Raw genomic sequence first — 121,896 nt, forward strand, 5'->3', positions numbered from 1 at the left:
GGCTTTTATCTCTGTGTCAATTTTATGCTGTTTTATAATTATTCTTTTAACCAATTGTGAAGAACTTTGTAACACTGTTAAGAAAAGTGTAACACAAAACACAAAAAAAGTTTCTTGTTATTATTATCAGTAGTAGTTGTAATGAGATGTTTCCTGCGTCCTCATTCATTCGTCTCTACACAGCAGCGTTGGCGTTGGCTTGGACAGACGTGCGCAAGTAGACGAGATAAAAGAAGCCGGCCAGCAGGGAAATGCCCAGGAGGATGTAGACTGCGATGATGCTCCAGAAGGAAAACAGGTACAGTGTCTTGTTACAGGAGGGCTCCAAAGCTGTATTGAAGGGCTGGTAAATAGAGTAAACCCACACATGACCTGGACAAAAAAAGAGACCCAGAAAAAGATTCACATCCACAGTCACAGATTCTGGCTTTATACCAATGATGGCTGAAACAAAGATTTCAGACTTCATTTGCATGATTACATTGGAGCTGAGGTGCTGTTGAACAGTATTGCGTTATAATGAGAGGTGTTAATATTTAATCGTTGACCCAGCCTTCAGCCCAAACCCACCCCAAAACCATCCAAAAGACCACTGGTGAAGAAACCACCGAGACCTCCACCACGCAGACCTATCGTCAAGCCTGCAGTCAAGCCCACACCTAAACCCAAGCTAGCTAAACCCACGCCTAAAGCACCTGTGAAAAAGCCTACACCTAAACCTGGATTTAAACCTAAATCTACACCCAAACCTAAGATTATTAAACCAACGCTCAAACCAAGCATTAAGACTAAACCCACACGTAAGCCTGCACTGAAGACCAAGCCCACTTTAAAACCTAGTGTAAAACCAGCAAGGCCAACCTCTAAGAGTGGAGTTAAAGCAACAGTCACACCGAAGATTAAACCCAGCGTGACACCCAAACCTGGAGTAAGCAAGACAGTGACGAAGAAGCCTCTTGTGAACAAGAAACGTGAGATGAATTAGTTGATTTCAATATCAACTACCTGCTGTTTGCATTCATGCAAGTGTAAGTCAATGTGCTGATCATTTGTTTGTGTTTATTGCCATGTGTGTTTTTTTTCAGCTTTACCACTGAACCCACAGTGTACACAAGCCTGTAAGAGGACAGGAACTCTCCAATCCAGCTTCTGTCCTCATGACTTCGGTGAGTCACATCACCTGCCCCCCTCATCCTCATCAAACTTCCTCTCTATTTCTTTACATCCTAATTTTGTTCTTATATTTCTCTCTCTGTCAGTGATCACTGGTAAGGTCACATCTTTGACCCCTGGTCCGAGTGGCTCAGCGACAGTTGAAGTGTTCCTAATCAAGGCCTATAAGACAGGACGCCTGAATATCACCAAATCAGGGCCCGTCAAGTCGGTCACACTCACCTCTGAGTGCAAAAGATGCCCTGGCTTAATCAAAGGTACAGTACACCTTTCCGTATTTACAGCCTTCGTCTATTCCTGAGTGTATGCAAATGATGTGATTCTATATTTAACCAAAATGCCCCAGTCATTTCAGGAAGTAATGTATAAAGTAAAAGACTATGGGGTGCAGTTGTGACTTTGTTTGGGTCCCGCTGGATGTAATTATTGTAATAAATAATGACTACTACATAAATAGTAGAAAAAAAAAAGAGCATCATTGTGGTATTGGTACTCAACTATTGAATTGATCTTGTGCACTTTCAAAATGTTTTTTGGTCCTGAATATAAGCCGCTATATTCTGACCATTGTTTCTCACTTATCCAGGTCAAAACTACGTGTTGATGGGAAACATCGATGCACAGGGCAACGGCCTTCTCAGCCCCTCCAGCTTCACGCTGCTCTATAAGCCCATCCACGCCAAAGCACTCGCAAACCTCTCAAGCAATCCATGCTGACATCACAGCTAAGCCCACCAGTCAGATTGGTAGTCCCGACTATCTCTCTGAAAACATGTAACTTTACATAAAGTGTGAAAATATTCTAAGTAATAGCCAAACATATTTTTTTTTTTACGTAATACAACCCCGATTCCAAACAAGCTGGCATGCTGTGTTAAACGTAAACAAAAACAGAATGCGATCATTTGCAAACTAACAAGTGTTCCTGTAGTGATATCCTTTATCCAATCATGTGTCACGTGTGTCATACAAACGTGTTGCTGACATCAAACTCAGAATAAGCATATAATTACAAAAATCAATGAAGCTGGTGAGGTCAAACATTAAATATATTGTCTTTGTACTGTTTTCAGTTGAGTGTATGTCAAATGATCACAGTGGGTTTCATTTATGTTTTACACAGCGTCTCAGCGTTTTTGGAATCAGGGTTGTAAAATACTGTCTTGAAAATAAGAGTGAACATACAACTCTATTATATTTTGTATTTTGTATGTAAATTATAATACCTCTGTGATAAAGATGGATCTCAAATAAACCATATGATGTTGGTGCTTGAGGTATTTTTTCTTTTGATATCACATAATGAAATTTGACTTTACATTTAGATTATATTACTAAAACCTGAAGGACAGCTGTGGCTTTCAAGGTAGAATATGAGATGATGTACTCCAGGCAGAAGGTTATTATTATCATATTGTATTTTTTTTTTATATCCACATGAAAACAAACATGACACACAGATTAAATCCACCATCCGCCACCAATGTGGTCTTTTATTAAGCTTTTTTAAGGTTGTTATATTTGTGTCATAATCTCATACGGCATCCAAATGATGGCACAACAGCAACGGCAGCAGAAGCAGAAAATGATCAGACCCATCATGATGTAAGTCACGTTGGTGGTCCAGAAGGCAAACATGTAGAGTGTCTTGTTGCAGTAAGGATCCACATCTGTGATTGTCTTATTGTAGTTGGATTCATAGACTGACTAGATCCACTCATTGCCGAAGGCATGCAGCCGACAGTGTGGTTCTTCAGTGGCTGTAAACGGTGCAGATGTGGGGCACATGCCAGTTTGTAAATAACCATTACTACAAAAATACACCCTAATCTGGAATGGGAGTAGATTTATTACGGCAGAATGCATGTAAACACAAAACAAAGTGCAAATTATTTTACCAAATGTCAAAATTACAAGACAATGAACACAGCATAAAGTACATCTATTACACCAGTTCATCAGGTGGCAGACATACATGCAGTACATAGAAACTCTATGTTCTCTAAAATGTGACATGAATAGCAATACTCATGAAATAAAACATACAAAATAGGAAATGTATATGCGTCGACGTATGCAAAACTGCATATTACATCAGTACCTAGTGTTTTGTAGTGCCACCACTTGGACACCCTTTTCAAAATATCCTGTACAGCCCTCCCTGTGCAAATATCCCACTTTCCCCTCCAGTCAGTGGTGCATCACAGCTCTCTGCCATTGGTCGGTACTATAACTTGCACTTGGCTTGTCTGAGGTTGTTTCCTAGAAACAGCATTGGAACCATGAGACTCAACCATTTGATTTTTGTGCAGCTGCACAGAGCTGCAGAAATCTGTCAGTGTTAATATAACATTCATTTATATTGTAGCATCAGATCTTCTTTAACTCATGTTTTTATATCAGCATGGAGTGCAAAACAAGCAAAAACGAAACAACAGAACATTTGATTCCTCATGCTTTGACAGCTTTGTGCCTCTTGTGATGATGCTTGCATTTGACAAACAGATTACACTGCAGCTGCTTTGAAAATGTGGTGCTCTCTGACTGGTTGGTTATTAATGTGGATTCACAGCATTTCATTGGTGGAGCTGCACACAGTCATCTGGCCAATAGTCTGTTGAGGTCTTGTACCAGCTGCTGGCAGGTGCTTGTGTCCACATCTTGTTGCAGAAAATGAGACCAGTTTAAAGCACTGACATGTTTACCACTTTACAATTCTGAGTCATTTTTTATGCTATAAGCAACAAACTCTATCAACTGTGTGAAAAATCTAACTCATGTTTAAATACACTTTACATCTGAGTGCTAAGAACTAAAGATGACACGTGTCGAAGTCAAAGAAATGTAAAATCCTTGAATGGACATGCACATAGCAAACTCTGCATGGTGTGATGAAAGCAGATCAGTGTTCAAATTTAAGTAGCATGATGTGTCCAATAGAGGGCAGCATTGCATTGTCCTCTGAGCAGTGAGTGACAGGACAGTGTGAAGATGTGGAAGGAAGGGTGCAGCTGCTTCTGTTAAACCTGGTGCATCATGGGTACGTGTGTGTGTGCCCAGAGATAAATTCTAAGCAGTAACAGAGAAATCTGGAGTGAGTGTTTTCCTTGTTATTCGATCCACTTTGGAAACGTCCAAAGCAGATGGTAGGTTCCAGTTATGGTAAGAGGCCAGTCGCTGATGTGCGGCAGCAGGAGAGCAGGTGGCAGCTTCCTGTGAGGCTGCAGGGTTTTGTTTTTTTCGTGAACCTTTCAAAGTTAACCTTTCATTGCTATTGTTATTAATAAAGACTGCTTTTTTCAAAAAAGATTTTTTTTTTTTATTGAAAGTACAAATGTTTTAAATCAGTAGGTGTTTAGGTGAAATCAGTAGTTTTTCTGCTTTGCTGTGTGTGTGTTGAAGGTTCCTCTTGTTTCTCGTAGAAAAGCAGGTACGCTGTTCGCTGTCGCTGGCGAAGGATACATTCGGTGGTTGTCGGTTTCACGTTGTCGTCGTTGTATGTGAACCAGTGATCTGCCATCCCTCTTGCATGCTGTGGTCGGTAAACACCATCGCAGATGTAATGGCCTGTAAGGACAAATTAATGATTAGTGGTTCATCTGAAACCTGAAGACTCATTTTGAACATGTAGCAGCTGCTGAACGCAATACTTACCAAAGTTAGTAGTGGATCCCAAATGGCTGATGATGCTCACGAGAGAGTAGCGAGTCTAGGAAAGAACACAGTTAGCATGAAATGGCTCCACTTGCAGAAAGATTTCATTTTAATGTGGGTAATGTATATTTGACAGCCTGATTTCTGTTTCTATTTTCTTTCAATATTCCTTCTCAAATCAGTTTAGAAACAGAAAACAAGGCTGTTAGACAGTCATAGTTTCCTTCACTGAGTATCATATTTACCTCTTCTATGATGCCGCATGTAGTATTCACCATCAGCTCCTTCGATAGAACAACGTGTGTGCTCAGCTTCTTGCTCCTGAAGCTTTCGGTGAACGTGAATCTTTTCAGCTGGAGGATCAGGATACTGTTGACAGCAAAGAGATGGAAAAAAGGGGGTCAGATCACGAGTTGACGGAGGAGGACAGAAAGAGGGAAACAGTTCACCCCAACAAATGACCGCACTGTGTTATGGATGGTATTACTCACTTTGGCAGAGTCAAGAAGGAGCTCTGCTGTGACGACTCCTCAGCGCCGCAATCGCAGTGATACTCCACCTGGGTCTCCTGCAGCAGGGAACGGAAGCAAGAAACAGGTTTTAGTTTTAATCTCATGGATGGGGTTGAAATCACACACACTCTCAGTAGATGAGTAGATGTACTTACTTTCAGGCAGTCCTGCAGACACTGGCTCACTGAGCCTTCAGGCACCAGGTCCAGGAACAGGTTCATGTAATCCTCCGACCTTGAGAATTGCATACCACATCTGCACAAAAAAGAGACAACTCCAATGAAACAACAACAGTGAATCTATGCAGTCTAAGTATAAAAGAGTAAGTGGCTGTGGATTCATACCCCTTGCACGTCCTGGTGTTGAGCATCTGGAAGCCGATGTGAGCGTTGACAGGGCAGGTGTAACTGAGGCCCATGTCAAATGCTGCTGCGTGCAAATCATTGGACAGCACACTCAGGTTACTGAGCACGCAGCTGAGGAATTCATAGGCATCCTGTACAGAAACACACAGAAAAAAAGAGTTTCAGGAGGTGGAAATTCAATTAAAACTTGTCCAGCAAAGATCAGCGTGGTGTCCCGCTGTGTGCTGTTAATAAAAAGCATACTTACTTTCTGATTGCCGTCCTCAAACTCTGAGTTAAACTCTGAGACAGTATCTTTGAAGGCAGCCAGGACTCTTTCTTTCTCCTTCTTGTCTGCAGACAAACGGGAGTGTGCGACCTCCACAAGCCCCCTGTAAAGAGCAAAAGAGGAAAGGACAAAAGACAAGAGAGATGCATGCATTTTTAGTTTTGTTGCTTAGCTTTGACCTGCAAAGGTAGCAGAGAGATCAGAAAATAATCTGTGTGAGTGTGTGTAGAGGTGCTGCACCTGAAGAGCTGAGATATGGGGTATGAACTCCACACCCACTCCTGGTTGTGGACCTCCTGGACAAAAGGAGTTAGTGTCAGGAGGCTCTGCAGAGTGGAGTTCATGTAACAGGTCTGCCCAAGGTTTGGAAGCCTGAAACACAAAAACACAGAGGACCAAATTTAGACTGGAGCTGGTTTTCTCCTCCTGTATTCCAGAAGTGAAGATTTACACAACTAAACGTGGAATAACTTTACATACATGCTTAAAAACAACAAAGTTTAAAAACAACATTTGGACATGTGTGTGTGGATATGAGTCTGTTCTCAGTTACTTACCCAAGGCAGTCTCGCTCCTTCCTGGAGAGGCTTTTTGTCCTCACTGGGGGATGTGGTTTTGTGTCAGGGATTTTCAACAGACCGACGTCAGATTTGGCCTGTAGTTTTCCACCGAGACCTGATGGGGTGACCTTCCTGGACTCCGCCTTTCCACTCTTGGTTGCAGAGGAGACGGGAGAGTCAGGGGTGGGTGAAGCCTCTCGGACACCAGCTTCACCGTCACATGTTGTCAACAGACCGACCTCGTCAGATTCGGCCTGTGGACTCCCACCGTCATTTGATGAGGTGGACTGCGTGGACTCAGACACATCAGTGGGGAGGTCGTCTCTAATGATGGTTGAATCCGTCTTGGTAGATTCAACGTTTGAATGGACCTCTACTGTCTCAGATGTAGGGCCTGTCGCTGTTTTTTCATCTATCTCAGCCGGAGACTCCAAATTCTGGTTTCTGGTCTCGGTTGCAGATGAGACGGGAGAGTCAGGGGTGGGTGGAGCCTCTTGGACACCAGCTTCTTCGCCCTCAGTCTCCACAGTGGTACAGACACTGTTGATAAAGAGAAACACAGAAACACAGATGTTATACTGGTCGAGTCACAGGAATGAAACCAAGGTTTTAAGTACAGAATAATTATCAACAAAAAGATGTGTAATAGACAGTAAAATAATGTCATACTTCTTTTCTGTAGCGGGAGGTGGCTGGTTTGTGTCTTCTGCCACTTCTTCCTTCACTGGTTTGGCTTTCTGTTGGGTATAACAACATGAATAAAGTTAAACACCGCTGAGACAGACACACATGACTGCACCATTTCTATCAGCTCTGATCAACATACCTTCTTATGAGAAAACCGTCTACGCCACCAGGAAGTCTTCTTGGCCTTCCCCTTGGGAACCTCAGGTGGGGCTGAGACTGTGGTGGCAGAGGTGGACGGAGTGTCGGGGACCACAGCGTTTGATTTTGGGTTCTCCTCCGCACTGTCATTGGAAATAAAGAGAAAACATTGATGATTATTCAACTGTATCCTGGTGTCATCATGTCCTGAACAGCAATTGGACTGAATCTGTGACATTATATTGATGAAATATGCAGAAAATATCCATAAAAGTATGACAAAAAAGTGTGTGTGTGTGTCACCTAATTGAATAAAACAGCATACAAGATGCCATGAAGAACAAAACAAATGTTAAGAAATATTAAGGATAAAGTGACCTTACCTCCTCTGTGGGCTGGAGCTCTCGTCTGCTCCAGGTTCCACTTCAAGTTTATCTTTTTTCTGTTTGAAATACATGAAAACACATATGATTAGCTTTATGACAGACTCGGCTGCTTCACAGAGAAATATCAATAAAAAACATGAATATTGTCAAAAGTCAGAAGCAAACTTCTCAATGCACAAAGTCAAACTAACAGGTGCGACATGAGAGCATCAGGTACTTACCTTTGTTCGTCTGCAGGGGAAGCAAAACATCTTTGCAGCAATTTGTGTGAATTCCTTCGATAATGAATTGATGAGTTTGTTATCTGTTCGTTTGGTACTTCTCTACTGGTCTGTGTTCTGGCAGGTGCACCTGTATATATACCCCAGTTCTTAGAATGTTGCCCAGTATGACATCACACGGAATGGAATCCATTAGAACTTGTGATGGATCAAAGGCAATAGGGAATCCAAAATGGCGGCACATGGTGTGACCTCTGATTCAATCATTATGTTTGGGATTTTTTTTAGTTGTAGTTGATCAGCTGGGAACTTGGGCTGATTTTTGCTTTAATAATGCTAAACTATATATTATATATATGCTAGTGCAGACATTTACCATTACCAATAACTGACATTATTCAAAGCACTCTGAGGTTGAAAGCACACAAGTTTTCACATCTTACACTATTAGTCTGTGTTTGAAATTATGACTCATCCTTCATATTATTCTCACATGAACAATAAAAAGTTATGTTGTCCTTATGCACAGTAAATTTAAAACAAACAATAAATGAGCTGAAATGCAAAGCATCCCCATTATGGCCTCCACGCTCCATTTGTGTTTTTGTGACACAAATCACTGCAGAAGCATCAAAAGTGAAAACAGTGACAAAACTCACAAGCTGGGTCTTTTTCACAGATCATCCTTTAATGACTGAAACGTGGCAGTGGAGGAAGTACTCAGATCTTTTACTGTAGTAATAGTAGCATGGTGTACACATATTGATTCAGCAGAAGTGCAACAGTATTAGCGTCAAAATATCGGACACTTACAGTAACAAAAGTACACGTTTTCAACATGCAGAGAGGTACATTTCTGAATAATATATTTCACGTTGTTGGAATATAATTACTGATGCATTCATGAGTACATCACTTTAATATTACAGGTGGAGTAACAGGTTAGATCAGGGAAGGAGACTTTATTGATCTCCTGAGAGAAATTCACAAGCTGAATATGAGTATAAATGTCACCTTACATTAATAATACATGATCATTTATGTGAGTAGAAGTAAATGAAACGGATTTGAAAGGTCCTAGTAAAGTACTATTAACTTTTATCTGCACATCGGGGGTCGTAAGAAGGGAGTCCTCTCGCTCCTCCTCCTGTGTGCTGCTCTCTGCTGGAGGGAGGACCACGCAAAGCTGAGGGCGTTTCTGCTCCCTGGAAATTAGGAAATACGTCGGTGTTAGGAAGAAGTCCGTCATTTCATTCAGTTTGACCTCAGCTGGTGGCGAGCAGTTGGTTTTCAGTATCTTAAAAATCAAAATAATAATAATAAAAAAAAAAACAAAAAACAAAACCCTCATTTGTCACATCACGCTGGTCCAACACGCGCACACACAATTTTTGATATTTGTACACAATTAACACAAATTTTGACTCTCCCACCATCAAAAAAATCATAAAAATATGCAAAATAAAACAGTCTGGAAAGAAAAAGTCGATGAGAAGAGGTTGCAAATAGAAAACGCTTCGTTTAAGAAAGTCGCACACCAACTTCTGTTGTGTTTAAAGCCTGTATCTGTCACAATGTTGTGAGGGTCATGATTTAGGGGGACATCTAGTGGCCGATTAATATCATCGCGGTGCATGAAGACAAAGCTGGTTTCCCTCTTAACCGTGAACAAAAACAGCTGATCAGTCAGTAAAACGCGCTGAGTGTACGTGATACTTTCATACAGCATGAATTAGATGTTTTTTTCCCCCAAACTTAAAGCTGCTTAAGGGAATAAATCAGGAGAAATGTTCTTAGTAATGTATATTTTTCTTTTTGTGTGGCGTATTGATTACCACTGCCCGAACAGTGATTTCCTCCCATGGACACCCAGATGAAGTGATCATTTCAGAAGACCTGAATCTAAAACTACCTCTGTGTGATCGTTCACAAGCTTTTGGTTGATTGAAGTGACCGAGGAGACAAAACTCTCCTTGGACCTTGTAAAGAGTAAAGATAACTTTCATTTTGGCAGAAAGTGAAAGTATTAAACAATAACAGGCCAATTAGGACCAAATAAATTATATTTTTTTTATTATTATTTCAAAGTGTTTTGAGGTGGTGTTAATTATCGGACCCAAAAACATCTCAACATCTTATTGATTAGATGTAGAAATGAAGGTCTGGATAGCAGGACCAGACAGGTAGTAAGGCAGATTGGAGTGGTGCTGACTGAGGAAGAGGAAGAAAATAAAGCACAAGGAAACAGAATAAATCAGGGTAATCAGGCTGATATACTGCAGGGCTGATGACTTGATCGGTCGCAGGTGAGTGACTTGGAGCAGGTGTGTAAGCTGAACAGTAATCAGAGGAGTACCACCCCAACAACACATGACACAGTGGCTGGATTTGAAACCAACTGCTATACTTGCCTCCACACCATAAATTCCATCATTCAACAAGCTCAAACCCCTAATTTCCACCAGGTGCATCACGTTCGTGTTCACAATTACTGATTTTAGTTTGTTAGCTTTAAGTTGGGGAACATTTGCGCTCATTTGGAGTCATGTTTCTGGCCACCTGATGAATGTTGGTCCAATATTAACACTTTATTAAGCCTTGTTTTGGTCTCCATTTCCTTGTACTTCAGTGAACCAAAAGGTCGATAGGGGTGTCAGGGTGCGTGGAGCAGTCATATCGGTACATTGCTCCCAAAGGACAAAGTCCAAGCTGTGTGTCACTTCACCGGCCTTATCTATTAATAAGTGTACTTTATATTATTGGCAGTGATTACAACCCCCACTTATGGTTGTCTGATATTTCAAAAGTTGCTTTAACACAAATACACCATTGTGACAGTAAGAGTACCAATCACTCACCTACTGCTCGCTTAGCAACAGGTCACATATAATCACCTGAAGGAAGACAGGCAGAGTATTTGATATTAGATCTGTTCGATCGTTGTCTTTGGTCTTGTTCTACAATTCAAACTTTTTTGCTTACGTAAGGAATCATATAATATTCTTCCTCTTTGTCTACAGCCTCAGTGGGACTGGAAGAAGAGAAAATAATCCAGATATATAGTTTTGTTATGTTTAAGGTCCGTAAACCCAGATCTTAGGACTCAACTGTAAGACTGACGACACGGAGCAGCTGAGGTGAAAAAGAAGTTTACCTTAGGTGATCTTACATGTAGAGCTTGATAACAGGCAGTGAATCAGCAAAGGCAAACAAAACCGAGAACAAAGAAAATCAGGCAGGAAAAAACAAAGAGAAGGCAGATGACGATAACTCTGGTTGGGTTAAGATTGTGCTCCACAATGGATGATATGGCAAAGGCTGATGTATAGAGTGTGTGACTAATGTAGGAATTAGGGGCAGGTGAGCAGGTGGGTGTTGAGATCAGGGGAGTGGCGTTAGCAGGAACACACTGAGGGCAGAGAGGCAGCTAGAGGAGAGGCAGAGTGTCATTTGTTATATTTACTTGTGGTGGATCCCGTTCTGTGTAACTGATATATCCATCATTAGGCTCTGTTTGGGTGTATTGTCTGGAGCTAGCGTGTTGGCCGGTTCTCTATCTGGTTGTGGAGGTCGTGCAGCATTTTAGCTGTGTCATTTTCAGCCCCAAAATGTAGACAGAAAATCAAGATGATATAATGATTAATTGGCTCATGGAGAGACAACCTCCAATGATGTCTCATTAGAAAGGCAGTTTTTAACAACATCCCGAGCTAAGCTAGCTGCTTAACAGAAACACAGTTGCTGTTCCGACAGAGTTCCCACATTTCTGCTTGCTTTTCTCTTTTAATTGATTCCTCAGATGACAAAATACAACATATATTTGACTGTATCAAAAAAAAAAATAAGATAACAATTGATATGAAGTGTTTAATATTTATTATACAACTGATGGAAATTAAACTAATCTCATACATTTTAGTGTTGTAATTAAATGTTATAACATGCAAACCAAACAGTGAACCATCAGAAATGTTAGAAACAAAGCAGAACATTAACTTGACATGGTCTTAACACTAGAAAGGGTTCATTTGATGAAGAAAGTGTCCCATACTCTGAAAACTTCAAGAGAAAGGTCAACCACAGGTCATACTTTGTTTTGAACTGTTCTGTTGTTTTTGCCACATTAGATCAGTCCATCCTCCTTCTCCATCTTGAAACTTGGGTTTCTCTGAAATCTTCTGCTCTCAATTGAGAAAAGTTCCAATCTGTCTAATCGAACCTTTTCCGCTGTTGTTGGATAGTCCTCATCTTCCATTTCACTGATGGCGTTCCTCAAGGATCAAACCTGGGTCCATTTCTGTTCTACATTCATATGCTGCCATTGAGTCAGGTCATTATTAAACATAAAGTACAGTACCATTGCTATGCTGACGACACCCTGTTACATGCCCCGTTAAAATCCACTAATTGTAGCAGCCTAACCCAACGTATGGCCTGCTTTTCTGATATCAGTTTCTGGACTTCTTAAGACTTCCGCAAACTCAATGACGATAAAATAGAAGTGATCGTGTTACAACAACCCAATTCTTGCTAGACTGCTAGAAATTTGACTCTAGCCTGTTTTTTGATGATTGATTCTTTCAACTTTAGTTAATTTTCAAAAAATGTATTCTTCTTATCCTTTGAGGATTTAAACAGGGCTGTCCAAAGTGTTGCTGCGAGAAAAGCTTTTATCTCTGTGTCAATTTTATGCTGTTTTATAATTATTCTTTTAACCAATTGTGAAGAACTTTGTAACACTGTTAAGAAAAGTGTAACACAAAACACAAAAAAAGTTTCTTGTTATTATTATCAGTAGTAGTTGTAATGAGATGTTTCCTGCGTCCTCATTCATTCGTCTCTACACAGCAGCGTTGGCGTTGGCTTGGACAGACGTGCGCAAGTAGACGAGATAAAAGAAGCCGGCCAGCAGGGAAATGCCCAGGAGGATGTAGACTGCGATGATGCTCCAGAAGGAAAACAGGTACAGTGTCTTGTTACAGGAGGGCTCCAAAGCTGTATTGAAGGGCTGGTAAATAGAGTAAACCCACACATGACCTGGACAAAAAAAGAGACCCAGAAAAAGATTCACATCCACAGTCACAGATTCTGGCTTTATACCAATGATGGCTGAAACAAAGATTTCAGACTTCATTTGCATGATTACATTGGAGCTGAGGTGCTGTTGAACAGTATTGCGTTATAATGAGAGGTGTTAATATTTGATCGTAGACCCAGCCTTCAGCCCAAACCCACCCCAAAACCATCCAAAAGACCACTGGTGAAGAAACCACCGAGACCTCCACCACGCAGACCTATCGTCAAGCCTGCAGTCAAGCCCACACCTAAACCCAAGCTAGCTAAACCCACGCCTAAAGCACCTGTGAAAAAGCCTACACCTAAACCTGGATTTAAACCTAAATCTACACCCAAACCTAAGATTATTAAACCAACGCTCAAACCAAGCATTAAGACTAAACCCACACGTAAGCCTGCACTGAAGACCAAGCCCACTTTAAAACCTAGTGTTAAACCAGCAAGGCCAACCTCTAAGAGTGGAGTTAAAGCAACAGTCACACCGAAGATTAAACCCAGCGTGACACCCAAACCTGGAGTAAGCAAGACAGTGACGAAGAAGCCTCTTGTGAACAAGAAACGTGAGATGAATTAATTGATTTTGATATCAACTACCTGCTGTTTGCATTCATGCAAGTGTAAGTCAATGTGCTGATCATTTGTTTGTGTTTATTGCCATGTGTGTTTTTTTCAGCTTTACCACTGAACCCACAGTGTACACAAGCCTGTAAGAGGACAGGAACTCTCCAATCCAGCTTCTGTCCTCATGACTTCGGTGAGTCACATCACCTGCCCCCCTCATCCTCATCAAACTTCCTCTCTATTTCTTTACATCCTAATTTTGTTCTTATATTTCTCTCTCTGTCAGTGATCACTGGTAAGGTCACATCTTTGACCCCTGGTCCGAGTGGCTCAGCAACAGTTGAAGTGTTCCTAATCAAGGCCTATAAGACAGGACGCCTGAATATCACCAAATCAGGGCCCGTCAAGTCGGTCACACTCACCTCTGAGTGCAAAAGATGCCCTGGCTTAATCAAAGGTACAGTACACCTTTCCGTATTTACAGCCTTCGTCTATTCCTGAGTGTATGCAAATGATGTGATTCTATATTTAACCAAAATGCCCCAGTCATTTCAGGAAGTAATGTATAAAGTAAAAGACTATGGGGTGCAGTTGTGACTTTGTTTGGGTCCCGCTGGATGTAATTATTGTAATAAATAATGACTACTACGTAAATAGTAGAAAAAAAAGAGCATCATTGTGGTATTGGTACTCAACTATTGAATTGATCTTGTGCACTTTCAAAATGTTTTTTGGTCCTGAATATAAGCCGCTATATTCTGACCATTGTTTCTCACTTATCCAGGTCAAAACTACGTGTTGATGGGAAACATCGATGCACAGGGCAACGGCCTTCTCAGCCCCTCCAGCTTCACGCTGCTCTATAAGCCCATCCACGCCAAAGCACTTGCGAACCTCTCAAGCAATCCATGCTGACATCACAGCTAAGCCCACCAGTCAGATTGGTAGTCCCGACTATCTCTCTGAAAACATGTAACTTTACATAAAGTGTGAAAATATTCTAAGTAATAGCCAAACATATTTTTTTTTTTACGTAATACAACCCCGATTCCAAACAAGCTGGCATGCTGTGTTAAACGTAAACAAAAACAGAATGCGATCATTTGCAAACTAACAAGTGTTCCTGTAGTGACATCCTTTATCCAATCATGTGTCACGTGTGTCATACAAACGTGTTGCTGACATCAAACTCAGAATAAGCATATAATTACAAAAATCAATGAAGCTGGTGAGGTCAAACATTAAATATATTGTCTTTGTACTGTTTTCAGTTGAGTGTATGTCAAATGATCACATTGGGTTTCATTTATGTTTTACACAGCGTCTCAGCGTTTTTGGAATCAGGGTTGTAAAATACTGTCTTGAAAATAAGAGTAAACATACAACTCTATTATATTTTGTATTTTGTATGTAAATTATAATACCTCTGTGATAAAGATGGATCTCAAATAAACCATATGATGTTGGTGCTTGAGGTATTTTTTCTTTTGATATCACATAATGAAATTTGACTTTACATTTAGATTATATTACTAAAACCTGAAGGACAGCTGTGGCTTTCAAGGTAGAATATGAGATGATGTACTCCAGGCAGAAGGTTATTATTATCATATTGTATTTTTTTTTTATATCCACATGAAAACAAACATGACACACAGATTAAATCCACCATCCGCCACCAATGTGGTCTTTTATTAAGCTTTTTTAAGGTTGTTATATTTGTGTCATAATCTCATACGGCATCCAAATGATGGCACAACAGCAACGGCAGCAGAAGCAGAAAATGATCAGACCCATTATGATGTAAGTCACGTTGGTGGTCCAGAAGGCAAACATGTAGAGTGTCTTGTTGCAGTAAGGATCCACATCTGTGATTGTCTTATTGTAGTTGGATTCATAGACTGACTAGATCCACTCATTGCCGAAGGCATGCAGCCGACAGTGTGGTTGTTGAGTGGCTGTAAACAGTGCAGATGTGGGGCACATGCCAGTTTGTAAATAACCATTACTACAAAAATACACCCTAATCTGGAATGGGAGTAGATTTATTACGGCAGAATGCATGTAAATACAAAACAAAGTGCAAATTATTTTACCAAATGTCAAAATTACAAGACAATGAACACAGCGTAAAGTACATCTATTACACCAGTTCATCAGGTGGCAGACATACATGCAGTACATAGAAACTCTATGTTCTCTAAAATGTGACATGAATAGCAATACTCATGAAATAAAACATACAAAATAGGAAATGTATATGCGTCGACGTATGCAAAACTGCATATTACATCAGTACCTAGTGTTTTGTAGTGCCACCACTTGGACACCCTTTTCAAAATATCCTGTACAGCCCTCCCTGTGCAAATATCCCACTTTCCCCTCCAGTCAGTGGTGCATCACAGCTCTCTGCCATTGGTCGGTACTATAACTTGCACTTGGCTTGTCTGAGGTTGTTTCCTAGAAACAGCATTGGAACCATGAGACTCAACCATTTGATTTTTGTGCAGCTGCACAGAGCTGCAGAAATCTGTCAGTGTTAATATAACATTCATTTATATTGTAGCATCAGATCTTCTTTAACTCATGTTTTTATATCAGCATGGAGTGCAAAACAAGCAAAAACGAAACAACAGAACATTTGATTCCTCATGCTTTGACAGCTTTGTGCCTCTTGTGATGGTGCTTGCATTTGACAAACAGATTACACTGCAGCTGCTTTGAAAATGTGGTGCTCTCTGACTGGTTGGTTATTAATGTGGATTCACAGCATTTCATTGGTGGAGCTGCACACAGTCATCTGGCCAATAGTCTGTTGAGGTCTTGTACCAGCTGCTGGCAGGTGCTTGTGTCCACATCTTGTTGCAGAAAGTGAGACCAGTTTAAAGCACTGACATGTTTACCACTTTACAATTCTGAGTCATTTTTTATGCTATAAGCAAGAAACTCTATCAACTGTGTGAAAAATCTAACTCATGTTTAAATACACTTTACATCTGAGTGCTAAGAACTAAAGATGACACGTGTCGAAGTCAAAGAAATGTAAAATCCTTGAATGGACATGCACATAGCAAACTCTGCATGGTGTGATGGAAGCAGATCAGCATTCAAATTTATGTAGCATGATGTGTCCAATAGAGGGCAGCATTGCATTGTCCTCTGAGCAGTGAGTGACAGGACAGTGTGAAGATGTGGAAGGAAGGGTGCAGCTGCTTCTGTTAAACCTGGTGCATCATGGGTACGTGTGTGTGTGCCCAGAGATAAATTCTAAGCAGTAACAGAGAAATCTGGAGTGAGTGTTTTCCTTGTTATCCGATCCACTTTGGAAACGTCCAAAGCAGATGGTAGGTTCCAGTTATGGTAAGAGGCCAGTCGCTGATGTGCGGCAGCAGGAGAGCAGGTGGCAGCTTCCTGTGAGGCTGCAGGGTTTTGTTTTTTTCTTGAACCTTTCAAAGTTAACCTTTCATTGCTATTGTTATTAATAAAGACTGCTTTTTTCAAAAAAGATTTTTTTTTTTTATTGAAAGTACAAATGTTTTAAATCAGTAGGTGTTTAGGTGAAATCAGTAGTTTTTCTGCTTTGCTGTGTGTGTGTTGAAGGTTCCTCTTGTTTCTCGTAGAAAAGCAGGTACGCTGTTCGCTGTCGCTGGCGAAGGATACATTCGGTGGTTGTCGGTTTCACGTTGTCGTCGTTGTATGTGAACCAGTGATCTGCCATCCCTCTTGCATGCTGTGGTCGGTAAACACCATCGCAGATGTAATGGCCTGTAAGGACAAATTAATGATTAGTGGTTCATCTGAAACCTGAAGACTCATTTTGAACATGTAGCAGCTGCTGAACGCAATACTTACCAAAGTTAGTAGTGGATCCCAAATGGCTGATGATGCTCACGAGAGAGTAGCGAGTCTAGGAAAGAACACAGTTAGCATGAAATGGCTCCACTTGCAGAAAGATTTCATTTTAATGTGGGTAATGTATATTTGACAGCCTGCCTGATTTCTGTTTCTATTTTCTTTCAATATTCCTTCTCAAATCAGTTTAGAAACAGAAAACAAGGCTGTTAGACAGTCATAGTTTCCTTCACTGAGTATCATATTTACCTCTTCTATGATGCCGCATGTGGTATTCACCATCAGCTCCTTCGATAGAACAACGTGTGTGCTCAGCTTCTTGCTCCTGAAGCTTTCGGTGAACGTGAATCTTTTCAGCTGGAGGATCAGGATACTGTTGACAGCAAAGAGATGGAAAAAAGGGGGTCAGATCACGAGTTGACGGAGGAGGACAGAAAGAGGGAAACAGTTCACCCCAACAAATGACCGCACTGTGTTACGGATGGTATTACTCACTTTGGCAGAGTCAAGAAGGAGCTCTGCTGTGACGACTCCTCAGCGCCGCAATCGCAGTGATACTCCACCTGGGTCTCCTGCAGCAGGGAACGGAAGCAAGAAACAGGTTTTAGTTTTAATCTCATGGATGGGGTTGAAATCACACACACTCTCAGTAGATGAGTAGATGTACTTACTTTCAGGCAGTCCTGCAGACACTGGCTCACTGAGCCTTCAGGCACCAGGTCCAGGAACAGGTTCATGTAATCCTCCGACCTTGAGAATTGCATACCACATCTGCACAAAAAAGAGACAACTCCAATGAAACAACAACAGTAAATCTATGCAGTCTAAGTATAAAAGAGTAAGTGGCTGTGGATTCATACCCCTTGCACGTCCTGGTGTTGAGCATCTGGAAGCCGATGTGAGCGTTAACAGGGCAGGTGTAACTGAGGCCCATGTCAAATGCTGCTGCGTGCAAATCATTGGACAGCACACTCAGGTTACTGAGCACGCAGCTGAGGAATTCATAGGCATCCTGTACAGAAACACACAGAAAAAAAGAGTTTCAGGAGGTGGAAATTCAATTAAAACTCGTCCAGTAAAGATCAGCGTGGTGTCCCGCTGTGTGCTGTTAATAAAAAGCATACTTACTTTCTGATTGCCGTCCTCAAACTCTGAGTTAAACTCTGAGACAGTATCTTTGAAGGCAGCCAGGACTCTTTCTTTCTCCTTCTTGTCTGCAGACAAACGGGAGTGTGCGACCTCCACAAGCCCCCTGTAAAGAGCAAAAGAGGAAAGGACAAAAGACAAGAGAGATGCATGCATTTTTAGTTTTGTTGCTTAGCTTTGACCTGCAAAGGTAGCAGAGAGATCAGAAAATAATCTGTGTGAGTGTGTGTAGAGGTGCTGCACCTGAAGAGCTGAGATATGGGGTATGAACTCCACACCCACTCCTGGTTGTGGACCTCCTGGACAAAAGGAGTTAGTGTCAGGAGGCTCTGCAGAGTGGAGTTCATGTAACAGGTCTGCCCAAGGTTTGGAAGCCTGAAACACAAAAACACAGAGGACCAAATTTAGACTGGAGCTGGTTTTCTCCTCCTGTATTCCAGAAGTGAAGATTTACACAACTAAACGTGGAATAACTTTACATACATGCTTAAAAACAACAAAGTTTAAAAACAACATTTGGACATGTGTGTGTGGATATGAGTCTGTTCTCAGTTACTTACCCAAGGCAGTCTCGCTCCTTCCTGGAGAGGCTTTTTGTCCTCACTGGGGGATGTGGTCTTGTGTCAGGGATTTTCAACAGACCGACGTCAGATTTGGCCTGTAGTTTTCCACCGAGACCTGATGGGGTGACCTTCCTGGACTCCGCCTTTCCACTCTTGGTTGCAGAGGAGACGGGAGAGTCAGGGGTGGGTGAAGCTTCTCGGACACCAGCTTCACCGTCACATGTTGTCAACAGACCGACCTCGTCAGATTCGGCCTGTGGACTCCCACCGTCATTTGATGAGGTGGACTGCGTGGACTCAGACACATCAGTGGGGGGGTCGTCTCTAATGATGGTTGAATCTGTCTTGGTAGATTCAACGTTTGAATGGACCTCTACTGTCTCAGATGTAGGGCCTGTCGCTGTTTTTTCATCTATCTCAGCCGGAGACTCCAAGTTCTGGTTTCTGGTCTCGGTTGCAGATGAGACGGGAGAGTCAGGGGTGGGTGGAGCCTCTTGGACACCAGCTTCTTCGCCCTCAGTCTCCACAGTGGTACAGACACTGCTGATAAAGAGAAACACAGAAACACAGATGTTATACTGGTCGAGTCACAGGAATGAAACCAAGGTTTTAAGTACAGAATAATTATCAACAAAAAGATGTGTAATAGACAGTAAAATAATGTCATACTTCTTTTCTGTAGCGGGAGGTGGCTGGTTTGTGTCTTCTGCCACTTCTTCCTTCACTGGTTTGGCTTTCTGTTGGGTATAACAACATGAATAAAGTTAAACACCGCTGAGACAGACACACATGACTGCACCATTTCTATCAGCTCTGATCAACATACCTTCTTATGAGAAAACCGTCTACGCCACCAGGAAGTCTTCTTGGCCTTCCCCTTGGGAACCTCAGGTGGGGCTGAGACTGTGGTGGCAGAGGTGGACGGAGTGTCGGGGACCACAGCGTTTGGTTTTGGGTTCTCCTCCGCACTGTCATTGGAAATAAAGAGAAAAAATTGATGATTATTCAACTGTATCCTGGTGTCATCATGTCCTGAACAGCAATTGGACTGAATCTGTGACATTATATTGATGAAATATGCAGAAAATATCCATAAAAGTATGACAAAAAAGTGTGTGTGTGTCACCTAATTGAATAAAACAGCATACAAGATGCCATGAAGAACAAAACAAATGTTAAGAAATATTAAGGATAAAGTGACCTTACCTCCTCTGTGGGCTGGAGCTCTCGTCTGCTCCAGGTTCCACTTCAAGTTTATCTTTTTTCTGTTTGAAATACATGAAAACACATATGATTAGCTTTATGACAGACTCGGCTGCTTCACAGAGAAATATCAATAAAAAACATGAATATTGTCAAAAGTCAGAAGCAAACTTCTCAATGCACAAAGTCAAACTAACAGGTGCGACATGAGAGCATCAGGTACTTACCTTTGTTCGTCTGCAGGGGAAGCAAAACATCTTTGCAGCAATTTGTGTGAATTCCTTCGATAATGAATTGATGAGTTTGTTATCTGTTCGTTTGGTACTTCTCTACTGGTCTGTGTTCTGGCAGGTGCACCTGTATATATACCCCAGTTCTTAGAATGTTGCCCAGTATGACATCACACGGAATGGAATCCATTAGAACTTGTGATGGATCAAAGGCGTCAGGTAATCCAAAATGGCGGCACATGGTGTGACCTCTGATTCAATCATTAGGTTTGGGATTTTTTTTAGTTGTAGTTGATCAGCTGGGAACTTGGGCTGATTTTTGCTTTAATAATGCTAAACTATATATTATGTATATGCTAGTGCAGACATTTACCATTACCAATAACTGACATTATTCAAAGCACTCTGAGGTTGAAAGCACACAAGTTTTCACATCTTACACTATTAGTCTGTGTTTGAAATTATGACTCATCCTTCATATTATTCTCACATGAACAATAAAAAGTTATGTTGTCCTTATGCACAGTAAATTTAAAACAAACAATAAATGAGCTGAAATGCAAAGCATCCCCATTATGGCCTCCACGCTCCATTTGTGTTTTTGTGACACAAATCACTGCAGAAGCATCAAACGTGAAAACAGTGACAAAACTCACAAACTGGGTCTTTTTCACAGATAATCCTTTAATGACTGAAACCTGGCAGTGGATGAAGTACTCAGATCTTTTACTGTAGTAATAGTAGCATGGTGTACACATATTGATTCAGCAGAAGTGCAGCAGTATTAGCGTCAAAATATCGGACACTTACAGTAACAAAAGTACACGTTTTCAACATGCAGAGAGGTACATTTCTGAATAATATATTTCACGTTGTTGGAATATAATTACTGATGCATTCATGAGTACATCACTTTAATATTACAGGTGGAGTAACAGGTTAGATCAGGGAAGGAGACTTTATTGATCTCCTGAGAGAAATTCACAAGCTGAATATGAGTATAAATGTCACCTTACATTAATAATACATGATCATTTATGTGAGTAGAAGTAAATGAAACGGATTTGAAAGGTCCTAGTAAAGTACTATTAACTTTTATCTGCACATCGGGGGTCGTAAGAAGGGAGTCCTCTCGCTCCTCCTCCTGTGTGCTGCTCTCTGCTGGAGGGAGGACCACGCAAAGCTGAGGGCGTTTCTGCTCCCTGGAAATTAGAAAATACGTCGGTGTTAGGAAGAAGTCCGTCATTTCATTCAGTTTGACCTCTGCTGGTGGTGAACAGTTGGTTTTCAGTATCTTAAAAATCAAAATAATAATAATAATAATAATAATAAAAAAAAACCTCATTTGTCACATCACGCTGGTCCAACACGCGCACACACAATTTGTGATATTTGTACACAATTAACACAAATTTTGACTCTCCCACCATCAAAAAAATCATAAAAATATGCAAAATAAAACAGTGTGGAAAGAAAAAGTCGATGAGAAGAGGTTGCAAATAGAAAACGCTTTGTTTAAGAAAGTCGCACACCAACTTCTGTTGTGTTTAAAGCCTGTATCTGTCACAATGTTGTGAGGGTCATGATTTAGGGGGACATCTAGTGGCCGATTAATATCATCGCGGTGCATGAAGACAAAGCTGGTTTCCCTCTTAACCGTGAACAAAAACAGCTGATCAGTCAGTAAAACGCGCTGAGTGTACGTGATACTTTCATACAGCATGAATTAGATGTTTTTTTTCCCCAAACTTAAAGCTGCTTAAGGGAATAAATCAGGAGAAATGTTCTTAGTAATGTATATTTTTCTTTTTGTGTGGCGTATTGATTACCACTGCCCGAACAGTGATTTCCTCCCATGGACACCCAGATGAAGTGATCATTTCAGAAGACCTGAATCTAAAACTATCTCTGTGTGATCGTTCACAAGCTTTTGGTTGATTGAAGTGACCGAGGAGACAAAACTCTCCTTGGACCTTGTAAAGAGTAAAGATAACTTTCATTTTGGCAGAAAGTGAAAGTATTAAACAATAACAGGCCAATTAGGACCAAATAAATTATATTTTTTTTATTATTATTTCAAAGTGTTTTGAGGTGGTGTTAATTATCGGACCCAAAAACATCTCAACATCTTATTGATTAGATGTAGAAATGAAGGTCTGGATAGCAGGACCAGACAGGTAGTAAGGCAGATTGGTGTGGTGCTGACTGAGGAAGAGGAAGAAAATAAAGCACAAGGAAACAGAATAAATCAGGGTAATCAGGCTGATATACTGCAGGGCTGATGACTTGATCGGTCGCAGGTGAGTGACTTGGAGCAGGTGTGTAAGCTGAACAGTAATCAGAGGAGTACCACCCCAACAACACATGACACAGTGGCTGGATTTGAAACCAACTGCTATACTTGCCTCCACACCATAAATTCCATCATTCAACAAGCTCAAACCCCTAATTTCCACCAGGTGCATCACGTTCGTGTTCACAATTACTGATTTTAGTTTGTTAGCTTTAAGTTGGGGAACATTTGCGCTCATTTGGAGTCATGTTTCTGGCCACCTGATGAATGTTGGTCCAATATTAACCCTTTATTAAGCCTTGTTTTGGTCTCCATTTCCTTGTACTTCAGTGAACCAAAAGGTCGATAGGGGTGTCAGGGTGCGTGGAGCAGTCATATCGGTACATTGCTCCCAAAGGACAAAGTCCAAGCTGTGTGTCACTTCACCGGCCTTATCTATTAATAAGTGTACTTTATATTATTGGCAGTGATTACAACCCACACTTATGGTTGTCTGATATTTCAAAAGTTGCTTTAACACAAATACACCATTGTGACAGTGAGTGTACTAATCACTCACCTACTGCTCGCTTAGCAACAGGTCACATATAATCACCTGAAGGAAGACAGGCAGAGAATTTGATTTTAGATCTGTTTGATCGTTGTCTTTGGTCTTGTTCTACAATTCAAACTTTTTTGCTTATGTAAGGAATCATATAATATCCTTCCTCTTTGTCTACAGCCTCAGTGGGACTGGAAGAAGAGAAAATAATCCAGATATTTAGTTTTGTTATGTTTAAGGTCCGTAAACCCAGATCTTAGGACTCAACTGCAAGACTGACGACACGGAGCAGCTGAGGTGAAAAAGAAGTTTACCTTAGGTGATCTTACATGCAGAGCTTGATAACAGGCAGTGAATCAGCAAAGGCAAACAAAACCGAGAACAAAGAAAATCAGGCAGGAAAAAACAAAGAGAAGGCAGATGACGATAACTCTGGTTGGGTTAAGATTGTGCTCCACAATGGATGATATGGCAAAGGCTGATGTATAGAGTGTGTGACTAATGTAGGAATTAGGGGCAGGTGAGCAGGTGGGTGTTGAGATCAGGGGAGTGGCGTTAGCAGGAACACACTGAGGGCAGAGAGGCAATGACAGCTAGAGGAGAGGCAGAGTGTCATTTGTTATATTTACTTGTGGTGGATCCCGTTCTGTGTAACTGATATATCCATCATTAGGCTCTGTTTGGGTGTATTGTCTGGAGCTAGCGTGTTGGCCGGTTCTCTATCTGGTTGTGGAGGTCGTGCAGCATTTTAGCTGTGTCATTTTCAGCCCCAAAATGGAGACAGAAAATCAAGATGATATAATGATTAATTGGCTCATGGAGAGATAACCTTCAATGATGTCTCATTAGAAAGGCAGTTTTTAACAACATCCCGAGCTAAGCTAGCTGCTTAACAGAAACACAGTTGCTGTTCCGACAGAGTTCCCACATTTCTGCTTGCTTTTCTCTTTTAATTGATTCTTCAGATGACAAAATACAACATATATTTGACTGTATCAAAAAAAAAAATAAGATAACAATTGATATGAAGTGTTTAATATTTAGTACACAACTGATGGAAATTAAACTAATCTCATACATTTTAGTGCTGTAATTAAATGTTATAACATGCAAACCAAACAGTGAACCATCAGAAATGTTAGAAACAAAGCAGAACATTAACTTGACATGGTCTTAACACTAGAAAGGGTTCATTTGATGAAGAAAGTGTCCCATACTCTGAAAACCTCAAGAGAAAGGTCAACCACAGGTCATACTTTGTTTTGAACTGTTCTGTTGTTTTTGCCACATCAGATCAGTCCATCCTCCTTCACCATCTTGAAACTTGGGTTTCTCTGAAATCTTCTGCTCTCAATTGAGAAAAGTTCCAATCTGTCTAATCGAACCTTTTCCGCTGTTGTTGGATAGTCCTCATCTTCCATTTCACTCATGGCGTTCCTCAAGGATCAAACCTGGGTCCATTACTGTTCTACATTCATATGCTGCCATTGAGTCAGGTCATTATTAAACATAAAGTACAGTACCATTGCTATGCTGACGACACCCTGTTACATGCCCCGTTAAAATCCACTAATTGTAGCAGCCTAACCCAACGTATGGCCTGCTTTTCTGATATCAGTTTCTGGACTTCTTAAGACTTCCGCAAACTCAATGACGATAAAATAGAAGTGATCGTGTTACAACAACCCAATTCTTGCTAGACTGCTAGAAATTTGACTCTAGCCTGTTTTTTGATGATTGATTCTTTCAACTTTAGTTAATTTTCAAAAAAAATATTCTTCTTATCCTTTGAGGATTTAAACAGGGCTCTCCAAAGTGTTGCTGCGAGAAAGGCTTTTATCTCTGTGTCAATTTTATGCTGTTTTATAATTATTCTTTTAACCAATTGTGAAGAACTTTGTAACACTGTTAAGAAAAGTGCAACACAAATAAAGTTTCTTGTTATTATTATCAGTAGTAGTTGTAATGAGATATTTCCTGCGTCCTCATTCAAAAGAAACCCAGAAAAAGATTCACATCCACAGTCACAGATTCTGGCTTTATACCAATGATGGCTGAAACAAAGATTTCAGACTTCATTTGCATGATTACGTTGGAGCTGAGGTGCTGTTGAACAGTATTGCGTTATAATGAGAGGTGTTAATATTTAATTGTAGGCCAAATGTCACTTGCACTATCTTTGGTCACGCTTCCCTTTTGTGGGCTCATCTGCTGCTATTTAAACTCACCAGCAATGAACCAGCAGATGAGAAAGAAAGTTATCAGTGAGTTCCAGACTATGCAGATTTGACTGAGCGGGTTGGAGGTGCCATCTCCGGTCTCATTGGCACACGGCAGGCAGGAGGACAGCACCAGCACCAGGCTAAAGACTCCCAGCACGATCAGATAGATGGGGATGTTGTTCTGTTGCGGACAATCATGCAGATACACTGAACCTGTTGGACAGGAGATGAGTCGTGCTGTATTTTCACAAGATTGAGGAAATAATTTGTCCACAAAAAATGTCTGAATATGTGCATCTCTCACTCACCAATTGCAATATCAGCAATGGGCAGCACACAAAGAACCACCTTTGAAAGTACTGCAAGAAGGAAGAATATATTCAGATGACTTACAGCTTCTTTTCTGAGCAAAATCAAAGTGTGACAGGGACATGTCTGATACCAATTGTCAGCTGATCTCACCTAGTATCGGTAATGAGGGTTGAGGAAGGTTGCGAGAACGTCGAAGAAGCCATACGGTTGACATTGTCAGTAACGACGACTCTAACCTACAAAGGAATAACTGAGACAGAAGCAACTAAAATTATCTACATTTTCAAAAAGTCAGCCAGAAGACAAGAGGAAGAAGTGCGAACAGAATTTATCAGCAACTATTTCAACAATTCATTAATTATTTGAGTCATTTTTCAAGCAAATATGTCATAAATGTGGGAAAATCGCCTTTTTAACTGTTTTCTGGCATTTTATACACAAAACGATTAATCTCTTAATAATCAGCAGAGTAATCAGTCCTGAAAACAATCAGTTTAATTTTAATTAACACATGAAGCTGAAACGTGAATTGGTTTAGTTCCATTTTGAATGATTCAAAATACGAGTTCAAATTACACAAAGCACTTAAAAGTCATGAATGAATGAAAACCTGCAACAGGTTAAGACAAATGGACTAAGCACTTTGCACAGTGACATGCAAAGATGCAGCAATCCCATATTATGTACAGCAACTCAGATTTCCATTCTATGTTTTACATCTACCACATCACCTCTCAGCAGCATGCTCATAATATGTCAAAATACAGCGGGGGTCAAGAAATGTAACAGACACCTCACAAATGGTTAAAATTACAAACCAGCACAAAAATGACAAAAAGTAACAAACTACTTCGTCCAGCACCAAGCATGATGGGAAATGAGGGCTGTTGCTACAATACGGAACAATGCAACACTCACATGTATTAAGCTGGAACAAAACCTTACTCACATGCTGCACAACTGCTGTCAAACCAGAGCAGATAATGTTAAACTTTATTCTATGGTTTGCTAAAGGCTCCCTGCCCAGTAACACACAGTCATAAAATTAACCTCTGGTGTCTGATAATGAGTTTCATCGACGAATATAAGCACACAAAATCTGTTAAAGTCCTTCCACACTTACCTGTGAGTGTGTTTACCTTCCCTCTGTGTGCTGATGTGGCTCTGAGCTGCTGATCGCTGCGCTTTGTTGGATGCCAAACCTCCACCTCTTCAGAGTGCTCATGCCCAGAGAGATGTACATGCGTTCAGTTGATTGGAAAGGTGGCTGGTTCTAAAAGTATTCAAATATTTGATTTCAGTAAAAGCACTACCACGGTGCCGGTGATAATAATAATGTAGATTATAGTTTTATAATCAATAATACATTAATATGTGCATTATTTAATGTTGCAGCTGATGACGGTGTGCCTTTCTTCATTATACTGATCCATCAAAACACATTTCTTTGATTTTTTTAAAGGGATTCAAATTAAATTACAAGCAATCACAGGTGAACTGCACCTTTCAGAACTCCCCAAAGTGGATCAGTGATATTAAGGTCAGTGTGATGACCTTCACTTTACTGAAGGTCATGGAGTGACATGGAAATGAGTTTTTAGCCACTGAAGGGTCAACTTGTGCTTGTGTTTTGGATCATTGTCATGTTGGAAAGTACTCCCCATGTGCAGCTTTGAGTCAAATGAAGGCAACTTGTTCTCCAGTTATTACATGATGCATTCATCTTTCCATCTGACTGAATTTCTCGTACTGCTGTAGCTCACACCCTCCAAATGCATCAGGAATCCCCCTCCATGCTTCATATTAGGGATGCTGTACTTTTCAATATCGGCCTTGTTCACTCCTCTCCAAACAAAGCATTTATGATTCAATTTTGGGCTCATCAGGTTTTGAGGTTTTGTGGCTCTGGTGCACGAATAGCTTTTTTCTGGTATCTCGACCACACAGCTCATTTTTGTTCAAGTACCGCCTTATTGTGCATCTTGAAACAGCGATCTCTTTTTTGCAGAGCTGAGAAACTCATTGACTATTTAAACACAGACGCTAATTACAATCAAAGAAGCCACAGGTGAGGAAACGAAGAGAGTGTAACACCAAACCTGAGCTGCAGGTCGAATAGATGCACACATAAAAACACGCAACGCTTCAAACAAACTTCAAACACAGGTAATGGCTGTTTAAGAGCCTTCACTTTCAACAGCAGCACAAATAAAACAGGCTGGTGATAAAAAAAAAAATGCTGCCAAATGAGAACAGATGAAGCTTAAATGAGCCTTTGTCTTTTATCTGAACTTCGTATAGTTTACATTGGTGGGGCATTCGCTGTGGACACATGCAGCAGTGGCTACACAGCATTTTGACTTCCAACCACGATCCGAAAAAACACGATGTAAAACACACGGTAAATAAAACATAATGTCATAATTTACTGACCCTGTTTGACACATTCTCAATTGGAAACAGTACAAAGACAATATATTTAATGTTTAACCTCACCGGCTTCATTAATTTCTGTAAATATCTGCTTATTCTGAATTTGATGCAGCAACACACAACACAAATACTCTGTAATTTAAACCATCCAGAAAATTAAATAAATTGACTGAGATTGTGAGATGTATGTTAATTCTTTAATAATAATAAAATGTTTTCAACAACATAAAGAAACTGATATGACAATTTAAATGACATCATTAATTTTATTATCTACACCAGTGCTTTCATGTAAAGAAAAAAAAACTATATAAAAGACACGCCACTCACTCGCTGGTTGGCTTTAAAGACTGTTTTCCAATAACATACATTTGAAATGAACCTTTCTACATGTAAACATGGACTATTCTACTGCGCACCAGAGACAGACAGCCGCTGCCAATATGAAACTTTTTCAAAGTGGATTTAAGAGAAAGAGAAAGAGGACGATGCCCTGCTGACGTACAGTGCCGCTGTTACGCTGACGACACCCACTTATATGTCCCATTGGAATCCACTTATCATACCAGCCTCGCCCAATTTATGGCCTGCCTTTCTGATATCAATTACTGGACCTCTGATTACTTCCTCAAAGTCATTGATGACAAAATGGAGATGACCTTGTTTGCCACATCCAAATCTTGCTAGACTGCCAGAAAGTTGGGCGATGCAACTATTCTAGTCGATGTTTTGATGATCAATTTCAGAGGGTTGTTTCTTTCAACTTCATTTAAAAAATTAGCTCCATGCCTTCATGTTTTTCCTTTTCTTCTAGATTTCTCTAATGCCTTCTTCAGGTATTATATACATATATATGGACATTGCCTTCAGTTGGTACTAAATGTTGCTACTAGAATCAAGGGAATTGTAGTCTGGACCCCCAAAATCTGCTTAGATTAGGCTTTTTAAATCTATCACTGCTTTTAAATCTCTGTGTGAGCTTTATTTGATTCCGTTATTATTGTTTCAATTTTCTAATGAAACACTTTAACATTGTTAAAGAATTGTATATAAATCAAGTTTATTAATGCTGCTATTATATTTCATATTGGTTAGGGTACAACAGAAAAGTGCAACTTGGCCTTTGGTACATGTGTAGCAGAAAAACGAACAGCATCAGCAGTGAACCAATCGTGGGCAACCTCGTCAGATGCACCCTGCATCCTCAGTCCTTCATCTCTAGACATTGTCAACAGCATTAATTTGGCCAGTAGCACAGGAGTAGATTAAATAAATGATGGTGCACAACAGGGATATAGCCATGAGGATGTAGACCACAGTCATGGTCCAGAAGGAAAAGAGGTACAGTGTCCTATTGCAGTAGGGATCCACATCTGTTGTGGCCTTGTCGTAGTTGGGCTGGTAAATCGAGTAAGTCCACACATTACCTAGACAGACGAAAAAACCAAGAACAGACCAGATTCACCTCCACAGTCAAGACAGAACAAAGATTGTGTCAAAATCAGTCTGTTGTTCTCAGTTAGATTAGCGACTCCAGAGAAACTTAACATCACATGGCCTGAAATCTAAGTTTGGTTGGTTTATTAGGTGCACCTAGCTGAAACTAATACAGTCTAATGCAACAGTCCCACAATACATGCTGCCTTCATGGAGCTTGCTATGATCAGTTTTTATTCAAACTGATTTAGAGAGGTGTTGATTCAACTGCATGATTACACTGGAGGTGTGGTGCTGTTGAACAGTGTTGCGTTATAATGAGAGATGTTAATATTTAATCGCAGTTTGACTGTTGGCCAGATGTCTGTTTGAGATGGCCCAATACACAAAACCTTCTGCCAACCACAAACAATAAAAGTATTTCCCTTGGCTGTGGTGTAATATCAAACAGGTTAAATGTTACTTGCACTATCTTTGGTCACGCTTCCATTTTGTGGGCTCATTCGTCAGTCTGCTGCTGTTTGAACTCACCAGCAATAAACCAGCAGAAGAGAAAGGCAGATAGCATCGAGTTCCAGAACATGAGGGCTCGACTGTGCCGGCTAAGGGGGGCGTCCTCGGCCTCTTGGGTGCAGGGAAGGCAGGAGAGCAGCACCAGCACCAGGCTAAAGACTCCCAGCACTATCAGATAGATGGGGATGTGGCGCTGCCGCGGACAGTCATGCAGATACACCGCACCTGTTGGACGCACAGGGTGTGACGACAGGAGATCAGTCGTGCCGTATTTTCACAAGATTGAGGAAATAATTTGTGAAAATGGAAAAACGTGCATCACTCACTCACCAATTGCAATTTCAGCAATGGGCAGCACACAAAGAACCACCTTTGAAATGACTGCAAGAAGAAAGAATACATTCAGATGACAGCACAGAGACTTTTCTGAGCAAAATCAGAGTGTGACAGCTGATCTCACCAAGTGCCGGTAATGGGGGTTGAGGAAGGCTGCGGACGCGTCGAACAATCCAGACTGACATTGTCGTAAAGTAAAAGGATTCCAACCTGCAAAGGAAAAACTGAGACAGACGCAACTAAAATTATCTGAAAGAGAAGCCTGCAGCTTTCAGGATCAAAGACTGGGCTGGTCTCAGGACGACAAACTGCGACATCAAAAACGAGCTTCTTAAAGCGAAACTGGAGTTCAAGGACAAACTGGAGCATCACTTTGGCAACATGACCATCAAAATCTACTACTACTACTACTACTACTACTAATACTAATACTACTAATAATAATAATATGCATCAGCATTTCCAAATTCAGTTATCAGAATCACATCAGAACAAAACTTTGCCCACAAGCTAAATAAAAGCTGTCAAATCAGAGCTGATAACGTTAAACAGCACAGCTTTTTATTTTACAGTTTGCTGAAGGTCACCGGCAACACACTGTATGATAATGAGTTTCATCTCTAAATATAACCACACAAAGTCTCTGGACAGTATTAACGCAGGAATGTAACATGGGAAAAGTCTCCCACACTTACCTGTGAGTGCGTTTACCTTCCCTCTGTGTGCTGCTGTGACTCTGAGCTGCTGACCGCCGCACCTTATTGCACGCCAAACCTCCTCCTCTCTAGAGCACGCACGCCCAGAGAGGCGTTCACACGCCAGCTGATTGGAAAGGGAACTGGTGCCAAAAGTACTCAAATCTTTTATTTCAGTCAAAGTAGCGATAGCAAAGTGTAGAAATACTCTGTTCCAAGTTCCAAGTCACAGATTCAACATTTTACTAAAGTAAAGAATAACAATGTCCAATTATCAAAACTAAAGGTTCATTTTGCAGAATGGCCCATTTCAGAATAATGTGTGTTATATTATTGTATTGTATTGATCCCATGACAGGGAAATGATTTTGTTAGTAATAATAGCTAGAAGAAAAAGGAGACAGGAAAAGAGCGACTAGAAAATAAAAAGGGATACAAAATTGACTATATATATGTACATTATATCCAAAAGAGTATTAAAATATTGCCTTGATATATAAAAAAATATTGCCTTGAAATAGAATTGCACATGTTAAGACATAGACAACAAAATATAGTGTTTTGTACTACTGATGCATTAATATGTACATTTCTTTAATGTTGCAGCTGTTGATGGTGAGCCTGATATTTTGTATCACTAATCTGAATCTGCAAAGTGATTTAAGTTATCAAACAAATGCACTTGAGTAACAATCAGTAATCATCCTCATGTGTCTGAAGTGAACAATCTGAGAAGCAAAGATCTTTGGGGGGGTTTAACTGCTAACGCTCATGTCCACACTGAGGTCGTTTACTTGTGTCACAAGTGGCTTCACCTTCAGATGTCAGATTCCACACAAACTTATGTTTTCACACAATTTTAGTATTTTAGAAAGCGATTTAGGCACAGGAGCCTGACAGCAAATCGAAGCTGCAGGTCGAATAGAAGAACATGTAACGCTCCAACCACACTTCAAACACAAGTAATGGCAGCAGCAGCACAAATAAAACAGGCTGGTGATAAACAAATGCTGCCAAATGAGAAAAGATAAAGCTTAAATGAGCCTCTGTCTTTTATCTGAACTTTGTGTAGTTTACATTGGTGTGGTCTTCACTGTGGACACACAGCATTTTGACTTACAACCACGATTCCAGAGAAGTTGGGAGGCAGCGTAAAACTGACAGTCAGTGGAACAAAATGTGATGATTTGCTGATTCTTTCTGCTGATTCCTGTTTTACCTCATCAGCTTCACTGATTTCTGTAAATATCTGCTCATTCCGACTTTGACGGTTATTGTTTTTATTATCCGATCCCTTCTTTATGTCGAGGCGTTTTACCGGGCTGCTCAGTCTCACACATGGCTGCAGTCAGTACGCTCCTCACAGGTTTAAGTGGCAGCTTTCATCTTTTCTGGAGCGTGCATTGTTTTTTAACAGAGATGGAATTCAGCCCCGTCCACGAGGCTCCTGTGCCCAAGCTGCAAACACTCTCCATGCTGTCTCCACCGTCAAACAAGTATGGCCAGTCAGACACACCTGGACATTGAGCAGAACTCTTCCTCACTGCCACTGACATTCCCCATCTCGCTCCGTAGCTCCACCCAGTGGCCTGTAATGTTTACAACGTCCATCTGTATCAGCCAAGTCAGTCGTATGAAGCCTAAGTCTCTTTCACAGGTGTGTACATCACTGGTTTTAAAGTCAGAGTCCACACCACACCTTATACTTAGTCCTTCAGATTTCAAGAAGAGGAAAGGTTAAGGTTTCATTCACTGACCCCACCAGGCCAAATGTAAAAGACCCCTCTAAGTCATCTCTGATTGACTTAATTTTAACAAATAGGAAAGAAAAATAACAATAAGGACTAGGTCTGCGTATGTTGTGATGAGCAGACCTTATTGAATGTTCTTCTGGCAAGTGAAATTCAGGATCCTGCTAAAGTCCCTAAAAGGTGCTGAATTAGCTAAAATTTATCTCAGAAGTTGATAAGCATCCACCTTTTAACAAATAGAAAGTACAGAATAGGCAGAGTCCCTGGTTTTTAGCAGCAGTTTTTACTTAAAGAGAGAAACAAAGTCATGATTTCAGAGTTACTTCATGGACAGAAATCAGTGTTTAGCTATTGGATCACAGTATACCCACTAACATAAACTAGACTATACCACTGCACACACGAACAGTCGGGTGAAACAGGCAATATCTGCACAGGAGCCGTGGGATAATAAGCAGATGGTACACTCGTCAATCACCGGCTGCTCGAGCTGCCCGACTTATCGCGACTGAAGGTCAGCGGAGGTCCTTCAGTTTGAATCCTCTGAATTGGGTGTCCTTTAGCTCTGTGTTCAACAAAATAGACTACAGCCTCGAACTGGTCTCTGCGTGGAGCCTCCAAATGACTAAAACTGTCCCTGCACACTGGTGAGGAGGAAAGTCCACAGAGTATAAACACACACACACACACACACACACACACACACACACACACACAGGGAAACAGAAAGAGGCGAGGCGAGCCGGTGTGTGTGTGCAGTAAGAGACTAGATTTGTGGATGTGTGTGTGTGTGTGTGGTTTTGGGGAAAAGATAACTACAGGTAAAAGCAAGGTGAGCAGATTAAAGTAGTTTGTGAGTAAACACTTAAATAAGGTGGAGAATTAAATAGACTTAAAATGTGAGATAAGATTTAACCTAATAGAAATAGTGCAATGCATTCAACAGTAAACTAGTAATATATCAAATATAATAACACACAGAACACTTTGGCTGCAGTTTGTTTTTTAATGTACTGCTGAAGTCACACACACACACACACACACACACACTATACTTCCATATCTGACCTGCAGATCACTACAGACAATCCTTTGAATAACAGAAACACTATTTGCTCTTTCTGTCGCTGCGCTGACACAACATTTGCTTAGTTTTAGTTAAATACACATTAAAGCTGTGAATGCAAAATTCGTGAATGCAGCTACAGCGCCTTTGTTTGTCCATCAGCTTCCACCTGGGAGGACGGCTTGACGTAGCTGCCAGCGTAACCAGACAATGCTGTCGGAGGTCTGCGAGGCAGTGAACGTAGACGCCCCACAGCAGACCTCTGCTCCCCAACTGCACACGAGACGTTGACTTGGACGATTTCGCATGCATATTGTGAGTGTGTATTTGAGAGGGGGGAGGTCTAACTCAAGGTTTCCCCATGAAAATCCTCACCCGGCACTGATTTAACCCCTAAAATTTCATCTCTGCACATCAAAATTATGTATTTCAATTTTTTTTTTTCATGGAAAAAAATCCTTTTATGCCTTAAATTGACTTAGATGTAACTCTACACCGTAGCATTTATTTAATGTGCAGAGCTTCAAATAAAGAGATCCCCCATACAACATTTCAGCACGTTTTCTCTTTTAATTTTTCAGATGTACAAATGTAACATGTCTTTATATACCTTAATATATACTGTGTGATAGTAATGACACTGATCTGATACAGTGTGATCTGTAAATTAAGTGTAGTGTTGTGAATGTTATATAATGAAACCATCAAGTGAAACTGTGTCATGATATGTTTCATACAGGCTTAAAGACGAATAAGAACTCATTGTCTAGTAAAGTGCATGAAGGTGAACATGTGGAGTACGACTGGTTACAAGAGTCTAATGTGAACATGTTTCATTGAGCGCACTAATCATCAACACACATGTACATTAAAGTACAAAAAAAGTAACTACAAGGAACATTAATTCACAAAGAACACACATCTTTATCACTTTATCCTGTACAAATTCAGCCCAATTCCTGGCTCAACGTGTAAACAATACATCTCATGTGTCTTTTGGAAAGTCAGTGAGAGAAATTTCTAGAAACAGAATGCAAGGCAGCTTCTGCAGAGGTAGAAAGAGCTCAGCGCTGAAAAACAGTAAGATATTATTCATAATCAGTAAAATCTACGACATCTCAGAGTCAAGCGTGCGTCTTCTGCTCGAGGGTCGGTACCCGTGTAACAGACATACGAGCAGCATCGAGAGCAGCCCCAGGAGATGCACCTGACTCCTCGTTCGTTTGTTCGTCCTCAGACGTTGTCGTCGGGGTCGGCTCGGCCGCACAGGTAGAAGCAGACGAGGACGGTGCAGCCGCCGAGCAGGAAGAGGCCGAGCAGGATGTAGACCAACGTGGTGGTCCAGAAGGCGAACAGGTACAGTGTCTTGTCGCAGTACGGCTCCACGCTTGTCGTGTTCTTGTTGTAGTTGGGCTGGTAAATGGAGTAGATCCACACATTACCTGGTCAAAAGAGAAACCCAAGAAAGGATCAGATTCACATCAGGGCTGCAAAATATTGTTAAAAACTGACATTGTGATGGTTATTTTAATATCAAAAAATTCAGGAAATTTCACAGACACATTTGCACGATCTCGCTTCCCCTTTGTGGGCTCAGTCGTCAGCCGCTGTTTAAACTCACCAGCAATGAACCAGCAGAAGAGGAAGAAAGATGTCAAGGAGTTCCAGGCCGTGCACACTCGGCTGAGCGGGTTGGTGGTGCCGTCTTTGGGCTCCTGGGCGCACGGCAGGCAGGAGAGCAGCGTCAGCGCCAGGCTAAAGACTCCCAGCACTATCAAATAGATGGGGATGTGGTGCTCCTGTGGACAGTCATGCAGATACACTGAACCTGTTGGACACACGGGGAGATCGTATTTTTACAATGATCAGGAAACTTGAACATTTCTGTGAAATCAATGCTTCACTGCGACAGAAACTGATTACACTCACCAATTGAAATCTGAGCGATGGGCATGGCACAAAGAACCAACTTTGAACATGCTGCAAGAAGAAAGAATATTTAAATGACGGCACAGACACTTTAAACATGTTTTCTGGACTAAATCTGAGCAAAATCAAAGTATGACAGGGATGTGTATGATGGCGGTCAGCTGATCTCACCTAGTATCGGTGTTGGGGGTTGAGGGGGGCTGCGGATGCGTTGAATAAGCCCAGTGTTTGACATTATTGGTAACAAGGACGCAAACCTACGGAGGAAGATACAGAACTGAGACAGAGGGGTGGACTGATGGTAAAAAATAAACGTTGTACCCTGGTCCAAAAAAAACTTTGACTACATGAACATCAAACTCTGGATTTCACTGCACATTCTGCCATTTTGATCCTGTTGAGGGACATTTGGATGACTAGAATAACAATTATTGGTCTGTAAAAGTTCAAAAACAGTGTCAAACAATCCAAAGGCCCTTAATATTCAACGGTCATTGGTAGCTCCAGTGGAAGCCACGTAACATTTGATAAACTGCCTCATGTGATGCCACTTAAGCACGTGCATTTAATTGTCTACATTTCCCAAAAAGCAACTGGAAAAGTGTCTTTCATTAGACCCCTGACACCTATTTCAACAGTTCCCTTCCGAGCCACATGAGACCTCATACAGCAGCATTTACAGGTAGAGCAAATGGAACTTGATTGGTGGTTTCCCATCAAATGTTGAAGGAAATTACTCACAGCCGAGACTAGATTTGAATTTTATTTGTCTAAAACAGAAGTTGAAGACACGGTGAGTATTAACTAACAAATCATACATGCGAGTGGCCGCACACGAGCGTGATTTGACTGTTACTTTCACCGTGATTCATCCCAACTTAAATCCAATTTAATTTTAATGCAGTTCCTAATTATGAGTCCAGCCCAGCCTGGAAATATGATTAGAGGACGTAGTGACATAAATAGCACACAGTGTGGATTCAAGACCCAGTTTACACCCACACACTGCAGTGTTTTGCTTTAAAGGGAATTACAGCAAAGAGGTTTGACTGCATTCCCCACAGAGCCTGTTGGACCAACATGACAGGAAGAGCACTGACAAGAGACAACCTGTGCACACACCAGAAATGAAGCAAACTTATGAAAACAACCTGAGACAGTGGGTGAAGCTCCAGCATGAATGGTTTGGTCCCATTTTAAATATTAATAGTTCAAATGACACTTTAAATCTATGATGAATGAAAACCCACATCAGGTCAAGAAAAATGGACTTTGAGCAGTTTCACGAGATTAAGCTTCAAAACTCTGTCACAATGTTTGAAACTTAGGCAAAACTTCACTGGCAGGCTACACAAATGCTGTCAAACCGATGCAGATAAGGTGAGAAAGCGGCCTCGCCTTTCATTTTCAGACTTGCACACAGTTCCGCGCCTCTGCAACGCACCGGCGTTAAGTTAACCTCTGCTGTCCGATAATGGACTCCGTCCACAATCAGGCTTTAGATCTGACACAGAGTCAGTGTGAAAGACGGATTCAATGGTTGAAAAGTCTTCTTTTCTCCTCTCACACTTACCTTTTGGTGTACCTTCCCTGTCTGTGCTGCTGTGGCTCTGTGCGTCTCACGGCCGCGCCTTGTGGGATGCCAAACCTCCACTTCTCGGGAGCGCGCATGCCCAAAGAGGCGTTCACGCGGTCAGCTGATTGGAAAAGTGGCTCGTGACGGCTGGTAAAAGTTAGTAATACCACGTGAAGAAAAGTAAAAGCCCTGTATTCAACATTTTAGTTAAGCAGAGGCGCAAAAGTATTCACATGAGAAAATAAAAACTACTAAACCACAAGCCCAAAGAACGCGTGACGCAGAATGGCCCATGTCAGAATAATGTATGTTAAATTCATTAGATTGTAAATTTGAACAAGAGAACAATAAAGCTGTATCTGGATCCATATTAATTCTAATTTATTTGTTGATTTTATTTTGTATTGTTCATCTGAACCTGTGAAGTAACTAAAGTTATCAAATAAATAGTGGAGAGAATATTTGCCTCTGATTTGTGGTGGAGAGGAAGTATAAAGAAGCAGAGGTCACAAGACGATCAAAGGGGATCAAATAGAAAAACATGACCTTTCTCCAAGTTTTGCTTTGTTCTTGTGAAATACTGAATATTTTCTGTTTCAGGGGCATCTAATGCAAAAAAGTTTATCTGCTCAGGCCAATATCCACACTGCAGGCACTTTCTGTGGTGAGGTCTCACAAGTAGCTTCAGGCCAAAAAGCTCATAAGTTTGGGAGCTGAGAGGAGCTGTAAAGAAAAATTATTAAACTTCAGGCTTCACACTTAAATTTCAATATTTTATAAAGTGATTTAGATGTTTATTCATTGAGATGCAATGTCTCATCTCAGAGTTTAAACACAATTCAAAATTAACTTTAATTAAAAGAAAAAATGATTAAAACTAAATGTAAATAAAGCAATTAGGTAAACTACGACTGTTGGACTTCCTTGGCAATACAGTGAGAGAAAAAAGTGACAAGAGTCAAACAGAAAAATCGAAGCTGTAAAAGTTATTAAAGTGGCGTGAAATGCAGGTGGATACACAAAAAAAAACCAAAACAAAACAAAACAAAACACTGAGCATTAAAAGCAAACCACACTGCAGGAAGTTCCCTTCACTTTGAAAAGCAGAACTCAAACAGAACAGCCTCAGGATCGTGATATACAAATGCTGCCAAATGAGAACAGATAGAGGCTGAACGAACCTTTGCCTGTTGCTGCTGTGGCTGCACACTGTTCTCCTGAGCAGCAGCTGCATTAGAGTCACAGTCAGGTCTGTGACTGTATCTCCAGATAATTTAAAACGGAGAAAACATAAAGAAAATGTTTTGTATATCAGCAAAATGTTCACTTGTTTTTCCTTTATAGTGTGATTTTAAGGTTGGACTAACATAACATCCCAACATTTGTGCGTTTGCATTGCTGTCTCTGCTCGAGCATCCACTCTGACCAGGGTTCGCTTCAGGTGTGCACATTTCCCAACCCCTGATTTGAGTCTCATCTCTTATAGATACGACGCAATCTGAAGTCAGCAAAACTGAATAAGACGTGCAGGAATGTGAGCCTGTGGAGTGGAAACAAATCTGTGTCCCTTAAATAGATTTTGATGTATGATATATGAGCTATTTCAATAATTCAAACCCTCAGGATAATGACTTAAATCGACTTTAATCAAATGTGATATTTGGCTATGATAAAAAAAAGACATCACTCACACATTGTCAGCTATTTCATTATCATATCATAAATATTATCATAAATAACAGTAAAAATCAGGTGACAATTTCATTAACAGCAAGAAAACACATACGACAACCGTCAGCTAATGATATATCAAATTCAATTAAACACACAAAACACTCATGTTGGCAGCAGTTTGTTTTTTTAATACACTGCTGAAGTCACAAACGACGCCTCACCTGCATGTCTGACCGGCAGATCAGCACAGAACACCTTTCGAATAACAGAAACTTTATTTACTCTGACCTGTCACTGCGCTGAGACAATGTTTGCTCAGTGTTAGTTAAACACACAGGACACCTATTAATCAAAAAACTGTGAATTCAACTGCAGCACCTTTGTTTGTCCATCAGCTTCCACCTGGGAGGACGGCAGTCGATGCAGTCACAAGTCTACGAGGCAGACGCTGGAGGACGTCTCAACGTAGATGCACCGTCGGTATCCTGAATGGGATTGGCCGCCTCGCAGGTCAATCACATGGCTGCGGCTCCTCTCGGACTGCGCCGTCTGGAGTCGAGCCCCGCCGAGCACCGAGTCCCACATCAGACCTCTGCTCCACAGCTGCACACAGCAAGGCGAAGACTAGAACAGCTGTGTGTGCGTTATATGAGTGTGTGTGTGTGAGAGAGAGAGAGAGGGGATGTGAAGGTGTCAAACCTCAATAGAGATGTGTGTGTGGGGGTATCTCCTGTAGAAGATGGCTCTGAGGTTGAACTCCGGGTTTCCCTCCGCCTTGATAACCCGCGTCCTGATGGAGTCATTCTCACAGCGCACGATGGCGTAAACATCTGGAGCTGTGGATCGTAACAGACAACACAACAACAGCTGTGCACAAGAGAGCAAGCAGAGACTTTTACTGAAGTATTATTCAAGTGTTTAAGCACAATTCTGAGGTAGTTTTAAATGGAAATATTGCACTTTTTACTTGTAAAAACATGTGATCAGCTCATGAAATAGATTTTGTTCACAATGAAACCGCCATCATGTCTCAAATACGAGATGTTGATGAGACTTTTCTCCTCTAAACTTCTCTGATAGTTTCATGTAACCACAGTTTGAATCCCAAAGAGATCGATTTACCCAACATTTCACAAAACAAATCAAATGTTCAAGATGCTACAGGTGTCTTCCATCCGTAAAATGACGTGGTGTCGAGCGATGAGCCACCTGTCTGTTTGGGAGCGCTGAGTCCTGACGCCCTGCGGAGATGGACGGTGGTCACCACGGTGGGTTGAGGTAGAAAACACTGGAAGATGGAGGGAGGCGGCAAATCCTCCCTCAGCTCCCTGCATGAGAAAAGAATGACCAAAAAAAATGAAAGTTAATTTTCATCCAATACAAGGATCTCACATTATTTCTGAGCATAAGAAACAACTTTTTTTTTTTTTTGCCTTTATCAAACATGCACACACACTTTCACACACCTGAGTTGGATGCGGGAATGGGAGAAGAGGCGTAGGAGGAAGCGTCCCGTGGGGCCCGGCAGGAAGGTGGTGGGCAGCACCACGTAGCGACCTGGAGCCAGAGTCCCCCTCAGCGTCACACTGCGGGAGTCCATGTAGACGGAGCTGGCCGCCTGCTCCACCACACACTGCACCCGGCTGCGGCGGTTCACCTCCACCTGGACCACGACGAGGCAGCAGGGAGGAAGTTATTTTGTGTTTTGTGAGAACTGAAAGGGTGTGCGTTCACATCTCAGTCCATGAACTGCTCACCTTCAGCACCTCAAAGCCAATCGGCAGGTTCTCTCCTCCTCCGTCTTTCCTCCGTATCCTCCTGTCCTCCTGCTGCAGACAGATGAGCACCTCCTCTTCTTTGCCTCTCACCTCAAACATGAACTAGAAAGCCAGGAAGAAAAGGCAGGTTTAAAATTCATGCACTCACAATGAGATTTCCCACTTCAGTGTTACCTGTGGGTTGTGCAGGAAAGTGTCTCTGTGGTTGATGCATCCTCCACATCGACTCCTCTTATCCATCTGTGCCTCCCATTCGCCCGCCTCTCCACCTTCATCTTCCGTTGTAGCTTTTTTCACAGCCTTATCTCGCCCACACCGTCCTCCTTTCCCTCCCTCCTGCTGACTCTCCCCGAGTCTGGCCTCCTTGCGGTTGCCTCGCTGCTTGGTGTCTCCAGGTTTTGCACTGGTCCTCCCCAAGCTCAGCGTGTGGTTGCTGTGGAGGAGGGCGGGTGGATGGGTTCCAGGGGAAGAGGGAGCTGGAGCCCACTCCCCATAGCGGCGCACCTCCCTCCAGTGAGAGCTCGGCCACAGCAGAGCCTGCTCCACCAGCCGGCACACCACCACATCTGTGAAGTAGTGACAGAAATCCTCGAAATCCATCCTGAGGACATAAATTAACATGAGAGTAACCAACAGATACTTGGATATAAATCACATTAATTGAATTTATTATTTCATGTGGACACCTGGACAACTAGCAGCTATATCACTGAAATGTTGTGGACATCCTGATAAATAATAATGAATGAAAATCTACCAGAACTCCCCAACATCTCGAACAGTGAGGCCCATCTTCTCTCTTTCTGCACGACTCATCTGCTGCCACTGCTGTGACCTGCAGGGGGCGTGCAAGGGCAACAATGTCAGAGGCAGCAGAAGAAACTGCAGAGCTTCAAGGTCCGACACACTGGAAATGACATGTGAAAAATACAAGTAGTGTTTCAACTTCTGGAAACCTTTATAGGTCCATTTTGGCCATTTTCAGAGTTTCTCAGACTTACATAATGTAAACGGCAGATGTCCTCTCGTAAAGCAATTCCTAAACTATTGTAAAATGTCACAAATTGTCCAAAAAACACTGCAGTGGCACTATAAAATGTTGTGAAACAGACTGTTAAATGTCAGCGGAGGCTTTATTCCCGCAGCTCCAGCAAAATGTATGATGTACTCAGCAGTCACATGTGGCAGATGAAGCTAGTTCAAAGTACCCTCACCCCTGACTCCAGGCACCCGTCCAGTCCGTGGTCCCCCATGGGTTCCTCATGCGCACCATGAAGAGTCGGGCCATCCCGCTCATCTGCAGCAGCCTTTCCCCGGGCCTCATCTTCCTCACCGCTGTGATCCCGTAGGCGTGTCCTCGCACCAGGCCGCAATCCAACACCGACTCCACTGTCTCCCCCTCTGCTGGCTGAGAAAAGCAACATATGCTGAATTTTTCTAACACGTTATTCATCTCTTTAGTTTTGAGATACTCAGAGATAAAAGGCCCCACCCGGATGGAGCAGGTGATGAGCGCTTTGCGTTCGTGGGCCTTGGCCAGCGTCTGGAAGAGCACCCTCCTCTGCTCACTGTGCAGGCTGAGGGCCTCGCGATCCAGACTGAGGGGCTCCGAAACCCCACCGGTGAAGTCGATCAGCGCCTCTGTCGTGTTTCCTCCCTCCAGGGCCTCATAGCAGCCGTTCAGCCTAAAGAGCAACCAGATAGACCGACTGTGAGGTGAAGAATCGTGGATGTAATTCTTGGGAGAATGGCTGTTTTGCCGGGTTCAGTACTACATAACAAAAGGGTGACTGAGAGAAGACTGGATCCTGCAAGATCCTGGAGCCCTCACTTGGCGTAGGCTTTCTCCAACAGGGCGCTCCAGAACTCTCGTGGCGTGGCTGAGCGGCAGAAGAGCAGCACTCCATCGCCACTGACCGGGAGACGGTCGTCCACAACAACATCCATCCAACGGCCAAGTCGCCAGAAGCGGAAGTGGAAGATTCCTGCGTACAGGTCAGGACGCTTTGGATTCCAGTCCTGCTCCACGTGGTCAGGGATCACCTGGGCGGAGGAAACCACTTTATAGCTTTCAACAAGGGAAAGTCGAAAAATAACGAGCTGGCTGACTCTGGCACATTTACAGAAAGAAAGAGAAAGAGGAGGGAAAGAAGGAAGCATGGACGACAGATGACAGGGAGGAAACAACATGAAAACACAACCTTTTTCCACAGCGATGGCTCAGATGCTAAGCAGGAAATGGCAGCCACCATCCAGCAGTTACCCAGACTGCCTTGGTGCAAGTCACGAGTGCTGATGCCGTCAACAAACAGACGGGGGTCCTTACATATCTCCTGGAGTTTGATCAGAGGAGACATTGAACCTGCGTTAGTTGACTTTTTGGCCACTTGGGGGCAGCAACAGTCGGAAAGAGTCAGAAAACCAAAGATGCAAAAACGCTCAGTCGAGCTGAGGGGAACTGCGGAGTTGATCAGTACGAGTGAGCCCTTTCACTGTCATTTGATCCATTGCTAATATCAGAATATTGATTATACAGGAGCTTTAAATAACCTGCTTAATGACTGCAGTAGTTGGATGCATCACAGTGTTTTATGAGGCCTGTGAGCTGATTCAGTCGGCGTGTCAGAGCACTGCTGAGGGGACAGATCCTGTCTGTGTGGACCTGTTGATCTCCGTTTGGACAGGGTCAGGTAACAGTAGAAGTGCTGCTCTACACACACACACACACGCAGGAAAAGGCACACTCGGTGGTCATAACCTCTTTACACGTAACTCTAGACGATCTTCCTCAAGATGATATCGAGTTCATAACGAGTACGAGGCCACAGAGATCGCGAAGTCGACTGCAAATTGGAAGTTATAGATTGAGCGGATGTAGTTTCGGTGTGTCAGCAGAGAGTCGACGGATGTCACTCTGTCGTCCGACTCCCTGCACGCTTAAAATACCTGTGGAGCAACACAAAACCTTTAATCCTTTCTCCTCAGGCCTGAATCCGCCAATTAATAGCCAGCAGGGTTTCACATTAAGAGCGCTTGAAGGTTTGGCCCACCCACAAGGAATGACCCTCATGAACTGCTGACCGCACGACAGACAATTTTTGACTGATTTTACTGAGCACGGTGTGATAACATAGTGAATTCAGAGCATCGACGGGTTTTAAAACGTCTTAAAAACCACTGAATCCAGAAAGAAGTTAAATATTTACAAAATATTTTTCCCACCAGCTGTAGACAATAACATTAACATCGCATCTGAGCCACATTAACTGATTAATTTAAGAAGAATTTAATAAATTTGTGTACTTTACAGACAATCATTGCCCAGTTATCTCCACTGGTTTTCCATCATTGTTTGACCAACATGTTAAATGGATTAAATTCCAGTTAACTTGGTACTAAAAAGGTCTCAAAAAGTCTCAGATTTCACTTCACTTCATCTCTAATTTCATACAAACTTGTGTGTTAACTTTCGAGAAAAGAGCCAACCAATCTGTACCATCCAATGATAGTATGTCTGATCCATTTCCTAACATGTGATTGCACAGTTAAATATATAACTTTTTGGCAACAGACACCTGACAATAAATAATTTGCCCTTGACCTCAACGTCCCATTTCATTGCCACCATTAAAGGCCACAATAAACACCTACACTTACACACAGCTACATCTTTCTCAACACTCTGCTAAAAACACCTGGACTATTTCAATTGGTTGCTGCTTTTCCTAAACTGTATATACACAGACACACACACGCACACACACACACACCAACAGAGCAGCCCATCGGCAGCACGAGTCACTTGCTCCCTGAGGGCTCAGCTTTCACTGCCTGACGCCTCTCCTATAATAGAAAGTGCTTAAATTAACCCAATCTGATGGAAACGCAGCATGCCAAGCCGTCCGCTCCATTTAGACGTGTGAGGAGAGGAGATATATTTCCAAAATAACTCTTTGTTGTTGTGCGACTCGGATTGAACTCGTAAAACGTGGCAATGGAGAGCTGTAAAAACAAGGACTGGTGAATAAGATCCCTCACCCTCGGCCTCTTCCAGGTCAGCCCCGGCGGGGGCTCCCTCTTGTAGAAGAGGGACTGGCCCGTGGCGGGGAACAGGGGATCCTTGAAGAGAGCGCCTCGACGCAAGCAGGCCCGCCTCAGCTTGTGGAAGCTTTGACCCTGGAAACTGTGAACTCTTTCGGGCATCGTGGCCGGAGACGAGAGGCTTCAGGAGAGCTGGAAAGAAGATGAATGTGAAGTGTATCCGGAAATGGCCACTGAGTGACAGATAGAGTGACACTGATAGCATATGTAATGGATTATAATTATAAAACATACAAAACATTTAGGTTTCTTTTCATTTTTTTTAATTGATTGTCGGGTGTTTTTGCAAATTAAAGGTTGCGTTTATTTAAGGCCTAATGTACCCAATGACAGGGTCATTTTCAGTCATTTTTCAAGCAAAAATGTCAAACATTTGCTGGTTCCAGTTTTTAAATGTCAGGAATCACAGTTTTTCTTTGTTATTTATGATAGAAATGAAGAGTCTTTGGGTTTTTGATTGCTGGTTGAACAATTACGTGACAACAAAGACATTTTGAAAACTAAACGATGAATCAGTCATGAAAACAATGGGCAGATTAATCAATAATGACAGTAACTGTCAGTTGCAGCCCTACTTTACTCCACTTTTTATGGCTTAAAACAGATCATTGAAATGTCCTGTGATAAGAAAAAGTGTAAAAGATGCTGAGGCACAAAGTTTATTGGTGGCTTCAGCACATACATAGACACTGGTCACTCAGTTTAGCACTGTGCCAGCGCTGGAGGAAGGTCTGACTGGACCCATTATCATTCTGGTATAATGGGACAAAAACACTGGCTTCTTTGTATTTCTTTAAACCAATCACAGTTGTGTTTGGCGGAGCTGAGTCCAGGATGCAGCGATGGTGCCCTTGCAAAACAGTGTTTGGGGGGGGGGGGGGGGTGACCAGTTTTGATGGATTGGTACTAACATGGCCAAAAGAGCCAAGCAGGTCTGCCTTATAGCACTGATGGTGGGCTCATTCCACCAGCCTACTTCTTCCTAGACACTGTTCAGATCCTAAATTCTAAATTTATATCCATGTCAAAAGTCTGACAGTGGAATTAAGGTTAAGATTAACAAGTGGACGAAAGACAAACATGTGTCAGCGCTGAAATGTTAGGTTGAATCTCCTCTGACAGATGCTCAAATATCTTTCACAGTCATAGTCAAAGGTCACACCATCACTCGTCAAACACAAAGGCAGCTGCTGTGCTCACGCTGCAGGCTATGAAACTCATTTCGTCTAACCTAATTCAAGTGCCCATTGTCAAAATTTAGACACTGAATATCTTTGTTTACACATTTTATCAGACCGGACAAAATGATGATGTGCTAAATGACGTGCTGACGTGTTGTTAGTTTTAAGATACCACGGCAACCATGACATGAATGTTTAATTTTGTGTTTGCATGCGACAGCAGTGAACCTCTAAGGGGTTACAGAGCGCCTGGCAGGGTCAGCGTGTGTGCGACAGCAGTAAGGTAATAGTACCGTTTTAGTCATCAGTGATATGAACTGCTGGGGTCCTTGAGTCAGCAGTGTGTGTGTGTGTGTGTGTGTGTGTGTGTGTGTGTGTGTGTGTGTGTGTGTGTGTGCGTGTGTGTTCATGGCAGGGTCAAGTCAGGGCCTTGCTGTGCAGAGAGGAAAAACAGAGCTGAAACCTTGCAGGTGCTTGTTTTTGCAGATGCCGCGCAGGTCAATGTCATCAATTATCAGGGAGGTTTTGTTTTTCTTCTCTCAGATTGATGCACAGAGGCACATAAACAGGAGGAAAACACACGAAGCAAACGCTCATCTACAATCCGTGATTAATGAACAGGATTCATCACTTAATCAGCAACCGAATGAAAACGGTGAATTCCTGTGACTGGAAATGATTTGATCACAGCCCTGCAGGCTCACACCATCACTTAAAACCTACCAACCATCAATTATGAATGATGCGTCACAGCTCAGTCAAGTAGTAATTCATATGTCATTTAAATGTGCTGTTTTTTTAGTATTTTGAACAAATCTGGCTCGATTTTGTCCAGAAATGTCTTTTATTGGATGTTTTTGGATTTGCGGGTTTAGTTTAGTTCAATTTCAGCAAACTCTTGTTTTATATTGAAACGTCTTTTCCAATAAAAATCTCTTCCTTTGCAGCCAGTCCATTAATTAGCAACTTTTCTAGTTATTGCTTGTCTGAACCTGTTTATTGCTTTTACTTTTACTGCTGCTGCGCTGTCTGTCTTTGTTGTGCTGTGAGGACAAATTCCCCATGCAGGACAATAAGGAGTAAATATAGAGGAGAAGGATCTTTTATAGGTGCATGAAGCGCTCGTCTAAGAAGCTTTCATCCACATAAAACTGTTTATTAATTAACGTGTGATTTAACTGTGAGTTACCAACTGTAAATTTGCTGTTTTGTGCATTAACAACAATTAAAGAAACATTTGACAATGAAACATGGAAATATAAGCATCGAACATTACTGATGTAAGATAATTTTAGATACACAGATTTATTATTTTCTTTTGCTAGTCTGCGGATTTGAATTCTGCCCTTAAGCTCATATTTTGATGACAGATCGAATCATCAGTGACCTTTTTGTGCAGTAATTCAAGTATCACTCGTTATAAAGTGCATTAGATTGAGTTTAATACCCTTTTTACAAGCGTTAACACAATAAAATGCAGGTAATTTTTTTTTTTTACCTTAAGGTCAGGCAAGTTTATCCACTATTTTCCCTGAGATGAAACTATCCCTTGAGCTCAGGCAGTGGATCCAGGACCGTGTCCTGCTTTGGTCATTAGGGAATCCGAGTCTTTCATGCTCTGTTGTGACAAACAGCCGGCATTTGTCACCTCCTTCCTCGCCTTCTTCTTTGTCCCAGAGTCAGCTGCTAAAAGCCGACCGACACTTTCTTCTTCTGTCCCCCGGATCAGTCAGGAGCGTTTGAATCATCTCCAGCAGCGACTTAGCTCAGTGTCATCTTCTCTTCACAGGAACTGCAGGACAAAAATGAAATCAGGCAAATGGACAAGAATAAAATGCAAAGAAGAAGACTGATGCTGCGGGATGAGCGCAGGCTTCATGTGAGGGCAGCAAGTTGCCTGACACCATCTCTTATGACCGTGTATCATCTTTGTGTGTGTGTGAGTGTGTGTGTGAGTGTGTATGTGCGCCATGTGACACACAGCAGAGTGTCACTGCTGGAGCTGAAAGCCTGTGTAACTTTATCTCCCTCCACACAGACAATAGACGGACAGTCACCTCGCTAAGTGACATAACACACAGTTACAGCCGTGGAAGCCTCACGCCTGTCACATCCTACAGTTACTGCAGTCGCTCTTGAGTTTCAGACACTTAAGATGAACACTTTATCCTGTGACGCCTGTGTGCAAACTGTTCTGCTGCTGGAGAACATAAACAAATGTGTTTTCTAGGAGTGTGTGTGTGTGTTTGCACGTGTGTGTGTCACTCACGCCTGCTCTCGCTCTCCTGGTTGGTGAGCGTGAACATTTCTCCTCTTCCCCCCTCATATCAACATGGCCTCTTCTCATTTTCTGTCTTATCTTCTCGGTCTCTTCTCCTCTTCCCCTCTTCTCCTCTCGAGCGTCTCTTCTGCAGACTCCAGTATCTGTTGCTGGAGAGTGTGTTGCCCCTGACACCTGAGAAACCAAGAGGCAAGCGCCTTCTATTTTAACCACCTCACTGCCAAATATCAAGCTAATTATCGCCCATTCCTGAGTGGGACCAACTTGAATGCTGATAAGCTACAAAGCCTGTTTCAGCTAAATGAATGCAATGGCCACTAGGATTAAATTAATAGAGTACTGAGTTTTTATTTTTTCATGTAGATTGACCTTTTTGAAGATACACATCCAGAAACAAAGATTGAACATGACTGAAAAGCTGTCAGTGATTTCAAAACCAACACAAGCATCCAAACCTCAGACTAAATCTGTCTGTCTGTCTGTTTATTGTTTTTACTAGTCGAGGATTTTATTTTATCATATTTTCATTACTTGATTAATCGTTTGTGGAAAATGATTGTCACAATTTCCCAGAGCCCAAAATGACTTCTTCAAAATGCTTCTGTTGTTCAGCCAGCAGTGCAAAACCCAAAGACTCTTCATTTACCATCATAAATGACTAAGAAAAACAGCTGGAACCAGCAAATGTTTGACATTTTTGCTTGAAAAATGACTGAAATGATTAATTGATTATCAAAATAGTTGGCAATAAACTTTCTTTCCATCTACTTACTGATTAATCACCTAATCCTTGCTGCTCTTTTACCATCATCAGTTTAGTCTCTCTTAAATATCTTCTCAAATAAAATATGTGGCAATGATTCAAAATATGTTTTTGTTTTTGTAGATTTCGGTGTAGATTTCATGGTGCAATATCTCTCAGAAGACAATAACAATCGCATGACAGTAGCAGAAATAGCACAAATAAATGTTGAGGAAAATGCCTTGGCAAAAATGTAATTATATAGAAATATGGTCAAACTGAATTTCAAACTGGAAAATATTGAATAAAAAATGACTACTTATCGCTTATGAGTTGGCGTTTTCTTCTATCTACAAACTTCCCTGTAATCCAACCACCAGGCATCGACTGCTCTTGTCTGTGTAGGGACGCACCACGCATGCGCAGTTTCATCTTCCCATAAAAAATGCCGATGTGGCTGGAGTAATGCATTAATTTTTAATTTGTTGGCAGTTTTAACAACAAACTGTTGCAATGAAACTTTTTACACTTGTTTTCTTTTGTGTCTGCGGTTTTGTTAAAGCAGAAGAAGACGAGAGACTGCCGAATAAGTGCGAAGGTAGGTCGAAGAAGTGTAACTAGCTAGCTGTTACGATGCTATTTATGTGGCTTTTATAACACCAGTATGGCATTTGTCAACATAGCTTTCTGTCCTCGAGTGTCTGCAGAAACTCTGACATGTACATAAATACAAAAGAGGTCTTCTGACACTTTATTCCTGTTTGTCTCGTGTCTGTCAGTGTGTAAGTTTCTAACATTAGAGCTGCAGGATGTGCTGGAGAAAACTGGTCGCTCCAAAGAAGTCCTGGAGGTCGGAGAAGTGCTGGACACAGGCAAGAGAAGAAGAAAGATCAAATACAACACCTCGTAAGTTCTCTCAGGGGAATGTCTCTTCTAATATGAAGACTATTATAAGTAAATGCTGCTTTAAAGCGCTCTGGATAAGAGCTAAATAAAACCGGTCATGTGGAGTCCCTGCATTGACAGACTTGGACTATGTTTCACAGTTAATTAGTGTTCCTCATGATGATCCTCATGTCCTTCTAATTACAGGGAGACCCGCCTGACTGAGGCGGTAGACAACATATGTGATCGTATCCTGCACTATAACGTCCATGCAGAGAGGCCGGGCAGCCTCCGATACGCCAAGGTGAAGTTCACCTGCCTGCTTTGTAAACGTCTCACCTGTTTTCTTGTAGCTCCAGGTTTTAATGGCGAGTAAAACTGAAGTGAAAGTGACACATTTCCCATCCAGTCCATATAATATGTTCCACAGTCCTAAAACCGTCAGTTTGTGTAGCAGACTGACAGCTTGCTGGTTTGTGTGTGCTTCAGGGTACCAGTCAGACCATGACGACTCTGAAGAACCTGGTCCACAAGGGCGTTAAAGTGGACCTGGGTCTGCCGTATGAGCTGTGGGACGAACCCTCTGTCGAGGTGTCGGACATGAAAAAACAGGTAGGAGGGGGCGTGTGTGTGTGTGTGTCTGCCTGCCTGCTGTTAATGAAACACAATCAAACTCTTCAGTAAATGTCTTCATGCACATGTTGTCAAGTGCTTTTGACCACATCAGATTGTGTGTGTGTGTTGCTCAGTGTGAGACGATGCTGGAGCAGTATGAGGAGGTGGTGGAGGACTGGTACTTCCATCATCAGGACCAGAGGCTGGAGAGCTTCCTCTGTCAGAACCACGTTCTCAAGGGATCAGAACAAGGTAGACGACACAGAGGAAGTGGCACCGGATCGTTACACTCATGGTCCAGTGCAGGAACACATTCAGCCGAAGTCTCGTCAAACCTCCTCTCACATGTGTGTGTTTGTGTTTTTTCTCTCCTGCCCTCAGAATGTATGAAGGAGGTGTGGAAAGGAGACATGGGGACCAAGGGAGGGGCAAAGGAAGTAGGAGGTGACAGCGCAGAAGAGGAGGGAGCCAGTGAGAAGGAGGGGAAGACGCACGACGGCGGGGAGCTTTGAGCAAAAACACTTTCAAAACGCAGGAGACAATGAAATAACCTCAGTTTTTAGCTTTCGGCTAGAAATCACACAGCCAGCTAACACTATTTTTGGTGCCAAATCTTGATTGAAACCTTCGTTAGAGGTCATGCTGGGAGTTGTAATAGTGTGAAATGATGCTTTACAGACTTTCTTGTGTTATTTTTTTATGAATGGTGTCAGTCTTTTAAGAACGGTTACACATTTTTAAACACTCAGATGTTTGGATTAACGTTTGAAGCCTTTACCATGAATGTTAGAGACCTTTCCACTGTTATACTATGTGTAAACGCTGTTATATCTCTCCTCAAGCCAACACTATATGGTACATATCAGTATTTTTTACCCAGAGTTGCAGTCTTTCAATGAAATATGTACATTTTTTGCATTGTGAATAAAACACTTTTTTATAACATTTTTGGATGTTCAGTTTTTGCTTCAATTTAAGGCAGAAAAATGTCCTCAAATAGCATGAAAGCACAATTTTTTCAAGTCTGTGATGCTGCAGGTCACTAATAAAGGATGATTAGTGTCAGGTGTGTTCCTGTTGACAGCCGCTTTGCACCAAGAGAAGTTTTCAAGGCAGCGACACAATGCCTCTTATCCCCATCTGCTTCACAGTTTCTCTGTACATTCTGAGGATTCGGGGCTACACTTATCAAAGCGAACCTCTTTTTCTGTCTTTCTCCGACTTGGCCGCTCTCGAAGGAAAGACTTTGGATCCGACAAACAAACCCAGCTCTCACTCTGGAGGTCACAAGGTCAAGACCTTTGTGGTGAAATGTGACGAGGACAGCGTGGAGGTTGTGATGAAAGCCCATCTGTTTGACCCGAGCCTGCCTGTGGAGCCCAAACACTTGAGGCTGGGACCCGTCAGTGCTGGGCAACGTCACTGCACGGCCAGAGTGTCTGGACATGGGGAGTACATCATCAGAGCACCTCTGACTGACTGTGGGAGTGAAGTGATGGTGAGCCTCTTAATAATGGAAATACAATGTCAGTTTGACTGCTGCGCAGGCGTTGTTATAAAGGAGTGTTTTATGGATCATAGCCTGTCAATGCTGCCACCTGGTGGATCTATTTTGATAATGCCTTTGTGTGCAGTTCACCCAGAGTGCTGTGCTGTACAACAACATGCTGCTGTATTCTCCAACATCACCTGGAAACGTGTTTCAGGAGCGAGAAGATGCTGCTGTTCCAGTCCGGTGTGAATATGGAAGGTGCACTTACACACAAAATGGTCTCTGGAAAGTAAACTTTATTTATGTGACACTGCTCAAAACCGAACAGGGCTTAACAGCTCCTGAGAAGATGACCATGTCATGCCTTATGCTATAAAACAACAACAACAACAACAAAAAAAAAAAAAAAAAAAAAAAACTGGTCTAACATGTCATCAGTGTTCAGTCTTCATTAATAGTCTGAATCAACTGGAGTGAAGATAGTGAAGATCTGCTGAAGCAGGCGAATCAGGTGTAAAGTAGTTGAGGAAATGTAATATATATATATATATATATATAAAGACTAATTCATTCACCAGCAATTGGTCATGTCGTGTTAGCCACACTATTCACTTACACTTTATGATATTTCACTTCTCAGTTTTTGCTATGAATTTGGCACTTTATTTAGGGAACTTCCACTATCAATTACTATTTACTACTAGTTTCTGGGATGGAAATGCTCGCTGAAGTGATTATGTTTCCTGGCTGAAATGGTTCCACCTTGCAGGAGGTACAGAGTGAGCAGCAGAGCCCTGAAACCGACCTGGAGTCCCCTGATCTCCACCCAGTCGATGCAGCTCGACCTGGACTTCCACCTCAGGCTCATGACAGGTGAGCTGGTTCAAGTGTGGTCGGTAAAATATCTCCTTTCTACTCTTAAAATGACCTCTTTCCTAGTAAATCTGGGTTAAATGTGGTGAGTTTCTTTATGTAATCTGGCAAATAATAATGACATTTCCCTGAACGAACCATTAAACTTCCAAATATCTTTCCCCAGATGACTGGAGCAGTGAGAGAAAGTCATCCGTCTACTTCCTGGGTGAAACGGTCAACATCGAGGCCTCTGTAGATCATCCTCCTCCTCCTCTTCGTCTGTATGTAGACAGCTGTGTGGCTACTCCGACCCCTGATGTGAACTCTTACCCCAGATACCCCTTCATAGACCACCAGGGGTGAGTCCTCATATCTTTAATGTCTACACTGGTTCCTCCAATTAAGTTTCCAAATGAAAACTACTTCCTTTGAGCACATTTTAGTGGCCCACATTGCCGGCTTAAATCCTCCCAGTTTCTGTATCCTGTTATTATAAAATGCACCCAAATTACTGATGTAATAAATGCTGAGGGCACGAGTTAAATCTGATATGGTTGGGTCTGTTCTTTGCAGATGTTTTACAGATTCCCAGCTGCATGGCTCCAGCTCCCGCTTCCTGCCCAGAGTCCAGGACCAACTCCTCCAGATTCAACTCCAACCTTTCCTCTTCCACCAGGACCACAGACACACTGTCAGCACTGGTTTCACATGTTTTTATACACATTCATGCCTACAGCAGAAAGGAAAGGCCTCAGCATGTGTCGCACTGTCTCCTGTAGATATATATAACATGCTACCTGGAAGCAGAGCCCATTTCAGGCAAGGACCCAGTGAAAAGGGCTTGTTCTTTTATGAGCGGGAGGTCAGTTTCATCATAACTCCTCTTTCATCCACCTTCTATCTGTCCACCTCTAAAAACAAATTAAATTCTTCTCAAAAACATGTGACACGAATGTTTTTACCCATCAAGGTGGCGCTCAGCGGATAGTGATGACCACGTCTGCGAGAGCTGCAGCAGCAGCAGCAGCAGCACCAGGTCCAACCACAAGAGGGCAGCGAAGAGCAAAACAAAGCACAGACAACCTGGTACTGCAGCAGACAGCTGTCCCAGTCCTGCTGCGTTTATCACTGAATACTGTGTGTATGAAATGATCAGCGGATTAAATTAACGCACTTTTTCTGTCCTTGCAGAGCTGCACAGTTTGGGTCCATTGATATTTCTGCCTACAGCATGAAAACACAAATATCTGCATTGAAGTAAACAGTTTATTATTAAAAAAAAAAAAAAAAATCTAAGAAAAACTTCATGTTGCCTGGCTTGTTTTGTTTTTCTGGGTAGATAGAGTGGTTCAAGCGAAACCATTTAAAATAATAGTAATTATTATAATTATAATGTTTATTTATACAGCTGTTTTCAAAACAATGCTTGATTGGATGAACCAGGTTTTTAAAAATATTTCAGGAAGGAAAATTAAAATATCCAACAATAACAAAAGATAACAACAGAGAAAAGAGATGAAACAGACGTGCTGCAGATAGAACAGTGCTGTAGCTCTACAGGCACACGGTGTTGCTGGAGCTTTTCCATGTTCTGTTTGTTTTTGCAGATTAAACCTGCAGATGCATCTGAAATACCAACGTGCTTTCGACATCGTATTTAATCAACAGTGTGGTGAAACTGAATGTTTGAACTGTAATAATCAAACCGTACATTTTTTTCCAGATGATTAACTAGGAATCAAATCGAGTTTCTCTGCAGTCTGATTGATTGATTCGTGCTGGCAGCTTTCATCTTTGCAGGATGCTCTGTAGCCCAGCTTTATCACAGTCTGGCTGCTGGAATCAGCCAAACAAGGGAAATGCGTAACCGCTGACTGGCTTATTTTTCCATTTGTGGTTTAATTTTCAACCTTGTACAACAAATCAAAATACTGACATCTGTCAGCAGCACTCTTATGAAATTACATGCCACTTATTTTGTTGATAAAACTCCTACAAGACACACAGACAATACTTTTATCCTGTCACAAAGGCAGGTCAATGAGTGCTGACACTAGTGACTTTTCCCCTTTTTTAATCTTTTATAAGACAAAGTTTTATTTTCCGTGCTACGACTAAATTTGTAAAGGTGTGTAATGGACAAAAATTACGTACATCTGCATCTTAGACCTTCAGGCTACTAGATGCCTGTTTGAATATCTGCATTTCTCGCTCACTACGAGCTCTTTGTCATCAAGCTGCTCCCCTCCGAGGATAAGATATTGTTTTATCATCGTAAGCAGAAGGTAAAACACTCCGGACATTTGACTCTGATCTTTCCTCTTGACCGCTGGGCCTCACATGCAGCAGGCTAACTCGCAGTTTATCGGAGAGTTTTCCTTCCCTGCAGAACAACAGTCGGCTCTCCATCCAGCACCTGTCAACACTCTGAGACAAAGTGAGGGAAACTTGGACAAACAAAAACGCTGCATTTGGATTCATGGCAACCGGGATCGTTTTCCACTCTCTGCTTTTTGCCAACCGTGTTTTAGAGCCAAAGCCTTCAGTCAAGGCTGCATTTTTTGAAGACATCTATCTTGTTGCATTGAAAAAAAAGAACGCTTTGTGTACATTGTGTAGAGGAACATTGTCATTTTTGTGTGTTTTTTAATACTGAATTTCAGAGACCAGATGTGTTCGTCTGGATCAAGGTCGACAAGAGAAGCCTGTTGCAAGGTCCCGGACAGTTCGTGTCAAAGGTCTGTCCATCATTTCCTTTCTGTCTATACTGCTGCACACGCTGGAGAAGGTCAGAGGGCAGGGAACACGATCCCCATGAAGATCTACTGAGACGAGGGGTGGCCATCCCTGAAACGGACAGGACACGTGAGATCCATGCAAGCTAATCGAGGATCCTCTTACAACCTCTGATCCGCGATATCCCAAAGAGCAACACACAGCGAACTGTGCTAATTTATTTATTCTCGTTGTTAAAGTTCTTCAGAAGATGCTGCTGAGACATCATCTCATCACAAGTTCAAGGCTGGAAACCATCATAACTACAACATAATTTACTGTATATGGCCGTTATATTAATTAACATGTCCTGTTTTGAGGTTCTTGACAGCCTTTTCAACCTTTGGTACGAATGTCAGAATTAGGGGGCTGCACATTTGTCTTCAGTAAAAAAAAACATACCATTTGTCCAACTCTGTCCCCCAGAAATCACATTTGTATATTACTAATCTGTTTTCATAACCTGGTGGTGAAAGATAATCACTGCTGATGCTCAGAGTTAATCCACAGTTCGCATCCAGTCTGTGATCAGGTTTAAGAAACAAAAACACTGTCAGCGCCTGAACATAACCATTAAAAAGCTGAATAATGCTGTAATCACTTTGAATTGATTGCGTTGTGTTATGAGAGTTCCTGTTTGGTGGAAAACAAGTGAAACATGTTGTCAGTAAACATGCGTTCAGTGTCAACATTTTTACAACCTGTAGATACATTAACCAACAACATCTCCTCGTTATGTTTATACAAAACATAATTCAGTCAGCGTTACATTTCCCTCAAAACACCATTATTAGCATTGAGGCTAAATATCAGGGGGCTTAACACTGATCCCTGAGGAACACCCCTTCAATTCATTCTTCTTTTCCTCTGAAGTAACGATCTAAAAATTGGGACGCTACTTCTAAGATTATTAATTAAGATAATTAATTACTGTCATCTTTTTATTCATTGATTTTATTGAGATAAAATAATATTTAGCTCATCTCAGTTGAAAAACTTTCTTTAGTGTTTTTCAAGCCTTTATAAATCAACATATGTGTACCTTGTCTCGATTTCACTGCTTTCCTTAATGCTGAATCTCTGTTCCTCATCAGTTTCCACATATTTTCATTAAACCAGGCAGATTATCTTCACTTTTGGATGCTTTTCTGGACCTTTGCAGTAAATCTTTCACTTACACAGTTAATTCCACTTGAACATGAACTACAGCCATATTTCTTGTCATCACAGGATAGTACATTATCCCATTCGTGGTACCAAAAGATGCATTTAAGGGTTTTTTTTTAGAGCATTCGTGCTGCTTCTGTGCACCAGTAATTGAAAAATAAATGTGGACCGTGGATGTAAATAAATATAATGTCTATATTTTAAATCCACATGTTCATATCCGAGCATTAAACCACAGCACAATGCCATATTGTAGCACTTTGAGCATATAAGCTCAGCTAATCCATCAAAAGACACCTCTGTATTGTGAAATGTGCTCTTATTCTGTCAGGGTGGCTTAATGTTGACTTTTATAATTGCACTTTCATGGTATTTTGTTTATTATGATTCAAGTCTCTCAGCACACTCTTAGCTGCAGGGTGCAAACTTTGGCAGCAAAGCGCCTGTCAAAGACCAGCTGAGGTGTTTTGTTAAGCAGTTAAATATTTTCTTATATCATTTTTAGGGATGATTTCTGTTATCACTTAGTATTTCTGGAGTGATTCAATAAATGGCACCAATTGAGTCCCACCTTGATTTTAGCTCACTGAAGTCTCTTGTGTCTTTGTGTTTATGCTGCCAAAGTGCAATATTGACGCATAAATGTGCTATTTCACCCCTCAATTTGCTTTATTGCACTTGTCCTGCGTCCAAGGATAGCATTTCTTAACTGCACTGTAACTACTAGAGACACACACACACACACTCAAACACACACATGCACACAAAGCACACCTGGGGAAACATTCCTCGGGGGAAGTCATCAATCAGTTTTATGGCTTTCTCTGGGAAAGTTTCCTCCTCTCCAATCAAGCGTCTTCCCTCCCTCTACCCTCCTCCTCCTCCTCGATCCTCTTTCTTATATTTCCATCTGTATCAGTTTTGGTCCACATCTGAGAACGTTCCACTCCAGCCAATTAACTTCAACCACTTTTCCTATTCCACAGAGGGATAATTGGAGCAAACCGGCGAGTGGGATCTCTGCCTGGACGATACGAGATAAGACTTTTGTAACTGGCTTCCCTCTGTGTCCTCAATTTGCCCGCCAGTGGCGATAAACCTGAAGGTGGAGGATCTGCTCAGTGTAAAAAAAAAATGTCCTTAACAAGCCATGAAATGTTTAATCGAGTCTTAAAATTCCAGTTTTTTTAAATAGAGGAAAAGTGCCTTTAAAGTGAAAAAATGCCACTTGTCTCTAAAAGCATATCAACCTGTTTCAGGAGTCTTTTCCCCTCGAGTGTGTTGACATTTCCTCCAGAGCTTGTAACAACAAATACAGCAAAATGGTCTACTTTCAGATAAATGATGACATTCAGCTTGCCAGCATGTGACTAATATGTTGTCAGTGGTGGCAGAAGTATCCGGATCCTTCATCTAAAAGGCCTTAAAAATCTATTAGGAGCGACGGGATCCCACAAGAACACAAGTTAAAGCAGTTTTGGTTATTTACACACTGAGAGATTTTTAGATTCTGTTTCTGTCTGAGCACTTCTGAGGATTCACTGACACTTAAATCATCAACTTTGATTGTTGCTTTGTCAGTCAAATATTTAATGCTGAAGAGAAATACTGATGATTAAAAATGATATCTTCAAGGGTCTTTAAATAAAAACAGAAATACCACATAACAGTGGAGCAAATACAGATGGATTATCAAAATGTATGTAAGTATCAAAACAACGCATTGTGCAAAATAGTCCCTTTCAAACTTATCATTATTATTCAGGCAATTTTATCTTCCTGAGTAGTTTAATCTGTAACTGTGCATCATGTAACAAGCTGACAGTGATGGAGGACATGTCACAAACCTTTACTCAAGTAAAAACAGCAACACCACAATGTACAAGTAAAAGCCCTGCAGTGAAAATATTACAGTTCCCCAAGTACAAAAGTATTCATAGTAAAATGTACTTGAGGTACAACAGTAAAAGTATTCAGTGACCCCTGTTTTACCAGCATAATAAACAAAGTAAATAAAAAATGTAGTGGTGTAAAAAATGTAATATTTTCCTGCTGTGGAGTAAAAGTATAAGGTGGCATTAAAGGGTAATAGCCTAAATTATATTATTTACTGTCATTTAGAGGCAAAAAGGTCAATAAGAAACCGATTTAAAGGCCAGTTAGGATGACATGCAGCAAGAAGACACAGTGAGTATCGACGCTAGACTATCTGAAATATTTCAAACCTGAAATCAGCAAAGAAAATAATAATAATAAACTGATAAACTTGATTGAGTTTGATGGATAACTGTGAGCCAGTGTGGCGGAGGTGCGCTGTGCGTCAGGCAGGATGCGCCTCCTCTCGAGGTGGGAGCACTTGGCTCACTTCAGTTACTATAAGGAGAGACTCACCTCCCAGCTGATCCCGTTAATTTGTCTTCCTCCCCCCTCCTCCTCCTCCTCCTCCTCCTCCTCCAGTACCCGGCGTGTTGCCCCCTCTCGGTAGGTCTGTCCTCTGCTCTGCTCCCCTGCAGACGCGCTGGAGCTGGATGTCCGGACACTTGCTGCGCTTCTCTTCATGATCAGGAGGGACCGCGGGAGCAGAAGTAAGGAGAAGGAGAATCAGTGGGACTCACATGGTGAGCTGGGATTGATTTCTTCCTCTTTCAAAGTGTTTATTGGCCGGGAGTCTGATCTCTGAGCTGTTTGGGAGCCTTTATCTCTGCTGAGGTCGCGCGTAAAGACGGTGTGACACTGTAACAGACGGCACAGATCAGGCAGAGATGGACAGAAATCGATTTGCCAAATGTTATTGATAATTGCATCAGAGTAACATTTATCACGGCGTGAAGTTTTCAGGTCATAGGCTATCTAATAATTTACCAAACGGAACCAGTAGCCTGATAGTTTCTCCGACATCGCTGCTCAGCTTATCTTTGGAAATTAAGCCGATAGACGAGGATCGAAGCACAGATTTTTAATGTTTATTTGTTGTCATACATTATTCTAAGATATAAATATTTGGTTATTTACGTTAATTCTACCGTATTTTATTGTTTTAGTGCAGGTCAAATGGATAATTTTGCTGTCTAGTTTTATTTATTTTTCAGGAATTGTTTTCTCTACAGTTCATGTAAGCATAAATCCAAAACTGACGGTTTTTTTCCTTTAAAAATCAGGACTGAATGTCCTTATAAATCCTAAACTTTCACAACTTTTTTCCACACAAATGTGACTGCATGTTGCCGCTGGGACAATCCCACCTTTATTATGACATAATTATAAGCAAAATATATGTTTGGTTTGTATCAGTCTCCTTCTGCTGCAGATTAAATAAAATATGAAAACAAAAACTTTGAACACAACACGACGATAACACCATTTTTGATTACTCGGACTTTAAATGGCAAACACATGGAATGATAATTATAAATTTAAAAAAAAATCTGAATGAAGTTGTTTGATCAAGCAGTGATAGCCTTACACTGTAAATATTAGCGTTCCTCTCTGTGAGATAAAGCTAATTGGCTGCAGCCAATTTCTGCTTAACAAGTGCAATTAGCTGTGCAGCATGGAGGTAATTAGTCTCCGGGCTTCGCTGTTAGCTCCTGCCAAAGCAAACACGCTAAATATGATAAACATTTGTGTTTAATGAACCGAAGCAAGTGATTCATTTTTCTCACGTTCTTTCAATGCAACGCCCGCAACCTGCGCGTGACTGCAGGGTGTGTTTTTTTAAGGTCAGTCTGTAGTTGATTAGCTTTCCTAAAATCCCTTCGCAGCACTTGGATTCATGAGAAAATATACAGTATTAGCTTTAATAGACACATAAGGCTCTTTTTTTTTAACGATATATGGGCGCACATTTCTAGGTCATGCAGTTTTATAGTCGGGGCCTCGGTGATGGAAATTGATTAAAACAGGCTGTTTATTTGTTTTTTATAATCTAATATCCAATTTTAATAATAAATTAGCCAACAAAAACGATGGGTGTTTTTTATGTGTTTTTGTTCTGCAGTGTTTTCCAGTTTTTTACTGCCTGCTCCTCTTTATTAACCTCCCGTATTACACTGTGTGAATTTAATTAACATGCAATTACAACCAGAGGCCTTACTTTCATTTCCATCATGCCCGAGGTTGACTTTGGCGTGACTGCAACATGGAATCACAATGATTTCATTTCCATCTGTTTTTCAATATCAACATGTGAAGCTGGAGCTGCTGGAGAGCGTCTTGCCAACTTGTATGAGGCTGTAAAGGGAGGGGGTGGGGGGGGGGGTGGAGAATTGACAGGAAACTCGCTTTCAAATATCAAGTGGGTAACATGTGTTTCTTTATTCAAAAAGTGATGTAAGCGGGGCTCAGGGGTCAATGCAGAGGCAGAGACACCCTCCATGTGTCTGTGGAGGTACAGTTGGCCCCCGGGAGCCCCGCTCATGCACCGCATTGGCAGTTTGTTGGAGGTGCAAACGTGAAGGACAGAGGCCTTTAGCTAAAGATACAGCCAGCGATAATCCATTTTGTGCTGTCTGCTGCTTTCACCTCCGGGGGCTGCCCCACTAAAATTAGATTATTACACCTAAAACGAAGCTCCTGGAATCTGCTCCGTGTGGAATAACACACACATGGGCTTCGACTTCGCAGGCAGGAATGTAGTTTGAGAATACAGACCGCATACGTAGCCTTTCTCTTCTCACCCGAAGCCCAGTGTTGTATTTCTGACCGGCTGAGGACAATTGCAAATTAACAAAGGTGTCAGTGTGGTAACATGCGACAACAGGTGCCTTGGTTCAGCTTCAAACATGTAGGATACAAGAGAGAGCTTATACAATTGATCATATTTATTTAAAGGCTCCATGTCTTAGAGCAGAGCTGCAGCGCGGGACCCTGGGAAGTCTTCCCAGCGACCATCGGCCTGATTTAAAACTCTCCCTTTCAACCGTAGTTTATTTGTGCAAATCACAATTTAGCCTTGTGAAACTCATCAACAAGTAGCAAAGCAATTTGAATTTAACATATTTGCCTCCGTCTTGCTCGCCAGAGCTGCTGCCCATGACGAGGAATGTTAAAATGTGTGAGACGGGCCAAATCCAGCTCATCTGCTCACCAGAACGGCAACAGACCCAGACAGGCCCACAGCTCTAAAGTGTGAACAGGCCGTAGAGAGTTAACAGGTAGCAAGGGAGAATACCACACACACAAGACGTTTCTACGCTTTATTTCTGCAACTTGAAGTCCACATTTTGTGCTAAATCACAGTAAAAAGAGTTTGATGCAGCAGAATAAAGCTAAAAAATGTGAATTTATAGTCAAAACATGAATAAATTCCCATGTTGCTCTTCACTGGCGATCATATTTTACTCTTATGCTCTTTGTGCTTTTCTCTTAAATTCTCTGCTTTGCAACATCCACTGAGAATACATAAATACATAAAAATAAATAAATAAAGCAAAATAAAGATGTGCTTCCTCTTGCGTCTTCAGATCATTATTCCCATTTTGTAACCGTTGGAATCACATTTCCCTCTGATAACCCCACCATACTCTTAAAAATATGGTATATATTACTGTATAATACAGACTTGGAGGGAGTGAATACTCGCAAAAAACAAGTGTGTTGCATTGTATATTTGCACTTCATTTATGTCACGTGGTTAAGAAAAGCCAAAGTCTCCACATAAAATCTGCCTTGATTCAGTGTCATAATACAATAAAATGTGTAAGCCGTCACGGGGGGCCTTGACCAAACCGTAAAACAATGCACTTGTTTCTCTTCCTAATATTTTGGCTTCCTCGAGTTCCTCAAGACACATTTCAGCGTGATGAATAATAGAGGGAGAATTACATTAGGAAAATAAATAGGCACTGTAGAGCACGAACATGAGCGTCGGCCTCCCCGCTCTCCTCTGTTCGACTATGCTGTAAACATGCCCCCAGGTTGTCAGCAAGTATTTTTCCAGCCCCTTGCCAGCCAAGCATAGCTGCTTCTAAAGATCACCCGCCGGAGATGTTGATCTCATCTTACCACTATTTGGCTGTATAAGCTTTTTGAAAGACAGAGATTGCTGCCAAGTTATTTCAAAACCTTCCTGCTGAAGCGTAATGTCTCCAAAATTGAGTCTTTTTGTGTTTTTTAAGGGTTGTTTTTTTGTCATTTAAACCTCATCTTGAGGTTTACTGGGGAGGAAGAAAAGGGGGTGATGGCCTCTTTCAAACACGAGGTATTTGCAGTCCTGTACGCATTAACAAAAGAAATGCTGTACAATAATTCTCCTGTTAAAACGGCACTTTAAAATGTTCTTCAGACACCCTGGTTGTGTGAAATTCACGCAAAGCAGTAGAGAAAAAACGCTGAAACCATATCCGGTCGGTTATGGTGGCGGTGCCAGACAGATGATCTGGTTTCCGAAGAAGAGAGTCTGGATTTGGCCTAGAGGGGCGCATTAAAAACCTCAGGGGCCTCTCTCAGATGAGCATCCATTTATCAAAGTGGTTGTAATGGGCCGATGTTTAATTAGTCATGTAATGTGACAAAGACAAGAGCAAGTGCATGTCATGGGAATGTTAAACAACCGCCCCCTTTCTCTTCCAGCCTCGTGGGTTTTCACTCGTCCCAACCCTGAACCCCCACCCGCCTACGCTCGCTCGTCATTCTTCATCCATAGCGAATTCTTCCAGCGCTTCCCTGAATCCTCTAATAACCTTTACCCTGCTCATAATCCCCTTTCACACTGTCTTCCCTTCTTATACAACCAGGATATTGACACCATCTGAAACGAGAGACCTAATTAATCATCCGATCAACTGTAAGTCCTGCTTTTTATCAGTGCGTTCGGGTTCCCGTGGGGCATGTCTCGACACGTCAGGAATGACCAACCGAGGAATTCTGGACCCCGGGAATGTGGCTTGGTGGCCCCGGGGTCACAGTCAGACCGCTCATCACTACACCCTCTGCTTGTAGCGTTTCCTGTAGCAACACCACAAAACAGGGTCGCCTGATATGCCTGATCTTAGCTTTTGTCCTCAACCTTGTTTGGCTGGTCCACTTTCTAGCATGTCTTTGCCTGTGGAGCTCAGCAGCAGAGCAGTTTGTCCGAGGCAGCTGAGGGAGAGCTGTGGCCTCCTCAGGCCCCTCAGAGCTGTGTGGTCCCTGAGGGAAGCCTCATATTTCGGTCGTAGGCTAATTGAGCGGGATGACGAGGCCAGAGAGGCTCTCGGCCCCATCCTCTCCTATGGGTTTGGTTTATGCAGCCCTGCTGACTTTGCTGTCAGTGTCAAACGCTTGTTAGGACATCATCAATCTCGCAGCAGTTAAGAATATTCCCAGAACAGAATGAAAGGGGCAGGTGATAGATGGGCAGGGAGACGGAAGAGCAGAGGGAAAGTTGTTTGAAAATGTAGAGGGAAGGTAGTTATTGATGAGAAAATGACAGTCCTCTGAAGAAGGAAAGAAACCAGAACGACCCAAAAGTAAAAGTGAAAGGTGTTGAACCTTCTGAGCAAGAAACAAGTAAAAGATGTGCTTGCTGAGAATTTGCTTCTGGGCTTCATGTATGCGATAAAAACAATAAATCACTGGTTCCAGAGAGAGTGCATGCATTGTTCATTTTGTCCACATGCCAAAATTAACGCTCTGAGGTGTCAAATCCTGACAGAGGAATAAATTACACTCATCACCAGTTGCAAAAGACGGGAAGGGATTTGTTCGCAGTGCAGACGTACACAAGCCTGTGTTTCTCTTTACTACGGAAGTATCCATGTAGGGGCTCAAGCCGAACACACATTTCGATCTATAAATCATTTCCTACCATCCTCAAGACTAATCTCCAACTCCTCTCCTTCCCTCTCTTCATTCTTTTCTGTCTTTTTTCTCATACCCTCTTTTCTGCTGAACAGGGCTTCTCACCGCTCATGCTCGGGCACGTCGCTCGGCTTCAGCACTGACCGACGGTAAAGTGATTTGAAAAGAAGAGCCATAAACGTGATGGATGTGGCCCAGCTCGGGGTTTAGCTCCAGCTGTCGGGCATGTTTTTTGTCATTTCAGACAGACCCACTGGGTGCGCGCCCTTCTTCACCCGCATTCATCCACTCTTTTCAGGGTTGAGGGGAGTTTTAAGACGAATACGTTCTTAAGGGCTGTCAAGGTCACAGGTTCAAACCAGTGGCTGACACAACTGTGAAGATCGGAGATTACATTTTTACAGCATGAGATCTTTACTGGCATCTACCGAAAACCAATAAGGTGGAGTTTAAGTGACGCAGTGAGCTGGTATCATGTGTTTTCAATAAAGGCACAGGTGGTCTATCTTAGATTTCCGTCTTTGGCTTCAAATGCAAGTCATATAAATCAATCACTTTGTGCTTTTTGTTTTATGATCTAACTCCCATGGTTTTCTCTTAAAAATCATCTTTTTTCCTTCCACAGGCTGGATGACATGATGTTCCTACCCTTTTCCCCTCCCCCCTCCACCTCTCTCATCCCTGTTTTCCTTCTACTCCTTCTTTTCCTTCCATCATCCCTTGTCTTCTCTTCCCTTTCCCACACCCCGTTGAGCTGGACTTCACCGCATGACCCTTGCTACTACCTTGACAGCCGCCCTCGACACTGCCTGTCAGAGTTCATCAACGCTGCCTATGGCATACCAGTCAATGCTAGCCACTCGCTACAAGGACCCGACTATGACAGCAACATCACCACGTTGACGGACCTCCACAACCCCCACAACCTTACTTGCTGGATGGCTCACAGAGGTTCTGACACCGGAGAATGGGTCCTCACGCTACCTCTCGGCCGCCGCTTCGAGATCACCTACATAAGTTTGCAGTTCTGCCAGCAGGGGGAGCCATCGGACCCCATCTCCATCTCCATCCTGAAATCGATGGACTACGGGCGCACCTGGAGGCCGATGCAGCACTACTCAAGTGACTGCCTTGGGAACTTCGGACTGCCCTCCCAGACGGTGGCCCAGACAAGGCACCAGGAGACAGAGCCCCTCTGCTCAGACCCACGCCCCCTGCAAAAGCAGAGGGGCGGCATGGTGCTGGCCTTCTCCACCCTCGATGGACGGCCATCCTCTCCCGATTTTGACCACAGCCACACCCTCCAGGACTGGGTGACAGCCACTGACATCCGTGTGGTCTTCCACCAGGTGTCCAAAAATGCAGAAGATGACAAAGGGACGGGGTTTCTGAGGTGGAGATCGGGCGACAATGGGCACACTGGACATCAGGTCAACAAGTTAAACACAGATAATACACTGGCATTTTTTGACAGGGACTCAAAAAGCTCAGAGGTAAGGGGGAGGAACAAAGGGGAGAAAGTGGACAAACATGGAAGGAAGGGTCAATATAAAGGGTCAGGTCATGATGAAGATGGACACAATGTGACCAGCAAGGAAGGGGGTGATAGTTTTAGCACGGACTTGCTCGCCTCTTCAAAGAAAGGCGGGAAAGGTAGAGGGCGTGGCCGCAAGAAGGAAAACAATAATTGGCTGCCTTGCCCCAGTGAAGGTTGTAATTGGACAGTTGAGGGGCGGAGCAGGAGCAACAAGGGCCGGGAACTGAGGAAGAGGAGAAACAATAACCTCAACAAGCAAAGCTCCAGGAATCTGCACGTGACTCCACCCGTCGCTTTTATCTCTGCTGTCCGAGCTCCTCTGGCCCTGTCGGACCTGCAAGTTGGCGGCAGGTGTAAATGTAACGGACATGCTTCCAAGTGTCGCCGTGACGACACAGGCCGGGCGGTGTGCGTGTGCGAACATCACACGGCGGGGCCAGACTGTGATGTGTGTGAAGATTTCTACTTTGACAGACCATGGCATCGAGCTACACCCACGCACCCCAACCCCTGTGTTGGTGAGTCCTGCATCCTGTTCCTGAATGAAAATATTTTTCCAAGTTTGTGTTATGTCAGAACTACACATATGTTCCCAAGCATTAACGAAAGGTAAAAATATTAATCACGAGAAAAGAAAAAAATATCTACACGTCATACAGTAGTATAGTGTATATTCTTCTATCTATTTGAGTGGATTTGACATTGCATAAAGCTGGAGGACGGAGAGATGCATTAAAAAGAAATCATTGAAGCAGAGGTCAAAATATCCTGACTGTTCCTACTGTAGCATGGAAAAAAAAAAAAAAATCCCACAATGCAAGTGCAACAATAGTGTCTTTTGTTAGACCCTTCCTCCCTGAGTGGTGAACACCCACATCTGTCCACACTGACATTTTGTAACACAGGTTGTATGTCATAAATTCGTAGTCTCCAAGTCCATCATCTGGGTTATTTTCTCAGCTCCAGCAGAGCCACAGAAGAAATTATACACCTGTTTTCACCGGTTGAGTATTATTCCTCATGACAAGTAAACTGAACTTTGTGTGTTTGTGTCATTAAATTAAATTTTGCTGAACCAGTACAGTGATTTTTGTGTTAAAAATAAGTTTATTCTGAATTTGATGCAGTACATTTAAAACCAACAGCAGACTGGGAAAGTTGTGGAATGCTCCAAAAACACCTGTTTGGATCATTCCACAGGTAAACAGGTTCATTGGTAACAGGTGAGAGTATCACCTGAAGGGGGCATCCTTTAAAGGATCAGCCGTTTACAAGTGAGGATGAAGAGAGGTTCACCACTTTATGAACTAATGATTGTATAAACAATATTCCTACTTGAGCTCAGGACACATTAATGAATGCAAACATTCATCTCATGTGTTTCCTGACTCCTGAACCTGAAAGCTTTTCATCGAAAAGGAACCGATCATGAGATCTTGTGATGATCATTTTCACAGTGATATCCTCCATTTCTCTCCCTTGTCCAGCCTGTGAGTGTAACGGCCATTCAAACAAGTGCCGCTTCAGCATGGAGGTGTTTCAGCAGTCGGGCCGGCGTAGCGGAGGCGTGTGTCAGAAGTGTCGTCACCACACGGCCGGACGCCACTGCCAGTACTGCCAGAACGGATACACCCGCGACCACAGCAAGCCGTTAAACCACCGCAAGGCCTGCCAATGTCAGTCATTAGATCTGTGTGTATGTGTGTGTGTGTGTGTGTGTTTGGGACAGGGTTAAGGAGAAGAAGGAAGTGTATTCTTGTTTGTGCTTATGCACGGGTGAATAACTTTAATAACTCACTGGAAGATGAAAAGCAAATCATAGTGTGAGAGACAGTGTTTATGTCTGACTGTCTGAAGGCTTGTCTCTGGGTGTGTTTACGTGCCCACTCTGTCTCTGTCCGAGTGTACAGAAGTGTTTATGGGGTGGTTACATTGTGAGAGTGGGCAGCTATTCCTGTTAGCGATATGCGCACAAAAACACTCCCAAACCTTAGTGAGCTGCCACCTGCATCCCCGTCGTTACCACCGGTTGGCATCTGCCGTGACCCCTGACCTTTGACTGGTCACATGTCCTAAGTGACTGTGACACTCTGGTATGCTCCTGTGGAAGCTGGACCATGGGCCGAATATATCCAAAGTTAAAGGGCTCTCTTTGAGCATGACATCGGGATGAAAAAATATGAACTATGATTAAAAGTCCCCATATTTTGTCACGTTTTATGCATGAAACAAAAGCCAACTGCAAATTCATATCCTCCGTCTTCCATCTTCTTCACCTTCCATCGCAGCTTTAATTTATTGATGCTATATTTCACTGAGTTACTCTTCAGGGGCCAATTACTCAGTTTCTCCAGTCAGGTTGTTTGGACTCATTGTGAGGATTTGTCTAAATATTACTAGAGTGTGAACAGAGCTGCTGAAATGTGGCTTCCTCTCTCTGTCTGTCTTCTCTCATCCAGTCTTATGTTGTGATAGTAGTGGTAAATAAAAAGCTTGGTAATGTAAACCATGGCAAATCCAGGCAGTAATCATTATGCAGCATCACAACAGCCAACATTAAGGGAAAATAAATGCATTTAAATACAGGATATGTCTCCATCTTCATGGGCTAAAAGTGTTGTGTCAGTGACCAAATCATCCATGCGGCTATGTGACATCTGGCTGAAAGCTCCATGGAGGAATTTGTCTTTGTTTACCCAACAAGACAGCTAGAAAATAGCTTTTATGGTGTTAGTAGAGGCCTTGCTGCTCAAGGACAGTCTCAGGGTGGATGCTGTCAAGCAGGATTAAACCCTGCTCCTGTCACTGATGGATGGTGTTCTTCATCCAGCCTAATGTCCTGTATGTCCTTTGTGCAGTAGCCACAGTCTCTGGCACGTTTTTGCTTAATATATCTTTTAACTTAACTAAGCAAGGACATCTCAATCACATACACTTGCTTGTTTCTGTGCCTGTTTCATATTCATACAAAAGAAACATTTGCATGTGGAAGCTCTGCAGTTTCGCTCAGCTCTACGGACCAGCTCTTCAGATCATTGTTTGGGTTTTGCACCCTTCAGCTTCACTGTTTTAGTTGACTCTCACAGCTCTCATCAGTGTCGCCTCCAGCAATTGCAATAAACCCCAATATACTACTAACAGCAGACAAGCAATGTTGGCAACTAGCTAATGAACATATTGAAGCATCTAGCAGCTAAATTAGCAGAAATTTCCCTCAGGAGTTCATGGAGACCAAAACAGATAAATTAAAGGAGGGTGAACATTAGGCGTACATAAGAGAGAGGCAGAACTTTGCATAAATGCAACTTTTGCTCCATATCTGCTGGTGCGAAATCATGCTAACATGTCACCACATTAACTTCATACAATGATAATATGTCTGGTAGATTTTCAGAACATTTTGCTGCCGTCAAGTGGCCAGAAAAACTGCAAAAAATGAGACATTAGTAACACTTCTCTAATCCTCTCCTTTTCAGCGTGTCAGTGCCACCCTTTGGGAGCAGTGGGTCGCTGGTGTAACCAGACATCAGGTCAGTGCCTGTGTCGAGAAGGTGTGATCGGTCTCAGGTGTAACCGCTGTGCCCCGGGATACAAACAGGGCAAATCCCCTCTCCGACCTTGTATACGTAAGTCAACTTCCAGTATTCCAGGTTTTTCAGAATCAGGAAAACTGTCAGTTATACCTTCATATGAAAAGAGTCACGCACCAATCATCGTCGTCAGCTGGGCATTGGATCAGAAAATATGGGTCATCGTGACAAACTATTTTATCGATAGGTTATGAGTCTTAACTTTTCTAAAAAAAGATGTTCTCTTTGCTTCTGATGCATGCCGCCCTTCTAAAATAAATCACAGTCTTAATAGTTTGTCGTCAGTCATGACAAAGTGACCTCTTTAATTTCTCCTTCAACTTGATTTGCTGGTGACCTACAGTAAATGGATTAAACCCCCTATCAAGCTCCTTAAGCCTTTATCAAGTAGTTGCTCAATATAAAAGGGGCCGCTGGTGTCCAGACTAATTTGGCCCAATCTCCCAGCGTGTCCCCTTTTCAACATCCCTGGAGACGGTTTCCATAGCAGCGTTAACATGAGCTGACCACTACAGGGAAACCTCATCTCCAGATGATCTGGGATCAGCGTCAGATCAAGTGGATTGTTGCCACTCATGTCTCTGCGCTGGCCAACACCGAACCTCAGCCACGAGCGCTAATCCACGTGCGCTTCCCCGGCTAATCGCGCAAGTGCCGACAACTACACAGGCACTGATGCTGCGTAAGCCCCAATCAGGTGACATCGGGAGCCAGCGGCGGCGAGCTTCACACCTGTTGTGCAGCTCAAAACGCCCCCATCACAGGGCCCAGACTCATAACTCTCCCAGTGAAAGGAGTGAGTGAAAGAAAACCTTGTTTGTTTTTACTGCCAGACCATCTCAGGCTATGTATAGCATCTCTTAGCCCCACCACCACCTCTAACACCTTCTCTCATCAGACAGACCAAAAGACACGCAGCAGCCAGGCTAAACTTAAAGTTAGCGTCCATTGAACCTTTGTATCCACACCCCAAACAGCAGAGGAAGTTCACAGAGTTGTGTCTCTGCTTTCAAAGGCAAAAAGTAGTCACTACTTTTTGGTCAAAATTGAGAGAAAAGCCAACAAGACAGCTATGAGAACTATATAAAGGGAAAGCCAACTGGCTAGATAGCCATGGCTAACCTGAGCTAAAGCTACTGTTTAGGCCTACTTACTGAAAAAGCTCCATATTGATGAACTGAATTACCAAAATGTCAGTTTGTTGTTCCACATAATAAAATGAGGCTGTTAAATCCCACCATGATTGAGAAGCACCCCAGCTAAATCCCTGCTAAACTAACTAACCGTAGCTAAGGGAAAGCTAGCTGGTGCCTTAGCTAACGCTTCACCAGATTTCAGTTTAGCTGTTTTCTCAGCTTTGTCTCAAGTGGAATTCATGCAATTTCAGTTTCCTTTAACACATATTTTGATAAATTAGACTGTAAATTAATTTAACATCTGTTACAATATAAATATCAAGGAGAAGGATAAATTCCTCCGAACTGTGGAACGTAATAAAGCTAATTTTCTCAAACAAACTGCTTACAATGGACAATAAAGCTGAATTAATATATTTTCTTGATAGATTATCCAGTCAGAAACTGTAGTCATGTTTTATTTATTCTTTGATTAGATATTTGTTGGTTTATATTTTCCCATTTTATATGGTATATTTCATGTGCAAAATTGTGCTTAGGCAATATTTACTGTGAAAGTTTGGCCTCTTTTATTAAGGCTGTTGTAGAAAAGCTAGATGTCGAAAAACGACTTTACACAAACAGAGAGGGGCTTCCTGTGTTTTAAAAGTGGGGGACAGTCAGCTGGATGGGGGTGTAGGGTGTCACTGGCCCAGTTGTGTCAGACAGGACATGGACAGGGGGACGGAGTGTGAACTTGGTAAAATATGGCAGCACTGTCACACGCACACACTTTTACAAGAGGCCTGGATAACGTACATACAGATCAGAAGGTTGTTCATTTTCCATCTGCAAGTTTATGGTAACACAGTCAAGCAAACTTTATTAGACTCTGTTCAGTGTTTGAGACAAAATCATACAAGAAGCGATGGTGTGACCTTATTAAATTACCAAAAGTAAATTTTGTGTCCGTGTGTGTATTCAAGTGAGCGCCAGAGTGTGTGTTTCTAACCCATAAAAGAGGACCACACACACACGTTTCTGACACATGCTTATCTTCTGTGCACCGAGAGGCGTTGAAGCATAGCACACATAACACACACGACCTGACAGCTCGTGTAGGTGGACCGAAGCCGCATGTGCTGCTGTCACCTGTCTGAAAGTGTGTTTATGTTTCAGGAATCCAAGAGGTCGCTCCGACACCAGTGTACCAACCACAATACAGCATAGGTGAGTAGATCAATAAATACATCTAATACAGTTTGAGCTGATCTTTCAGTGTGTTGTCATGCTCACTTGTTAGCAATTTAAAAACCACTTGCTCTCAATTGGAAATTTTACATTTTTACACCAAGCAGGAAATAAAGAGTTTAATGAAATATACATTAAATGATATGACTATCCTCTTATCCCTATCTCTCTGCATTTGGTCGTTGTGGGTAATTTAGTTTTACATATGACAATGTTGGATTTACAAGATTTTTTTTAATCCATGTGATGAATTTACTTGATTTCTCAAATAGATGGTTTACAGAATTCAGCAAAAACAGAAACACCTTCATGGTTATCTTACAAATAAACACTTTCCCAAGAAAATATGATATCACTGTCAAAGATTACGTATACCTTGATAGATGATTTAATCCATATCATTCATCTCACAATGTTAAGTATATTATTGTATTGAGAGTCTGTCTGTTTTTCTTGTAGTGCAACTTTTGCATCGATCCACTCATATGCTCTTAATTACTCTTTTCTTTAATGTGTATCTATTGGTTTTCATCTTTTTGTAAATCTCCTTATAATGACAAGCTGGAAAGGTGCTGGAATAGAAAGCACATTCTAATTAAATTAAATAAATGATGTGTGAAAGGCTCAAAAATTAAAATGTTACAGCAATTTTCAGTGACATGAAATAATTCCTTGACCATAATAACAGAATAGCTAACCACTCCCTCCTAGTGGCGGCTTGAGGAATGTCCCACCTGCTGCAGGCGAGGTCATCTGTTAGTCACAGGATACTGTGATGACAAATAGAAGCGGCCATATTGTAATTAGGGGAAAAGACATGTGCTGATATGCATGCTATGAAATGATACCCTCTCATCTGATGCATTCTCCCTCCCTCCCTCTCCATCTCGTTCTCTGTTGTAGCGGAGGAGTGTGTTTCATACTGCCAGCACTCTCAGGTTAAAGTCAGGATGAACTTGGAGACTTATTGTCTCAAGGACTACGGTTGGTGTTGTATTGTTTATATATTACCTTGTCAAAACAGAAGTATAAAGTTCTCAAGCTTTTCTTAATTTTCAGATAATGTTATTATATGTTATTAATATCATATATATTCCGTCTGTGTCCTTCCCAGTGCTGAAGGTGCAGGTGAGAGGGATGGAGCGTTCAGGTCCCTGGTGGCAGTTTTCCATCTCCGTCCAAACTGTCTTCCGCGAGGGGTCCACCTCCCGCGTACGCAAGGGACCCCACTCGCTCTGGGTCCCTGACCGCGACCTCAGCTGTGGCTGCCCGGCCCTCCACGTGGGCCGGACCTTCCTCCTGATTGGTGCGGAGGAGGGGGAGCGGGGTTGGAGCCCTGAGGAGAGTCGCCTTGTGGCGGACCGCTCCACGCTGGCCCTCCAGTGGCGGGAACAGTGGAGCCCCAAACTGAGGGGCTTCCGGGGACAGGAGAAGAGGGGCCGCTGCCCACCGAAATCCCCCAACAACCATCAAAACCACGACCACAGGGAGCAAACAAAGCCCCAGTCTGGGTACATCCCCCCTCACCTGCTGACTGAGAAAGACACTCAAACCTCAGAGGTGCAGCACACACACTCTTACACAGACGGTGAAGTTAAATCCACAGAGCCGACCCCCCCGCCAACCACACCCGCTCTGGTGTGCTCTACTCAAGGTTATGGATGAAAAACAAAAAACACAAGGAGATGTAAAAAGAAGATTTTATTTTTTTTTATCCTCCACATCCTCAGACAGTCGGCAAAAGAGAACAACTGTAAGGAGAGGAAAGAGCTCTTTTTTACAGAATTTCCTGAATGCCTCAGGAGAAACAGGCATGACTTTGCTTCCAGGCTTGGAGAAAGTTCAGAGAAACACACACACACACACACACACACACACACACACACACACACACACACACACACTCTCACCTGTTATGTGATGTTAACTGCTTATCTAAAAATGTGAAGAAACACACACACACATTTCCTCATGTGTGGAGGTTAAAGGTCAACTTTCTGCAGCGCTGATGCTAAAACTGGTGCTATGTGACATGTTAGAGAGAAGAATTGAATATTTTCTACGAAAGAAGCTTTTGAAAATTAAAGTCTGACTAAACTCTGACTGAAATGCCGCGCAGTATTTTTGTGTTGTAAAGATGTTTTTGAAGTCCTGTTTGAATCAGATTTATTCTTGGATTACTTTATGTCTCACACACACACACACACACACACACACACACACACACAGAGGGGGAGGGAGAGAAAAGAGAAACTTTACAGTCTGAACAAATAATGGAAAGTACAAAATGTGCACATTTACTAAAATTATTAAAATGGTAAATATTGTACCTCACATATACACAGCAAATGTAAACAGAGCTTATTCAGAAATTTTAAATAAACCCAGAGTGGCCATGTTATTTAAATGCTTTTCTTAACTTGCAACATCCAAAGAATATTTACCACTCTTTTTAGTTTTCTTACTGAAATTTGAAATGAATATAATGAAATCAATTTAAAAACAATGTACTCAGTTCAAATCGCTGCAAACTGGCAACACATGCACAGAGCTGTCCTTGATAATTTCCTAATATTTGAGTAAAATCCACTCTCACACACCACGTTTTCATTTATTTCCTCGGTAAGTCAGAGCCTAACATTGTGCATCTGTATCATGACCACAACTCAAATTACCTCCTGCTTTTGCCCACATGTATTTTCAATAGCTGGGATAAAAGTAATACAAGCTCTGGGTCTCTTGCACACACACACACACACACACACACATTTACCTTGCATTCACACTGTTCATTATTTGGGGAAATTGACACTATCTACAATCTGCTCCCTCATTGGACAGCTGACACAGAGACCAAACTAACCTCAGCCTCATTTTCTAACCCTATAGGAATCCTCAGAGAGGCCGTTAGGAGCCCTGATACGGATCTTAAAGCATCGGTCCAACCTGTCGTCATGAGTTCTGTTTCCATTTGGGAGATATGGCGTCATAGCCCAGGGGAAATGGTGGAGGTGGTGGTGGTGGTGGTGGTGGTGGGGGTATATTAAGACAGATGGAAGAGCTCCTATTTGTTGGGCAGCCATGTTGTTTTGGTAGCGGCTGTGTCAGTGATTGGCTGCTCCACTGTGTTGGAGCCTGTGATTGAAAATAAAAAGAGAAAAATAGACTCGCTGACTGATGACGGCTCGTTGCTACACTGAGCGAGTCTGCTGGGTTTTTTTATATTCATGAGATCCAAATGTCTTCTTGGGGCCGCACAATCCACGGGGGTCCCTGTAGAAACTGACCTGAAAGGATTCATTTTATTCTGGATTTTGATTATAAATTTCTGCTTTTTAGAGCCAACAAAAATTAGCTTTAGCTTTGCAAACAAAGAAAATCATCAGGGAAAACCTCCATTTCCATCCTCTATGTTGTTGGTTTATATGAACTGTTGATCAGCAAGAACCATTTAAGTCAGGGGAAGCTGATTTATAAAAAGAAATCTCAATCATAGCAATTATTGCTCGATCAAGACAAGAAAAAAAAACACCTATGGCTTTTTGTGTATGCTTTATTTTAAAACCATCAATTAAAAAATATTTTTTAAGTCATAAATCACATTCAACAAATAAGATTTTTAGGACATATTCTGAGCTGAAATTTGTGCAAACAAAATCCAAAATATGTCAACATCATTACCAACATGGATACAGTGCATCATCAGTGTCAATGAATATTGATTAACAGCTGGAAAAATGAACTTTAAGCTGCCAAGCTGCCATTAGTCAACATTTTAAATCCCTAAGCTGTATACAGCTTTTTAGCATCTTTCAGTTCATTGCTTTGGTTCATTGTTCAGTCTCATCGCAGGTGATTTAAGCTAAAAAGATGTGATAAACCCACTATATGCTACCTGATCAACACCAAGAAACAAACACACAGAGTTAGATACTGACTGGTGAAGACAGTGGAGCTGAAAAGCCAAATATTTTTCCCATCTGGAGTTGGTGGAGACCAAAAATGGAGCTAGAAGAGGATGAATGTCAGACTTTTATTCATCGGCTGTCCAGAAACATGACACCAAATGAATGCTCATGTTGCTTCGGAACAGCTGGAGGTGTGAACATAAAAGCGCTAACAAGTTTGTAGCCTATCATTAGGATAATGTTAGCACTAGCAGAAGGTGTAAAGACAGCATGATAGGGAAGCTGAACAACTGGTAAAAGTTCAACCAGTCAAGACCCAAAATGATTCACTTTAATGGATGTTTTTGCACATGAAAACACAACCAAAGTCATGACAACAGCACCAACACAGCAGCTTTAACATTTAAGGTTCAGCAGCAGAGTGCAGGGTCACATCCACACATGTATAATAATACAAACGTGTGTGTGTGTGTGTGTGTCGGGGGAACGGGGGGGGGGGGAGGACAGACAATGTGCGTGTGTGTGTCAGTGCATGCACAATCATGTCTTGGAGGCAAAGTATCTGCCCTTGTGTGTGTGTGTGTGTGTGTGCGTGTGTGCGTGTGTGTGAATGTGAAGCACCTGCTGCGTTGCTGCAGGAAGCACCTGTCAGCGGTCGTCTCCTCGGAGCAGCCTCTGTCGACATGTGGGTTTGATCCTAAAACTCCCCAAACACACACACTTACACAGACACTAACAGACAACTTAAGCCCGCGGCCCGCTCTGCTGCAGGGGGTTATCTGCGGCTTCGTCGGCTTGAAACTGGCAACACACACTTTTCTGAGGCGCCTTGCGGGAGTGTTTTGGAAAACGGCTTCTTCTTCCTCTCTGGTAGTGTGTGTTTGTGAGTGTGAGGTATTATGTTTACAACCTGCTGAGGGGACGCTTTACGAGAGATGACTCCTCCAGCACTGCAGCCAGAGCCAAAGTTCAACTAGACCTCTTGCAAACACACACTCTTATTTTTATCCTCTCATTTCCTTTCTCTCCCTCTCTCCCTCTCTCTCTCTCTCTCTCTCTCTCACACACACACACACACACACACACACACACTTCAAATTTCACTTCACTCTCTTCTTGGACATCTCTTCCTCTCACACTCCAAGCTGTTGTTTCGCACCCAAGAGCTCAAGTCTAAGTTCAGCAAGTTTTACTGTCACACTGTTTTCAGGACACACACACACACACACACACACACACACACACACACACACACACACACAGGGCTTCTGTTAACCTGAGAGGCAGAGGGTCAATCCCTGTGATCCGCAGCCTGCATGCCTTCCATACAGACACGCCGCCGACACAGCAACCTGACTCCCAGCTAGATTAGGACTAATCAAGCATGGCGCAGCTCCGGACAGCAACACCATGACACACACATATATGAACACTGTGCTGCAAACATGTGTGCACCAGTTTCCTGCAAATTATTGCTGAGAGCAATGTTATTTTCAAGAGTAAAATTACCATCACCATCATTTGTCCTGACGCTCACTGGTCCCACTGAAACCTTTCCATATTTATACATATATTTTATTGCTTATTTCCATTTTAAGCAGCTTTATACTTCTATTCAACGACATTTCAGAGGGAAATATTGGACCTTTGACTCCACTTTTTCATACACTATTATTTTGTCAAACTAACATCTATATTTTACAGAAAGTAAACTGACTTGCATTCGCTCAGATCTATGGCTGTTTGCATATGCTAGGTTTTAAAATTAATTATTAATTCATTATAATTAACACAATTCTGATAAATGCAACTCAGACATGCTGCAAAAGTCTGTTAAATTGTAAATAAAGCAGATGCTGAATAACATCCTGATGCATGGGATGATATTATGAGACCAAAATGAGAATTGAGTCGTTTAAATGTTGGGCAGCTCGTATCAGAGGGAAATCTTCGTTGCTCTGTTGCTCCATTGTTGCTTAACCTGAAGGATTTGCATTGGAGAAGCCTGTGATGGTCGAAGGTTTGCACGCTTCTCGTTAGCTTGTGAAATCAGCTCCTCATCGGAAAAGCATTGGAAACTTGAAAAGGTCTTCAGCACAGAACAAGTTTATTTTTCATTTTATTTTTCCAAATGAGTTGTTTTTTCAAATGAGTCAAATATGGAGGAAATAATTTCCACATAAAGAACATTGCTGTGTAATCTTTGTAGACAGTTGGTAAGAACTCGGTGTGTGTGTGTGTGTGTGTGTGTGTGTGTGTGTGTGTGTGTGTGTGTGTGTGTGTTGAACACAGTTTGCGGGCATGTGTCAGCACTCGCTCTGTACACTCTCCTGTAAAAACGTTCCCACCAGCCCCAGGTGTCGACCAGTCGTCTGGTCCGGTCTTCGGTCCCAAAAGTCTGGGACGTGTCAGGCCTTCCTCAGCTTTGTAGTCTGAACCTCATTCTGTCTTTGTAGTCGTCAAGCGGAACTTTATTTTGGCAGCCACCGTGTTAGAGGGGGCAGCTGATTTACGACGCAGAGGCCAACGGGGTGATCCCACCATTTTCTCCCAGTTTGGGACTTGTTCTGGATGTTGTTATGGCGTCCACGCACGGTCCCCGGTCTATTAGCACTGCAGAGCTGGAGTCCAGGATTAGCGATCAAAAGAGTGAGGGGCTGAAGGTTGGTGGGTAACACTAACCCGGCGTGCCCAGGTGGCGCGGTTGAAAAGAGACTCCCATGTGTGCTGTGGATGGGTCGAACACGGGCTGTATGTGTGTGTTGGCCTCCAGCATGGTGTACGTGTGTGTGAATGACTTTTATGGAGCGTACACTTCGGGTGAACTCCGTCTAGTTGGATTTGAACCGTGACCGATTGGATTTCAGGCTCGGGGAGGTGACCCCCGACCTTTTTACAACATCTGCACCCCTGACTTTCCTCAGACGCATTTCAACTTCACGTTCCTCCCTCTGCCACGCAGTCCATCTGCCTGCGGAGCAGCACTGTACCCTGCTGTCCACCACCACTTAAAATCACCTTTTCTTTTACTGCGTTTTCACCTTTGTTCTGCTGCTTTTGGGAGAGTAATAAAAGGCTTGAGTAGAGGTTAAGAAAGGGACACTTTTTAATTGAATTTTCTTCATTTCTCCTGGATTATCCACTCAGTATAACGTACTGCTTTCTAGGAGTCCTGGTTCATATTTGAGACATAAATTATTCAGTGCAGTCTGCTGATCAAACGTTCAGGTGTACAGATTTCAGTTTTATTCACTTCAAATTAACTTGTATTGCACTAAACGTACATGTGAGAGATTTGTTTTCTTAACGGCGGTTTCCAGCTCATGAATGAACTTTGAACCTCAGCTTTTAAGATGAACGATAAGTCCAAAAAGCAGTGAGTCGTTTTCAACTATTACACCAGACTTTACTGTTTTAACACAGGCTGTATGTTTCTTCTACTTTTCCCTGTTAAAGGGAGTTTTTCTTATCTGAGACGAAGGTTTAAGGATAGATAATCTGCTGAGATTATAAAGCCCCTTGAGGCAAATTTAGGATTTTTAATATTGAGCTATAAAGTAAAAATTGACTTAATTGTAGTTTTAAACATTCAAACAGCGATTAATGGCTGACATAGTCGCAGGTCTTTGGTGTTAAAAGTGGAATGAGTCTGTACTCTCTGACAACAAACACTACTTCAGTAAATAAAAAAAAATGTATATTTAATTCTGTGGTCAGTGTTTAGATTTTATACTAAATGTAATTGAAACTGAAAATGTTATAAGTGGGGTTTGCAGAAGTTTAAAAAAAGTGACAAAAATCCACATTTTTATTAATAAATACCTTTATTGTCTCGCAATCCTTTACACGTTTTTTTTTTTTTTCCTTTATTTTCTCACACACTATTTGAATTTCCTTCCAGCCGTGACACTGATGGTGGTCTCACATGTGGGTGGTCTCATCTTCAGCGTCTGTGTCATGTTGCAGAGAGGTCTGGGCTTCAGGGAGGTTGTTGCACTGCAGGTACCAGAAAACCACTTGGACCTGAAACACACATGCGCGCACAGCATGAACACAAAGGAGCAGACATTTCTTAAATACCATTTAACACACCATCCAACACTGAATAAAAACACATTCAAGAGTCAGACTTATTATACAGGAACAGGAATAATTTTACATGTTTTAATTATCATACACTGTGCATCAGATGAAGAGTTGTGTCAAAAATACACATTGTGTCTTATTATTATTATTATTATTATTATTATTATTATTATTATTATTATTATGATTACTTTTAACTTTTTATTGTTCTATTAATTTTTTTTTTCCAACGTAGTTAATTAATTTTAAGGCAGTAACTTAATTGAATAGAATAAATCTGTCCTACTGCATATACATCTGAAGGGTTTTGATTCAAAGAACTAATTATTTCTTAATTATTTTTCTGTGTTGAGGACTGCAGGTACCTTTGAGGACACCGTGGTCATGTCCTCAGTATTTTTATTGGAAATATGGGGACTTTAGCAGTACATTAAAAAAAAAAAGCAATTGGCAGATATTTTATGAGTTCACTCTTGTATTTTTAACATTTAATAATTAATTTCAGTATAGTTAAAAAAAAAATCACAGTGAACTGATTTTAATAAAATATGGCAACCGCAAATAATTTTAAAAATTAGAAATTTCTTATGACTCCAGGTTTTTTCTAAATGTATAAAAATAAAAAAGCAAATGGTTAATTCTCCCCACTGCGGCTGTTTAGAAAGTAAACACTTTATTTTGTCAGAAAATGTGCTAAACTGTAGTTTATTCAGCAGCACTGTTCCTCGCTTCATTCCCACCTGCACCACCACCTCCTGGGAGATATCAACGGTGGGGCCGTCATGCCCCTGCCCAACCACAGGGGGGCGTAAGAGGCTGGGGCCGAACACTGTAGCCAGGTTCATCAGAGTCATCTTGTTGATGTCTTGCTTCTCAGAGACCCTGGAGAAAAACGATCAAAAAGAAAAGTTCAGTGGAGTTATCGCTAAAATCTCCTGTCAACTGATGTGTTGACTCATGTTGTGCTGTTGTCAGATGCGTTGTCAGACCGTTGCAGGTGGTGCAGGAGGTACAGGAAAGTGTGGCGGTTGGGGTCAGGACAGGAGTGCAGCAGGGACACCATGGAGACAAGCCGGGAGTTTACGTCCTGGATGTCTACAGGGGAGATAAAAGCTTCAGTTCACGTGGCTGAGAGGCCATTTCAAGTCTGACAGGGTTGGAGTTGTCTCATAATAATAATTCCAGAGCATTTACAGTTGTGTTAGCCTATTTTCTACTGTACAGTGTCCATACCATCAAAAGTACCCAGAGACGTGTTTTACATTCACCCTGTGCAAGAGTGAGAGTGCAAAGTGTAAGTGTAAAGCTTTGTGTACACAGCGTAACATTTCATGATAATTATCTGTCTATGGCGGCTTTCATCTTGAAAAAAGGTCTGAAGGCGCAACCGAATGTGTACAACTGCCTCAACATGAAGAAAAACAGAGTCCAGTTTAATCCCTCCAGGCTACAGTGAAGGATACGGTCTGTCACATGTCGTCTTGTCTTACCCAGCGCCTTGGCCAGGCTCTGAAACAGCTCGGTGGGCATAACCGGCTCAGGCAGCTCTCTGAAGTACAACTTGAGAACTCCAGAGACGACGTTCACTTCAGCGCTTCTCAGCCTGGTGACGGCTTCACGCAGATCTGACCGGGCAGATGGTAGAGATAATTAGCATCAGTATTGCTGTTTCTTCTTTTCGCACGCTCACTTCCTTCCTTTTAATCAGAAAAGAACGGCTCATCACCGTGCTGAGCAGCGGCAGGCGAGAACTTGAGTCCTTTTATTTTCCACAGCTTGTAATACAAACAATCACACTGCAATACATCGACAGCTATTGTATGGACTGCTGTGAAGGTTTGCACAGACATCCTTCAAAGCACTGCCATGCCTCACCACAGCCCCACAGTCATGTCCCGTTCAGGCAGCTGAGGTGGGCTTTGTTGGAGCACAGTGACCCAGTACCAAGTTTACAAAAACAGCTCCTCCCCCAGATAATGACACGACGTGGACTGCACAAACCAGACAACTGTGCAGCGAAGCCTGATATGTTGGAGAATAACTGTGTGACGTGTTTGATTATGAGTCACTGGCATTGCACACTGGTCTGCTGCTGGTACACGAAACAGGCATACGCTGATGGCAGAGGGGCCCAACTCTGAGACGAGCGCTCTACGTCCTGAGCCACAGGCGCCCTTTCAACATAACAACACATGCCAACAGAAAACAGATGTTTGCCTTCTTACTGCTGTTGAACATAGCCTTGAGCGCGGCGATGTCACTGCTGGATCCTGAAACCCTGTAGATGCCCACCTCGTCCATGCCTCTCCTCTCCAGCTCCTCCACGCAGCAGCGCACCACGTGGGGGACCAGCACTCCCTCCTGTCTGACAGAGAGTCGAAAGCATTGAGAAGAAAACCCACCTCAAGTGTTTCATTTCATTTCAGACTCATCTCTCGTCACACTTCTGCTTCCCCTCACTTCTGAGAGTAGCTGTGCAAAACGGCGCACAAGTGAAATAAACCTCTTTTCAGAGTCTTCCGGGGTCAGTCACTCTCCACAGACCGGCAGGGACTTACTGAGCCACAACTTCAATGGGGACACCGAACACAGGTTGTTGCTGAGCTGCAGAGCTGGGCGGCTCAAGCGGGTGGGGACAGTACTTCAGGGAGAGCGTCACCTCCACCTGTCCAAGGTGTAGAGTCTGTCTCCTCCATCGCTTATTGAGGGTTTTAGACTCCAGCTGAGCAGCATCATATGAGAAAACAGACAGGAGAGCAGGAATCTGATTAGTGTAAAGATTTTTACTCTGAATCTAAAAATATTGAATGTCAGACAGCTTTTTTTTTTTTTTTTATTCTTCACCAGCTAGTCTCAAACTTTATCTGTTAGCAGTTTGGTCATGGGGCAGTTAGCATACAGTCAGTTTATGGCAGATTTATTTGCTCATGAGAGTGAACAAAACATTAAAGCTAAACAAGGAGCTGAAAGATGCTAAAAAGCCCCATAAACCTCAGCAGAACTGCAGCTGTATGATAATTCTCTATGGGTTTATCCCACCTTTCACATTGCATTCAGTCATTTTACCCCCTTCTGATATAAAAATAATGATCAGCGCAGCTTTAATATTTGTAGATTTCTCGATTTTATACTGCTTTAATTTGCAGTTCCCTGTCGTTGGTGCACTTCTGTGTTGTATGTGTTTAACGCCAGGCTTTAAAGCAACTTTTTTCAGGATGATAATACAGCTGAAGCTCAGTCCGTCTTCATACCTGCACAGAAGCTTTGCCCAGGACTGTCTCGTCCTGTCCGTCAGACTGACTCACACAGAGCACCCTCAGGTTTCGTGTCCCGTCCACCTGGAAAGACAGCTCCTGTTTGACAGGAAGAAGGCATTAACACCGACAGTGACAGCAGTGTCCCAGAGCTACAACAGGAGCTTTCATGTCTTATTTTAAGCCTTCTGATCCTGGATACCAGTTGGATTTAGTGTAGATTTTACTGCCGCTGATCATGTTTAAAGCAGATCATGCTCTGGCCACAGTGTCAACTTTATAACCCTCCGTGAGCTGAACAGAAACCTGACATCATGTCGGATGCTGTCTAGACATGAAGACGTCATTCAGCACCCTGGACCGGCTGCTAAATCATCTGCCTGCATGACCATAAGAGGAAGCTGCCACTTTCACTCTTTGCTATATGTTGTTTTCATAACTCTTCTTCATTCAAGTTTGAAGACATTCACTTATTTTATAAAAAAAAAAAAAATAACTCTTACCTGGTCCCAGTGTGGGTTGAGTGTGTGGATTGATGAGTGTGTGTGGGCTTGCTTATCATAAAACTCATAGCCATCCACTTCCACACACACATACACACCTGGAAGAGAGAGACAACCAAATCTTAAGTGACTTTTTGAGCTCTAGTTCATCATTCAGATCGAGGATCTGCTCACTAAATGGCTATTTGGTGTAAATTAAAATATATCATGTTAGACATACAGGCTGGTTGCTGCAGGCCGCAGGCGGAGTGGACGGCCACGCTCAGAGTCCCACATAAAGCCTCCTCGTCCTCAACTGGGGAAAGACACACCAAAAATATCCTGACGCTCGTTGGATTTTAAGCATGAGAAAGGCATAAAGAAAAGATTGCAAAGGTTTGAAAATCATAGCCCACAGAGTCGATGCATTGTGTTTCAGATACAGGATGTCATTCTGTGGTGAGAAAAAGAGGCCGCAAGTCGATAGAGACGGCAGGTGTACCGGCGCTGGAGCTGTGTAACGGCGGCTGCTGGGTCATTCTCAGTTTCACACATGCACTTGTGAGGGTCAGCAGGTCTGGGGGGACAGTTTCTATGTCTGACAAACAACACACAGCAAATACAGGCACCAGTCAGATCACAGAACCACAGTAATCCATGAAAATAACACTTTAAACCTGCCAAAAAGAAGCTTGTTACTAATCCTAGTGCTCCCTCTTTCTATTTGACAATTAACAGACTTTAAGCCTTTTACTTCCACATATCTTTGTTAATATTTTCAGTGGAATTAATATTACATTTGTGCACGAGTTTTTAAATCTGTTGACACAAACTGGTATTGCATCAACAAACCATAAGTAACGATAGAACCAATCGCTATTTTCATTATTTTTTCATCTTTTCTCAATCATCTGGTCATTTGCTCTATACAATGTCAGCAAGATACTTATAATAAAAATGGCCATCATCAGTATCACATTGTTGGTTTTGTCCAAAACCCAAGAGGAACCTGAGAATGTCTGCCATTCTTTCTTTAATCAGTTATCTAAATTGGTACACCAATCACACATGTAGAAGAACCAGGCATAGATAAAGAATAAAGAAAACATCAAAATCATCTTGGATATTTTAAGATACAACGTTCCAGAGTAGCTGCTTCTGCTTCTTAACATAATCCAAGTCAATCGTTTCCTCTTGTGTGTGCTACACTTCCTCATGTGACCTTAGAGGAAGCTCTTTGGGTCTGTCGGCCCAGTAACAGCTGGTGTATGCTGTCACACCAACATCCCACTCAACTCTCACTTTTCTCATAAAACCAGCACAGTGCTGAAGCCTCTGTATCACTGCTCCCTTACAGATGTCTTCAACATCACATTAGTATCACCCCAGTCCCCATATTCTAATCTGCATGTCACTGTTTAAAAAAAAAATAAATCTAAATGTCAAACTACTTGCATGAGATTTCAGCAATAATTTAGCAATTCGAGTGCGTCTGGTACTTATACATGTGGCCCTCAGATTGGCCAACAGCTGTGAACTCACTGTCTGCGGTGAGTTTGTGGATGGCTTCTCTCCATTCTTCAAGTTCATACAGGGAGGAGAGGAGGAGAGTGTGACTCTGCAGGCAGATGAAACAGATTGCTTTATAATTTTAGACGATTATTCAAGACAGAAACCACACTGACAGTATCAGGGTGTGTGAGTGTCTGTATGTGTACCTTGCCACTGGGGCTGTGCAGCTCGAGTCTGTAAACAGGGGAGAGTGTGAGCAGCATCAGCTCCATCTGCTCCATTTTCTTCCTGCTCCGAGCCTCTAAAGAAACGCCCCTGGACCCCTTCTTTACACAAACACAATTTTTTGATTTCACTCATCTGTTAAAAAAGACCGGTCACGCTCTTCTCACTGCATTTGTGTCAAACATACTGCTTTCTGTTGCTGTAGCTGCTGCCTGAGGAGGAACATCTTGGTTCTTATGGTGTGTACGCGAAGGTGTGTGTCTGATGAACGCTCCTGGTCTGCAGCCCAGCGGAGTTTGACCCCGGCGAGAGGCAGATACCAGCTGAACCTGTACTGGTCCTGCTTCCTGGAAGACACACAAACAAAAAGTAAAGGCTCATAAACAGCTAAAAAGAAAATGAAATTCACACTGTACATACATGCATTGCTGCAGCTGCTCATCTCTAAAAATGTAGACCACATCTCCCACAAGCCCAGATGGTTTCTCTTGCTTTACTAACCCTCTGCTCGCATGTTTGAATCTGGTGCACAGCAGGAGGTCAGTGTACAGGAAGAGGTGACGCAGGCTGCGTTCCCCCTCGCTCACATCCACCACAAAGCCGTCACGCATCAGTTGACGCCTCTGGAGTAACACACAAAAAATGTTTACAGAAGTTAGAGCTTCATTGAGGACGGGTGCACATGCAAACAAGTACCTGGTGCACGTTTTGTACATAGTAAGACTCACCACGCCGTGACTGAGCATGACCTCTCGTTTGCACTGTGAACTCTCGTTGACGCCAGACAGGAAGCTGCGAGACAATCTCAGAGCTTCCTGTAAGGATGTGTAATCTCCGTGCTCCTCTGGTGTCGCCTTCAGGACATCCTAAAAGGTCACAGACAGGTAGGTCAGTAGGAAAGTGCCAAGTGAGTGGGAGGGGGGGAAGCAAAAGATCCAGGGTGAGTCCTGGAGGAAAGATGAGCATAATCAGAGAATAACAGCAGCAGCTACTGAGATGAAATAATTGATTAAATATCTCACACGCAGCACTAGTGTGGTCTTGGTTACTCTGTCCAGAGGCCTGTAGAGCAGAGCTGTAGAAACAACAGACAGCAATCAGACACGGTCAGCCAACAAGCTACCGAACAACTTAGGAAACGAAAGGATGTACCTTCAAATGTGTATTTGGTCCGAGTTTTGTCTGAGCCGTTATTATTATTAGACATCATGCTCTGGGAAAAGAGAGATAAAGTGAGACTGGTGAGGACATGCACAGCTTGTCACAGTGGGTGTTCCTCTGGAAGTTCTGTCGTACCTCGGCAAGGGTTCGGAAGCGAGGGTCCGAGTGTGTGCACTTTCGAACAACTTCAACAGCCTCCTCATAGTTTGAAATGAAACCACCATACAGACCGATCTGGTTCACCTGCAGAGCCAAAAAAAAAAACTAAAACAGATGGCTGAATGGAGGGGGGGGGGAGCACAACCCACATTCACACTGAAATAACTGAAAAATGTCTTTCCAAAACGAGACGTCAGCCATTCAATTAATTCAACAGTTTCTCCTGGAAAATGATGAATCTTAGACAGCCTAACACTATTGATCGTTGCGCTGTGGTAGTTGCTGGAACCATGTAAATGTCATTATTTCCACATGTGATTTTTCATAAAACACTGACATTTTGGGCAAGTTTATTTTGTCATTAGATCCACAGTATTGTCATCCAATAGGTGTTTTCACTGATTTGCCTGATCAGGCCTCTTCTCTGAACTACCTGTGCTTGATTGACATCTCCCTCCCTCTCCTGACAGTTTTATTGCAGCTTCTGGGACAACTTAATTGCTCTTGTTAGTACATGTCGTTTGGTGAGCTAACTTAATTACAGCAACGTTCAACCCTGCTCTGACCTGAGCAGAGGTTTAATCAGCTAAAATAACTGGCAACGCCTGTGCAGGAGTGCTGAGACATGACAAGCTACATACTCAGGATTCTATCGTCATACTTGGATCCATTGAGGAAAAAACTTAGCTGCTTTAAATTCAATATTTGAAGAATAAATTTCATCAAAATATAGCAAGATATCTCCAAGTTCCTGCAGTAGCTTTCGTGCTACTGCAGTAACTTGGGTGTTTAACCGCTGGCACGACCACCAGGAAGCAGAAACATGGCAGCTTCAGCATGTGCATGAATCAACTTCCACTGTCTGTCCAGCACACATTATACCCATAAAAAAATACAAGTTCAGCTCAGCCACATGACTGCCAGGAGTGCCTGATTTATTCTACTTCACACACACACATCCCTCACACACTCATGCAGGGGTCGATCAAGAGTGCTGTCCAAGCACAGGTGTTTTATAGGTTGCCATTAGGGGAAATCACTCCCTGTAGGCCGGCCTTCTCAAAGCAGAGCAGGAACACCCACAGGTGGAAGAAATAACATTGACAATGGCTGCACATTTATCAGTTTCAAGTCCCTCCATTGTGTGTGCTGGCTCACTGGAGGCATCAATAATGTCATTAATTAGACCTGTGCTTTCCCTGCCGTGATGAGTCAAATCTACGCTTTGTAATTATGGTTTGATTTATTCGTGGAAAACAATATAAATAAGATGCTGGTTGCAAAAATGTGCACAAAACAAAAAACAGATTTCATTCGAGTATGACAATGAATTTCAATCAATGAATAAACTGTGAAAAATCAAGATGTGATGCATGAAACTGAAAGGAAAGGAGAGCTGTTTAAGGCAGAAAAGCAAGAAATCTTAAATAATTGTTTAATTTTAAATCCATGAAAACTATTTTTGAATTTCTAGTGGCAAAGTTTACAGTATCTGGCTCTTTAGCTGCTAAATGCTCCACTATGTTCACCAGCTAGTCACTAACTGTGTCTGTCAGTTGCTTGGTGACACAGGACACATTAGTTAGTCTTGACACAATAGAGAACTTACCATTTTCAGAAACAGGTCCCCCACCATCAGCTTAAAGCCCGACTGGCTCATCTCTCTCTCCTCACCTGGGCTGGACTTGGCCTGGCAGTGTGCACTCAGACGGGCCTTCAGGCCAGAGTAGAAATTTTGGTGCATGTCTCTGAGCTCAGGCACCTGGTAGAAAACAGTCTGGACCTGCTGAGTGGACAGAACTGGCTGCGAGGTCCCGGCTGAGGCCCGCAGAGCCTTCATGGGCTGGAGAAAGATAAAAGAAGTCAAGCAGTTGAGCTAAAGGCCAACCAGTGTAGGCAAGGCAAGGCAAGCTAAGATGAGAGGTTTTTAGCTATTAATGGAGGTGAGAAGAAGAAGCTGATGTGTTGAAGATGAAAAAAAGTGTGACATTAATGTTTCCGACACCCCCTGAAGCTTCACTCGCATGCCTTTCAGCTGCCTCTGAACTTTGGTACACACCCTCAAACCACTGCTAAATAACACTAAGCATGTACACAGCATGTTAGCACAGAAGGTATGCACAGCGCTCAGTGATACTGTACATGCTGAGCACACAAGAAACTCAGCATTTCCAGACAAAACAGGATTCTCACATCCACTTTTTTTAGAATGTGGAAACACGGGTTTGCTGCTGCTGTTAATAGCCGAGGAAAAGAAAGAAGAAATTCACACAGAAAACACCAAGACACTCCTTATTGCGCCATCACTTCCTGCCTCAAATTTATTTTTACCCTTAAGGCAGGAGTCAAGCCAAATCTGCTGAATTTGAACACATTTTCTGTTCTTATTTACTATCAACGATTCTAAAGATTTCAGCGACAGTTCTTTGACAGTTCTCATCTTTGAGCCACTCCCCTCTGGCAGGAGGCTGCGGTCCATCAGGACCAAAACCTCACGCCACAAGAACAGTTTTTTCCCGTCTGCTGTCAGCCTTACCAACAAGGCCCGGAACCCCCCCTGACACTCTTCACATTCCACCTCGGACTCATTCTGTCACATTGAGTGATATAAATATAACTCTATGCGTTACATTAACGCTCAACTTGGACTTCTTTCTGAAAAACAGAACTGTGTTTCTAACAATAACAGACTTGTGTATATATATTCAAATTGTTATTTTTTATGCTCTTATTTTAGTAGATGTGTCATATTTTAGTAGATGTGTCATGCACCAATTTCACCAGAAAAAATTCCTCGTATGTGTAAAAGCATTCTTGGCAATAAAGCTTTTTCTGATTCTGATTCTGATTCTGATTTTTTCATTAAGGACTAATTTGACATTTTGGGAACTACACTTATTTGCTTTCTTGCCAAGAGTTAAATTAGATTAATGGTTAAGCTAGCAGCTACAGCTAGCAGCCATTTAGCTTAGCTTGACATAAGAACTTGAAACAAGGGGGCAGCAGCGTGCCTGGTTCTGTCAAAACATAACAAACCTAGAAAGCTCAGTAATTAACATGTTTGTTTAATCTGTAAAAAATAAAGGTGAAAAAATAAGTGTGTGATTAGGGTTTGGGTCTTTAGTATTAGCTAGATTTAGCTAGCTATGTGCCAAGCTATTTCTTAGCCTGGAAGAGTTGCTGGGAGACCAGCAGGGAGTCCAGGAAGTTACTGTCCGAGCTGTTTGGCATATTATCCTCCATAAAATGTCAAATTGTTGTTTTCACACTTGAATTTTTGTACAGATTGAACAAACAAGATGTAAGGTGGTTGTACTTGGATAGAGCCATACTATCTGTTTCCACTTGTTTCCTCTCGTCATGTTAAGCCAAGCTAGCCAGCTAATATCTGGCTGTAGGTTCATATTAACTGTAGACATGAGAGTGGCATCAATCTATTGAGAAAAAAAGGGGAACCTGATCTCAGATGGAGAACAATCCATTTGCAGTTTAACAAGGAAGCCGAACAGTGAAGACATCACATGTTAACATGCATGTAATCTTGGTCTGTACGACACAGCAGGCTGACAAACACACATGACCACTGCCCATACTCAGATACAGTAAGAGTAAGCACATGTAAAACAAAGGCATGACCTCCTGTGTTGTCATGTAAAGGAACAGGCAGTCTTTGCAAAGAAAGTTGCTGATTCTCATTACGGCCAAATGATTAAATAAATGATAAAACAGAGGCGTGTCTGATTTTATGTAGGGACAGCAGATCAGCAAAGAAGAAGTTTAACAATAATAATAATCATGTCAACAGAGTTTTTCCCCTTTTTGCAATTTGGTTTATCCCAAAGAATAACATGAGCTAAAATAAGATTTATTTTTTGTCTTTGTGTGTATATTACCATCAGCAGGGCCTCCAGCTCTCTGAGGTAAACCTCCTCGCTCTCCAGGATGCCTTTCAGGACTACAAGCCTCCTCTCCAACATCTCCTCCGGGCTGCATAACGTCTGAATGACAGACATCCGAAGACACGTCAAAATCCACTGAGGTCAGCGTCAAAACCAGTGTCGTGACAATTCATTCAGTAAGCAACACTGCAAATGGTGCAAGAGTTGACTTTTGAAATGGCATCACATAATACTTCTGTTTGGTCTGAGATTCCAGCCGGTAGACTCCGCATGCATATTTTAAATATTTATTCCCCCCAAAAAGTCTGTATGATTTACTTACTGTGTTTCTTTGTCAACTCACCCCAAACATGAGTTATATGTTAAGAAGAAGATGTAAAGAAGTTAAATGAGGAAGTAAAGCCAATGGCGATAAAACAAAAGGGTTAAATTTATGTTGTTTTCACTCTTCTCTGACAAATATTTGAGGTTTAATATTTGAGGATACTGAGGTTTTTTTGTACTACATGGCATTCTTCAAAACTCACTATTCACAACTGGTTATCCAAGAAGTGGGCAGCCCATTAGAGAATACAAGAGATGGTCATCAATGACACCTAGAAGGCATCAATACCTTTCCTCATCTGTAACGTGAAGGCATGTAAACTCACAGGGGTGTCGGGGAAGTCTAAGCTCTCCGAGTGGAGAGGAGAGAGAAAACAGGACACCGCCTCCTCCTGGAAGACATCCTCCTCCAGAACATCAGCCTCCTCTTCGACTGACACACAAACACACACAGAGTGTAATATGCAGCAGCAGGTTTTTATATCAACTAAGTTCCCATATCTGCTTCACCCTTAAATGTGTGAATGTTCCTGAATGACCAGAAAGATAGCAGCTCTATCACTGGTATGACAATTTTAGAGGAGATTTCAATAAGCAGCATGAATGGTTCCACTTTTCGAATTAGTTTCTGTTTTTAGGCTCATCAAATGCTGAAATTTTCCCAAACAGAATATATGCTACTTTACTAATTGACTTTCTTTACATAATAAAACACAATGCCTGGTTCCCTCACCTGGTACATGCTGTGACTCCAGATACTGCGCAGCCTCCTCGTAGACGTCCATCATCAGGGCTCGAAGGTCTTGTCCTCGCAGTGCAGGCTGAGCTCTGGAGACGCTGCCTGTGAACACTCTGGCGACAGAAAACTTCCTCTTTCTGTTAATGGTGCGCAAAAGGGGAAAATACAGCTTCCTGTCTGTGTGAAACCCGGTAAAAGTTGATGAGAAGTGGCACCTGACTTTTTAATGCATTCCCTACAGTTGCACTTCACTTCCTTTAAATGTGTTGATTTCAACATACCGGTTGCAGAGTATTTACCATAAAAACTGATCGTCAGTTATTATGATGAAGGACTGGAATGACGCATAGCTGCTTTATCACATGTAGAGTACAATAACAGTCACTCTCTGTCAATACATTGACAAGGAGCCACAGCTAGTGCAATTCACATAGTGAATAATGAAAAGCTTGCAGCTGAATATTCAATTTTAAAGCAAATATAAACAGTATACAGCACAGTTTACAATATCAACCAATGGAAATCCAATGAACAGTACGAGCTGAACCTGCAAGTATTAAAGTAACCAATAACATGACAACACTGAGAAGTATTTAGCAAAATGTTTGGCAAATATAAATATTTTCAGCAGCCCAAAAATCAAAAACAAAAAGTGTTCATGGAACCAAGAGTGTGTTTTTATAGTACAACGCTGCCCTCTGCAGTTCAACAGGCGCCAACACAGTTTCATATGTGCTCAAGTTTGGATCTTATCTGTTGTTGCTTCAACAGTTCACCATTTCTCTCAGCTCTGTCTTTTCACACTGATTCGACTAATCAAAAGTAACACCACAACACCACCGAGGCTGTCAGATATGGCCACTGCCAATTTGCCACTGCCAGCTGCAGTTTGTGGTATCATCGGGTTTGTGTCGCAAACCCTGTTTTTACTTGTGTGTTGCAAACATTATTAATGTGATCAAACCTGAAAAAGCATCATAAAACATTATTCACTTATATTTAGATTTGTCAGTAAGTTTAAGAGCGCTAGCATGCTCCTTTCTTGTGTTTGAATTGTTGGTGGTGGATCATGTCATCACCTTTTAAATGAATGTGTGAACATCCAGCAGTAACAGAACATGAGCCTTCATTTGGATGCATGTTTGTCCACATGTAGAGTTTAAATCTAATATTCACTCTCTTTTAACTCACCAACTCCAGAGGAAATATCTGGCTGGGTAGGAAGTAAAAAACAATGAGCTATAAGAGGCTAAAAAGCTCTGTAGAGCTGAGCAGAACTGCTGACTTTGGTGGTGATTATACGTGGACTCATCTCCTCACGTAAGCCCTTAAATAAACAAGCAGTCATGTGATCCATTGTTAACATACAAATATTGATTATAATGGCTTTAATTTAAGATGGACGCTAAAGGGATCTTTTAGTAAAACTTTGAAAATCTTGCAAATAAGGAAATAATAGAATGTAATATATACAATTTTCTATATTTCTTTCATCTTCCTAGCATAATTCTGCTGAATTTTGTTTTTTGTTTTCAATTTTTAAAAAAAACACACTTTTGTCTTTATGTTTCCTTTCCTGTATGACTTCATAAAACGTAAAAATCTAATTTAAACATAACAAAATGATGAGCGCTAGACCTCCCTCTTTTCAACTCTTCAGAATCCCAATATTCCTGAAGGCGCCTGAAGGTAGCATTACTGTGATCGGACTGCTCCTCCTGCAGGGGGCGCTTCATTTACAAGTTTAGTTTTTACTGTAAGTACGTTTAGTAAGTTCACACACACACACACACACACACACACACACACACACACACACACACACACACACACACCTGACCTCATCCAGCCCTGAGAGACTCTCATTTTGTCCTTTCTCTCCACTTTCCAGGAAGAGGAAACTGACCCTGAACTAAACACTGGATGACGTCCTCGCCACGTCCTCATTATCACGACCTCACCTCGCGCTGCTGAAGCTGATCATGGTTAGAGCTTGTGATAAGTTGTCCTTCAAAGAGAGGAGAGCTGTCCGGAAATGGAAATACTAAATGTTTTTTTGAAAATATTACAATAGTGATACCAGTGATAAAAAAAAAAAAAACCAAGATGCTTGATAAAACATCTGGTACTGCTCAGATGGAGAGAATAAAACAGAGGCAACATGCAAAGCAACAATATACTTAATAATAAAATAGGGAAAACTGAAAATAGTCACACACACACACACACTCACACAAAAAAAAACCTCAGAGCTGAAAGGTCAGAGTAAAGTGACACACCCAGATTTTTGGCTTACAGTTTTCCATTTACTGCCAGGCTTCCAAATTTTTCATGTTTGGATTAGAAAAATAAATAGGAGGAAGAGAAGGAGAAACTGTTTACCCAACTAAGAACAATGAGATATAAATACATCAAGGATGTGACATTAAGTAACTTTAAGGGTTTCAGCACTGAGAGCATTATCTGAAGTCACACTTTATTTTATTGGGCTGTAATTTAGCAATAATGCTTTTGAAATTTTCCTGAAGACAGACACATTATTCCTATGCAGATCTCTGCTTATCGAGATCCAGTGATAAACAGGAAAAAGGAAATGCTTTCCCCCATTTTAGCCAAAACACTCAACTGGCCTTGTGAAGTGCTTTGTATAAGTTGGAAGACCGTTGGACTGACAGTGCGCTTTCAGCCAAAATCTCAAGGGCCAAATGTTTATTCTGGCAGCACAAACATCTGCAGTTTGTCAAAGCAAAATGTTCCCCTTTTCTCTTAGTTCCTCCCTTTGCAACTGCAACTTCCCTCAGTGTTTCAATGGCAAACTGAATCAGGGATGAATATTGATTAAAGTGCCTCGCTGATGCCATGAAACAAGCTCCGTCAGCACTGCCACGAAGAGAGAGATTTAAAGTTTTAGTCTCATTATCCACAGCAACTAAAGTACAGTTGAAACTGCATCAGCTGAAAGATGACAAGAGTCTACGATGACATGATCATTACAGTTCATCCAGTGGTTTTCTTTCTCCTTCGTTTGGTCTAAATTACTAATTAGCTTCATTAGTAGCAACGTATAAATACAGTGTCGCATCACTGACAAGTACATTTTTTTGCTTGGCAGCTAATTAAGTCAATCATTTCCATTTTGGGGAATAAGATTCTGTCAAACACAGAGTGCAAACCGAACCTGTTAATCATGATTTTGCAAACACACACACACAAACATCCCACATGTTGCACAAGTCAGACAATGTGCATGCAGCGTTAACGAAGTATCTCAAGAAGTGATCTGTGGTGTGGTGTGAACACACCAGGGAGATGACTCAGTGAAGTCCTTAACAAACCGACGTTCCGCTTCTCGAATACCTTTCACTTCATGAGAGAAGACAGAAGTGACAAAGCAAAAAACGATCAAGGCTCAGCGAAAAAAAGATGGTTTTGATGTGAAATGTGTCATTAAGAATGTGTAAGGGTCGAACGCATATGCATATTATTAATCATTGGTCTTTTAAGATACCATATTATTGTGTACGTGTGTAAAGTTTTTCTCTTCATCCAGTCACACGAGGAATCAGATTGTGAGACGAGCTTGTTAACTGAAACAGCAACACTTTATTGAGGTGTTAACATTCAGATCAAAGTATTTGGCTTTAACTGCGAATGTAAAGCTTTAAACAGCAAAGTTGTGTCTAACACTGTTTAAGATGACTGCTAGCATAAAAATGCTAAGTGCTAACTAAACTCGGTGCATGTGATGTACAAACTTATACAAACAGAACTAACCCTTTCTGCTCTGTGTTTATCATTAGAACATTCAGAAAAATAACTCGTAGAAGCTGTTATTGGACATCATGCCCTCAGCCCACAACCTGAAGGCTTGTCTCCTATCCCCTGACGACCTGTGTGGAGACCACTGAGGTGGTGCCCGACCGGTTTTCCCTGATCTTCAGCTCACGATTCATCTGGCACCAGACGCACTGGTAACACCAAAGTAACTTACAGCAGTCGTCACAGAACGAGCCCTGCGGGAGGAAGAAGAGGGAGAGGTCGGTGAAATTAATGATCTGTGAGAGGAACATCTGTTTCTTCAGCAGCTACGACTGAAAAAGACAAATTTCTCGTTAATATGTAACTCCTCAGTTTCTCTCTTCAATCAGAAGAATAATAAGTTACCAGCGAAGTGTTTGTGTCACAGTAATGTGTTGCTTCACTTGTAGGCTGTTTATTAAAACTTACATTTTGTCTTTATCTTCTTTACTTACTCATCTTGTCATGTTTTATTCTTTAGCTTAGCTTTGTGGAATAAGGGCCTGTTTGTCCAACACAGTGATCTCTTCACTTAAATCAGCATATTACTTGCATTTTACACTGAAATCTAGAGGAAACTACTTATTTCATAAGTAATAAAATAGCCATTTTCTAACCTTCCTGACATTATTTCACTTTGAAGTCTCTCAAATTTGCTAACGGAGCGTTTTCTATCTTAATTTGGAATAGTTTCCCATCATGGGATCAATAAAGTTTTATCTTATCTTGTGCGGCCCCCTGTAACTTTTATTTTGAAAAGTGCTATATTGATCCACCTTTACTCAAGTATTCCTCTATGACACCTGCTCCAAATGACACCAGTCGGCTTAAGAGTAACCACTGTTGTGTAACTGTGTGCAAATATGCACACTGTACAGAATTAAGGTTGAATAATTGAGGAACTACAAATACAGCTTTTCTGGGTGGATGTCCTTTACTTTAATTTGTGCTGCGACACAATGACACGTTAATTTACCGCACTCTTCTTTATGCTCCTTCGAATAAAAACCCTCTTTAAGGATGAAACCAAAATCATAATTTATCAGAAAAATTGTTTTTTTGGGGGGGGCACCCACTCTCCCCCCATCCTCCCCAAGTCAGTCTTACAGGGATGTTGTAGCGCTCTCGAATGGAGGAGCGGAGCATGCAGGACACCACACAGCAGATGTCGAGCATTGGCATGCAGAGGCACCAGCCATGGTCAGAAGCTGTCTGACACTGCATGCAGGGGAAGCAGAAAAAACCGCAGCAACCTGGAGGGCAGAAGAGAGGAGAAAAAATTACTTTATTAAGACATAACATCAAGGTAAACGTTCAGCACGACTGAATATTGTGTTGAAAACTTGTCTTGAATTTCTCACAAATGTCTAATTTTTCCCAGAACACAGTGGCCACCACAGTGGCTTTTAAGAGGAAATGGACCAGTTTCACACACAGATGAAAAGTGAGTTCACTGGTAATGCAGAGTGCTACCCGTCCTGTGAAAACAGTTGTTATCTGCAGCTCTGGAGGAGCTTTATCAGGTGGTAAAATAACCCTGATGGTGTCTCAGTAAGTGTGTAGGTTTGGTTTCAGAGGAGGGAGGGCTGGAGGGGCACAATGAAATAAATATGTGCTATTCAGAGTAGCAATTATATACGTATTTATTTTCTCCACGTATATACATTAAATCAACCCAGCAAATAAAATAATGCTAATAAGGCCATGTAAACCTCTGTATTGTTGATGCATTAATCATAAATCATTTTCAGTTTCCTTTATAGATATCTGATCCTTTTTAATGACTGAATGAATATTAGCAGTCACTGAAAATGTTAACCTAAAAATGTTGCCTTTAATTCAGCCCCAAGTGGTTTCTGATAGTTTTCCTTCCAGGCTGCCAACAACCTTCACCTATAAAGCGGCAGCATTCAAGCTCTGTCCTTGTATGTCAGCTTGGAGATCGAATTTATTACAGAAGGTATTTGTCACAGTTAAGCAGCACTGAGTATCAATGATGTGGGTTGATTTTTCAAGAAAAGAGGACTAACAAGAAAGATGCTATTGGCTGAATTGTCGGGAATGCTTTCACATTTTTGAAGCTTGACTCATACTTGGGACTAAAAGCCAGGATATCTCTGCCTCTGCTGCTTGGTTTAACCCATTCCTTTTGAAGTCTGTCTCTTGTGAGTCTACCAACTTTACAGAAGTGAAACAAACAAACAAACAACAATTGCTTAATAACTACTTTCAATTTCTCAGGCTTTCTATTGTCCCACAGTAAGGAAAAAAGCTCATATTTAATGATTTTTTCTGATGTGACAAATCAAAATAAATGAGGTTTCAAATCTTACATTTTTTTTATGTTTCCAAAATCAAGAATTACCTTAAGCCTCAGCTTTTATGTCCTCAAAATACTCAGAAAATTGGAAATTTGAATGTCTACTTTTCTCGCACAACTAGGCAAACTTCAACTGGTAGTGAAGCTTGTCAAGATGTGTTGACTTTGCTTTGTCATGCAATATTGCACTTTAAGCTGGGAAACCAGTGATCTGCAGCCCACTTATTAATGTCAAAATTTCAAAGTGGCTCACTGAGTATAGCTGGACAACAATTGGGGAACATTTAAGTGCATCCAGTAAGTTGAAAACAACATTTGTGGTGAATGACACAAATTGGGTTCACAGAATCATTTGCTTGATTTACTTACAGGTGCCCATATCATTGCAGCAATCGCACAGGCCACTGCTCCATGTCCCAGGGCTTTGGCTGGTGGTTGTCATTGTCACCACATGGGATGGTTGCTGGTGGACAGCCATGCCTGGAGGATACAAGATGGAAATGGGGAGACCGGCAAGGGGCACAGGGGACTGCTCCATACACAGGAATCGCTGCATTATGATCAAGGTTGTTCAATAGGATGTGGTGTTGCTCCTACAACATGTATCTCCAGATGTTTTCTGGCTAAACTACGAGAAAGACCTACTGTTGTTCACACACAACTCCCTATACCATGTGTTCATGACCACATCTTTATCGTTATTAAAGAATACATTCAAGAAGAGCCTTTAAACAGAGTTGCCGTGAATGTGCTGGTATTAAAGCTAACCTTGTGATGGACCGGCAACTCGTGCAGTGTGTTGTCCTGCATTTAAAGCAGTAGCATCTCCACACTCAGTCCTCTTTGACCAGTAATCAGAATAGATTTTTGCAATGCAGTCATAAGGACAAAGCAAGCGCAAAATGCACATTTCTTTCACGTCTCTCAGTGACAGAAATTATGTGACATCCAAAATAAACCCTGTATTTTATGATCACCACTAAATCTTGTGGGGGTCTTCCCAGAAGACTGGAGGCTGTTACTGCAGTATATGAATACCCATAGTTTTGGAATGAGGTGTTTAACAAACACATCTGGTAGGTGTGGACAAAATGACTATACACACCATGAGACCTAACATTTAACATTTTACTTTCTTGCATGGTTATTTTATCCTTCGCAAATTTCTAAAAAGACATTGAAAGAAATTAGTTTACCCGTATTGCCTACCACTAATGTTCAGGTGTCCTTGTACTTTACCTGAACATTTTAGTTATATTTGGGACTATAGGCTACTTTAAAATGGCTTTTAGTCAGCTAACAAAACAATGTCAACCGTATCTAATACCAGAAATATCAGTTTGAGTTAAATAAGTCTACGCATATGCTTAGATAGTCCTTCATCCTGGAATATAGCTAAATAAAACTTGACTCAAAACATTTTTTACTACACAAAACAAAGTGCGCTCGACTTTGGCTGCTATATGCCATGGTTCAGTGATTATGCCCCATCTAAAACTAGCTAAGACCAATGCTAACGCATGTAGCGTTAACCACCTAGCGGTCATCTTTGGCTAACGTTAGCTCTGCCAAGTGCGGCAGTAGCTTGAAGATTCAAACACAATTTTTCAGCATTAAATGTTATAAGTCATTTATTTCCTGAATCCTGGCGGCAGTTTAAGCCTTGTGTTAGGCTCCTCTGGGTTTATTTATCCTATAGGAAAATCAAATCTTCACATGCCACCTAGCTAGCTAACGTGTTTCTCACCTCGGCTAGCAGTTAGTTGCTCGCGCTGTCAATCATAGCTGTATTAGACCTCACTATTAGAAAAACACTTTAAGTCACACGTTTGTGTCATATACTAATATATCATCAGCATTTTTCCTCATCTTATTTCCTCACAGACTGCACCCAGTCCTCAGTTTATGAATTCCTGACAAAAACTGGGCTTCAACATATTGTACATTTATATAACGTTAGCTACCCTAGCTAGTTAAGACCCATTAGATTGCTAAATAGCTTGGGAGTTAAGAGTAAATTGGTGAAAAACTTTTTAAAAATGCGTCAAAATGTAACTTATTTTAAATACCATGATGCAGGAAGCAGGTTTCCATTGCTCTAGTGAAAAGCAAATGCAGCTAAGGCAGTCAAATATCGTTCAATAACTTTTCCTCAGTTATAACCTGATCTAACCTGATTGGAATTGCATGTAATGGTTGATAAAGTTTCGGTTTTTTTCCAGCTTAAGCAAAGGAACGTCATGGTTAATATGCTGGGGCCAGCTGGCCATTGAGGGTTTTCACATTAACATATTAAGCACATTAACAGGATAAACTCACAGCAACCTGTTCTTTCTGACTTCGAGCTGTTTTATCTGCTTTTTATTGATGTAATTGGCAAGTGAATTAGCAGCAATAAGATAAACCAATAAGAACAATGTGATAAATTAGTTATTATAATGGGTAATACGGAGGTTTAACATCAGCCAAAGACTATTAATGCTAATATGCAAACTTTTTCTTACCTTTTGTCTGATTCCGTGAGGGGGAAAAACTGAAAAGTGCGGCAGTCAGTCACTCAGAGGATATGAGCAGAGAAAGTGTGGGCTCTGCTTGATGTTTCTGATTCTCAAGAACAGTCAGCCCCCTCCCTGCAAACCACACACAAACAGCCCCATGAACAGGAAGCAAGAGTAAAAAAAAGTACAAAACATGAACCATGGCACGCGAAGTTTCACACATCATTGTGCACCTGACACGTGAACGCTACTTTGCAAGTGAAAATTCAGACCAACAGGTGAGGAGGGAAATTCACGCAACCATTTCAGCTATGAATAATGGCCAGAGCAGTTGGCTGATTCGACTTTATAATGGTGCAAAGTGCTTGACACAAGTCTGACCAACTAAAGACAAAAGAAAATGTCAAGTAAAATTATATGAATAAGATTAAATTCAACACACAAATGATAAAATGCAATAGAGGCATGACCTCTAAATTACCTCTAAATACCTGCATACTTCTATATTAGATCATGAAGCACAAAGAATGGCTGCTGAACTGGTATCACGCTGGATCAATTAATGAAATACGCATGAGATGAAATTAAAAATGAAGCACATCTGTTTCATTACGCCTGAAATGAAAACTGCATTATGGGGCTCCATGAAGGTTGCTGCATTCACGTATAGTCGGACATGCGAACATTGCATCTGCGAACAAACTGTCAGAAGGGACTGGGAGAGGGACCATGTCAACGGGATTTTAAGCATAATAGCTAACCTAAACAGTCTCTCATATGAATATTAAACTGAAGTCTACCTTTTATGATTCCTGCATGTGTTTTATTATTATTTTTATTGTTGATGTATGTGAACAGCATTCAGTGTTTTTTAATTAATTGAAGACCCCCATCATTATTGGTGCACTGTGAAATTTCTCATAACAAATATCCATAATTATTGGAGCTATATTCATATCTGTTAGTGATGGGAATTCCGGCTCTTTCGGCTCCCAAGTGGCTCCTCAGATTTTTTGTTGCTTACATTCATTTATTACTGTGCTGTGCACTCTAGGTGGCGTAATGGGCTCAGGAATAAGTAGGCGTTGATGTCTATTTCTGAGCGATAGCAAGAATATCTCACTCAGTATATGAAGCTCTCATTATGCGCTGGTGGATCATCTAAAAGCAGGCTTTTGTTATACAGTCTACTGGTGATCCATTTTAAACTTTTTATATTTTATCTAAAACTAGGCATTTTGTACCAAAATAAAAATAAAACTTTTCATGGAAGAAACCTCAGGAAGAGCCACAGAGGAGGGTCCATTTCCCAGGATGGACGGGCATGCAACACATGTCGCCTGAGTAACACCTTGGAGACCTGGAAGACAAGCCACACAAAAACAATCAGCCAAAGAAATATGACAACGTACACAAACACTGATGAACAATATTTACATAAGGAAGGAGGACAGGGCATAAACACAGAGGAGGCAGCAGAGCATTCATACAGAGGGTCAGAGGAGTCAGGCTGGCCCTGCACACTCATACAGGTAAATATATTCATTCAGCCTGATGAGGACAGTGTGTCTCAGAGGAGGGTGGCATCAAAGTGAAACGTCTAACAGCTACCAGGCATCCTGTTTCTGCACCGTGGGTGAGTTTAGATGGCACAGAGCAGTTTCAGAGAGGACAGAGTCCACTTTGAATTCGACTGAACATGACGTGTAAAAATTGTGGAGATTTAACCTGTAAGCTTTTTCAGAATTCATTTGGCTAAATCAGAAATCAATCAGAAAATAAGAAAATCCAAATAAATTATTTAGCTGATTATAATTAAACATTAAAGAAGATTAGAAAAAGTTAGAGGCCCAAGAGCAATGATGTGGGACCTACATCGTGTGTGCGAGAGAGAGAGAGAGAGAGAGAGAGAGAGAGAGAGAGAGAGAGAGAGAGAGTGTGTGAAGTGAGCGTTTGATCATATTGAGTCATTCGTCAGGGGAAGAGCAGTGAGGGAGGATCATGCAGCCAACAAGCTTTCTGTCCCATCAGCTCCACTGCTATCATCATCATCATCATCATCATCATCATGCTATAAATCCATCCAAACCCAGCTGAGGAACGATGTCAGCAAATAACACCACGTGGGGGACAGAGGTGAGGGACTACACCTGCGTGCGCTTCTACGTGTCCACCGTGTCCTTCTCGGTGCTGCTTATCTTCAACATCATCATCAACTCGACCATCCTTCGAGTGGAGCATCTGCGGAGCCATGCCCGCTTCGTGCTGGTGTTCCACCTGCTGCTGTCCGCCCTGGTTTACCTGGGGATGAGCAGCGTCTTCCACTACCAGATGCACCTGCACGCACGGCCGGGCCGCTCCGCCTGCCTGGCCATGATCACCATCCTGATCAGCAGCGCCTCCAACACCCTCCTCACGCTCACGGCGATGGCGTTGGACCGCTACTGCGCCGTGTGCCACCCGATGCGCTACACCTCCAAATGCACCCCCGGGTACTGGCCCTGGCTGCTGGGTGTGCTCACCTGGCTCGTGGCTCTGGTTATTCCCCTCAGTGTGCTCCTGCACCCGGACCCCCAAAACACCAGGGCCGACTATGACGGGGAGTGCGGGCCGGAGCAGCTGAGGAAAGGCGAACTGCAGAAGGTGCTGTTCATAGGTCTGTGCACGCTGCTCATCCTGTACAGCTACGTGAGGATACTGATGGAGGGGCGGCGGTTAGGGGTGCTGAATCGGCGCAACCGGGCCGGCTGCAGGACTATCGCCCTGCACGGCAGCCAGCTGGCGGTGTTCATCCTGCCTAACTTTGTGAACTTCGTGCTGACGATGCTGTACAAACGGGGGCTCATTAAGCCAGAGACTAAAGAGCTGTCAGCCGTGGTTGTCTTCGCGTTCTTCAGCTTGGCGCAGTGCGTTGCGCCGGTTGTGTACGGCTTGCGCAAAGAGGAACTTCTGGAGCAGTTGAGTCACAGGTTCCCCTGCTGTTCCCGATACTTAAAGAATGTCCTGGGCTGGACTGTGCACGTCAACTGGACACACGGCCACCACATAGCACGGTATGCCCCACTGGACGCACACATTACAATTTGTTTTGGACTTAAAACTTGTAACTAATGACTTACTAGTGAGAGAAACTCTTGGGTTGCCAGTTTGCTTGTCATTACAAGATCCAGGAAGCCTTGCTTGATTATAATGGTGCAGGTATCCAAAAACCAAGGCTCTGCTTCAGTTCAAGTGATACTATTAATTTATTCTTCAAGCATCCATGCTGACAAACAGAGCGATGCTGGTCTACTCTTCATCAGGGTGTGACAAACATAATTAGCCTCAATGATAAACCAGCCGTGAGTGGCACACATGGGGCCCGTTACATAGGGTAACCCATAGAGGGCGCCTCCAAACAAAAACATGGGCCCCCACACATGCCAGTAAAGTCTAAATGTACAGTAAGGTATAATAACAAGAAATACTTTATATTAAGTGAACAGATATTGAATCCTGACAAATACTACTAAGCAATAATGTTCAATAAAAAAAACTAAAAAAGTAGTCCTTGAATACCACTCAAGTATACTTGAAGTATAAATAGTATACTAAATTGGCTTTTTATGAACTTTAAGTGTACTGAAGTAAACCAGTGAAAATCAGGATTCATGAGCATTCAAAACACACCTGCAGTACAATTGTATTATATCACCAGTGTGTTGGAAATATACTTAAATATACTAAAAATGAAGTGAAATGAAAGTAAACTTTAAGTAAACATGCTAATAGTGCCCTACTAAGGACCTGAAAATAAGTATCCTTTTCATCAGTACACATTATTTCTGTTAAAAGTATTTGTAATTAAGTGCACTTTTTATAAGTGCTTTGAAATACCACTTTAAGCATATTTTTAATACATTTAAGTAGAACTTTATGACAAGTATTTAAAAGTACACTTTGTAAAATATGTCACATGTACTTTAAATTGAGCACAAAAGTTAAAGTGTACTTGTAATGACTTTTCTGTACTATATTAACAATGAACTCTATTAGCTTCAGTTAAGACATAAATACGTACAAGAAAAACCAGCATAAAGGTGATGTGCGAGAGAGAGAGACGTGCAGTGAAGGAGCAAGTGACACTAAGTACTTTTACAGCGTAAGAAGACCAGTCATTAATACATGCTCACGAGTTTCTCACTTTATGAATCATGTAGTCTGCAGCTATGAAGTTCTGAATAAGGACGACTTCACGGCATGCGTACGTCACCTGGTGATACTCCATCAGTGAAAGCTAGTCATCTCCAATATGTTTATTAGTCATGTACAAGAGATTTTTCACACTTGGCCTAATTAACCAAGTCTGCCGTTGTAAATGTTATTAAAAACCACTGAGTTTCAAAACACATGTCATTTTGCAGATTTATGCACGTGGGCATCTGCATATGGAAAAAATATAACAAGTAGGAAAAAATTAGCTCGATTGAAGTTTCACACAAAGTCACAAGAAACATCTGAACACATGTAAGGCCACCACCGGTCCAAGGTTAGCATAGCTTAGCATGAATACCTGTAACAGGGGAAACAGCTAACCTGGCTCTGTCCAAAGGTAACAAAATCTACCCGCACATCCAAAGCTCACTAATTAACCTGTTACGTCTCGTTTGATTAAGATGTACAAAACACAAAGTGTAAAAGCAACAGTTTAAGGTTTTATGGGAGGTTACGCGCTGGATTGTTTCATGGCTGGGAGCAGTGACTTCCTGGAGTCTCTGTACAGATAACATAAAAGAGACAATGAGCTTCAGAGGCGCCAGGTGGATTTTGTGACTATTAGGGGAGCTGTTTTCCAATGTTTCCACTCTTTATGCTAAGCTAAGCTAACCGACTGCTGGTTGTATATTTAATTAAAAAACAAAATTTGAATACTAAAATTCTCAGTTATGAAATTTTAGTGCAGACACCTCAGTAGGTCTCCCTAAGAGCTTGTGACCCACATTCACTTCATATTCACTACTGCCTTATTTAACTGTTATTGAACACAGCTTTATACAGTATTTATCAGCATTGATTTAACTTAATTGGCCGATCCTTCAGTAAAAATAGTATACATTTAGTATCCAGAAAGTTGTAACCAGGTCATGTGAAACGTTGCAAAGAAGCACTGAATGCAGCAGCTTAAATGAAAATGTAAATCTTTTTAAGGAGGATGATTAATAGTAAGATTAGTCACTTCACTGAAATGAACGTGTGAAACAAACTGATTTGCTTAAGGTTCAGTGTTAGAGTGACTATTTTTACTACTATGACGAAAAGAGTAATTCAAATGGACGTGGCTTTAGGATTTCTGCCTGAAACTGCAGCGGATCATGAAATGCTTGTCTTTTAAGAGTTTCGGTAACTTAAGCGTGTTGGACAGAAACAGCGGGAGTTCACTGCTGAACCTAAAGTGTTATTTCAGGCTCTTCTTACTCTCTTTTTCCCCTCAGGGAGCGAACGCTGACAGCTCAGACGATCATCTCCCTGGAGGCCCCGCAAACCTCAGAGGCAGAGGAAACAAGACCGATGTCAGTCATGAGTTCCTCACATGACTTCGACTCATGCCAAGGCGATGCGGACAGTGCCTGATGAGGAAAAGTGGGTCACTGTCGGGATCCCGAAGGCCAAGGGAACATGTGGATAAGTGGCTGGTGATCTCAGCTGAGGCCTGAAAGGAACTTAAGGAAAACACCTCGGACATGAAAATCCAGATCTACCAGGGTTTGTTCCTCACTTCGGACCTGGATGTGCATCACTGTCAGGACATCAGCATGTTTATATGTTGCTCTATTCTTGACCTTTTGTTGGGGAAGCACACACTGGAGCTGCCCAGAAGATACCAACCAAGAACAATATGGTTTCAGAAGAAGTGGGCAGTTCTCTTATCGGCAATTTTCCCGGCTGGCCCAGGGACTCAAGCCCACTTCTCTGACCTCTGCTGCAGACAGCCCTGCAGCATTTGGGATTAAAATGACTGAGCTGGCGGATATATTTAAGCATGCAGTGTGGTGAATGTTGGTCCCATACGCTCTTAACCTTGTGGATATTAAAAACTGTGAATTTAATAATGTACATGAATATTTGCAGCATCCTGCAGATATATGAAGTTTTGACAATAAGTAACCTTTTAGTAAATATTTGTCGTCGGCTGATCAGATTTAGTAATCATTTTGAGAAGTATGTTCAGCTTTCTAAATGAGAATCAGACGTAGATGAGTCCGATATGTCTCTCATATCTGTCCGTTAAATATGTGTTGTGCAGGCGGACAACTGGCCAAAGTCTTGTTTTGAGTGTCAATACAAGTGATAACAGGACTGATACCAAGAAAATTGGATCTATTTTTGGCCCATGAATGTGCTGCCATCATCTCATTAGTACATAAAATTTACACAATAAACATTTGTAATTACCCATAAGAGTTTTTTTTTTCCATTTCATCATAAACATAACTAAGTAATACAAAGAAAAAGTGCCCAATGTTTCGCAAATTGTCAATTAAAAATATTCAGACATAGCCCAATAATAATGCATTCATCTCATAAATTACATTAGCTGCTTTTGATAGTATAAAGTGTCAACATTGGTATTAATATTTGTAATTTTGGCTGTGGACAAGCTAACGGAAGCTGTTAGCTTAGCTTAAAGAGGCAGGAAACAGCTAGCCTGTCCAAATGTTTCCAAAAAAAAAAAAAAAAAGTTTACGAGCACATCCGAAGCTCACTAATCTCACAAATGGTCATTTTCACATAAACACAGATAAAATGTGTTCATTGGTTAGCTTTAGCGATGCTGGTGGGCAGATTTTGCATGGTTCGACGTGAGTCTTGCTAGCTAGCTTCTAGTATGCTAGTTGCAATTTGCTAAGCTAACTGTATCCTGGCTTTAGCTTCACGTTCAACATGCATGAGTGTTATTGTTGACAATTTTATCATCCACCCAACTCTGTGCAACGACGCTAAAAAAAGAAAATCGTATAATTATTGGATATTTTCTACAAAGAGGGACTGTCGCGTTGGTTGACCTGTGTCAGTGGCTGCTGAGCTCCCCAGTTGAGCTTTTACTCAGACGGACTCGAGCACGTCGGGGAAATTCTAACACGTTAACCGCAGAGCTCCTGAAGCGCCGGCACAGCCCTCTTTGTCTCAGTCTAGCACCCACAGCAGAGACACTAGTCAAGTCAGATATGTATCTGAGGGCAGGAAGGGGTTCCTGTTTTTACCTCACAGCAGCACCACTGCACCGGCAGCCATCTGCCCTGGAAGAGCCTTCAGCTGCAGAAGTGAAAGCAGAGGTGTATGAATACAACAGAATAGGAAGTGAGTTTCCCGGGCAAACTGATGCTTCGGGTGGTTTTTTTTTAGCTTGTTTGTTTTTTTTTTTTGCTGAGCTTCAACATTTCATTTTTTTTTTTTTCATGGCTACAAAAGAAGAAGAAACCAGAAATAAAGTCAGTGTAGTTCGGTGCATTAATTGCCACACTCATAACTCTGGAGGCAACAGCTGTACCGCAAATCTACTCAGGCGTAACAAATCTATGTTTAAATAAAACCGATGTGGACGTTCATCTCTCTCACTTGTACAAGCTGAGACAGGTCAATGGATCGACGAATAGAGAACTTTATTAATCCCGGTTCAGAAACTAAAAAGCTCAAAGCACATCTGCACAAACACCACGACAGCTGAGACAATCTTCTGACACCTTCATCAGATGTATTTTTAGATAACATGTTTTTCTCTGTAAAGGCATGTGATCATATCTGTTCAGAATAAAAAAAAAAACAGCACCATGTGTCGCAATACAAGTTAACGGGAAGGCGAGAATGTGCAGATTTAGGTTTTACCAACACAATGATTCAGCAGATCAAGTATTTTTATTGTACAAGAAATTGTTTCTGAAAGATCTCTTAAAAACCAGGTATGCAGACGGATGGTTAATGTTCTACAATTACAGTTAATGATGCCTGCTACCTTTAGCTGAGAAAGCACACGGCTGCGCTTTAGAAGTTCATGTGACGGCCATTAGCAGAGTAAAGGTGACCTGCACATATTTTTCAGAAACCATGTGGAAGCTCCGTTTTGACTCAACAGGAACTTCAATCAGCATCTGTGGACCAGTTTCTAAGGCAAAGGTTCGGACATTAATGTTTCCGTGATGAGCACCGAGTGAGCTTAATGAACATGCAGAAAGGCATTTAAGTACATACACATCACACCGTTATATACATTTGATCACAATGCAGATCAGTGTACAACCGAGAGGAATAAAACTGCCATTCAAAATACCTTTGAGTATAAATCGCTTTGAACAGGTGGGTTCGAGGCTTCCTCCGTTAACTGGCCTCCTATCTCAAAGTTGCATTGAAGTCGCATTTATTTACTATGACTTAATGTTTTAAAACATTAAATGATGGGACCATTCAATCGGCTACAGTCCTGAAGGCTGAGATAAAGTAAAAGCTCCATGCACACGTTCAAGACAGTCATCAGCTGTTTTACATGGATGTGGTGGTAGGGCTGAATGATTTGTGGGGATATTGTGATTTTTTCCATGTAGATTAAAACTCCAGCTCAAACGGAGACCTCCAGCCCACATTCTGGGGGAGTCCTGGGTTGGAATTAAATAAATAAGTGGCTGAAAAACAGGCTCGCGAAGACAGCAGCGTTTTATTGCAATCGAGACTACGCTCTAAGACGGAACAATACGTTTCAAACGGTGATTTCTGTGTAAAAGCTATGAATCATTCAGCCCCAGGATGTCAGATGAAAGCTCAATTACACAATGCAGATAAAAGTGCAGCAAAGTGTGATGGAGCAATGATAAAACTGATAAAAGCCAGACAGGAGTGAGCATTCATGACCTAGAACCTGGTTAGAGATGCAAAGGAATGGGGAAAAAGCCCAAACAGACATGAAGATTTGGGGGGGGGGGGGCGTGGTGGGTTTAGAAACCCAGAGGGTGAGAAGACACCACGCCTCCGGTCTCCACCACGGCTGTAGAGATGGCCCGCATGTTCTTGAAGAGCTGCCTGGACTCGCTGGAGCGCAGAGCGTTGATGTCTCGCATGACCCTCTCATGGGCCTGAGGAGCGAAGGGAGCGTTAAATCAAGAACAGAATTTATAACAACCAAAAATACTTAATGTTTCTGGCTTTTTCATCCATATCGTTGATTTTCTTCCCTCTATGCTAAATAGAACGATGTAGAGTATCATCACATTAACATGTGTTCATACTGAGATTCAATTCTACTACTTAATAACCAATCAAATACAAGCATCGGACACTTCTATTAATGGTAACGTTGTGTTTGTGGCTTTGACAGGGGTCTTACCTCCATGCACCAGGTCTCACACAACACCTTTTCATGCTGAGCTGAGGCAGTGCCCTGACTCAAAGAGCGAGAGGCCCTGCAGGGGATGGGGGCACAACAAAAAGTTTAGTTCAGAGTGCAGAGGAGTGTGCATGCGGAATAAAAGCAGACTGCAGAGAGTGAAAGATGTGACGAATTATTCCTTCTGCATGTTTACCTGGACAGGACGACCACCATGGCGTAGAGGTCAATGGCACTGTCTGCGACTCTCTTCAGGACAAACTGTTCATCTGCAACGGGAAAGTGCATGTTGAGTTGACTTATTACAAAACAAACAAACCGACTGATTAGAGGACACAAAAGGCCAAAAACTTTTCATCTGATCATACTTCTGTGAACAAATCGGAGTTTTCTCTGCAAGCGAATGAAATTTGACTTTTTCCCCCTAGAAGACTGACAGAGCAGCCAACAACTGAAATGACTCTACCTCCAGCTGAAACAGCCAAAGTGTACCAGCTGGGGATTTTTATCCAACACCCACAGGGTTTTCTCCCACACACACACACACACACACACACACACACACACACACACACACACACACTCACCAATGATCTTCTTGCCATGTTTGATCAGCAGCTCCTCCACGACCGCTCCGAACTGTTCGATGGCTTTAACTGTCTAGAAATCAGGAAAAAACACACACACTGGTCAGCGAGAAATTGGCAACATGACTCAGCAGTTAAAGACAACAAAGCAGAAAAATCCTGCATCATCCCATCAGTGACCTGTCAAAGCGTCACTTCGACACTCACTCGCGCAGTCTGAGCGACCGCTTAGCTGAATGGAGAACGTACCAGTTCGCCGCTGTGAGCCAGCTCAGGGTGCACAGTTCCCTGCAGTGTCAGGCCTGTGCTCAAACCCGCCTTCCTGCAAAGACGACAGAAGAGGACAGCTGTTAAATCAACATGGCTGCTGAGGAAGTACAAGTGCACTATTTTCTACATGTGGTGAAAAGCAGCACAGCAGTCGAACACGTTCTGCTGTTCCACACGTTCCACTTTTCTAGCTCTGTTACAAATCGAATCACGCTGTATGTCACCCATCATGTCAGCTGACTTCTCCAAGGCTAATTAATGAGGTTGTGCATGAAAAAACATTTATTATAGGCATCTCTAAAAAGGTATGATTGTGCAGAAAAAACAAATCTGGTCGACAGATTTGAGTAAATCCCAGACAGAATCAGAGAATGAGCTAACGAATTAGCCGTTTCTGCTCAGCTGCAACTGCAGAAGTGTCATAATGAAGGACGGGGCTGACTCTTGTGTCATAATGTTTGTACATTGTGAGCACCTCTCGTCCTCAGACACAGAGTGTGTGACACAACCTTTTGGCTCTCTTGGTCATTTCTCCTGCGAGCAGCCCAGCGTTGCCAATGGGGTTCTTCAGGGCCTTCTGCAAGCTCTTCAGCTGGTTGCCGGCATTCTGGGGTGAAGCAGAGAAGGACACGCATGATTTATCGGTGACAGAGGTTGTTTACAGGCCCTGATAATCTCGCTTCTCAATCAGCTTCTCAGTATGACTGATGCGATCCGGCACGAACACGTTTTCTGCCAACGTGAGAGCAGTTTTGGTTATTTCTGGATTCCTTTTATCTCTGTGCTCGTCTCGCTGGTTTCAAGTGTGAGACACTAATCAGGATTCAGCAACATTTGAATCAGAACCGGACGACAGTTGGTGGGATGTTTGGTCACTGCCAATTAAATGTAATGACACTAGTCTGATGCAAGGCGCTGTCTTGCATCAGACTTGCCCGGTTTTTTCCCGCAAACCGGCTGATCCACTTTTGAGTGAGAAGGTTAAAATGAGCGACTTAAAATTAGCCTGGACACACCAACAGCATCCCTGTCAGCTTGACTTTAAGAAGAAGAAGAAGCCTCTGACAAGGCACTGGGTGACAGGAAACACAGGCTCAACACAGAGCCTTTGGTGTAAAATAAGTATAAGGAAGTTGCTTCTTGATCACCCGTTTTTAAACCTACAAGATGTTACAGCGTCTTGTTCGAGCACATAGGAAGGAGAAGCAAGCAGAAAGCACTTCCTCTCTACAGAACGGCTGTACTTTTCCATACCGACATTGTCAGATCACAACTCAGAGAGCGAAATTACAACAAGGAGGTATCGGCTCACCTGGAAGCCATTGAGGGCGACGAAGAGCCTCAGGATGTCGTTGGTGCCCTCGAAGATGCGGAAAATTCTCAGATCCCTCATCACTCTCTCCACCCCGGAGTCCTGTGGAAACACACGCAGAAAGACCATGACCTTCTACTTGTCATCAAGCACCATGTTTTTTTCCAGCTAAATCCTACCCAGAATAAAGACATAACCCATGATTCACTATTAGAACAGGCAGAGTTTAACTGTTCTGAAAATACTCTACGCTGAGAATCGCTCTTGATTCAGTAATCAGTGATAAAAACTTTGGTAAGGCTGCACGTTTGGATGAGCACACTGAGCAGCAAACATGGGGCACCAGCTGCAAACAGGAATTAAGATGGCCAATACTTGTTTCTGTGCATTTGAATTCTGCTCGTGGATGTCACCGTTAATATTTTAAGCTGCACAGACAATGTATTCTGTGCAGAGGAGCGGAAATGAAAATGTACAGGCCGCACTTCTGGCTTGGCTTTCCTTGGTGAAATGAAACCCTGAATCAAAATGTGCACTGTGCGCAAAACTAATCAAAATCTGTTTCCCCCATCTTCCTTTGAGGCGGCTCATATCCGACCATTCGTTTCACAATAATTTGCAGAGACTTGGTGAGGGAAGTGGACATTACAGAAACAACCGCACAACACATCAACCCAACATAAGAAGTACATTTGTGATGCTTAAGAGTTGTATTTTGTCATTTTGATGATTCTAAGCTGTAATGCTTTTTAACTACATTGTACACGCTATATTGTAAGTGCTTGACGAGTGCAATTTGCAGTAGGATTGCCACCTCTGCAGTTGGTGCAGAGTGTTGTTCCATGACTGACTTTCCGCTGTATTGAGAGGCTGATACAGCAGCACACTGCCAGAGGGGTGACCTACTATAGCATCTGATTTATTTTAAGCTGAGCAACATTATTGTTTACACAACTTCACGTCGCCCACGTATTCTCGACCGTACCGGTGTATTCTTGTGAACTTGACCTGAACAAACCATCATTGTGGTCTCGCGTCTTGCATGTAGAAACCAGGTGACTCAATACCACAACAGCACAATGCACACAACTGAAAAACGAAGGTGCTGTCTTAGCTGAGCCAATACATGTGCAGCGGCTGTGTCGCATCTCCGGTGAGATGATTATATGTCGCTATTGACCCCTGCTACGACCCTCAGTCAATACATTCAATGATAATGAGCCAATATACATGAGATATAGAGACTTCCTCTTCTAATAATCATACTAGAAACTACAAGTCCACCAATTTTCACACAACAAAACACCAGAGCCGTTGTTCTGTTTTTTGTGGTTCAATGACTAATCTGTTACCTTTTAATAGATGTTTCAAAGACAGAACCATCCGTCGAAGGTCACTCTAAGCAAATCAATGCTAACTGCTGCTCACTACACTCTTTGCTGTAGCTTTCTTTGATTCGCAGCTACAAGGTGCTGTTAGCTAGTTAGCTCAGTTACCCATGCAGCCAGCGGGCCTATTGGCTGGCTGGAGTCTGCCCCGATCGAGAGCTCAGAGCACCAGGGGATTGTTGTTCACCCCTCAGGCAACTGAACTGGATTCTTCGAAAAGTTCCCGCAGTGAAAACAACCCGTTCTGCTGTACATTTTTAGTAGCAGATAATAAAGCCCAGGAACTTTTCAGACCACTCCTCCTGGGGTTGAAATCCAGGTCAAATTTCTGAGTTTCTAAAATAGTTCCAGGAAAAGTATCTCCCACAAAAAAGACAGACCGTTATATAAACCACAAGGTACTTTTGGCGGATGAGGATGTATGATTATGATACAGGCTGTTCTGATCTATCAGTCAGTCTCTCAGCGGTCCCCAGGTTTGTATGAACAGGACGTGGACTGAGCACTCACCTTCATGAAACCCATACCGCCCATAACCTGAATGCACTCATCAGTCACCGTCCACGCTGCTTCCTGTCACAGTGAAAAAAAAAAAAAAGAAAAACACACACAGATGCAAGTGAGCTTTTGCTTTGCCAAATACACAATAAAGTTGACTTCCTCTATCGACCACACCGCGTCTTCAGTGTTCCACAGAAAAGGGAACATCATAAATATTATGTAAGAGTTGCTGTGTTCCTCTGACTTTAGCAAGAAGTAATTAATAATCACTATACACACAAAATATATCAAAGTACAACAGAAGAATGCACATTTTTCTCAAAGTCACCCCGGCTGCCCTAACAGCTGGTGTAAGGGGCAATTATGCGCAGTAAGCCGGGCATTATGGGAACTATTAGCACCTCTGGCGTGCATGTCAAACCCAGGAAACTGTGACTTGAAATCTTACAGAGGCAAAGATCTTGCTGATGGCAGCTTCAATCTGGAATTCAGTCGCTCCGCTGTCCATGTTTCCGCTGATCATGTAGGCCATTGACTGCAAGAAGACACACCAGTATGAATTTAGGGCGACTTCATCTGAGACTTTCAGCACGATACACAACAACGCGAAGTGCAAAGGGTTCATTTTTTGCAAATATGGGCTCAAAGTTTCTTTGCTCGGCAGGAAATCAACAGAAAAATCTACTTATTTGAACACGTGCTTTGCGCTCATATAAAACAGCCAAGTGTAGGTCACGTTGTTGCACGGGGGTGTTTGACATAAAACAGGAAAAAACACCCGATGTCCTGTGAAACTGGCATTATTTGGTTTCAACGCTGTGTGAAGACACAAATGAGAATCAGGCTGTGGTAGGTGCTGAAAGCTCATCCGACCTCAGAGACGTACTGCAGCATCGCCATGCGGGCGATCTTCTCCTGGATGGCCCCGTAGGTGTGGATCTTGCTCCCAAACTGGGTTCTGTTGGCTGCGTGATCCACCTGATAGGAAAGGGAACATGACAGTCACTATCACACCTAAATTCATTGTTAAAGACTGTACACTGTAACAACATCAAACAGACAGGTGAAGCGTGAATCCTCTGCACTTCCTCATACTTCACGGCTGAAACTGTTTTTTCGGTAGTCTTTTTTTGGGGTCCCTGTTGACATGTTGTTGCCGTCTACTTTTTGACCAAAAAGAGGAAGTTTGGCAATGTTTGGCAGCCATCATGCTAAGGGGTGGGTAATCTGGTGGTGAGCTGCAAAGCTGGTGGCACAGAGTAAGGAACTCGCTATGACCACACAGACGCTCTGGTTGCTGAGGAAATGCCACGAGATCTGAAAATAACAACTGAAGTAAAAGCAACAATGCTGACCTTAAAACACTGAACAGAGTGCTGCGGTAGAGCACGTTATAAACAAGTGGAACCACCAAAGAAGGATGTAGCTCAAATTTTCAAGTTGGAAACAATCCCAGGCACATATCGCCTTTCTCTCATCCTCACCAGCTAAAACGGGTCTTTTCTCTCAGCACAGACTCAGTGTCTCCTCCACATGAGCTTCTGGGTAGATGGACGTGGATCCACTCTGAGTTACATTAATACGTTAATGCTGACTGATTACTAATTTAGACACCCTGTGTTTAAACAGTCACTGCTGACATCTTAAAGTGCCTAAAGACAACTTTGCAAACGAAACCCGTCAGGGCTGATTACTGAGCAGAAAAACCTCTGATAACGTTTGCATATTTTAATCAAAGCAAACAAAGAAATACCCTCTGGTTGATATATTTTCAGATGATGCAACTATCAAACAGGATGACTCATTTCTCAGCACCTGAAGTACACCATTAGGTCTACTTCTGCTGAGTCCCACATTACACTACTGCTTGTGCAACAGTAGCAGCATTACGAACCGAGTACTGTGACTTCAAAACATTTGGTCAGTACTCCCGAACAAACTTGAGTTATGAATGGCTTTACAAAATACATATTTGGTTCCAGATCCAATCTTGATGAATTGTAATGTTTGAGAAAACAAAAGACATGACCAGAGCATGTTTGAATCTTCTACGCCTGTAACCTGAGCAGGAAGTTGCACAGCAGAAACAGGCGAACATTTCAGGGGGAATTTCCCACAAACCCACAACGAAGGAAATGATTGAAAGGGGGGGTGTAACATAGACAAAGCTATGCGACGCATGGGAAACATACATATGTAGACACAAAGGCGTAAAAGGAGGCTATTGCATTGATATTATAAGAAGAGCTCATCCTCTGCTGTCACACTTCACACCACTTCCTGTCTACATTTATGGCGCTATAAGAAGATTTCTCACAGCTTTGGTGATGACTCCCTTCATGGTGCCAGAGAGGGCGGCCGCCATGCCAAAGCGTCCGTTGTTCAAGATGTTCATGGCCACCTTGAAACCTCCGCCCAGCTCTCCCAGCAGGCAGTCGGCTGGCACGCGAACATTATCGAAGTAGACCTCAGCTGTGTTAGACGCTTTGATGCCCATTTTCTTCTCTGGAGGGCCACTGTGGTTAACAAGATGGGGTGATTTGGGGGGGGGGGGGGGGGGGATAAGTAAAAAGAGATGTCATGAGTCCAAAATGAGAAAAAGGTCAAAGTTTACACAAAGTTTCGTGATTAACAGTCTTTAATGGAGAGGAAATGTGTGCTCACTGCGTCACTCCTCCAAAGCTCCTCTCCACGATGAAGGCAGAGATCTTGTCCTTCATCTCCCCAGTCTTGGGATCCTTCATGGGGGTCTTGGCGAACACTGTGAAGATCTCAGCCAGACCTCCATTGCTGACAAGAGAAGGCATCAGATTAGGAAAAAACACACCAGCCATTAAACTGTACAATGCTGCCCCCTTGTGGTGACAGTAAAAACATTCTGATTACACGCGCTCCTGCTGTGTCCTCACCTGATCCAGATCTTGCTTCCGCTGAGGGTGAAGTACTGTCCGCAGGGGGACTGAACAGCTGTGGTCTTGATGGAGGCGGCATCAGAGCCACTGGCAGGTTCAGTCAGGCAGAAGGCGGCGACATGCTCACCTGGAGAGGCAGACACACATGCAGTGTCAGACATATGCAGCAGAAATGAACGTCATCAAATATGTATTAATTCACAGCTGAAAATAGCCCAAGATAAAAGCCCTATTGACTCCCATCTTAAAACAACAGTGACTATATATATATTCATGTCCTATTTTTACAGATTTACATCTCAATGAGGAACCTGTGGGCTCACTGACAGACATGGCTCAATAGCAGCCGCCGCAGACCTTTGGTGCATGTCTTACTCCCATCTCTCCCCACATTTCTTGCCTGCTGCTTCACTGTCATACTAGGCATGTCGATGGTAAACTGTCAGTGGTTAACCCCGAGAATATTTTTGACCTGTTACAGGTTAATTTGCATACACACAGGCACACACAGGGTGACACAGCCATCACCCAGTTGGTGTGCCGTATGATTGAGACCCACAGGCTGTCAGTCAGTGTGTTAGATGTCAAGAGATTCAAAGAACTAGTCCAGTACCTCGAGCCAGAGTGCGTTAGAGCTACTGAAAAACACTCTGAGAGGAAGAAAGATGAGCTGAGAGTCCAGCTAGCCAGGACAGACAAGCTAGCTCTGACCAGTGAGGGCTGGACAGCTCTAAGACTGTGCACGACAATTTCTGTAACTTTCCACAGCACCATCCCACCTCGTGCCATGATTAGCCAGAAAAGGTCAGGTGCGTTTGAACGTCTCTCTGGCTTTCTTTATACAAATATATCTGTCACTCTTCATGTGACTGGTTGCAACACTAAGAGTGTCTTCCAGAGGCGAAAATGTGGTTGGACAAGAAGTCACGTGGCTCTAACACTGTTGGTTGTGCTCTTTTCATGAGGTCTGCAGGTGACAATTTACATCTGTGCATGCACAAAAAAATCAATGCCACATGCTGGTCTTCTTACCTGTGGCAAGCTTAGGCAGGTACTTCTCCCTCTGGGCTGGATTCCCAAAAAGCAGGATGCCCTTAAAGCCAATGGACTGGTGGGCACCCAGAGTGATGCCCACGCCCAGGTCATGAGTGCCAACGATCTCGACCAGCCGGGCATACTGCAAGATGGATCGGTGGTGTCATGTTTGACTCATCGCATTCATCAGTTTACATAGCTGTCTCACACAGTGTTTACTAAAGTGAATGTGTTGCAGAGTAAATATCTATAAATCTGATCTACCTGTGTGTTTGAGAGGCCCAGGCCGCCCAGGTCAGCTGGCACCTGCAGGCCAAAGGCACCCATCTCCTTCAGGCCCTGCATGGTGTTATCTTCCACCTTCTCCAAGACATCATTCTTGGCGGGATCGTTCACCTCCTGCCAACAGGAAGCAGTAAACATGGAGGGTGAGGGGTGAGCGCGAGGGTCGTAGAGAGGTCGTGAGCATGTGGTCAGACAGATTTATCCAAGAGCTCAAAGTGGTTTGAAATTACCTCAAAGAATTTGCCTACGGGCCCAACAAGCTCTCGAAGGAACTGCTCCTGCTCCTCATTCAGGGCTACGACACAGACACAAGTTATTACAAGCTAACTGTTTTTATTCTACTGAGCTTTTTAATGAAATGTTCGCACTTTTCCAGAACGTCACATAAAATCCTTTTTATGATTTACCTGAGGGGTAAGGAAACACTTGGGCAGTCTGGATCTGCCCCTTGAAAATGTTCACGGCAAACGATTTGGATTCCTGGAAAAAGACAAACAAATCTTAAGTTTAACTGTTGTAGTCTAACCGCTGTGTATCCTTGGGGGTCTAACAAACGTGTTGATTACAATTTCTTCTCTTCTTCCTCAGAAAACATTTGCAAAGCTGATTTGTTCAACATTTTGCCACCTACGTTGTTTACGTCCATGTTTACATTGCTGTGTTTCTAATTCTAATCAGTGCAGTCGTGTGAAGTCACTAGCAGTACTGTGCAGCGTCCATAAACGGACGAAGAGGTCAAAAACCCCATAGGGTACCTTTCCTGATTTTTAATATACTGATCATATAATAACAGAGAATTAACATACAGCAGCGACGGTCTTCTTTTCCACTTTAGTGGCAGCGTCACTGCCGACTGCTGCCGGCTTCTCCAACACCGCCTGAAGAGAAAGAGCACAACAAACACTGAGCTGGAGAACGGTTAATCAGTTCAGTGCAAGAGGTTCTTAAACTGCCACTGTAACAAAGTCAAGCCTCAATAACATTTGGTGTAAATACGCAAGATGAAAACAAACTGCCAAAAGAGCACTAATCAGAGGCAGCCCAGTGATGTTAATACATCCAGTGTTATGAGCCAAAGTTTTTCCTACTCCAGCCAGATGACAGGACTTATTCCCAGTTCCAAATGGGTGAGAGGTGGTACCAAGGGCACATCCAGCCAGCTGACTCACAGGACTGCAGGAGCGCTGCACATACTGTACATATGTACTAAAATGAGATGCTTACACCAGTGTTTCCAATAACTGTTCAAATCAGCAGCACAACACAATCCATGACACCAATCTGCTTTTTTATTGCCCTGCAGCGAGTCACATTGTTGCTTTCAGCTGGGAAAACAAAAAATCTTTTTACTGTGAACTCTGCTGGATGGAGACTTGTAATAAATGCTAATGATGGGATATATGTCATGGCTGCTGTACTGCACCTCAGAACCTGTGGTATATAACGTATTTATAATAATAAGTCGAATGTAATACACATGAGTTAAGAGTGAGTGTAGCTGGGCAACAGCTATAAAATGAAATATCACAATCTATTCCTTCCTAATCGCAGCCTGTGTGTGCGAAGGAAAAAAGTCTCAAATACGTGTATACACGCCTGTATTCATGCAAAATGACCACATACATAGCAAAACAAGACTGTTCATGTTTGTAGTTACTACGAGAGACAAAACAGCCGAATACATGATATAGCTGCTCTCATTTACAGATTTTTCCATTTCTACTGTCAGATAATAACATGATTATGACATTTTATTGCAGCTCATTAATACCATGATTACCAGTAGTCATTGCCAAGCTGCTCAGCTGCCCATAAAGTCATTGTTTCGACAACACTGTGGAGCAACACAAAAAACACAGCTTGATGACAGCAGCTGCTGGCAATCAAAAAGAGTGATCACAGAGCAACAAACAGGCTCCCATGTTCTTGCTGTGGGATGTGTACAGCCAAAGGGCTTCTTCCTGCACCTAAATGAGCTGAAAACCTGTAGTTTCACTTCTAAAACGACAGAAATGTTTGCGTAATGAATCTATGCTTTCATCTATGTAGCTGCTGGGGTGCAAACCCTCCACCCCCTCCCCTGAACCCCGTCAGGACAACTGCAGCGTCTCCCTCACTCATGGTGTCACCTTTATGGCAGAGTCACGTGACCGCTGAACTTTCCCCTACTTGCCCATTTCCAGCGGGAGGGGATGTCGATGTTATGTCAGCCAGACACTGCCTAGGCCAGACATGGACAGCAACCGGGCTCAAAAATATCGGGAAACGACGACATACAGCAAACATATCTGACCAAGCGCTAATCAAATCGTTAGGTCTGTTACAGCAAAGGCTAATGTTATCGTACCTGTGCAGCTTGGCTTGCGTAGAGACGGGCGTTTTGTACAGCAACCACAGCCCCGGCATGACGCTGACCTCTGTACAGACCAGAGATGAAAGACGATTAATTTCTTGGTCAACAGACGAAAGGTTCAACAAAAGACTGAAACCTAAAGCTAATGTCACCTACCCAGACAGCACGGGAGGAACCCTGAGAATGGTGCCGCACAATGCGGATGACTGGCTCACTTTACGAAGCAGCATGATTTATTTTCCTCTCTTAAACACAAAAAAAGAAAACACAAAATAACACACAAATAAATACCGAATAGCATGCAGATAGAGAGAAGCGAGTTTAGCTACGTTACGTATCGTTAGCCGCTAGCAGCTAACGATACGTAACGACGTCGATTTGTTTTGTAGCGTTCACTTTGCCAGTTTTGGCTCCTCGCACAAAAAACACAAAAATACAGCAAAGCATTTGGATTCATTGCACCGAAAATCAAAAACATCAAAGTATAGTCTATACATGTACCAGTTATATGGTCTGACACGTCCCCTTCGTTCCTGGAGTGGTCGACTGCTCCTCTAAATGACCCACTTCAATTTAACCTGAATTCTCCACTCCGGAGCCCGGGTCCGCCGGATGCTGTCTGTCTCCCGCGGTGTTTCATGGGATATGTAGTTTTACAATGTCGGCTGGCTCGACACAAGACAGCTGGGACGTATTAAAATGACTACAGTAGTTCATGAATTTTTGCAATTTTTGAATTCATGCATTTTTAAAAGTACGATAAACCAATTACAATGTATTAAAAATAACAAAGTTTTCTGAGAGATTTATAGGGAAGTCTGACATTATTTTCAGTACCTAAAAACAGTGGACAAACCTTTACATACCTACATTTAAGTATGTGGGATTTTTCTATTGTCATACTGCAATTGCCTGACAAAAATATTTGAGTTTTAACATCTAATTGCACTCGGTTATCAAAATGAATACATTTTATTTTATTAGTAAAGGAAATGACAGAAACTGCGTCCTTATTTTGA

General features: G+C 42.2%; 10 protein-coding genes and 1 long non-coding RNA gene across 13 annotated transcripts; 6 read left to right on the top strand and 5 right to left on the bottom strand.

The window, feature by feature from the left end:
* Positions 1 to 275: 275 nt before the first annotated feature.
* On the top strand, positions 276 to 1,901 carry LOC143317457 (uncharacterized). Its single transcript, XM_076725612.1, has 5 exons — positions 276 to 298; positions 553 to 971; positions 1,086 to 1,166; positions 1,260 to 1,430; positions 1,760 to 1,901. The coding sequence occupies exons 1-5, from the start codon at positions 276 to 278 to the stop codon at positions 1,888 to 1,890; spliced, it is 825 nt and encodes a 274-aa protein (XP_076581727.1). The 3' UTR covers positions 1,891 to 1,901.
* Positions 1,902 to 13,206: 11,305 nt separating this feature from the next.
* LOC143317522 (uncharacterized) lies at positions 13,207 to 13,936 on the top strand. The gene is made up of 3 exons (XR_013076667.1): positions 13,207 to 13,600; positions 13,714 to 13,794; positions 13,888 to 13,936. It is a non-coding gene; the product is annotated as an uncharacterized LOC143317522 (long non-coding RNA).
* Positions 13,937 to 34,738: 20,802 nt separating this feature from the next.
* Positions 34,739 to 37,747, bottom strand: LOC143317335 (transmembrane protein 272). Its single transcript, XM_076725445.1, has 5 exons — positions 37,697 to 37,747; positions 36,295 to 36,380; positions 36,124 to 36,174; positions 35,816 to 36,022; positions 34,739 to 35,636 (listed from the first exon to the last, which is right to left on the bottom strand). Exons 2-5 carry the CDS (start codon positions 36,356 to 36,358, stop codon positions 35,428 to 35,430), a joined length of 531 nt encoding a protein of 176 aa, XP_076581560.1. The 5' UTR covers positions 36,359 to 36,380; positions 37,697 to 37,747; the 3' UTR covers positions 34,739 to 35,427.
* A 1,581-nt stretch (positions 37,748 to 39,328) lies between these two features.
* Positions 39,329 to 48,390, bottom strand: LOC143316689 (calpain-5). Its single transcript, XM_076724259.1, has 13 exons — positions 47,932 to 48,390; positions 45,190 to 45,384; positions 43,353 to 43,484; positions 42,983 to 43,194; positions 42,644 to 42,836; positions 42,366 to 42,559; positions 41,909 to 41,986; positions 41,326 to 41,752; positions 41,131 to 41,253; positions 40,840 to 41,036; positions 40,583 to 40,701; positions 40,073 to 40,209; positions 39,329 to 39,976 (listed from the first exon to the last, which is right to left on the bottom strand). The coding sequence occupies exons 2-13, from the start codon at positions 45,352 to 45,354 to the stop codon at positions 39,800 to 39,802; spliced, it is 2,154 nt and encodes a 717-aa protein (XP_076580374.1). The 5' UTR covers positions 45,355 to 45,384; positions 47,932 to 48,390; the 3' UTR covers positions 39,329 to 39,799.
* Positions 48,391 to 49,865: 1,475 nt separating this feature from the next.
* cnpy4 (canopy FGF signaling regulator 4) lies at positions 49,866 to 51,904 on the top strand. The gene is made up of 6 exons (XM_076725223.1): positions 49,866 to 50,054; positions 50,236 to 50,362; positions 50,549 to 50,645; positions 50,831 to 50,953; positions 51,091 to 51,208; positions 51,338 to 51,904. Exons 1-6 carry the CDS (start codon positions 49,970 to 49,972, stop codon positions 51,466 to 51,468), a joined length of 681 nt encoding a protein of 226 aa, XP_076581338.1. The 5' UTR covers positions 49,866 to 49,969; the 3' UTR covers positions 51,469 to 51,904.
* A 175-nt stretch (positions 51,905 to 52,079) lies between these two features.
* Positions 52,080 to 54,559, top strand: LOC143317458 (zona pellucida sperm-binding protein 3-like). The gene is given in 8 exon segments (XM_076725613.1): positions 52,080 to 52,454; positions 52,591 to 52,706; positions 53,218 to 53,321; positions 53,488 to 53,662; positions 53,877 to 53,994; positions 54,083 to 54,165; positions 54,274 to 54,389; positions 54,495 to 54,559. Coding segments are annotated over 8 exon segments (1,152 nt in total).
* A 5,261-nt stretch (positions 54,560 to 59,820) lies between these two features.
* On the top strand, positions 59,821 to 74,619 carry ntn5 (netrin 5). The gene is made up of 7 exons (XM_076725199.1): positions 59,821 to 59,863; positions 65,650 to 67,079; positions 68,049 to 68,237; positions 70,038 to 70,187; positions 72,446 to 72,496; positions 73,421 to 73,501; positions 73,632 to 74,619. The coding sequence occupies exons 2-7, from the start codon at positions 65,660 to 65,662 to the stop codon at positions 74,180 to 74,182; spliced, it is 2,442 nt and encodes an 813-aa protein (XP_076581314.1). The 5' UTR covers positions 59,821 to 59,863; positions 65,650 to 65,659; the 3' UTR covers positions 74,183 to 74,619.
* Positions 74,620 to 80,238: 5,619 nt separating this feature from the next.
* On the bottom strand, positions 80,239 to 92,362 carry LOC143317156 (active breakpoint cluster region-related protein). Of its 3 annotated transcripts, none has more exons than XM_076725134.1 (22): positions 92,261 to 92,362; positions 91,854 to 91,960; positions 91,198 to 91,302; positions 88,914 to 89,147; positions 87,281 to 87,388; positions 87,137 to 87,197; positions 87,007 to 87,059; positions 86,713 to 86,850; positions 86,486 to 86,607; positions 86,172 to 86,331; positions 85,966 to 86,085; positions 85,790 to 85,865; positions 84,750 to 84,845; positions 84,489 to 84,563; positions 84,269 to 84,366; positions 83,763 to 83,864; positions 83,070 to 83,233; positions 82,737 to 82,876; positions 82,002 to 82,136; positions 81,501 to 81,606; positions 81,252 to 81,393; positions 80,239 to 80,448 (listed from the first exon to the last, which is right to left on the bottom strand). In XM_076725134.1, the coding sequence occupies exons 1-22, from the start codon at positions 92,313 to 92,315 to the stop codon at positions 80,347 to 80,349; spliced, it is 2,499 nt and encodes an 832-aa protein (XP_076581249.1). In that variant the 5' UTR covers positions 92,316 to 92,362; the 3' UTR covers positions 80,239 to 80,346. The 3 variants fall into 3 exon arrangements, with proteins under 3 accessions (XP_076581249.1, XP_076581250.1, XP_076581251.1); XM_076725135.1 differs by having other exon boundaries at positions 80,270 to 80,448; positions 85,966 to 86,082; XM_076725136.1 differs by lacking the exons at positions 80,239 to 80,448; positions 81,252 to 81,393; positions 81,501 to 81,606 and having other exon boundaries at positions 82,037 to 82,136; positions 82,737 to 82,872.
* A 3,472-nt stretch (positions 92,363 to 95,834) lies between these two features.
* Positions 95,835 to 103,677, bottom strand: ponzr1 (plac8 onzin related protein 1). The gene is made up of 6 exons (XM_076724298.1): positions 103,033 to 103,677; positions 102,160 to 102,242; positions 100,889 to 101,014; positions 98,754 to 98,864; positions 97,172 to 97,317; positions 95,835 to 96,279 (listed from the first exon to the last, which is right to left on the bottom strand). Exons 4-6 carry the CDS (start codon positions 98,860 to 98,862, stop codon positions 96,142 to 96,144), a joined length of 393 nt encoding a protein of 130 aa, XP_076580413.1. The 5' UTR covers positions 98,863 to 98,864; positions 100,889 to 101,014; positions 102,160 to 102,242; positions 103,033 to 103,677; the 3' UTR covers positions 95,835 to 96,141.
* On the top strand, positions 102,852 to 107,317 carry LOC143316704 (odorant receptor 131-2). Its single transcript, XM_076724297.1, has 2 exons — positions 102,852 to 103,935; positions 106,354 to 107,317. The coding sequence occupies exons 1-2, from the start codon at positions 102,986 to 102,988 to the stop codon at positions 106,490 to 106,492; spliced, it is 1,089 nt and encodes a 362-aa protein (XP_076580412.1). The 5' UTR covers positions 102,852 to 102,985; the 3' UTR covers positions 106,493 to 107,317.
* Positions 107,318 to 108,505: 1,188 nt separating this feature from the next.
* On the bottom strand, positions 108,506 to 121,498 carry acadvl (acyl-CoA dehydrogenase very long chain). The gene is made up of 21 exons (XM_076724863.1): positions 121,379 to 121,498; positions 121,034 to 121,122; positions 120,872 to 120,941; positions 119,331 to 119,402; positions 118,932 to 119,004; positions 118,755 to 118,819; positions 118,504 to 118,638; positions 118,237 to 118,381; positions 117,202 to 117,331; positions 116,957 to 117,082; positions 116,610 to 116,808; positions 115,166 to 115,270; positions 114,741 to 114,827; positions 114,302 to 114,364; positions 112,404 to 112,505; positions 111,601 to 111,698; positions 111,071 to 111,143; positions 110,822 to 110,894; positions 110,431 to 110,503; positions 110,235 to 110,310; positions 108,506 to 109,983 (listed from the first exon to the last, which is right to left on the bottom strand). Exons 2-21 carry the CDS (start codon positions 121,105 to 121,107, stop codon positions 109,846 to 109,848), a joined length of 1,977 nt encoding a protein of 658 aa, XP_076580978.1. The 5' UTR covers positions 121,108 to 121,122; positions 121,379 to 121,498; the 3' UTR covers positions 108,506 to 109,845.
* Between the last annotated feature and the right edge of the window lie 398 nt (positions 121,499 to 121,896).

The sequence above is a fragment of the Chaetodon auriga genome, chromosome 24 (genome assembly GCF_051107435.1).
Source record: "Chaetodon auriga isolate fChaAug3 chromosome 24, fChaAug3.hap1, whole genome shotgun sequence".
Taxonomy (NCBI): domain Eukaryota; kingdom Metazoa; phylum Chordata; class Actinopteri; order Chaetodontiformes; family Chaetodontidae; genus Chaetodon; species Chaetodon auriga.

Bases quoted from the DNA above. Each gene is read 5' to 3' on its own strand.
- LOC143317457 (XM_076725612.1), top strand. From the start codon at position 276: ATGATGCTCCAGAAGGAAAACAG. The intron at 299-552 runs GTACAGTGTCTT...TCGTTGACCCAG, and splicing joins ATGCTCCAGAAGGAAAACAG to CCTTCAGCCCAAACCCACCC. The intron at 1,431-1,759 runs GTACAGTACACC...TCACTTATCCAG, and splicing joins ATGCCCTGGCTTAATCAAAG to GTCAAAACTACGTGTTGATG.
- LOC143317335 (XM_076725445.1), bottom strand. From the start codon at position 36,358: ATGTCAAACACTGGGCTTATTCAACGCATCCGCAGCCCCCCTCAACCC. The intron at 36,023-36,123 runs GTGAGTGTAATC...TGTGTCCAACAG, and splicing joins CATCGCTCAGATTTCAATTG to GTTCAGTGTATCTGCATGAC. The intron at 35,637-35,815 runs GTGAGTTTAAAC...TCTTTTGACCAG, and splicing joins CTTCTGCTGGTTCATTGCTG to GTAATGTGTGGATCTACTCC.
- LOC143316689 (XM_076724259.1), bottom strand. From the start codon at position 45,354: ATGCCCGAAAGAGTTCACAGTTTCCAGGGTCAAAGCTTCCACAAGCTG. The intron at 43,485-45,189 runs GTGAGGGATCTT...ATCAAACTCCAG, and splicing joins TGACCTGGAAGAGGCCGAGG to GAGATATGTAAGGACCCCCG. The intron at 43,195-43,352 runs GTTGTGTTTTCA...TCCTCCGCCCAG, and splicing joins AGCCATCGCTGTGGAAAAAG to GTGATCCCTGACCACGTGGA.
- cnpy4 (XM_076725223.1), top strand. From the start codon at position 49,970: ATGAAACTTTTTACACTTGTTTTCTTTTGTGTCTGCGGTTTTGTTAAA. The intron at 50,363-50,548 runs GTAAGTTCTCTC...TTCTAATTACAG, and splicing joins AAGATCAAATACAACACCTC to GGAGACCCGCCTGACTGAGG. The intron at 50,954-51,090 runs GTAGGAGGGGGC...TGTGTTGCTCAG, and splicing joins TGTCGGACATGAAAAAACAG to TGTGAGACGATGCTGGAGCA.
- ntn5 (XM_076725199.1), top strand. From the start codon at position 65,660: ATGATGTTCCTACCCTTTTCCCCTCCCCCCTCCACCTCTCTCATCCCT. The intron at 70,188-72,445 runs GTAAGTCAACTT...TTTATGTTTCAG, and splicing joins CCCTCTCCGACCTTGTATAC to GAATCCAAGAGGTCGCTCCG. The intron at 73,502-73,631 runs GTTGGTGTTGTA...TGTCCTTCCCAG, and splicing joins TTATTGTCTCAAGGACTACG to TGCTGAAGGTGCAGGTGAGA.
- LOC143317156 (XM_076725134.1), bottom strand. From the start codon at position 92,315: ATGATGGACGTCTACGAGGAGGCTGCGCAGTATCTGGAGTCACAGCAT. The intron at 87,389-88,913 runs GTAAGTTCTCTA...TTGGCTCTGCAG, and splicing joins GGGACCTGTTTCTGAAAATG to GTGAACCAGATCGGTCTGTA. The intron at 80,449-81,251 runs GTGGGAATGAAG...TGTGTGTTTCAG, and splicing joins CCCAGGAGGTGGTGGTGCAG to GTCCAAGTGGTTTTCTGGTA.
- ponzr1 (XM_076724298.1), bottom strand. From the start codon at position 98,862: ATGGCTGTCCACCAGCAACCATCCCATGTGGTGACAATGACAACCACC. The intron at 97,318-98,753 runs GTAAGTAAATCA...TCTGCCCTCCAG, and splicing joins CTGCAATGATATGGGCACCT to GTTGCTGCGGTTTTTTCTGC. The intron at 96,280-97,171 runs GTAAGACTGACT...TTCCTCCCGCAG, and splicing joins GAGAGCGCTACAACATCCCT to GGCTCGTTCTGTGACGACTG.
- LOC143316704 (XM_076724297.1), top strand. From the start codon at position 102,986: ATGTCAGCAAATAACACCACGTGGGGGACAGAGGTGAGGGACTACACC. The intron at 103,936-106,353 runs GTATGCCCCACT...TTTTCCCCTCAG, and splicing joins CACGGCCACCACATAGCACG to GGAGCGAACGCTGACAGCTC.
- acadvl (XM_076724863.1), bottom strand. From the start codon at position 121,107: ATGCTGCTTCGTAAAGTGAGCCAGTCATCCGCATTGTGCGGCACCATT. The intron at 120,942-121,033 runs GTAGGTGACATT...TGGTCTGTACAG, and splicing joins GTTCCTCCCGTGCTGTCTGG to AGGTCAGCGTCATGCCGGGG. The intron at 110,504-110,821 runs GTGAGTGTGTGT...TTCCCGTTGCAG, and splicing joins ACATGGCAAGAAGATCATTG to ATGAACAGTTTGTCCTGAAG.